Below are 104,113 nucleotides of genomic sequence, written 5' to 3'. Positions count from 1 at the left end.
GCAGGACCTGAACTAGACATGAGACTAATATCTAGTAAGGGGTACCATCTGCACAAACCTCAACATGGATCATATAAGGACCTGGTACTCTATAAGAATTGGTCAATCATGTGTGACCGAATTAAATTTACTGGGTTCGTTACATATTATACTATAAAAGCAAAATATTGCTTGAGGATTTTTGAAGGTTCTCTCCAGTTTTTTAAATCTATATAATTTTATTTATTATATAAAAATGTATAATTATGTCATACTATTTTAGGTCGATAAAACATCAAAAAATTCGATAAAGGTTATATGGCATAATTATTAATTGAAAGCAATCAAAATATTCATGTAATGAGAAACAAAATATCTAACCTGTATTACTTTACCGCAAAGCGTAACTCTACCGTCCACGAATTTTATAAACCTGTTAGGAATCGTCGACTATTAATAATACGTCTAATTACACTATTACGAGAAATTACACGAATTAAATCGTATGCGTCCCACTCGTCGTAATATCTTTAATTTAAATTTAAAACATTCTACCTACTTCATTTTATATTAATTTACTTTAGAACCATAAATTTAAACCAATTTTTATTAATTCAATTAATCAACTACATTATTTTTCTACTTGAAAAATATTTAGGAAAAATCACATAATATTTCCAATCTCTTAAATAATCTATTATCATTTTTCTTCCATATTTTTTATAAACTTGATTTACTACCTTAATTAATTTTTAAAATAATTAATTACATTAAACATATATTCTATAAATTTAAATTATTCAAAAATCGGAATAAATTAAATATGTTATCTTTTAAGTATGATTTTTATATATTATATTTAAAATAATGTTTTTATCCTATTGTAAAAATTTGGTAGGTTCGGAGTAAGTAAAACTGTAATTATTAGGTTCGAAAGATATATTAAATTCTGATTGGTTTAAAATAGGTTCGGGTGGTAAAAAAGATATGACTGTCCTTTGACTATTCGAAGGACAGAAGGTATTTTAGTAATTATTTTAAAAAATTGCGAGGGCAAAATAGTCATTTAACCGAAAATCTACTATATATACTTGATCCGGACCGGATACAAGTCAGTTTCCTCTCCGTCTCTCCTCTCTCTCTCCTTGTTCATCTCTCTTTCTCTAACTTACCGAAATTTTTCCAGATTCCGGCGACCTCCACGGCGGTCCGACCACCGTTCACGGTGGCGGCCGCCGGCGGTCGTCGCCGAAATTTGGCAAAATTCACATGGTCGACTCGTTTCGACGAGATAAACACGATGGTGGTGTCGGTTTTTCCATACCTTTCTCCGTTTGGCCTAAAAATCCGGTCATAGTGTCGGTTTGAATTTTTTAAAAAACCTTAGATCCGGTCTTCGTTTTCATATATGTTATTCTAGACATCCTTCTCATAATTTCTATGTAATTTCCGTTACAAAACAACAAATTTTAGATGGGTTACCGCCGGTTCAAAGTTTTCCGACGAGTGTTGATTTCTTTAGATCTCCTTCCAATTTTTATATATGTTAAGCTAGGCTTTGTACGACCGTATCTACGTGATTTGCAGGTGAATCGGAGGAGTTTAAGGTGGCTTACCGACGAGCTGAAGTTTCGGTCGGTGGAGTTCACGGCAGAGCTGGCGGTAAATCGTGCAGCTGTTTTCGCGACGACCTCCTCTTCTCTTTCTCCTTCGACGGCGCTGCGAAACGGCGTTGATTTTGTCGGTCAACGTCGAGGCAGAATCGGTCAACTCGGTTTTATCTCTGATTCCGTTCGGTTTGGAGTGTCCTAGTTGAGTCGGTTTGGTTCCTTGTCGGTTTCTCGTTGGTTCACTGGTTCTGCTGCTCTTTATTGTGTCACGGATTCGACTGTTGATTGTTGCCGGAGCTCGAGTATGCCAGTGGAGGCTCGTCGGAGGCGGAGGGAAGTTCGGTCCGATGATGAAGAGGATTCGGTGAGACAGTGTAAAGTTTTTAATTTCGTCTCTCCGTAACTCTGTTAAGTTTTAGTTTTTCGTCTGAACTTTCTGTGTAATATTTTGCTCTCTGTCTCATTTAACTGGCTGGACGTATGTATTTATAATGGGACTGTGAATTATTGATGATCATCAAAGTCTTTGTGAAATTTTTCAACTCAGAGATTTGTCTCTGACATCTTTGAAATTGTGAGATTGTGTCGAAATGAAGAATTGTTTAGGCTGTGTTTTGTAGAAAAATGGGCAGATTGGGACTGTGTATTGGCGTGAGTATCCTACTACCTAGTTATGACTATTGTCTGGTTTTTTTGACAAATTGGAAGTCTGTCTGTAGACTACAGACAAGAGTGTATAGTAAAAATATTTATAAGGATTCAATGTCTAATTAATTTAGGTATGAAGACATGACTTATGAAAGTTGATACACGTTATATTTCCAATACGGAAACGATTCTACTCGAATATCTCAATCGATTTGATAAAAATTTATTCCGCGATAAAATAACTCGACGTTTTTAAAATCGATCAAAATTCTCGACATTAAAGAATCAGACACGGTCGTTTCAGTTGTTGGTAGCAATTTTCTTTTTCCTTGATTAAATGGGAAGAGTGGTTTACCCTACACATTGCACAAATAGCAATGTATACATGTTTATGTTGGAAATGGTTGTTTCACAAATCCTGACAAGCTCAAATCCCTGAAGGACTTTCTAGAACAATGCGCTGAGAGAAGTATGAGAAGGAAACAGATGAAGCAAGAGTTGTCTGTTTTGAATAGGAAATCTTGAAATGTTTATAAGAAGGATTTCCAGAGGAAAGAAATGAAACAGTGCAAGACTGAATCCGGTCGAGCAGTTCAAGGAATTATGTTCAGAATCTGACAGGAGGAGTACAGTGTCAGAGAGCAGAGTTCAGGGACCGACACGTACGTCAAAAACCATGAACATGAGCATCAATGAAATTATAAAAACAACAATGCACAATCAAAAATAATAATAACGTTAACCAATCATATCCAAAAGCAAGAAAAGCTTTATCTTCATAAAATAAAAATAAAAATAAAAAGTTAGAGGTCCTAGCAATGAGTTCCATTAATTTTACATATCTTCGAATTGGGAGTGTATAGTTCCATGTCCGTTCTATTTGTCGAATCAGACCACCTCCAAGTCCCAGGCAAAGTAGAAAATTAACACTCAATTTTCATAGAAAATTTTGTTATCGCCATTAATTTAAATTTCAATAATCAAGACTATTCAACATTCAAAGCACTTGATCTATGTTCAATTCGAAGCTTAAAAGAAAATTAACTAACAAGAATAAAAACCCCACTTATAATTAGTTCTCCGGCTTCATCTTGCTCCAGTCACTGAATTGCTTCCTCTTGAATCGGATGTGGCTGCACATGCTGTTAACCTCCGAATTCCTTTTCGGAGAGGGAATCACTCCAGCCAACGACCACCCAATCTGCTCGGCAAGCTTCTTCATGACTGAGCGAGTCATCATTTTTTTTTTTTTGATAGAGTAAAAAGTAAACAGAGTTTAGGTTTGAGGATACGGGTAGACTACTAATTGTATGTATTAATCCTAAAAGGTGAACACGGAATACTATTCCCGTGAATGAGGAAATCGGAATGTTAATTCTTTACTAATCATGTGGTCCCAATTTGTCATTTTCTATTTGTTTTTATTAGAAAATCTAACTTAGTCCTTTAAGGTTTTATAAACTTAATGTTTAGTCCCTAAAGTGTTTGTTCTAACTTAGATTCTATTGATAGTAGATGATTATTTAGTTTTGACAATTGTTTTTGTATATCTTTATCCTTATCTTTAGAAGACGATGAATCTTCTTCTACCATATAATTAGTATTATCTCTAATTAATCTCATGCTTGGCCTACGAAATATTTGTTCTTTTATTATTGTATTATCTATTCTAGGTATTGAACTTATAGGTGTCGTTTTTATAGTTCCTACCTTAGCTGTTACTCCGAATAAATCTTCTAAATAAATTTTATCCTTATCTTTAAACTGAATACTATGGTGACTATTTGATAAGGCATATCCTATTTCGTAGTTATTGTGAATGGATAATCCTCTTTTGCCATTAGATTATTCCTATAAAATTTATATGCTATTATTAATGATCTATCTAAATTTTCTGTGCATAAGGGTATTCCTAATTGTAAAAGATACATTAAATTTTAATTTTGTATATGCTAAATTACCATTTACTATTCCAATTATTCTATCTCGTGGGTGTTGGATTCTGTCATCGCATATTGCTAACCTTATGGGTGAATCTATTCCTTCCATAAATGTTGATTTAATCAATATTTGAACGGTTGATATATGAATATAGCCTATTTTATCTTTGTCTGTTTGTTTTATATTTAGCTGTTTAATTTTTTCTTTTATTTCATCACCACTTATAATGGGTATACTAGTTTCTCCAGTAGCAGTAGAGATTTCTATTGGATATTCTGCAATAATTTTTCCAAAATAAAGTATATTTTTCCTATTAAGAAGGTTTCTTAATGGATTTTTATATCTTGTCCTTCTTTTAGGTTTAATTCTTCCTTCTTAATTTTTCTGATTATGTTTCTATTAACTAGTATATCTCTTTTAAAAGTTTCTTTTTCTTCCTGTAGATCTAGATAGTCTATGGTATTTATTGTTGATGAAGATGGACCTACTTCTTTCTCCATTTTTATCTATTATAGAGTCTAAGGTGTTCTAATATAAGACAGTAAAGATCAATTTTTCGTGATAATTCTAATCGTAAGATATCTAATACTCTAATGTTTTCATTTAATGCTCTAATGTTTCCATTACCTAATTCTCTAATAATTTCTAGGTCGTTAAAACATTTACCTATGTATTCTTCACACTTATCTATTAGATATCTTAGATCTGGGCTATCTCTTTCTAATTTCATTATATATATTCCTTGTGCTATATTTCAATATAACTCATGTTCTAACTCTGATACCAGATTTTTGGACGCGGATTAAACGGGATTAAAATTTCGAAAAGTTGGCTAATTGAATAAGATTTTTATTAAATAATATAGAGATACAGATGTTTAATATAATCTAAATAGATTGGTCCGACCAATCTGCTTCCAATTCTTCAGTGTCATAATATGTATTAGTTTCGCACCAATATTCTAGTTGAATTTCAATATGTGTTAACATATCCATATTTTCTTCTATCTTTTGATATGAATTATCTATTAATGAATTCAAATTTGCTTCATATCTAATTGATATCTCTTTTGCTAATTCAGAAGGTAGTAGTCTTCTGAATGATATTTCTATTTCTTTAATTCTTCTTTTATCTGTTTGCTGTCTACAGTCAGTGATTATTTCTTGTAATTGAGTTATTTTTTGATTTGTTTCTTCTTGTAAAGAAAATAATTCTTTTGTACTGAGATTATCTAATAAAGATGCATCAATTGAATCTATGGGTGAATTTAAATATAAATTAAGTGTGTTTGTTGGAGAATTCATACCTGGATCCTTATGCTCTTGCTAATGTTTTTTGCTGGTGCGCTGGATTGCTTGATGTTTGAATGTTTCAGTATTTGGATGATGATATTTTTAGCTGATTTTGAGTATTTGAACAGAATTCCTATAAACGGGAATTCAAAGCGTTGGTTTGTTGTCTAACAAACAAGGAGAATTTTATTCACTTCGAAAAAACTCTGAGTCCTAAACGAACCAGAGGATACATATTTATACATAAACTAAGTGGACTATATTCTACTTGATACCCCTAGTCAAATTCTTATGAGTCCTAAACGGACCAGAGGATACAATTTCAAATAAGTTTATCATGAGCTTGATCAAGACATGGCTAAGGAGAGTGAGCATTGATCGGGTTCAAGTACCCGATCCATCATCTTCTCATTCATAGCTAGTTAAACTTAAGCAAATATATTTTAAAAAATTATAATATATAATTAACTCTAAGAAAACATATTTTTCTGATAAATCGTTAATCCGTTGAGATATTTTTTTTGAAACAACTAATCGCTCGTCATTGAAATCTCCACTTTCGCCGCCGTTAAAACCCTAATTTTCATATATATATGCAATTACTTGAAGAGAAGCAAGTCAATTACAGTTAGCGAGTGTCCCTTTTATATAAAGAATTTGAGCCCATCAAGACACAATTTTTCTTTGTCAAATACATTTATAACCCTATCTAGTTTAACATAATGCTTAAAATTGAGCATTAATTTCCCAAGGTCTGATTTTAGAAAAAAATAAATTAAAAAATCGTAAGGTCTGAGGATTAATCAAATTCTCATACATTTTCTAAAGGATGATCAAAATTATATATTTGTCAGAACAAGTAGGGTCGATCATAAGAATTTGAGCCCGTCAAGAGTCGATCGAGGCACGCTGTTTCTTTTTCAAATACGCTTAGAACCCTAACGATTTTAACATTGTGCCTAAATTAAGTGAATTTAGCATTAATTTGTAGCCGCGGAATGAGGATTAATCAATTTCTCATACATTTTCTAAAGGCTGGTCAAAATTATATATTTTTCAACACATGTAGGGTTGATCATGTGAACTCACCTTGAGTTGTTATACACTTTCTATTTCATTCAATACCTTGTTGGCGAAATATAATTTGAGTTACGTGAGCACTCGAATTCAATATCATCTCGAAATCAAAGCATATTGGCCAAGTGGTTTATCTAGGTGGTCTTTCATGCATCCGCGAGGTCAAGGGGTCGACTATCCATCGACGAGTTGGTTTGGACTACGGACTACCCCTTGAAGGGTCGTTATACGTGCCATTGTTATAATATACTCCGCTAGGACACTACTAAGAGGAGTATTGATTTAAGTTTTGGAACTGACCAAACTGATATACAGTTGGCTTTACCGAGTCAATAGGACACTATTAGTTTTGCACTTCTTTTCATTCTTTCTGTAAACGAGCAATATGTTGCTTGTACTTGTTTGAACTTCTATATGTCATGTGTTAGTACTTGCAAGCAATGCTCTTTCTCCTTGAAGGTGTTTCTACAACAAAGCTGTAGAGAAGTATGAGAAGGAAACAGAGGAAGCAAGAGTTGTTTGTTTTGAATAGGAAATTTATCAGAATGCTACAAATTTTTATGTTAAGGATTTCCAAGAGGAAAGAATTGAAACAGTGCAAGACTGAATCCGGTCGGGTAGTTCAAGGAATTATGCTCAGAAGACAGGAGTACAATGCAAGTCAGCCGAGTTAAGGTGCAGATGATTGGCGTCGAGTGCTAATAGAAGGCTAATCCCTGCAAGAACCTGGCCTTATTTATCAGTTTGAGTGTTTATATGAAATCTCTCCTTTATAATAAAAATATTAATAAAATAAATAAATGATGGAAGAGAAGGTCCAATTTAGGCTATCTATCAAACCCCTAATTATATCCTACTCCAAAAAAAGTGATTTTGTTGTATTATAAACATGATCCCATTAGCTACAAAAAGGTGAAAAAAAATAAAATAAAAATCCAAACATATTTGTATGATGTAAACAAATATTCATAAAAAAGATGTAACAAAGAAACTTCGTTTCAGATTGATAATTTGTTGTCATAAATATCATTATATATAACACAAACAATATACAGACTTCATAGAGTATAAAGAAGAAAAGGGCAAATGCAAACTCTCAGTAAACCGACTTTAGGTTCACTCTCAACACATAGGAATTAAACATTCCAAGTTAATATGATTCCAATTATGCTTGTTGAATAGGACAACTGCGTAGCACTATTGTCTCCATTGTGACACCAGGACCAAGTCCAATTAGAACACCCCATTGCAAGCCATCGCCAGTTGTAGGCTTTCCTTCTTTTAATGCCCTCTTCCTCATCTCATCCATAGCAAAAATTACACTCGGTCCTCCCATGTTTCCATAATCTTTAAGAACTTGGAAACTTGCTCTTAGCTTATCTTCTTTTAGACTCAATGCATCCCTTACCTTGTTCAGAATTGCTGGACCTCCAGGGTGCACGATGTAAAAGAGTGAGTTCCAATCCGAAATACCGATATGGCTAAATGCTTTTCTTCAAGTTGTCTTCGACGTTATCACCAACCATAATTGGTACTTTAGGAGTAATGTAATATGTGGCTCCCCTTTCGTGCAAATTTCCTCCCAATATACCTTCCGAACCAGGGATTAATATCTGCTTGGCGGACTCCAATTGAAACAATGGACGCTCGATAGCAAGATCAGGATGAGTACCAATAATAACTGATGTAGCCCCATCCCCAAATATTGCAGCACCAACCAAATGGTCTAATTCATTTGCATCTGGACCATGAAAAAACATCGTAGATAGTAGTTCAGAGCTTACGACAAGAACACGTGCTCCAGGGTTATTCTCAGCAAGATCCTTAGCGGCTCGGATAGCTGCGGCTCCAGAATAACAACCTTGTTGGTAATACATGTACCGCTGGACATCATTATTCAAGTTTAAGAGTTTACTGAGTTGGTAGTCCATTCCAGGCATTTCAATCCCCGTAGCTGTACTGCAAACAAGATGGGTGATCATTGATATTGGTTGATCCCATTCTTTAATAGCCCTTAATGCAGCTTCTTTTCCAAGCTCAGCAACATCTGAAAGTAGTAATTCTTGGCGTGTATCATAAGAAGGAGCGCCGGTCGTATACAAGTTTGGATGAGCTTTCAACATTTCTTCAGTAATGTGTACATATCTCTTATCAATTCCCGATCTATCACCTGCTCACAAATTAGATGTTAGATATATACATCCCATATTTTGTGAAATAACTATAAAGAACAATGCACATATAGTACCCAAATGAGAAAAGTAAATAGACATCATAATTCATATATAGTCCCTCCGTCCTAAAAAACTTGTCACTTTTTATATGCATTTTGCATAGGAAACATGACATATGTAATTTGGGACGGAGATTGTATATTGGGTGCACTTACATATACGTTGAAACTTTGCCTTTAGTTCAACTTTGTCTTCACGTTCGGTCATGCGGAAAATGAAATCTGGGAAACTAGCTTGGTCATAACAAGTGGGTGGATTTGCAGTGCCAATGGCAAGGATTGTGGCTGCACCTTGGCCTTTCGTGGTCTCCGATTGAAGATTGCCGTTGAATGCCATGATTGAATTCAAGTATCTGAATTCTGAAATTGATGATCAATGCTACAAAATGAAATGCTGAAATATGTAATGCTTTGGTGAAGAATCAATGTGGGGTGATTTGGTATTTATAGGCTCCAAGATAAAAAGACTTTTCAAACCAAAAGCCATCCGACAGCCTAGCACAGTGATTTAAAATTCACATGCGGGCTTCGGTAGTTTAGATCATATATATACTAATTAAAGTTCTCGTGGTTCACAATATTGATTTTACTTGAATTTTTAATTTTAATTAACTATATTTTTGAAGTAGTTTTGGCTCACAATATTTTAATTAATTATTTAACAGATCAAAGGTTCATGATATATATGTGATTTGTTAATTTGGTGATGTACATTAGAAATTAATCAAACGCGTCATAATATGCTTGACCATTATTATTATATGTTAAAGCATGGCAATAAAAATATTTGCATAACTTGTATGATCATCTTTATGATTCAGTTTTGAGATTCTACTCAAATCCTTGGGATCGACCTGATTTTATTTTATTTTATTTATGTTCTTGCATTTTTTCAGTCCAACGTCTCCACGCCATTATTGCTTAATAATATTTCCTTTTATACAAAAATAAATAAATAAAGCAAACGGTATATACAAGCATTTCCAACGCACTTCCAGGATTGAGGATTGGACGCATTCACTAGCTGAGCGTTATGATCGGCTAGACATCTATGTTCACAGACCTTCGAGAGTGTCGAATGAGTACTTAAGTTGCAAGGTAGCAGTATGGAGCTGTAGAATCCTCATTTCCGCATTAACAAAACTTACACAACAGCAATGCAATATATCCTAATCATCAATTAACTAAGAACACGCTTATGATAAAAATGCCTAAATTGAGAGTCGACTCGACTATAACTAGCTTAGAATGACTTCAATTCCCCACACCATATCACATAAGATGATACATTACATCAAATATAAACTATTATTGATCAGACGCACTAAAGACAAGTAAGTAATAATTTAATTGTTTGACAAAAATGCCATGGTCAATGATAGTTTGACCAAGCGTGTAGGCGAATCCGTGCGTTGGATTAAATCGAAAACTAGTTTTTATAGTTTATCTATATTATATAGTTAATGATTGAATTATTTATTTGACATTTTGTGTCAAGGATGAATTAGAAATGGTAGCGCAAATGTCGGTAATTTGTGCATGAGTGTACAAAGTCCCACATTGAAATTTTACTACAAACTAGTCACGTATATAGTGGTTTGATTGGGTTGTAGTTTAAAGTGTGTTGTAGAGGAAGTCTACAAGGTTCCACATGCACAACCCGACCAGGTTCGGCTCCGGTTTATTTTTGGAATGAATCCGATTTGATTTTTTGTCTGTTTAATTAGTGAGATTTTATCTCTTAATTAATGATCTGTGATTAGTGAGATTCTTCCACTATAGTCTACACGGTTTTTGACTTCCGTAATTAGTGGGATACTATATCCTAATTAGAAATGGATTTTATCTCCCGTTTGAATTGGAATTTTAAATGCGCAAGATTTCGAAAGAGGATCGCGATCAGAATTCCTTTCTGATTAATTAGAATGTCCTTCATTAAGGTGTGTCGTAATTTTAGGAGTCTTGACGTGCACTCCAAGTCGATCTTTTCTACTCCAACCGACCCTCTTAGCCTATAAATACCTAGCTGGTTTTTGGATTTAAACACACTGAAATCACTCAGAAAAAAAACCCTTCTAGCAAATAGGTCGGCTGACAACCCATCGTCTTTCTGTCTCTTCTTTTCTCGTATCGTGGGAGAGTTTAGCTAGCGTAAGTCTCACCTGAACTACAATTAAATCTTATGCTAGTTATCGTCGTTCGTTCGATTGTATCCTGGGAAGCTCTACGCCGTCAAAGCGAAGCAAAGTACGGGCGTATTACGCTTTAAGGAATGCGATTCAATCGTGCCTCCGAAAGTTTGCATCTCTCTTCCCTTAAACCTTCTTATATTCTATTTACTATATGCATGTTTGTTTACTTGTTTAATTCGATACTCACGTATGTATGTTCATATTGCTTTAATTTTGTCGAATTAATACGTACATGTCGATTCAATTATTATTATTCTTGTGATCAATAAAAATTTCAGTAGAGTATGTTCATAATAAATCTCTCTTATTGTGTTTCTATTATCGCTATTCGCATAATATTTTCAACAATCTTAAAGCGTAATAATTTTGTTTACTAGTTTTTGATGCTAAAATCGTTCATCGCATGATTTTAATTATATGAGAATCGAATATTTGTTACATATTAATGTATCATGATCGAATTGTCACATGTTCATGCATTCTTTTTAAAATCGATTTTTCATATGTTCGAATATATTTTTTGGATTTTATATTTATATGTTCTTTCCAAATTTATATTTATAATTATTTGTCTTGAAGTTACTAACGGTTTATTTAGGTACGAAAAGTTCTATTCGATTAAATCCATCGAAGTTGATGTACTACAAATCGATATTGTTTGCTTCCATTCTTAGTACGTAACCATCATGGATGACATCACACGTCACTTTATTTCTCCACTTTGCTTTGCGTCAGCTTCTCGGTAAGAGACAATTAAAGATTTAAGGTCTCTTTGAATTTAAGGTATAAGCAATTCAATTTCTTTCCTTATGGTAAGGATTAATTAAGTGTTATGGTTTTGTGCTTTAACTTAATTAATCAGACCGGTGTATGTCGATTCATTGCTCATGATGGTTTTTTGGTTGCTTAATTTAATATGGAAAAGGATTCTTTTAATTTAATGGCTTACTGCCACATTTATTAATTAATTAATTAATGGTAGTATTCTGGAATTAAATACTTGGTCATTAAGTAAGTCTACTAAGTAATTTTGAAATCTCTATCGGAAATATTTTGTTTAAAAAAAAGGATGGTTGGTTTGTTTGTGTTGTCATGTTGCTATATAAGGTTTTGTTATATTATGTTTGACATAATGCACATGATAAATACTGATATTTGTTAAGTCATCCCGATGGCAAGATAATTGGTTAGTAAAATCGTCTTGTTATATGAAAATATTTTGGAGTATTTATTTTGCTTGTAACTTGTGACGATGGTGATGTCTTGTGTGATAAACGTGTAGAAATAATTGTATTTTCTGTATTAATTGTTTATCGATTCTGACAGTTAAGTCCTCAGAATTGCATTCTGGTCTTCTCAGTTCTCGCTGCAAAATCTTTCTGCATTTTGACAGATTGGTCTCTGTAATTTTACGATTGACAGTTTGATCCTGATATTCACTATCAGACTTGAACTTTCGTGATTCTGACAGTTTGGTCCTTCGATTTTACACAGTTACCATGTGAGTCCTTGGCGAGTACGATCGGCCCACAACTTTGGCTATTTGTCTCTTTAGTCCCTGATTTTCTGTTTTGGTCAGTTTGGTCATCTGCGGAGATAAACGTACTAAACAGCCCGCTGGTTCACGAATTCTGACGGATGAGTCCTCAGAATTATAAAAGTGATAATTGAATACAGAAAGTATGTTTGAGATAATTTTATTAATTATCATTGGATCGGATTGTGATCAATATTCAGTCGAAGTTGAAATTGTCAGTAATATTTGAACTTGATATAGTTCAAATGATTTGTCTCATGTGCGGAACAAATAACGACAAGTTTCTACATGTATGCTTTGCGAAGATACATAAAGAGCTTTATGTTCATGATTGATTTATCAACGGATCAATCTATGAATGGAATAATAAGTGCTTCTTATTAATTTCTAATACTTGATATAATATTAGAACTTATAATCTTTGATTAATATATGCACTTCCGAGTTGAAGTGTCATGTTTTATAATCAAAATTCTCACGACATATTTTTCGTGAGCGGAAAGAATGTAAATTAGACAGATTTGTAATAATCGTCTAATGTACTTATAAATATGATTAATGTGAAAATATTAATATGTATAAATAATGATAAATTATTTTTTTTTGAGGAAAATAAATAGAAAACTCTATGCTAATGAATATTATAGCCGAAGCTTCAAAATATTTAATAGAGATGAATAAAGAAAAGTATTGTATACTTTCTTGTGAGGAAATTGTATTGAGGTACATGTCCTATATCTCAAAGATGATTCTTCGAGAATACAGTTAAACGGTGAAATCCTAGACTTATGATATTAAGTTCTAGAGATGTGATCGATTAGAGATGGTAATCATCGTAAATGAATTATCGTATATTGTATATTGATTTGTAAAGTAGATCGGTTCATTATAGAACGATCTTGACTTTAAGATTAATATAAATAAATCTCTAATCCCAATATAAATTAAATGATGAATGTCATTTAAATTTCTAAAAATGAAGTACACCTCCGAATTGTGGGGGTTAAAAAATGTCTTTAATTAGACTATAATTTACATAAGATGTCGAATATATCTATATATTGTCATCTAAAGGAATCCAGAAAAGGTTTCTCGAGTTATTATAATAACTTCAACAAGTAAACCTGAGGATTTTCTAGAATATAAATTAAAATAGAAGTCGAGACTTCTATAGGCTTAAGGCGAATAAATAGGTTGCACATATTTCTATTTTATAGGAATATTTCCAATGGCTAAGAATATATATTGTATACTTGTACTTTGTTTTCTTAAGAAACATGTAACTTGCCTTGTAAAGGAAGTAATTGTAAATATTAATTATTTACATCGGGAAAATATAAGTTCTCTTAAAAGGTTAAGAGTTGTAAAACTCATAACATAATTAAAAACTTATATGATGGTGCATAATTGATTTCGATAGAATCATGACAAGATAATTCTGTTGTGAATTTCTTGTAAACTTGCACATGTATATCAAGCAAGTTTAGTAGGAATACTATACTAACTTGAATGATCAACTCTTACAATGTTGTAAAAGTTGAAGTAAGATTTATTCTTACGGAAAATGGTTCTAATATTTCATTAAGGAAATATAATAGAACATGGTTGTGATTTTACTTTAGAAATAAACTTGGTGGAGTCCAAGTGTTATTCTGAGCAAAGTTGAAAGTTTATAACAAACTTTTTAGGAAAGTTTGTTCTTACCGATCCATTGTTTGGATATTATGACTCTTTTGATAAGTCCAATAGTCCAAAGATATGGCATGACTTTTATGTAAGCAAATGTTCTTTAGATATCCTTTCTATGTGGTGTGAAAATATCTAATGCTAGAAAGGATTCTAAAACATGGAAAGATTAGAGTAAGACAACTTCTTCCTGTAATAATATGGTTATAAGAATGTGGTTCTTGAATCATAAAATTGAAGAGTTTTTAATTGGATAGTTCTCCTTGAAAGAAAACTTGATTTATGCTTCTTTGAAAGAATAGAAGGCATTAGCTTCATGAATTGAAAGTTATAACTTCAATTGGAAGTTAAATAACATTAAAGTGTTATAAAACTTGGTCCATTGATCATAGGGGACATGACATGGATAATGTTGGATCCGGGAAAGCTACGAGTGTGGTTTCGACGAAACTACTACAACTACAGTTGCGGTTGTGGCTATGGCCGGGAACAACCTAATAGGTTTATGGTGGAAAATCTGTAGGATTTCATTATACTTGGATCAATGACATGTAAGTCTTTCTTAAGTCTATAGAAAGCTTGTAAATGCTTACTATGTTGAAATATCATTTGAATAGTAGATTAAATGCTCGGTTTGATCCCACACTTAGTGAGCTTATCAAATCACCAAGTTATTTGATAGAAATTTTGGAGTATAAGCATATGCTATGCAGATATGGGTTTGGGTGATATAATCATCAGGACATCTAGATGATTGATCAAGTCTTGCGAGACACCAAAAGAAATGTTTCTCAAAGATACGGAAGTCTTCAATAAGACGTTCCATACATCTTAGGAAATTTGATAAAACTCACAAACGTGTGATGTCTAACAGAAGCATGCAAAATACTGCATCATATCATAAGTCTCGAGGAGTCGAAGTACTACAAGTACCATGGTTATGATAAAATAGACTGGAGATTCATAAGTGGATAAAGTCTAATGTAGTATAGACAAACAAATTCTATAATTGTTGCGCTCATAAGAAAGAACACATAGATGTTTCTCAAGATTATAGAAGATTTCCCTTATTAAGGGATTTGGTCTACATTTAACACAAATAATCTAAAATATAGATTATAACGTGAGAATTAAACTTCTCTAACGATGATCTTATTGACTTAGAGAGTCATTAGATGTTATAATTTTTGGGAAAAATAGCTAGAGATAAAGTGGAGAGTTCGACAGAAGGAATGGGTTTGAGGCCTTTATCCTAGAATCACTCAATATCAAACTCAACAATGCTGACAGGAGATCCTTGAAACGTGGTTTAATGAGAAAACTGAAGTTGAGCGGGATTCTACCCGAGCACTGTGGGGGTTCCCGACCCTTGCTCATTCTGTAGTCGAACGGCAGTGCTTCCTGCATCACGAGGATGAAGTTTTCAGAAATTCTTAATGATTCTTGCAACTCGAGAGTTGAAGTACAACAGGGTGCAATTTCATTTAGCTTAAAGCAAGAGACATCACCTATATGAAGAGTAAGTGTGGCCGCTTTGAGGAAAATACACAGGTCGTATTGTTCTAATAGTCTTCCTGAAGGTACCAGGTTGTTTAGGGCCTAAAGAATAGCAACAGAGACTAGAACGCTAGTAGAGTGGATATCATGTACGTACCATTGTCTTGGTATACATAAAAAACGGGATAGTTCAAGACATCGTGTTTACTAACCCGCGAGTATATCCGATGTGTATTCTGCTAGGACCGATTCAAAGTTAACAGCCATCGAGCGTCGATGTGATATCTTTTCGATTAAACTCTCCAAGTTTTTCGTGTCTACCTAAAGTCGCATAAAATTTCATTCATGTGGGGGATTGTTAGACAAAAATGCCAAATACACGGTCAATGATAGTTTGACCAAGCGTGTAGGCGAAATTCGTGCATTGGATTAAAATCGAAACTAGTTCTTATAGTTTATCTATATTACATAGTTAAGGATTGAATCATTTATTTGATATTTTGTGTCAAGGATGAATGAGAAATGGTAGTGCAAATTTGGTGATTTGTGCATGAGTGTACAAAGTCCCATATTGGAAATTTACTACAAACTAAAGTCATATATATAATGGTTTTGAGTGGGTTGTAGTTTAAAGTGTATTTTAGAGGAAGTCTACAAGGTTCCACACGCACGCCACCACCATGTACGCACCGATTCGGACCGAACCGGTTCGGTTCGGTTTGTCAATTGATTCGCTTCACGGATCATATCAGTTCGCTTATTTTTGGAATGAAGTCGGTTTGATTTTTTGTTTGTTTAATTAGTGAGATTTTATCTCTTAATTAATGATCCGTGATTAGTGGGATTCTTCCACTATAGTCTACACGGTTTTGACTTCCGTAATTAGTGGGATACTATCTCCTAATTAGAAATGGATTTTATCTCTCGTTTGAATTGGAATTTTAAATGCCCAAGATTTCGGAAGAGGATCGTGATCAAAATTCTTTCTGATTACAGTGTCCGTCATTAAGGTGTGTCGTAATTTTAGGAGTCTTGACGTGCACTCCAAGTCGATCGCTTCTACTCCAACCGACCCTCTTAGCCTATAAATACCTAGCTGGTCTTTGGGTTTAAACACACTAAAATCACCCAGAAAAAAACCCTTCTAGCAAATAGGTCGGCTAACAACCCATCGTCTTTTTTGTCTCTTCTTTTCTCGTGTCGTCGGCGAGTTCAGCTAGCATAAGTCTCACCTGAACTATGATTAAATCTTGTGCTGGTTATCGTCGTTCGTTCGATTGTATCCTGGGAAGCTCTACCCCGTCAAACCGAAGCACAGTACGGGACGTATTACGCTTTTAAGGAAAGCGATCCAATCGTGCCTCCGAAAGTTTGCATCTCTCTTCCCTTAAAGCTTCTTATATTCGATTTACTATATGCATGTTTGTTTACTTGTTTAATTCGATGCTCATGTATGTATGTTCATATTGCTTTAATTTTTGTCGAATTAATACGTGCATGTCGATTCAATTATTATTATTTTTGTGATCAATAAAAATTTCAGCAGAGTATATTCAGAATAAATCTCTCCTATTGTATTTCTATTATCGCTATTCGCATAATATTTCCAACATTAATTTAATGCAACAAGGAGTGATGAAGGACCATCTTCCATTCTTGATTCGGTTGCTTGTGGAGCAAACAAAATCGAGACTAGCTCGGCATTGTCGAGTTTTCGGCTAAGCAAGCTCAAGTATGATCACTTTCCTAAGCTAGAAGAACATGGACCAAAAAGGAACGAGCAAAAGCTCAAGGATCATGGAGACCCATTAAAGAAGAGTAAGACCAAACTGGATATACCACACCACAAAGAATTGAGTGAAATCGCAGATTACAAAATCAGTCATTTGCAGTTCTTCACACCTGCCTATCAAAAAATAAATAAAAAAATTTATGGACAAAACTTACAAACATATTTATTACTTTTAGATACCTAACCTCTTGTTTTTTATGAACCTTGTTCTTTATGCAAAACACGAATATACGAAATTAGGGTTTAGGTTTTATACATCAGAATACTTACACATCGAAGGGTCTCCATCTTCAATTCCAGGGAACATCTTCACATACTGCTCCATCAATATTTCGATATCGGATTTCACATTAGCAAGAAGTCTATATGGGCGATCAAGGTATTCTCCGATTAAATTGAAGGACCGTGGGGTCATATTGATCACCGCAACTCCATCAGCTATATTCTCATGAAAATAACTTTGAAGACCTACAACAACTAATGGAATTATCACCTTATACATCACCTGTAAGTCCTCTAATTCGATGTCAAATGCCTTGTGATATGCAGCAAGCATTGGGAAGTCCACTATGGCCGTGAAAACCGTCCCTGATTCCAGATGATAATTTCGATGAGGCAACAAATGTTGTGGCAGCTTTTACATAGAAGGAAGCAGCAATTCGTAATGTTGGATCCAACAATGCATTTATTGGCCGGGTGTCTGAAAAATATTTACCTTTTTAACTAACTTCAATTCATACAAGCAGATGATACATGTTGCGTCAAACGATGTTGCTTTTCGATCCATGTCGTTCTCTTGATAGCAATTACATTGTTCCAAAGTCTCCTGATATATGAAGTGAGTCGGTTAATTCATATGGGCTATCACCAGCTTTGTGTCTTCACATTTTAATGAGTATTCTATCTATTGGGTGTCTGAAAATAATATTTCCTTCTTTAGCTAACTTCAATTTATGTAAGCAGATGATGCTTTGTCAAACGATGATGCTTTGTCTTTAAGTAGAGATAGGTGGTTTGTCTTTAAGTAGATTTATATTAAACACTCCTTCCCATTGGCAAAGTTAAGTTTTCTTCTTAAAACACACATCATTTCATCATCCAGCAACACATGTTTACAAAATTTTAGTCTCATTCATTTGGCTCTTCTTGTAGCGTCTCTTAGTCTTGCCAAGCTCAACTGTAACATACTAAATCGATTTAGAAAACAAGCAAGTAGCATATGAGGAAGTCATCGGACCAAGATAATATCGTTCAGTTTTATGCTTCCGTTGAGCAGCCTGTTCTTAACTCTTTATATGACGTAAGTTCATTGTTTTATAATTAATTTATGTAATTTTATTAAATATTTTTCATAATTATGATTATTTTATTACTTCTTTCTTTTCAAGATTCACTTCTTATGCCAAGGTGAGGAGGTTGGGGTTAATGATGCCGAGGAGATCAGACCTACCTACATAATACGTCATTTGCTCATTTTCAGTAGTAACGCAGCATGAGTTGCCTATGTTGTACTGCCTCATCAAGTCCATGAAGATATCTATTGGCTCATGCCCGTATGAGAGAGGAGACATTGCTGGTGTTGTTAGCATTCCATGCTATACGCAAAAGGAGTTCTCTATTGCCTCCATCGGATTTAGTATTCTGGAGTACCCGTGGGTGAAGTCTATCGATCCCTTAAAAGCCCACAATGTTCCCAAAATCTAAAGCTCACCCTCACACATAAGCTCTTTGGGCTACACCATGCATGGGACAACTAGGGTGAGCAGCCCAATTGGACTCTACGATGTGATACAAACTTAAAGCCTAAATTGTCTAAAAAACTTCAGCTCAAGTGGAGTGGATCTAGTATGTATATATAAATCATTTACATTATTGTGAATGATTGATGTGACCACCATGAAACTTCAATTCTATAACAGACTTGAGTAGCTAAACCAACATCGTATAATGAGGAGCACCAGCTCAACAAAGTATTTTATGATTTGCATTTTTAAATTCCATGCTTCATGATGTAGCGTAAGGCCAATTGCGGAAAGCCTCTGACAAGTCCATAATTTGCTGTGTCGAGGTCTTCCAATTCTTGGGCCAATAACGAGCATAACTTACCAGTTTTGATCTGACGAATTTCTTCCACGGTACTCGCGGTGCCAAAAGCATTACAGGTGCTTGACTTTCTTTCATGTGAAATCAATTTGTGTGCATTGTTGCATTAATTAAGTCCGTCAGGACACAATTTTTCTTCGTCAAATACATTTATAATCCTATTTAGCTTAACTTAATGCCTAAATTAAGTGAATCGAGCATTAATTTGTAGCCGAGGTCTGAGGATTAATCAAACTCTCGTACATTTTCTAAATAACAATCAAAATTATATATTTTTGTCAACACACGTAGGATTGATCATGTGACATCCCCTTGAGGTGTTATATACTTCCCATTACACTCAATACCTTGATGGTGGATTATAATTTGAGCTATTCAAAATGAGTACTTGAATTCGACCATCTCGAAACCAAAGCATGTTAGCCAAATGGTTAATTATTGTCGACCTTTCCATAGACAGGTCGGTTAGGACTACCCTCTTAAAGGTTGTTATACGCGACAATGTTATAATATACTCCACTAGGCCACTATTTAGCACTGGAGTATTAATTAAGTTTTGGACCTTGACCAAACTGATATACAGTTGAGTTAACTGTGTCAAATAGGAGCAACAAAAAACTTTGACATGTGGAGTTGTGATTGAATATGTTTTCACGTTATGCTGGATTGTCAACTATAGGACACTCTTAGTTTTCCAGTTCTTTTCATTCTTTCTGTAAACTAGCAACATGTTGCAGCTTGTACTTGTTTGAATTTCAATCATGTGGGAGTTCTTGCAAGCAATGTTCTCTTTTCCTTGATTTTACCCTAGGCATTTCACAAATTGAAATCACTCATGTATACATGTTTCACAAATCCTGCCAAGCTCGAATCCCGGAAGATGTTGTAGAGAAGTATGAGAAGGAAACAGAGGAAGCAAGCGTGGTCTGTTTTGAATAAGGAAATTGATCAGAATGCTAGGAGTTTTTATGAGAAGGATTTCCAAGAGGAAGTAATTGAAACAGTGCAAGACTGAATCCGGTAGGAGGTGTTCAAGGAATTATGTTCAAAGCTGACAGGAGGAGTACAGTGTCAAACAACAGAGTTCAGGGACCGAAATGTCAAAAACCATGAATATGATCAGCATCAATGGAAGAATTCCTGCAACGTCATCGAGTAATTCCTGCAAGAACCTGGCCTAATTAATCCGTTTGAATGTTTATATGAAATGTCTCCTTTATAATAAAATAAACGATGGAGGAGAAGGTCCAAGATAGGCTATCTATCAAGCCCTTAATTGTATCCTAGTCCAAAAAAGTGATTTTGTTGTACTATAAACATGAAGTGGCAACATAATCCATTATGTTTATACGTTTGGATCGATAATGGCAACATATTCCATTCTGTTTATACGTTTGAATCGATAATTAATAAACCACATTATATAGCTAAAAAAATTCAAACATTTTTGTATGTTGTAAAAATGTTATGAGTATAGATCTAACAAAGAAACTTCGTTTCAGATTGATATATAATTTGTTGTCATAAACATCATTATTATATATAGCACAAGCAAACTAAAGATTTAATAGAGTATAAAGAAAGAAAATGGCAAATGCAATCTCTCAGTAAACCAACTTTAGTTTCAGTCTCAACACATAGAAAACACACCAAGTTAATTAATAGGAAATGGATTCCAGTTATGCTTGTCGAATAGGAAAACTGCAATAGGAAATGGATTCCAGTTATGCTTGTCGAATAGGAAAACTGCGTAACACGATTGTTTCCATTGTGACCCCAGGACCAAGTCCAGTTATAACACCCCCATTGCATGCGAGCCATCAACAGTTGTACACAGGCTTCCCTTCTTACAATGCCCTCTAGCTTCCTCATCTCATCCGATCCATAGCGAAAAATTACACTTTGTCCTCCCATATTTTCATAATCTTTAAGAACTTGGAAGCTTACTGTTAACTTATCTTCTTTTAAAACAACACAAAACACATTCAAAATAAAGGAGAGAGAGCTGGTAATCTTCCCGTCCTAATCTTAATTAAGTGAATTTGATCATATAATTATAATGCTTCACTAATCTAGTTTCCATTTAAGTGCATTTATTCTAAGCCGAGATCCAAGGATTAATCAAATTCTCGTACTATTTCTAGAGGACAATCAATTGAATTTACAAACGGAATCTAGACAATTGAGAGACTTTTTCAAATCGTTCCAATTACAAATTCAATTGCAAATTTTATCGTCAAATATAAACATTTACGTTTTATTAACAAATAGTAATTTTTTTCCTAAATAACAATCGTTCGGTTCAATTGCTTTAGAATTTCGGTTCAATTCATATATTATTTTGGGTCGAACCTAAAAGTATAGATAGATTCAAAATTCAATCTTTCTTTTTCTCTTCAGACCAAAAACGGGTTTCTTCACTTTCTCTTCTCTCTTCTTCCGGCTCGCCACAGTCGCCACCACTCCTCCTCTCCTCTGCCACCATCACCTTTCAAAGATAACTGGGTAAGTCATCTTTTTGTTCATACTATCTTGCTCTAGTGTTAAACCTAGAATTCATTGAAGGGCTTGATTCGTTATGTATGAGTCGTGTTTAAAAAAATTTCAGAGGTTTATGGGCGAACAATTATTGGGTTTTTGTGTATCTTTGTCTTGAAACGAGTTAACTCATTGTGTATCTCTGTGTTTGCTTTTCTCTGTGGTTTGATTTTTAATGGCTACCTTTATGTTTTCCGTTCTCATGGCGGCTGCGGTTCTGGGGTTTAGTCATCGTTGCTTTTTCTTAATTTAAAAATATCAGTTTACACTTGATTTTTCCTCATGTTAAAAATCCCAGCTTTTTAGCGTTTGAGCTGCCCTTCTCCGCTGGCATATGTGTTTGCGCTGCTCTTCTTCGCTGGCATATCTGGGGTGTTTGATGACTGGAATTACATATCTGTTTCTCATGTCAGTTTGAAATTACAAATTATAGTTCGTAGACCAGTTAACTCGATTATGTACTTTTACCTTTACAGTTTACATGCTTGAGGACTGAATTCTTCTTGTTTCAATGGTTTATATATTTATTACTTCTTTTCTCTTGTGTCAGGCACTGTTAGTGTTAAAAAGCAGTTAGTAGTGAGCTACAATACGACATGGCCGTAGTCGGGGAAATCACGGCCTCTGAATTCTTGCGTGTAAGTTCTTTGGTTGTCTTCTGTTGGCTGTGTTTAAATTTTTTTATTGAATTTGTATTTATTCAATAATTTTCTGTTTACAGGGAACGTGTAGGCAAACACTCTTTTTGCAAAGAACAGCTTCTACTAACCTGAAGCAGTTGCTCTGGGGTTCAATTAAAGGGAATGCTTCGTTGCATTTAACTGGTAGTCGAAGAGGTGCTACTACTTTGAAGTGTTGTGCTCAGTCGAAGCCTAGAGCTGTGGTTTCTGAAAATGTGAAGTCTTCTGTTGGTATTATCGAAAAGCCTGATCCAGAAGTTATACACTTCTATCGTGTCCCTTTAATGCAAGAGAATGCCACTCTCGAATTAATCAAGGAAGTTCAGACAAAAGTCTCTAACCAGATTGTTGATTTGAAAACTGAGCAGTGTTTCAACATTGGGATAAAAAATGAGATTTCATCTGAGAAGGTTAGCGCGCTGAGGTGGCTTCTTTCAGAGACTTATGAACCGGAGAATTTAGGGACTGAGAGCTTTCTCGAAAAGAAGAAGAAAGAGGGGTTGAATACTGTGATTGTGGAAGTTGGTCCTAGGTTGTCCTTTACAACAGCTTGGTCGTCTAATGCTGTATCTATTTGTCAGGCTTGTGGGTTGTCTGAAGTGACTCGCTTGGAAAGATCGAGAAGACACTTGTTGTACAGTAAGGGTGAACTGCAAGAGAGCCAGATCAGTGAATTTGCTGCGCTGGTACATGATCGAATGACTGAGTGTGTGTATACACAGAAACTGAAATCCTTCCAGACCAATGTAGTTCCTGAGGAAGTCTACTTTGTTCCTGTTATGGAGAAAGGTAGGAGGGCTTTGGAAGAAATTAATCAAGAAATGGGTTTGGCTTTTGATGAGCAAGACTTGAAATACTATACACGCCTTTTCATGGAAGACATCAAGAGGAATCCTTCCAATGTTGAATTGTTTGATATTGCTCAATCTAACAGTGAGCACAGCAGGCATTGGTTTTTCATGGGAAAGCTAATTATCGATGGAAAACCCATGGATAGGACTCTTATGCAGATTGTGAAAAGTACCTTGCGTGCCAATCCAAATAATTCCGTCATTGGCTTCAAGGATAACTCAAGTGCAATTAGAGGCTTCCCTGCAAAGCAACTGCGACCTGTTCAGCCTGGTTCTACATCTTCATTAGATGTATCTGATCGTGATCTCGATATCTTATTTACAGCCGAGACCCATAATTTCCCATGTGCGGTGGCCCCTTACCCAGGTGCAGAGACCGGCGCAGGCGGTCGTATTAGGGATACCCACGCAACAGGTAAATAAACCTGAGCTGACTTCTCCATTGTTCTTATTCGTTTTAACATTGTTGATGAAAATAAGAAGTTGATGCTTAATTTTTGACAATTCTGGTTTTAACCTTTTCTCTATTCCTCTATGACAGGTAGGGGATCATTTGTGGGAGCCTCCACTGCTGGTTACTGTGTTGGAAATCTTTACATGGAAGGGTCTTATGCTCCATGGGAGGATCCATCTTTCAAATATCCGTCAAACTTGGCATCGCCTTTGCAAATCCTGATTGATGCTAGCAATGGAGCATCAGACTATGGGAACAAATTTGGAGAGCCTCTAATTCAAGGTTACACTAGAACTTTCGGAATGAGGCTTCCTAATGGTGAAAGAAGGGAGTTTATGAAGCCAATAATGTTCAGTGCTGGAATCGGGCTGATTGATCACTCGCATATAACCAAGGGTGAGCCTGAAGTTGAAATGTTGGTTGTAAAAATTGGAGGCCCGGCGTATCGTATCGGAATGGGAGGTGGGGCTGCATCAAGTATGGTCAGTGGGCAGAATGACGCAGAGCTCGATTTTAATGCTGTACAACGTGGAGATGCTGAAATGGCACAGAAACTTTATCGTGTAGTTCGAGCGTGCATTGAAATGGGTGAGAATAACCCAATCATCAGCATTCATGACCAAGGAGCTGGTGGGAATTGTAATGTTGTCAAGGAAATAATATACCCTAAAGGTGCCGAGATTGATATCCGAGCTATTGTAGTTGGCGACCACACGATGTCTGTTTTGGAGATTTGGGGTGCAGAGTATCAGGAGCAAGATGCAATCTTGGTGAAGCCCGAAAGTAGGAAGTTGTTGGAATCTATCTGCAAAAGAGAGAGAGTTTCAATCGCTGTTCTTGGGGAAATTGATGGTGAAGGCCGTGTCGTTCTAGTTGATAGCTTGGCTGTCAAGAAATGTGAATCGGAGGGGCTTCCTCCGCCTCCTCCCGCCGTTGACCTTGAGCTGGAAAAAGTACTTGGGGATATGCCTCAGAAACAGTTTGAATTTGATCGGGTGGTTCACGCGCAAGAGCCACTCGATATTGCTCCTAGTGTCGGTGTCATGGATTCTCTCAAGAGAGTTTTGAGGCTTCCAGCTGTTGGCTCAAAGAGATTCTTAACGACAAAGGTGGACAGATGCGTGACGGGTCTTGTGGCACAACAGCAAACCGTTGGTCCGCTTCAAATAACCCTTGCTGATGTGGCAGTCCTTGCTCAAACTCATTCTGACTTGACCGGAGGTGCATGTGCAATCGGAGAGCAGCCGATGAAAGGGTTGCTTGATCCTAAAGCAATGGCAAGGTTAGCTGTCGGAGAAGCTTTAACGAATCTTGTGTGGGCAAAGATTACATCTCTCTCTGATGTTAAAGCTAGCGGGAATTGGATGTATGCTGCAAAGCTAGATGGTGAAGGTGCGGACATGTATGATGCTGCTATAGCTCTTGCAGACGCTATGATCGAACTTGGTATTATTTCTTTACTCGAATTAATTTATAATTTACTGTATTTTGATGCTAGGCAATATTATCATCTTCACCCTTCAATTGAATTGCCAATCCCAGTTTTTTTTGTGGCTAATTATTTTACTAATTTATTTTCACCCTTCGATTTTATCCCTATCTGCTAATCGATTTTATAGGTACGTCTCGATTTCCTATCTTATTATCACCCGATTTCATCTCCCTCTCAATTTCTAGGGTTTCTGTTTGTTTTATCCATTTTGCTAAGGTTGGGTTTTGTTTCTTTCTGGGTAAAATTATTTGTACTGTTATGCGTGTTTGGGAATGGATTGAAGTTTTCATTAGGTCCCATGCTGTGTGCTTGACTGGTGTTTAGTTGTTTAATGGTTGCAACAATAAGATGTTGAGCATGTCACACAATGAACTATGCCATATGAATTCTATACCAGTGAAATTTAGCTATGCCATAATTCTATAATTAGTCTGCGGGATTATTCGTCATGCTTAGAATTTCTTACTATAAAATGGCAATAATTCACTTTTCTTGAAGATAGTGTGGGTTGGGGATCACTTACTGTGGTTAAATTTAGACCTTGCTAGCGGAGATGATTTTCTTGTTTTATAAAGTTTGTTTCTAGCAAAACTTATACTTATTTGATACATTTTATCTTTACAGGCATTGCTATCGATGGTGGGAAAGACAGTCTTTCCATGGCAGCCCAAGTTGACGGTGAGGTTGTGAAGGCCCCTGGAAATCTCGTAATCAGTGTCTATGCAACTTGCCCTGACATAACAAAAACAGTGACCCCAGATCTGAAGCTAGGAGATGATGGTGTATTGCTTCACATCGATCTAGCCAAGGGCAAGCGTCGATTGGGTGGATCAGCTTTTGCTCAGGTGTTCGATCAGATCGGCGATGACTGTCCTGATGTTGACGATGTTTCTTACCTCAAAAAAGCTTTTGAGGGTGTTCAAGACCTTATTTCAGATGGACTGATCTCTTCAGGCCACGATATCAGTGATGGTGGTCTTTTAGTATGTGCACTTGAGATGGCTTTTGCCGGAAATTGTGGCATTAAATTGGACTTGGCTTCAGGAGGTAATAGTCTTTTCCAAACTCTCTATGCTGAGGAGCTTGGTCTTATTCTTGAAGTAAGCAAGAAGAATCTGGATTCCGTCAATGGAAAACTGAAGAATTTCGGTGTTTCTCCTGATATCATCGGACACGTTACAGCCTTGCCTGATGTGGAACTAGAAGTTGACGGAATTTGTCTTTTGAGTGAAAAAACTTATCTTCTTAGAGATATGTGGGAAGAAACCAGTTTTCAGTTGGAAAAATTGCAACGCTTGTCTTCTTGTGTAGACTTAGAACAACAAGGGTTGAAGTCCAGACACAAACCTTCATGGTCATTATCTTTCAATCCTTCTCTGACGGATAAAAAATACTTGAATTCAACTTCAAAGCCAAAAGTTGCTATCATCCGAGAAGAAGGCAGTAACGGAGACAGAGAGATGTCTGGAGCATTTTACGCAGCCGGTTTCGAGCCTTGGGACGTTACGATGTCTGACCTTCTTAACGGCTTTGTCTCTCTCGACGAGTTTCGAGGAATTGCGTTCGTCGGAGGTTTCAGCTACGCCGACGTTCTCGATTCGGCGAAAGGCTGGTCGGCCTGTATAAGATTCAACCAGCCTCTACTGAACCAATTTCAGGAATTCTACAAACGACCAGACACATTCAGTGTCGGAATCTGCAACGGATGTCAGCTAATGGCTTTATTGGGATGGGTCCCGGGGCCACAAGTTGGCGGCGTGCTCGGTGTTGGTGGAGATCCTTCCCAGCCGAGATTCGTGCACAATGAGTCTGGGAGATTTGAATGCAGATTTACAAGTGTGACGATTCAAGACTCGCCTTCAATAATGTTCAAAGGAATGGAAGGTAGTACATTGGGAGTTTGGTCAGCACATGGCGAGGGAAAAGCTTATTTTCCCGATGACGGTGTCTTTGACCGGATTCTTCATTCAAACTTGGCACCAATAAGGTATCATAACAACTTTTTGAAAAAATAAATTATTACTACCTCCGTCTTTTAATAGATGATGTTTTGCCTTTTTAAAACGTCATCTACTGACCTAATGTTGAACATAATAATTTTATTTTATATTCAGGTACTGTGACGATGATGGGAACCCGACGGAAACTTACCCATTCAACCTGAATGGATCACCGTTGGGAGTGGCGGCGATATGTTCTCCAGATGGTCGACATCTGGCAATGATGCCTCATCCTGAGCGTTGCTTCATGATGTGGCAATTTCCTTGGTATCCAAGCAACTGGAATGTTGACAAAAAGGGACCTAGCCCTTGGTTAAAGATGTTCCAAAATGCAAGAGAATGGTGCTCTTAGTTTCTCGAATGATGAATTCACTTGGAGATTTGAGTCGGTGCGGCATTTTTTTTTTCAGAACAAGTTTCTTTACCTATGAAAGACTTATAATGGTTTTTGAGGTGGCTTTTTTGCTTGTATCAGCAATATGTAGTAGTAGTAGTAGTAATTATTGGATTTTCAGAATACAAGTCAAGTGGGATTTCAGCTAATTCAAGTTTAATTTTCAGAATACACTACATATTGGATTCTACAGTTTACTGTTGCAAATGCCATGATCTCTTTGTTAACATCAGTAGAAAACAGTTTGTGCCAGTATACTTCATCTAAATTTGTTTAAACAGTTTTGATGTTTTAGTTCAGCTATTATCCATGGTCTAATGTTTCTCCTCTAAAAATCACCCAAAGTAGAAGCTTTACACCATGGCTACAAACAAGCTTCTCTTTTTCTCTTCATCTTCTGCGACTCATTCCCGTCTCTCCATTTCTGGTAACGATTAAATTTTGGATTTCGGTGGTGTAAAATTGATCATGATCTCTTCGTCTTTGGATGAATTTCGTTTATTTGCAATTTTCCATTTTATTTGTCACGGAATAACTTCTGATGTATCTGAATTCTGATCGAGCATTTTTCTTTCTCTTGCCAAACTTATGTGTTGGTTTCTCTTAGTTTAGAAAGGTATTCAAGCACTTTCAAGTAATGTATTACTATCTGTTGAATTCTAGGATCGAAAAGAGATTGTTTGAGAGATAGAATCTCAGTTTTTATATTAACTCATATATGAAGAAGTGATGATTTATTCAATACATGGTTGTGTGTTTATATACTACTAGAGATACAATTTAATACTACACTAAGTACTAAAGTTTACTCTATAATCTTGTGGTTAATGTCAAACAATGCTCAGCCATCCCTAGCCATACTTTGAGTGGAGGATTGGCTGAGATTTGAGGTAGTCAAGTCACCCATGTGATAGAAGACTTCACCATGCTTTGTGTAGAAGAAGGAATGGCTTTGCCTTGAAGCAGAAGCAACTGCAGAGACGGGTGAGCCGGCTGAGTTGAAGAAGCCCAAGCCCAACACGGATTCGGTTTAGCTTAAGTCAAGACGACGTCGTCTCTTGTTGTGCAGGGCGGAGAGAAAACAACGCCGTTTCTTCCGAACGGCTATTTACATTGGAAAACGTCGTCGTTTCCATCCTAACGGCTATTCCCAAATACAAAACGAAATTAATTCTTCTTCTTCATTTCATCTTCTTCTTCCTCTCGACAGACACGAATTTCAACACTATCATTCTAAAAAAAATAGTGTCGAGGTTTATTACTATCGTCATCTCTGCATTGTCATTCAGTTTCACATATTATGTAGTAATCGTTTCATATTATTACAAATAGTTGTCAGTTAGGAGAAATTTGGATGATTCTTTGTTATTTATGCCTTAGCCGTTTAGATGCTCTTGCAGTCTTTATGTGTTTTTTTACTAGTTTTGGAGGGATACTCTGTTTTAATTTTCTATTTCTAGTTGATGTTATTCTGTACTGTGTTGGTGCTCATGACTCAGAATTTAGAAAAGAAGATGGTGATGATCCGTTTCTTGTCAATGGGCAAAGATTGAAACACTATTGGGAGGTGATGTGCAACGTCAAAAATCCTCGGTTACATTGGTTGACTATAACATGTTTTCGTCACGCTGTAAGACGTTAACACAAGCGCACTTTCGAGTCAGCCCATGATATCCTTTAAATTTATTTGTTATTAAAAATTAAGGAAAACTTTAAAAGATATTTATTACTTCTAATACCTAACCTCTTGTTCTTTATGCAAAACACGAATATACGAAATTAGGGTTTAGGTTTTAGACATTAGAATACACTCATCGAAGGGTTTTAGGGTTCAATTCCAGGGAACATGCATATTCACATATTGCTCCAGCAATATTTTGATATCGGATTTCACCTTAGCAAGAAGTCTATAGGGGCAATCCATGTACTCTCCGATCAAATTGAAGGATTGTGGACTCATATTGATTATCGCAACTCCATAAGCTATATTCTTGTGACAATAACTTTCAAGAGCAACAACAGCTAATGAAATTATCACCTTATACATCATTTGTAAGACCTCCAATTCGGAATCAAATGCCTTGTGATATGCAGCAAGCGTTTGGAAGTCGACTCTAGCTGTGAAGATCGTCCTACATTCCAAATGAATGAGATTGTTTGAATCTGAAATTAAATTGTTGATTTGTTTGTCCCTATCAACTGCAGACAAAAGGTTGATGAGGGGGATCTCGTGCATGAAGTAGATGAGCAAGTGATTGAGATAGCTAGTCATATTGATGAGCAACAAATGTTGTGGCACCTTTAATTTTCGGAGAGCTGCATAATCATAAGCCATTAATACGTGTGGTTTACATAGAATGAGGCAGCAATTCACAACGTTCGATCCAACAATGAATTTTGTATGAGATATGGCACCAGGGTCGTTTAAATATGACATCGATGAATCAACAAGGAGAACTCAAATTCAGAGAGGGATATTTGATCCTTTGGATCAATGAGTAGCGAGAAGAAGAAGATTTTGGGTGTTCCCGACAATTTTTACATGTTTGATGGGTGTGCTTGGTTCTACAATAAAATATCAGCATTTTAAGACAATTGGAAGCTCTTCACCCCGGTCTTATCGAACCAATGCCCTGCATATCTCTGAGAGCTCTTTCTTGATTCTATGGGTGGTGGTGCATGGTCGTTCTTAGTTGGTGGAGCGATTTGTTTGGTTAATTTCGTTAATGAATGAGACTTTTGCCGCCGCCTCGATCCGCATCGGTCCCACCAATAGGAAACGTGAGCTGGGTTTAGAGCGTCGTGAGACGGGTTAGTTTTTCCCGACGAAGTTTGTTGGAATGACGCGAAACTTGGCACGCGATCCTTTTATGATATTCCTACAATTATGGTCGAAGCAAAATAGGCGTTTGTTTTTATCATGGAACTCCCATATGAATTGACGGATTTATAGGAATGACTTGTATAGAAGCTCATGGAACACTATTTGCGACATCGCAAGTCGATTTCCGAAGACAATGATCCAACATTACAATCTTTTTTTTTTCTTTCCATAAAAAATAGATATAAGATAGGGTAATATTAGCCACAAACACACCGAATGTCATGTCATCATTAACGCATTTGCTATTCCGTTCATGAGATAATGATGACAAGAGGGAGCTAAAGATGTTACAAAATTGAAGTTTCATGGTGGTCACATCAACCATTCACAATAACGTAAATGATTTATATATACATACTAGATCCACTCCCCTTGAGCAAAAGTTTTTAAGACATTTATAGGCTTCTAAGTTGGTATCACAGTCGTAGAGTCCAACTGAGCTGCTCCGCCTAGTTGTCCCATGACGTAGCCCAAAGAGCTTGTGTGTGAAGGTGAGCTTTAGATTTTGGTAACATTGTGGGCTTCTAAGTGATCAATATCCTTCACCCACAAGTACTCTAAAATACCAAAACTGATGAAGTCGATAGAGAACTCCTTCCGCTATAGCATGAAATGCTAACAATACCACCAACGTCCTCCTCTCTAGAGAAAGGAAATCATTATTATTGATCAACTGATGATTTTCTCGTTCACGATAGAATATGAGGTTTCTTAAAGATATCATTCTTTAAAGCCGATCCTCTTTAGCACAAAACATCCCATAAATCAGTCATCGCAATCTTAAATTAGCTATTAATTTTGTTCATTGTTATATGCAATTGTGTCAGCTAAGAACAAATTGTCCAAGAAAGCTGTGGAATATGTCTCAAAGAGGTCATTTAACGCATGGCAGAAGACGGAGACTTTGTATGAAGTCAATTCCGGTTCAACCTCCTACCCCATTCAAAATGCTCTGTTCGATGCAAAATTGCAAATTCTCGTGTCATGTTATACAAATCGCATATACGCATACCACTCAAGATGGTTGAGGATCTTGAAGCTGTCAGAAAGGCTCCCCCAGCACGTGTTGGCTCATCGACATTACATTTCGGAGACGGGGATCGTTTTCACTGCCAGGATCGATTACCCGTCTCTCAATGCATATCTCAATAGGTTTAACTCTAAATCGGAGGCGCTCAAGATGACTCATATTTTGCTATTTATTTGAATAATATTCATTATTTTATATACTTGGGGTTGATAAAGGTGTTCCACGAGCTTCTATATATATATGAGTCATTCCTATAAAAGCCAACATACATGTAAAAATCGTCGGGAAGACCCAAAATTTTCTTCTTCTCGCTACTCATTGATCCCATTAACTATATATTAAACCCCATTTTAACTTTTACGTGAGACAAATAATTTTCTTATTTTTTTTCCTAGGCCTACTTGCAAATACCCATCTCTTTTGTTCGACAATTCACTCCTACAATCTAGAATTTGTCAACTGAAAACAGTAAAACGCCCAATCAGCTCCCAAATTTGTCAAAGGCTACTAATATATAGGTGAAGTCTAAAGTAGACTTCATAAATGAACCTCAATAATTCGGCATATGGAAACTCAGTATAAATATATACATGTTATTGGCATTGTTTTTACTATACAAGTTCAGATAAGAAATACACGGTAGAAACACAATAAAATCCTAAACTAAGCCAAATTCATTCTCTTCCTAAACCACCACACCATTAATTCGTCACCATTCTTCTCACCAACACCGCACCCATAGCTTTAAAGAAAACTCGTGGAAGCCAAAGCCACGTCCTCGATCGCCGGAATATCGAGAAATCGACGTCCCATTCCTTTCCGAAGACCACCATCACCGGACTGGTAGCTAGCCACCACCACCAAAATGAGAGGTTTTGCACTTCCTCCGAAACCAGACCAACAATGGAAATTTAGAAGAAATATAATTCCTTGAGTCTAATCATCAGAGGTAATCTTTGTTTAACTCATTTCCATAGCACCTACAATGTGTGTGATTAACTAATAGAAAAAAAATAATCAAAATGAAAGAAACAGTTTTCTTACATTTAATCTATTCACTTTCGCCGCCGTTTAATACCCTGATTTTCATAAGTGTATACAATTGCTTACAATTGCTTGAAGAAAATTAAGTTTATTGCAAATAGCATATACGAAAAAAATGAATTTGAGCATGTCAAGCAACAATTTTTCTTTGTCAAATACAATTATAACACTATTATAGTTCAACGTAATGCCTACGTTAAGTGAATTTGAAGAAATTCTTACATGCACTTGATGACCACGTCATCCGTATACCCTCCAATCAGATTTCGACATGTGTATTATTTGTGTCATTCACTTTCCTCCTTATATGTGATTTAGTTGCCATATAATAATAGTTACGTCATAAATTCAAAATATATAAATCACTTATATGGAAAGTGGATGACACAAATATTCCACATGTCGAAATATGATTGGAGGGTGTACGGATGACGTGGTGCATCAAGTGCATGTAAGAATTTCTCGTGAATTTGATCACATTCTAATGCTTCACTAATCTAGTTTCCATTTAAGTGCATTTATTCTAAGCCGAGGTCCAAGGATTAATCAAATTCTCGTACTAATTCTAAAGGACAATCAAATTATATATTTATCAACACACAGAGAGTCTATCTCGTGACCTCCCCTTGGGGTGCAATATGATCACCGTTGCACCTAATATCTTGTTAGTGGGGTATAATTTGAGTTATACAACATGACTCAAATTCAACAATCTCGAATGAGATATAAATTGGTTAATATTTTGTTCATGATTATCAACTTCATAACATATAACATTTGTGGTAATTTCCTACAGCTTTACTTCTGAATTTGATTCTCCCTTCGGTCACAACACCTGTTACTAGAGTGGACAACAATTGCTCATCTGAAGTACAAAATGTCTAGAAAGCTTGTGAAAAGGATTGAAATGGCTCGAAACTGGATAATTCTTAATATAAATAACATAACAAAAAGGTGGTTATTGAACTCAATCTTCTGCTGTAAACTCAAAACCTATTATACATGGATACTATAGCCTCTAGGAGTTGGACGGAATACGACTGAATTTCGAGCAATTCTTAGTCTCAGGTTTCCTGAAATATCTCTCTAGGATGTTATGATTCTGGTTCAAGAATCCTAGGAGTTTCTATTTATTGACTAGTCGAAATATCTATCAGTATTCTAACTTTAGAAACACTACACAAATCTGTTTTTTGTAATAAGAAAATGAAATCTAAAACATGTTTTTTTTTTCTTTTTCTTTTTAGAGACTTCATACATATTCCGTCTTCTTAAATCTCAGTAATTCTTTGTATGGCATGTTCTTGAACTTATAATTAGTTTTTGGGGCGAATTACAATTCCTTTGATGACGAGTCCTTTCTTCCAAATCCCTCCCTGATATTCAAACAAAGAGATTTCAATCTTGCCAAGATTTTCAGGTGACGTCCTAAACTCGCCTGCCGGAATCTCAATCCATTGCTCTCGAGGTTTGTTCATTAGATTTTCGACACGCTCCTTGCTTATTTCCACTTGGAAGACCGAGCCTGACATTTACAGGAACTTGCCAACCATAAGCTTGATCTTTTAGCATAATCACAAATGCAACTTCATACAAAGTCTCTGGTGACAGCATTGTTGTATCGATTATTCCGTGAATTTCAAGCCAACACACGTTGACAAGCTCAGCTGCTTCAAAAGAGACGTCACTGCAAAATAATAATGCAGAGTTACTGATTTTGAGCGTATTTGAGGAAATTAACATCGGTGGAAATGATTTTATACCAATCATTTTGATGTTGCCAATGCCAGTAACGACTTTCGTCACTCCAAGTAATTGAAAGATCTCTTGCGAACAACATGAAGCAGTTTTTTATTGAATTCTTTTCCACCCAGTACATCTGCAACAAAACCTTATAGTCTTAAACTGAATTCAAGAATTTCATATTACAGTGATTTCTGCCATAAATTAGTTTTGGGACAAAAGGAAATATTCTGCAATAAGTAAAAGATTAATGAGAAATGAAAGGACTTGCCCTTTTTTTCTGGCTTAAGTAGACCTTAGCTTGGAGTTGTTCAAGGAGCTTGTCCGGCAAGGAGCTTGTCCGGCAAGGAGCTGTCGATTTCTGAGTCAGCATCTCTAAGGATGGTTTCATAATTATGTGGTAGGTTGATGATCTGTCGTGGTTTCTCGACTTCCTTGGCGACAACGCTGCCAATCGGAAGCTCGAGATTTGGACGTTGTGCTTGAGGTGAAACACTTTCCGACGACGGCTTATTGCCCATTTCTGAGTTCAATTGTTTTTCCAGTTTGATCAGAAACTGGCCTTTATAGAGTAGGGAGGTCAGATCAGACATTTTTCTGGACTCAAATGGAGAATCAAATCAATCATTGATGGCGATTAATCAGAACCGGTAGCGTGTATAATAAGTTAAATAAATCAATCCAAAAGCAGAAAAAAGTTTGATGCTTCCGTGATAAGGCATCTTGTAAAAAAATAAAAAACTTTATTCCTTGTGCTTAAAAGGAAAATATGCTCCTTTTGAGGATTATTTGTAACCGTTCTTCAATTTGCCACCCCATGTCTAAGAGATGCCAAAGTAGAGATTGCTTTCTTCTTCCTAAAATTTGGGTTTTTTTTATTACTAATTACGTTCTTAAATACCGTAAAACAAATATCAAATCATGTAAACAAACAACAAAATGAAATCCTCAAAACTGATTTTGAAAGGTGGACAATCTGCAAAGAGTTTTTGATACATCAAACCAGAAAACTGGCAATATGTCAAAACCATGTCCACAAATTTTACTACATGTGTCCTACCAGGAAAGTTAGTAGAACTGAAAAATACAACTTAATCAAATATAGAACCTTCATGTCGCAACTGAATATACAAAATCATGAAAAGTAAAAGAGAGACGGTAAAAGGTTCGAAGACACCATTTTGGCTCCTTATTATTCACCAGCTTTCTTCAAAGCAATTGAAGCAGAAACCATTTCTTCAGCTGTCACTGGCTTGTGCAACTGCAGACATATATAAAACCAGAATTTTAAAAGCAATCACGTTGAATCCAAGGAACATTTTAAGTTGTTTTGGGCCTAGAGCAATACAAGGGAATGAAATAGACGTTCCAAGAAATTTATGAAACCATCCTGGATAAACAAAAGAATGCTGGATTCAATGATTCGTGTAAATTGATACAAAACACTTTCTGCAAAATACTATATTCCAATTGTTTAAATTTAGTTGACATTTATGCAGTTGGATAAGAGTGGAATATTTCTCCTAGGTGTTGATATCGGGACTTACCGCTTTTGCAACAGAAAGGCAATGGAAAGAACGCAGGAAAGCATCATTTCGTGAAGGCTGGCTATCATGATTCCAATATGTCATTTTTTCAAATGTTGCTTTCACCTCCCAGTTACATCCCTTCCCTTCAGAACTGTCACAAGCTTTCCTCATTCCATTTCCAAGACTCTTCTTTCCCAAAACAAGGCCTGCAAGTGACAATTATAAAACATGGATCTACGATCAAATGATAATGTAACAGAATTGTTTGTTAAAAGTTAAACCAATCATATGAACATAAATATGATGGATAACATTCATTTACAAACATGAAAAAGAAGTGTTACTTCCAGATTATATATTCTAATAGATCTAAGCAAGCCAGAGATTTTCTAGATAGACTGAACAAAGAATGTGATGAGATGATGAAGAAACTCTAGAATCGTGTTAGACAAAAGATGCATTTTTTACAAAAAAAATTTGACAATTTGCAAGGCTCTCTACACTTTGGCAGCAAGCAAATCCAAATGGGACAACCAACACTCACTTCTAACACCAGTTGCAGTCAACAATATACGTTTTAAGTATCAGTATGAACCAGAATCCATCAATTTTCAATCAATTTCTTAAAAAACTGCATTTGGTATTAATCGAGTACGTAATCTTCAACACTAGTATATACAGATGATTGAAAATGGTGTCCAAAAAGATACAATTTTTATTTTTCTACTTGTACTGATGAACTGAAAACATAAATACACAACATACCAGAGTATCCTTGAGGAATGGGAATAGTTGTTCCTTGCAATTTTCTTCCTCTAAAACTTGCTTCCTCCAGTTTCAAGCCATCCATTTCCACACCTGCAAATTGATACATTAACCAAAATTCAATCGAAACCCAGAAGCCATATCTTAATATAGGATGAACAATTGTTGTTTCTATGATTGAATTAGGGTTTAGTTCAATTTTACCAGTGGGTTTAGGTTTGAAATAGTGTGAAACGCAAGCATCACCGTCGTATTTGATGCAACAAGGTAGCTGGTGAACTTCATTCGTAATATTTGGTACTGATTCCTTCAACATAAGATTAATTGACCCAATTGAGTGTTCGTCGTCTCCAGCCTCCATTATCGAATAGCTTCTCTCTCCCGCTCTTCTATCAATGAATTTTCCCGCGCGTTTTGTGTTCAGTTCACAAATATCTCTTTAAAGATATATGGGTTTGATTAGTCCAACTTCTTTTAAAATTATGTTCATTGGTCCCTGATATTATTTTTATGGATTTATTAGTCCTCTTATTTTTAACAAACACTTCAATAGACGGTATATCTTGAACTCGAACATGTCCTAATTTTCTTGATTTGGCCAAAACAATAAGATCAGTTTTTGATAAAAGCTATACTATATTATAAATGAATAAAGACAGATCAAGTTACATTCATAGAATTCTTAGTACAACACAATTTGGTCAAAGTACAACAATATGTAACTGTCATCTACACATTCAAAATCTTGACTAGCTTTCTCCTTCTGCCATTGTCAAACTTCCTAAATTAAACCCATAACTTATATTTTTAGTTCTCGGGATCGGTAAACCCGGGGCTGTCCAGCTCTGCCATACTGGCAGAAGCAAAAGATTCGAAAGACTCTACGGTTGACAGAGAAGAAACAGTGTCGTCCGAATCAGATTCTATGTCATCATGTATAACTATGTGATCATCGTCGTCAATTTCAGACCCCTCTGAACCATCTGGACCCAGAAGAAGTTTATTGATTGCCGTCTTTGCAGTTTCGACAAACCATTCATCCTCAGGGAGTGCACTGAAAAGAAACAAAATCCATATTCAGTACAAGACATTTTAAAATGTAAGGACCAATATCTGAATTTTGATAAAATATGGGGACTGATTGATAAACTGAGAAAGACAGTAGCGCAAGAACAAAATGAGTACCTTTGTGGGTGTATGCCTCTACCAGAGAATGTCCTAATTGCTCTAGCAATGATAGAAGATGCGATTTGGTGGACATGTCGAGAAGGGTATCCGGCAAAACGAGCAATTTCTACGGTGAAGTGCATGTCAAGAATTAATTGCTGCAAACCGAGTGGCTTTAGGGAAGCTGAGTCATCCTCCAACACACCCCAGAACTCTTGTTCATCAGACAACCACATTACAACGGTTTCAGTTAGTCTAGCTAGTAATATCTTTTGTAATTTCTCTTTTCCAAGTAAAACATCCCCAGCTACCGTTGCCAATTGTTGCAGCTTTGCAAATAATGCCTGCAAAAGTGAAACATACACACATAAGAACAGAACAATGGTGCAAGAAACAGAGCAGTATCATCAAAGATCGTGGATGAAAGAAGGAAAACCTGGAAAGGTAATGAAGGAAGAGGATGAGAGCCCCAATATAAGTCCTCCCTGTTCTCAGCTAAATAAATTTGGGCATTCAATCTTGTTTTGCCTTCTCTGGAATAGATAAAACTTAAAACATACTGACGACAAAAGTGATCTCGAAGCTCCTCGAAGGAATGTAGAAGGAGCCGCTTCCAATCCTTCAATTCCACTGTAATATTTGCATCGGGTACAACGTTGTCGTTTTCTGGTTCCTTCTTTCCATTCTTAGAACTCCAAACCCCTTTCACTACAGTTGGCAGAAGTTCATCAACAATAGTAAACGCCACTCCCAAAAGAGCAAGCTGTTCTGAATCTGTCTCAGCTCTAAAAGGTATTGTCTCTTTTAGCTCTGCTAGATTATCATCATCGGATGGGCCTGGAAGGGCTTTATTCAGGGCGTCGATGTACTTATTAAACAGCTGAGAGATTCTAGTCAATACATTTCCTCCAAAATGCAAAATAGTCAGGGGTTTGAGCTGATGCAATAAATCCTGTAAAGAAAATACTTGCTCAAAAGATGATTTCAATACATATTCGTTGCACAAACGTAATAATAAAGAAAATACTTACTTCCACTGTGTACATAAATCTCACTCCACTATCGACAAGCACATTATCTGGAGAAGTTGCGAATATTGACAATGGGGAGACAAAGTGAGGTGACACCAGCAAGCTATCATCAACTTCTGTCCAGTCAAGAATGGTCTTTCTAGCCCGTCTGAAATTCAACTCTAGAACTTCCTCGAGGTAGGGCCGTAAGAGCACTAAAAGCAACTTTGACAATTTCAGACCTTGTGATTCCAACATTAAGCAGTAGTTCAGACTAGCCTCAACACAAATGCTAGCAGAATGTAAAGCAGAAATGGTTTCAGAGGAAGGTGCATGCTCTTTAACCAATCTTACAAAGTATTCAATTTTCCATTCCGCCCACTGGACAACTCTGTTGGTATATGCAGGATTGTCCCCAAATATTAAACCAGATTCCTTTGTTGTTAGTGAGATGATAGAGAAAACAATCCTGGCTAGCGTGGCTGAAAAGGTTTTGGTGCAAACAGAACAAGATGGAAGAAAAACTTCAATGTTCTTTTGGAGTCGAGCACCATATGATTTCAGCAGCTGCTGATGTGCTAAAGGACCCTTTCCAAGTTTGATCAAACCATACAATGCCATCCTCAATTCACTGACACCAACAGAAGGCCGCTCGGAAATCTCCACAAGCTGATCCTCAAGCATTACCTTTCTCTGTAAAAAAGCAGATTTATACGCAGATGATTCAGTTGATGTATTATCAGCTGAGCTTCTAAGGTCAGGAGAGTTCTTCTCTTCAGTTTCTATGGCATCTATAGTTTCCTCCAGGTTATGTTCAGCCAAGAGAACATCAATTTTATCCAAGAACTCGTAGCTGAGATTCTCAGATTCATATAGCGATAGATCATTGTCTTCACAAGTTTCAGGGTCTTGCTGAGCCTCATCAATATTGCTATTAGCTCGATTCCAATCTTCCAACTCACGGCCTACCCCAGTCATCAAATCCTGTACAAGAATTCCTTGAGCAGAGATATGCTTTCGCAGATCCGTCATCTCGTGTTCCATCTCCACAACTTCTTCAGATATTCTACAATAAAATTAAAAACTTCACAATGAGTTTCATGTTCTGATAAATCGTACATAGGTTCTTCAAGAAAATAAAATTCTGGTATCTTCTCTAGTGTCACATTTGTCAAAGAAGTTATAGGGGCCATTGCAATGCATGTTCAAGTTCACCACCTGATATATAACATGATCAAGCTTTCAATTCATTACCATTTTTTGTATGATATGATAAGTTGACAACACACATTTTGACCATGGAAGATACCAGATTTTGATTGTATTCTCATCAAATATTGTAGCCTAATCTAAAGACTAAATTACGGCTTTCATTCCATACCTAACAATCTAATATTGGAACTCATTGACTAAAAATTTGAAAATACTTCAGTCCACTACACAGTTCTCTTAAACACACCATCAAACTAGTTCTTTTGCACCATATTACAAAATTCGAGCACTTTTCGACAGGAAGTTCAAAGTTAAGCATGTGAAGGCGATAAAAAATACATTCCATGATGATGATATTCAATTAACAAACCATGAAATTTCACTACCTCAAGAAAGCAAGGTACTTAGTCCGCATATCCGCACATAAATTCTCCACGCCATCCTTTAAATCTAAGAGCTCACAACAAAGTTGTCTGATTCCCTGCATTAACAAAAACCATTGAGCTTCAAAAGTAGACACAGACTATCCAAACATCATCAAAGTTAACGATAAAACTACACACATTAAACTCAAAGTTTCATTCAATCGCTGTGCACAGCAAGAAGCACATTGGGGAAATTCTAATTATGGATCCTTCCCATCATTTACTCATAACCCAAATAAATAGAGAAGTCAATTCATCACAAGCTACCACCAAATTGAGCTGAATAAAGACAAATCGAACCCCACATACAAGTAAATTAGCTAGAGAGAAGCAGCTTATACATTGCTTCATTCAAAGCATATTGGGAATCTCAAAAATCAAATAAAGGTCCGAACTTTATCCATAACTTGTACCACATTTTTCACACTGAACACTAACTAAACATGGGGAAAGAAGAGAGATTACCTTTTCAGTGTGGGATTGGTAGAGTGAATCGATCTTGGTCTGAGGAGTGATGCTTTCTAAAGATGGAAAGTCGTCTTCTTCATCACTGCTTTCCATTCATTCGTAACAAAAATGGCTTCTTCACAGTGATAATTACTAATCTCTATGTGCAAAAGAGAACGAAAGCACTAAGCAAAGTGAAAGGGTTGAAGAAAGAAGACAAAAAGGCAAAAGTAACCATTTGGTCCCTGTTTCAAACGTTGTTGAACTACATCGTCCCTCCAAACATAAAATGAACTAAATCGTCCCTCCAACGTTAACTTTTGAACTACTTAGTCCCTCGTCCGTTAGTATCGTTAAGTTTTGCCTACGTGTCAATTTTAGCCAATCAGAAAGCGACACGTGTACATGACGTGTTAAAAATTTCACATAGACTTATCGAACCGATTGAACCGATTTAAAACGAATTGATTTGATTTAAAACAGATTGAACCGAATTAAACAAATCGAACCGATTTGAACCGATGAACAGTGTCATCTTCTTCCTCACAACTTTCTCTCTCCTCCAGTTTCTCTCTCTACTGCTCAAATTTCGTTCTCACTATTCCGGCCACCTCCGGCCACGTTCTTGGTACCAAAAGATTTCTCTCTCCGTCACGAACACGATGGTACCAATTAATGACTCTAACTCGCTCTAAATTTTCCGAATTCCCGAGTCAAAATTTCGGTCAAATATTATAAATCGTTCGAATTAGCCTAATTCCTTTTAAAAACAAGTTCTTAAGGTTGTATAAAGCGAACCGTACCATTCTTGGAGCTTAACTCGACGATCGGAGTGAAACGTCGAATTTGAGGTAAAACTTTCGAAGCTTCCTTTTAGTTGTTTTACTTCGTTTCCGGCATATATAACCTTTATACAACCTTAAGAACTTGTTGGTAAAAGGAATTAGGCTAATTCGAACGATTTATAAAATTTGACCGAAACTTTGACTCGGGAATTCGGAAAATTTAGAGCGAGTTAGAGTCATTAATTGGTACCATCGTGTTCGTGACGGATAGAGGAATCTTTTGGTACCAAGAACGTGGCCGGAGGTGGCCGGAATAGTGAGAACGGAATTTGAGCAGTAGAGAGAGAAACTGGAGGAGAGAGAAAGTTGTGTGGAAGAAGATGACACTGTTCATCGGTTCAAATCGGTTCGATTTGTTTAATTCGGTTCAATCTGTTTTAAATCAAATCAATTCGTTTTAAATCGGTTCAATCGGTTCGATAAGTCTATGTGAAATTTTTAACACGTCATGTACACGTGTCGTTTTCTGATTGGCTAAAATTGACACGTAGGCAAAACTTAACGATACTAACGGACGAGGGACTAAGTAGTTCAAAAGTTAACGTTTGAGGGACGATTTAGTTCAATTTATGTTTGGAGGGACGATGTAGTTCAATAACGTTTGAAATAGGGACCAAATGGTTACTTTTGCCAAGACAAAAAGCATGTGAGCTTTGAACATTTTCTGCTTTGCTATACAGTAGTCTACATGATCCAGTCACTGGCTGTGACACATTTTTATGACTATCCAACCATAGAACGCCACGTATAATATACATTGTTAAAACTTGAAAGGACCCCTTAATATTCTAGCTTTGATTATGTAAGTCCCATAGTTCTACATTCGTGTCAAATAAAATCAGTACTTACTTTTCGTTTTATTCAGACATGAGGGACTTAATTGAAAATAATGATAAAGTAAAAAGTGATCGAAAGTATTAATGGAAGCTTTACTTATTTATTCATAAAGCCGAAAAGAAAAATATAAATATAAAAAAAAATGGTGATCCAGTGCATCGCATCAGCAACTCCTCTCCATGTTCCTCATCATCGTCATCCTAACGTCAGCATATCATCATCTCAACCATCGCCGTCTTTTTCTTCCTCTTCGCCGGAAAGTATAACGACGATAACAAGAAGGAGCTCGTTAGTCTCTGTAATATCCACAACGACGCTTTCGATATTCACACAGTTAGCAGTCCCTCCTCCTCCTTCGAAATCGGCTGTTATTACAGACTTCGTCGAGATTCCGAATTCCGGTGGCGTCAAGGCCCTCGACCTCCGTGTCGGAACCGGTCCTGTCCCTGTAGACGGTGACCAGGTCTTCGTTTTCGTTCATTATTTTTTCATTAATTGATTAGCTTTAAGGACAATTGAGCTGAATTCAACTAGTTTATGAGATTTATTGAAGTGATTGTCGATCATCCATGATCATTTACTGGTTTTGTAATTGAATTTCTGGTATTCAACAATTGAAAATTTGAGTTCCTCAGGTTTCTATTCGTTTAAAATGCTAAACCTTTCTGTTATGCTTTGTACAATTTGTAAATGTTAAAAGGTAGCAATACACTACTATGGAAGATTAGCAGCCAAACAGGGATGGAGGTTTGATTCAACTTATGATCATAAAGACGATACTGGGGAACCGTTGCCGTTCGTCTTCACTCTAGGTTCTGGAAACGTAAGTTGTATTGTAACTGGTTAAATGATTTGCTAAGTCATGTGTTCTATTGTGCTGGCAATCAAATAGTGACCTTTTTCATATGTCAAAACTATGTGTAGGTCATTTCAGGAATCGAAACAGCTGTGAGATCGATGAAAGCTTCTGGTCTCCGGCGTGTCATCATCCCACCATCACAAGGATATCAAAACACATCACAAGAACCATTGCCACCAAATGTATGCATTCTTGTTACTCCATTTCCAGCTCGCATTCTTGTTACTCCATTTCCAGCTCACGTTCTTGTTAGCGTTAATCAGATCTGCTTAAAGCATCACTTTTTTTCTCAATCTGTTCATCAATCCTCATCATTCTAACTTATTCTGTTGTTCAACAGTATTTTGACAGACAGAGGCTTTTTACCACCATTTTCAACCCGACTCGTCTAGCAAATGGAGAAGGCTCGACACTTGGTACGTTGATATTTGATATAGAGTTGGTGAGCGTGAGGCACTAGAAAAGTCAACATCAATCAACTGATACTGGTCAAAACCAAACTTATAAGAATGCAGCATGTGTTAATTAAGGTATGGTATACGTCAACATGCTAACATTACTTTTTCCAGGATTGAAATAATAAGCTTTCAATGCATTTTTGAAGTGTTCCTTTCTTTCATTCGCAGTTTTAATGCTCTGCTCGAGAAACGTGGAAGACATTTCAACTGATGTTGTTCATTTTTCTTGCCTATAAAAAAAGTTTAGAGTTTCAATGCACTAGATCTGAAACATATTATTCTACGCCGACATCCCTATCGAAATGGCATAGCTGTAGAGGAAGCAACTTGTAATCTCAATTATTTAGCTCTGACTACGTACATTGTCTATTTATTTGTCCATTTATTGCATAAATAATGTAACACATTATGAAAGGTTGCTCATATTATTGAATCAGACACTACTCTCTTTGATAACTTGAGAAATGTTTAACAAAAAATCTCAAGCACCCGATCTTCATCTCCCATGGAAGATCAGGCTCTATGTCTGGATCGCCTCTTTCCTCCTCAGATGCTTGTCGGGGCCATTATGGCCATTTTATCCTGTACCTCTTGAATCTCTTCGACATATGAATCTCTCCCTCTCGCCAACCCATCAATGGCATCAAATCCTCCGATTTCACTATTGATGTCTCACGAAATCTATGGTTCCGTCTCTACACTCCAACCACGAATAACAATGCTAGACTACCCCTCATCATTTTTTACCATGGAGGAGGCTTTCTCTTCATGGCGCCGAACTCGAAACTCTACGATGACTTCTGTTACCGTCTTGCTCGTGAGTTACATGCTGTTATCGTCTCTGTGAATTACGGCCTTGCCCCTGGACATCCTTATCCATGCCAATACGAAGAGGGGTTTGACGTGCTGGGGTACATCGACGCCAACGCTAAATCTCTATTTCCGGTCCCTATTAATCTGAAGAAATGCTTTCTTGCGGGAGACAGTGCAGGAGGAAACTTAGCTCACCATGTTGCTTTGAGAGCAAGTTAGTATAACAACTTTATGAACCTTGAAATTAAAGCACTTATTTCCATACAACCGTTTTTTGGAAGAGAAGAAAGGACAAAATCAGAAATTAGTCTACGAGAAGCTCCGTTGCTTAATCCTGATCGTACGATTGGATATGGAAAACGATTTTGCCTGATGGAGTTGATAGAGATCATAAAGCTGTGAATGTTTTTGGGCCGAATTCCGTTGATATTTCAGGAATTGATTTTCCTAGAACCACTGTGTTTGTTGGAGGGTTGGATCCTCTGAAAGATTGGCAAATGAAGTACTATCAAGGATTGAGGAAATCTGGAAAAGAAGCGAGTTTGATCGAGTATCAGAATGCCATCCATAGTTTCTATGTCTTTCCTGAGCTGCCAGAATCTGCTCAGCTCATCAAGGATAAAGAAAATTTCTTTAACAAAGTTAAAATTTCATGATATTAGAGAAAATAAAAGAATTTGAATTGTAGTATGTGTGTTTATTATTATTATCTCCACATAAAAGAGATTGACTGAATAAAATGTTGATCATGAAAAGTACAAAACACAGATTTCAAACAAAATATTTTTAGTTACTTTTGCTTATGCATATCAACAACCTTGTTCCAGGAATCTCTGCTCGAGATCTGGTTCCACCATCTCTCGACATTCTTCCTGGAAGTGAACAATTCTTTTATATCAGTTGCATTCACGAGATAATGTGCATTAAGCAAGTGAGATAGATCAGCCAAAGAGAAATCTTCTCCTTCAAGGAACCTGCTCTCTCCAAGCCTCTTATCGTAACGAGCACTTTGGAAAGCTTCTATTTGTACTGTCTTATCAGTTTCTCGTCGTGCTTGATCTTCATCCGTATCCTTGCCAATACGAAGGCGTGCTGGGGCTAGTAATCTGAAGAATTGCTTTCTTGCCGGAGACAGTGCAGGAGGAAAATTAGCTCACCATGTTGCTTTGAGAGCAAGTCAATATAACAACTTTAAGAACTTCGAAATTAAAGGACTTATAAGTTGATTTACTTGTTGAATTGAGGGGCTAAATTGAAGGAAAACAGAAGTCGAAGACCAAATTTGGATGTTTACACCGACCAAGGCGGATTTCTAGCTTTGCTTTGAATTCAGTAGCTTTTCTTTGATAACAAAACCCTACAACACTTAAATCTTTCAAATTTAATAATTTGAGCTGAAAGTTTCAGTTTTTTTTTTTTTGGGGTATTCTTTGTCAGGGTCCGACCATCATCTACTAGAGAATTTCATAAACTATACATGGCACTTTGAATACTTTAAATTGACCCATTAGAATATGCATGCGCCCTAGTTTAAGCCCTTGGAGATCTCTCTAAACCCTGTTCATATTCTTGTAGAGCACATAACAAAGGGGGAAAGATGCAAAAAAACAGGTACAATAGCATCACGTATGGCAGGGGCACTCGCACAGCATGACATAGGGTCAACTTGTTCGATCTTCAACGGAGCTAGATATGCCACATCCTCCATCATGGAGACATCGCAAAAGGGAACTGTCCCCAACGTTAGGGCTTCGAAAAGTCTCCAAATCCCTAGGTTTCCTTTCATGATGTGGTTGGAAAAACTTCTTCCAAGGAGTCACGTAAAAGGGAGAGAGAGTGAAAGCGCCACCCTCTATTTGTCCAACACTGATGAGGGCTGGGATTCGAAAGCTCATAGAACCCGTTGCAAGTGGCATAGATCAATGAAGGCTTGGAACTAGAACGTGCAGCTGATGAGCAACAACTTCCAGTGTTAGACGTATTGGATCCTGTTGGGCACCTCCATTCGGCAATGCTTGGCAGCCGATTATTTGTTGCCGCCGGTCATTGCTCACTCAAAGGAATTCAATATGTAGGAACTAAACGGGTTTACAGCATCGACACACTCAATGTTGGAGATGGTTGGCAGATTGGGTCTTTCGTTAGGCCCAGGTGCTACCCATGCCTTGTCGTTTTCGGTGGCACACTTTATGCCTTTGGATACTCCATGGACAAAGGCACAACTGCAATTGAGGTCTACGATGAGGAGAAAAATGAGTGGAGACCTCTTGAATTAGAATTTGATAATCATGAAGCACTACTGCCCACCTATGTCGCTGGAGATCTCATCAATTCAGAGGGCAAGCTTCTTCTATTTGGTTTCGATGGGACGTTAATACGTTGTGAAATTGTAGAAGGGAAATGCAAGGTCACACCACTTTTTCCCGCCCCGAGGACAGAACTGTACGGGGGTTCGAAATTGATCCATCCTGCACAAATCGGCCCTCACTTGTATGATTCTCATGATTCCCAAGATTTTAGGGTCTACAACTTGAGTGAAAGAGAGTGGTATCTCTGGCCCCTTCACCAGGAAGCCAAGCAGGCCATCGGCCCCATCGAACTACTCACTAAGAAAGTCATTGCATTTCCGGGCGACGCGGTGTACATGCTAGAAATTATGGGTCGCCGCCGCCGCGCATTTCAACGGGCGCCCTCTGGAAGATGTTTGCTCTATTGCAAAAAGTATATGATCCATCAAGAGACTAATGTGGTCTTGCCGAGCAAAGTCTCAGACCTCGAAGTTGATTTTGACCATATACGGAGCTGTACGATGGTGTAAGTTTTCATCTCATGTTGTAATACATTTATTCTTTTGCTTCTTGTCTTAACTTATTACTTATATTTCTCATTCTCTGGTTTTTTTTTATTATTATAGTCGTGGTCAAGCCTTCGCTGTTCCTTTAAATGAAGAAATAGGATTCTGAAATCAGGTATTTTTTACTCAATATATATATGTTGATTGAGCGGATGATGATACGACGGCTTTGCCTGGTCTCTTGTTGATCAATATTGTCATATATGTTCATTACTGTTGCTGTAATTGGTTCATGCTATGTTAGCTGTACAGACAGAATTCCTACATTTGAACACTACATATCATAGCATAGCATAGCATAGCATAGCACATACTCCCTCCGTATCATTTGACATGATCATATAGGGTGTGTTTAATTATTACACGGGAGGGGACATGACATGATAAGGATTTCTGTACTAGCAAGGTGTTTGGCGTGTATTAGGTTAGAACGGGGCATGTTCATTCGGGACAAGTTTGTACATAGATTTATCATCTTCTATGAAGGGCCGGGTGGGACTATAAGGGACATGATTACAATTATTAAGCCAGCACTAGCGTGTCCTTCACTTTCTTTAATATCCTACATAATCCCAAACACGATTCTCTGAAGTCTTAAATTATTACTTGACTAAAAAATACTAGTAGATCATCCCCATTCTATCCACACACCTCATTTACTTGTATGCATGTATTTTACTCTTCAATTCATTTACTTAACTAAACCTCTTTTGTTCAACAGTTTTTTGACAGACAGGCTTTTTACCACCATTTTCAACCCGACTCGTCTAGCAAATGGAGAAGGCTGGACGCTAGGTACATTGATATTTGATATAGAGTTGGTGAGCGTGAGGCACTAGAGAAGTCAACATCAATCAACTGATACTGGTCAAAATATATCAAACTTATAAGAATGAAGCATGTGTTAATTAGGTATGATATTCGTCAACATGCTAACATTATTTTTTCCAGGATTGAAATAATGAGCTTTCAATGCATTTCTGAAGTGTTCCTTTCTTTCATTAGCAGTTTTAATGCTCTGCTCGAGAAAATTTCAATAGATATCGTTCATTTTCTTGCCTATAACGAAAGTTTCGAGTTTCAATGCGCTAGAAAGTTTAGGGTTTCAATTCCCTAGGTCTGAAAGATATTATATGCCCACATGTAAAATGAGCCGACATCCCCTATCAAAATGGCATAGCTGTAGAGGAAGCAACTTGTAATCTCAATTATTTAGCTGACAGTGTACATTGTTTATTTATTTGTCCGTTTATTGGATAAATAATGTAACGTGTTGAAATTTTGATTTGGAACACAAAGAATTGAGAGAAAAATAACTTGTTGATGGTTTCAACTTGAGAATTACAAAAGAATTGCTCTCCTATTTATATTACAATGTCTAAAGCTAATGGAAAGTTTAAACATAATTTAGTGCCATAACAATCCAATTCAAGCCCATGCTTCTCCCATGTGATTATGAATAACCCATATTTAGCATGGTGTGGTAAGGTATTGATTGATTTGAGCTTGGAGGTCCTTAATCATGGCCATACTTGTTGTGGAAGAAGGAGAAGACAGTTGCTTCCAACACAAGCAACTGATTGAGTGAAGTAGTGATGGACCTGCTGTCTTTCCGAGTGGGCCGAGCAACAGAGGAGATTCAGCCCAGCAAAGTGAAGCTGACTTGATCTGTGATGGGGTGGAGCTGGGCTGACGAAAGAAATGAGGAAGCCCAACAGAGAGGAGCTGAAGCTGACTTGAAGTCAGCTGACTTGGGCTGTGATGGAGCAGACGAGCTGGGCCGAACGAGATCCGAGGCCCAGCTGAGCAGGAGACGAACTGTGCGCAGATGAAGACTTGGGCCGAGTGAAGCTGCGAGGCCCAACTTTACACAGACATGAGGCCGAGACAGAGAGAAGGCTGGACTGCACGATTTTGGGCCGGAGCTAGAGTGAGCCCGGCTTGTCCAACTGAAGCAAAGGACGACGTCGTTTAATTTCAACGTTTTCTCCTTTTGTGAGGCACAAAACGTCGTCGTTTCTTTCATCCCTTTCAACGGTCATGAATCCAATTTCAGAATCAAATCCCTAATCCCCAATCTCTTCTTCTCCGTCTCTGTTCCTTCAACACCCAAATTTCAACATAACGCATTATGAAAGGCTGCTCATATTATTGAATCAGACACTACTCGCTTTGATAACTTGAGAAATGTTGAACAAAAAATCTCAAGCACCCGATCTTCATCTCCCCTGGAAGATCAGGCTCTATGTCTGGATCGCCTCTTTCCTCCTCGATGCTTGCCAGGGCTATTATGGCCATTTATTCCTGTACCTCTTGAATCTCTTCGACATAAGAATCTCTCCCTCTCGCCAACCCATCAATGGCGTCAAATCCTCCGATTTCACTATTGATGTCTCACGAAATCTATGTTTCCGTCTCTACACTCCAACCAAGAACAACAATCCTAGACTACCCCTCATCATCTTTTACCATGGAGGAGGCTTTCTCTTCATGGCGCCGAACTCAAAACTCTATGATGACTTCTGTTACCGTCTTGCTCGTGAGTTACATGCCATTATCGTCTCTGTGAATTACGGCCTTGCCCCTGGACATCCTTATCCATGCCAATACAAAGACGGGCTTGGCGTGCTGGGGTATATCGACGCCAACGCTAAATCTCTATTTCCAGTCCCTATTAATCTGAAGAAATGCTTTCTTGCCGGAGACAGTGCAGGAGGAAACTTAGCTCACCATGTTGCTTTGAGAGCAAGTCAATATAACAACTTTAAGAACCTCGAAATTAAAGGACTTATTTCCATACAACCATTTTTCGGAGGAGAAGAAAGGACAAAATCGGAAATTAGTCTACGAGAAGCTCCGTTGCTTAGTACTAAGCGTATGGATTGGATATGGAAAACGATTTTCCCTGATGGGGTCGATAGAGATCATAAAGCTGTGATTGTTTTCGGACCAAATTCAGTTGATATTTCAGGAATTGATTTTCCTAGAACCATTGTGTTTGTTGAAGGGATTGATCTCTTGAAAGATTGGCAGAAGAAGTATTACCAAGGATTGAAGAAATCCGGAAAAGAAGCGAGTTTGATCGAGTATCATAATGCCATCCATAGTTTTTATCTTTCCTGAGCTGCCAGAGTCTGCTCAGCTCATCAAGGATATGAGGAATTTTCTATTACAAACTTAAATTTCATTTATCCAAAAAAAAAAAAAAAAAAAAAACCCTTAAAATTCATGATTTGAAAAGAAAAATAAAAGAATGATTGTATGTGTATTTATTATAATCATCTTCACACAGAAGAGATTGACTGAGTAAAATGTTGATCATGAAAAGTACAACTCACTGATTTCAAATAAACAAATTGTTCAATTTACTTTTGTTTCTGCATATCAACAACCTTGTTCCAGGAATCTCTATTCGAGATCTCGCTCCACCATCTCTCGACATTCTTCCTTGAAGTGAACAATTCTTTCCTGTCAGTTGCATTCACGAGATAATGTGCATTAGGCAAGTGAGAGAGATCAGCCAAAGAGAAATCTTCTCCTGCAAGAAACCTGCTCTCTCCAAGCCTCTTATCGTAAATATCGAGCAATTTGGAAAGCTTATCTTCGTTCTGTCTTATCAGTTTCTCGTCTTGCTTGATCTTCATCCGAGGAGCGAATGCTAGTTGGAAGACAAGGACAGAGCTCGGTGGGTTGAAGCTCTGCCCTTCGGCTTCTAGCCATTGGTCAATCGAAGCTTTGGCCAAAGGATTCGTTCCGTAAAGACCGTTGTAACCTTTGTCATGGTGTTTTTCGCAAATGTACCTACATATTGCTCTGGATTCTATATATCCATATACAAAATTTCAAGATAAATGTGTTATATACAGCAAAGATTAACATGTCATATATAGTATGCTAAATAAACTATAGTAGCAATATTTGCAAGAACAAAAGAAATGTACTTCCAAAAGCTGATAGTTGCAATTTTTTTCATTTCGAAGATCCAAAAATCATTTCGAATGAAGAAAGATAAATCTGAAGAAAATCCTAAATGAGTTATATCTAAAAATATCTAGTCAATAAGCTTCATTAGATAAACGTATAATGTTAAAAATGCAAGACATCGTGCATTGTGAGACGGAGATAGTAACGTATAAACGGATGAAAAGGGTATAAATTACCGAAGAGGGAGGTGCTCTCATCTTGAAAAGCTGGAACTTGGCCGAATGGCTGTTTGTCATAACAACATTGAAAAACAAATAAAAACAAATTATTTCTTATTTGACTAAATAAAAAGATATTCTAGAATTATAGAGTTAATTTAGTAGTAATTGAATTACCTGAATCTTGAGGTAGTCAGGCTTCTTGTGTTCGGCTTTGGCCATGTTGACCGGGATAAGCTCAAACTGAACATCTTTCTCTATGAGGCAGGCAAGCACCCTCGACACCGCCGTCGAAAAGGCCGGTCCGTACACTTTCGCCGGAGCAATCGCCATTTCACGGTTTCAGAGAGTTTCCAAATTCACTTTACAAGAAGATAAAGGTTGTTGTGGCTAAAAGATTAAATCAAATACTAGTGAGTGATGACAGCAGTGAACAAGTGTTCAACTATAAACCAAAGGCTATCTTTTTGTCCATATTTCGCGTTCGTGAACTATAAGTTTCAAACTCTTTTTTTTTTTTTCGTTTTTAAGATTTTCGTTTTTTTTTTTTTTTTTTTTTTTTTTGTAAAAATATTTTCAAAACATTTGCCAGAAATTTCGAAGCGTACTTAAATCGATCGAGTATTCGAAAGTCAAATTTTGACTTCTCTTGAATTAAATTTCACTAATATTCATGTTTTATATTATATGTAAACGTGACAAAAAAAAATACAAATTATGTACCTTCTTTATAAACGTTTTTTTAATAAAAGAAAAAAAAATTATTATTATTATTATTATTATTATTTGTGGTTGAATTTGATTGTGTCAATTATTCCCGAATAAAGTTTTAGTTATTCAAATAAATAAAAGTAGTTAACCGTTATTAAAAATATAAACATGTGAATTACATAAAAAAAATCTTAACGAGCCTAAAGTCATAAGATAGCCCAGTTGCATAGCTTCCGGTCCAAAATTACTTAGCCCAAAGAAGCTGTAAGCCTGTAAATGTGTTATTCGTATTTCGTAATGACTACGAAGAAAGTACAAATCATAGTCGATAAAATATTGTAATGTCACATTTAACATAGTCTTGGGATATAATAATTCAACTTATATGGGTGATTGATTTGTCAAGTTGTAAACTTTTTCTTATCCCGCAAGAAATTTCACTTAAATTGTGTATAGTCAAAAACGTAAATCAATTATAAAATGTCATTGTCTCGCCACCCTGGAGTATGAGATGTTGTATCCTTTAGAAAATGAAATTGTACGTTGATTTTGAAAGGAATAAAATCTGATGGTATTCTTATCCAACCTTTTTATTATTTTCCATTTCATAATTTTCTTTTTTCTGTTTTATTAGGAATATTTAGTTCAAACAGAGAACCAAAATTTGGTATTATTGTTCAAGTTAAAAAGTTATGACCAAAATTTGGTCCAACGTACATTAAAAAATTTTGGCCAAATAAGAGTTAAAGAGAAGATAGTTCATTTGCTCATAGATTTGTTTTATTTATTTTGTAATTTTTAATTACTTGATAGTGGTGGGTGGTTGTATCCAATATTAGCCGTCATTTACTTTCGATATAATTTTTGTAAATCGTTTTGATAATTCAATTATGGATGAAGTTATTTAAGAATACCTATAATTTCTATCTAATTTGGAATACAAAAAGTTTTTTACAGAATAATCGTCAATTAATATGTTCAAATTCGATCACTATAAATTTTATTACTAATAACTTCCTCTTTTATTTTTTTTAGTTGATCATGGCCTTAATTTCATTCAATTAAAACATCCAAACGGACAATGTCAACCACCTCATTAAACAGCTCATTAAACGAAAAACAAGTAGAAACTGAAGCGGAATTAGAAAAGAGTTTAGCTAGGGAATGTGCTAGTTTATTTCCATCCCGCTTTACAAAGGAACAAAAACTAGAATGTAATGAACAAACATCATCTTTAATCTTCAAGATAAGTAAACCGAGAGCCGTACGATTGTCTCCCTTAGAAATAAGCTCATCAATGAGCAGGCGACAATCTCCTTTAGGTACAATTGGCCAAGGTTGCATTGACATTGCCCAAGAGATAGCTCGCCAAGCAGCAAGACAATCAGCATGGAAAGCATCCTCCGCCAAACCTAAAGGCCCAATTTCGGCATGAATAAGAGTGCATTGCGCGTCTCTAGCTGCAAATCCATAACCATTATGTCGAGAGTGACGAGAGAAAGCTGCATCAAAGTTAATCTTAATTAATCCGGTGGTTTCCAAACAATTGGAAAGGCAAAACCATGACCATTATCTTGAACTTTTGTAGCTTCCTCAAGGCAACGAAAATCAATCATCCACTTATGAATGGCTAAAGCTGACGATTCAGCCCTATCACAAGTGGACTCAAAGATCGACTTATTTCTATTTGACCATATCCACCAACAAGTAGCGGCAAAACCAACCAGTTCTTGGGTACTCAACATACCAAAAACATCATTTAACCAGTCCAGTACATTGTGAGTATCAGGTAAAAGCAAACAGTTAAAATTCATAAGACTCCATAACTTTTTAGACCAACAACACTCTTTAAATATATGAAGAATGGACTCAGTCTCATCAACAAAAATCTCACAATGGATAGTCAAATTCATACCCCGACGGTTCAAGTTATCTCGAACCTAAGAGTCCTTTATAGAATTTCTAAAGAAAATGACGCACATGTGAAAGAAGTTTGAGTGACCATACCTTTTCCCAAAATTGAAAAGACGTACCAGCCGCCACAGAGGTCGGAGAGGACGATGACGTACAGAGCAACTCCTTAGCCATAAAATAGCCTGACTTCACCTAGTAGATCCCATTATGAGTGTGAGTCCACACAAGCAAGTATGGCTGAGATACATCCACAATAGGAGTAGATCCAATCATTGTTGTAATATCTAAAGGAAAAACTCCATAATCTTTTGCATGTTCCATCGTGAAAGTCTCCAGTCGATTAGGCTACTTACTCGAGCATCAGGATTACCTAGAGCCCCATTTGATAGAATCCGACCATCAGGTGTGTTCTTGAGCCATCTGTTCGAAAAAATCCTGATCTGACTACCATCTCCAACTCGCCATATGCTTCCAGATACAAGAGCAGATCTTGCGTCACATATGCTTCGCCAAATGTCAGAACATTGAGAACCAACCTGAGCTTCCATGAACATCTCGTACTTGTAATACTTATTTTCCAAAACTCTCGCCATTGGAGACATTGGATGAGTTAGGACTCGCCAACATTGTTTTGCGAGAAGCGCCAAATTATAAGCTTCAAGGGATCTAAAGCCTAGACCACCTTCCTTCTTTTTAAAACATAGCTTCTCCCACGAAGCCCAATGAATCTTCCGTCTTCCCTCCTCTGAGCCCTAAAAGAATCTCGTACAGTATGATTCTAGACCATCACAAAAATCTTTGGGTAGCTTAAAGATACTCATAGCATAGGTAGGACCAGATTGTAAGAGTGCTTTAATAAGAGTTTCCTTACCAGCTTGAGAGAGTAACTTGCCTTTCCAACCAGCAACTTTGTTATGGATTCTATCCCTCAAAAAATCAAATGGCTCCGACTTCTTCCTTCCAATAATCAGAGAGAGATCCAAGTAGGAACTTTCAGCCAGATTTCCTGTAATGCCCAACTTAGCTTGCAAACTCTCTCTGTGTCAAGACTCACATTGCCACTGAAATAGACACTGGACTTTGCAAAATTTATCGATTGTCCTGCTGCGCGACTATATAATTGCAAAATTTCCAGAAATCTTTCACAATGGTTAATATCAGCCTGTAAGAAAGTCAAAGAGTCGTCGGCAAAAAGCAAATGTGAGACTCGAATGCCAGTTGTTGATGCAACAACACCAGTCAACAAATTTCGGCTCACCCTATGTATAATTAGAGCAGAAAGCCTTCCGTACATAGTACATATAGAATCGGGGACAAAGGATCCCCTTGACAAATTCCCCTAGTCGGACAAAAATCCAGAATAGATGAACCATTGACAAGGACAGAATAAGACACGAATTTCACGCATCTCATAATTAAGTTAACAAACCGACCATCAAAACCCAAAGCCCGCAAACATTGTTCAATATAAGGCCACTCTAATTTATCGTATGCTTTTGAAATATCAAGTGTAATAGCCATACCACCATTTAAACTCGTTTTCTTCAGTTTCATAGAATGGACAAGCTCAAAAGCCACAATGATATTCTCAAAAATGGAGCGACCAGAGATAAAACCACTCTGGTTCTCCGATATAATTAGAGGTAAATAGGAACACAAGCGCAAGACAATGTATTTAGAAACAAGTTTATATACGACATTACATAAATTTATAGGTCGAAAGTCAGAAGGAAGAATAGGGACCTTTACCTTTGGTATAAGGACAATGTTGGTGTGATTTACTCCCTTCGAATCCTCGCCCCTATTAAGAATTCCAAAATACCAACGAGCAAACTTTGGGTCCAACCGTATCCCAATGCCTTTGGAAAAAACCTGATCCCATGCCATCGGGTCTTGGGGATCTGTTTGGATGCATAGTCTTGAGGGCCTCCCATACTTCAAGAGGAGAGAAAGGTCGATTCAAATCTGCATTCCTATCCCTCGTTACCTTGAGTTTTAGCACATCCGTGACTGAAGTAACCTCTTCTAAACATGGGCTAGCCGAGGAGAAAACCTTCTCAAAATGGCCACCTATAACTGATGCTACTGCAGGATGAGAATCAACCACACACCTTTTTGATCTTGAATTCCCCTAATAAAGTTATTGCAACGCCGTTGAGATGCATACGCATGAAAAAAGGCAGTATTCATATCCCCATTTACATGCCATTCAATTTTCGACCTTTGCTTCCACTTAGTTAGTTTCAGCGTCAAGTAACTGATTGAGCTTGGCTTCGACACCCTTTATCTCCTCTGCCACACTCTGGATATCAATAATGCTCCACAACTTATTCAAATCAGCCTGCAATTTGTGGATTTCAGCTATCACAGAGCCAAAATACACCTTGTTCCATGCCAATAGAGCATCACTGACCAGATTTAAGTTATCTTGCCACGAGAGTGTTTTCCTTCCACGAATTAGTAACAACCAAACCACAATCAGGATGGGCCGACCAAAAATTCTCATAGCGAAAGGAAAACTCATATCTAGGTCTCCGAACCATATCATCCAGTGTTAACACTAGAGCATTATGATCAGAGACAGCCAAAGCAATATTCTTAGCGGAAGCATTGCCATATCTATTAATAGCCGATCAAGCTTTTCATATATCAAAGAAACTGAATAGCGTCGGTTCGTCCATGTAATGTTGGACTAGAGAAATGCAATTCCTTCAGCTCACAAGCATCAACCACCTCATTAAACTGCTCCACTTGCCAGCGCCTCCTTCTCCGACCCCCACTCTTTTCTTCCATATTAATAATTTCATTAAAGTCCCCAATTAGCCATGGAAGAGACGACATTGTTCTGAGTGAAAGTAACTCCCAGGACCGATGCCTTCTATTAACATCGGGATGGCCGTAGAATCCCGTGCACCTCCAAGAATGATTAACGACCACATCAATATGAGTTACAAAAGAAGATAAAAAAATCAATAGAAACATCAAAGTCGTTCCAGAGAAAAGCTAAACATCCACTCTTTCCAACTTTGTCAACAACAATACAATGATTGAAACCAAAACATTGCTTCAATCGTTCAACTCCACGCTTATTTTTCTTCGTTTCAGACAAAAAAAAGTTAATCAGGACTTTCTTTGCGCACCAATTACGCCAATCCCAGAAATGTAGAAGCTTGTCCCAAGCCTCTACAGCTCCAAAACATAATATTCATTGTGAGCGGCGGGCCTGAGCTCCCCTGCCCACGTCGGTCGATATTCGAGTAGTAACCTTGGTGAATCCTTTATGGGAAACAAAAGCCTATTCCTCATCATCATTAAACAAAGAGTTTAAAGTTGAAAAATAACATGTGCTTGTTGTGCCTCTAAACCGTCCGTGAGCAAACCAGATGGAAACCCATTATCAACAGCGCCAGCAGAGAGCCGTCTTTGCTGATGAGGCGAAATTTCCAAAAACAGTGACTTCGGAATCAGAGACGATTTAACTTCCTCCTTTATAAAATAATAATAATAAAAAGAAAAAAGAATCAACTCGATCTGAGTATTGCAAGAGTTCTTATAGTTATTATGGAACAAGTTTTGTAGTCATGACTCATGTGAATTGGAGCCTTAATGTATCTTTAAAATTTTCAACCAATTCAAAATAAATAAATAAATTCAACCAATTCGGTGAATAATTTAAAATAATTTTGAACAGAATTTTCTTTCGAATTAAATCTTTAATAGATATCAATTCATTCTTCAGGAGCATAATAGACTATAGTATTTGTGTTTGTACAATACCGTGTAATGACATAGTCAATTATTGTGTATTTTTGGAGGAAAGATCACAGTCAATGATTTTGAATCTTGGATACATGTTCTTCTGGTCATTGGTCATCGGTCATCATATATGTTCTATTGTGGGTCATATTAGAATTAACAATTTAACAATTTCAAATATTTAATTTAAATTAATTATTCATAATTTAATCAGATATATAAATAATTAAGGTTAGGGTTGCTTGAGCCTTAAAAAAAAATTAAGATTGATAATTTTTTTAACCGTAAAGGGAAGGCTCCATATCCTCAAAGAGAGAGCAACGCACCGGAATTTGTCGCTAATCTAATTAATATAATTTCACTTTTTTCTCATTCAGCAATTTTGGATTATATAAAATCCTCTCCAACCCAAATCATTCTATGCGTTTTCGAAGAATTCGATCCCTTTGAAACGAGAGTTCATGCCAGTACCGATCAGGTCATACATAATTTCAAATTTAATAGAGATATACGGTGAGAAAAAATAAAATCTACAATTTATAAATTAAAATAATATATATATTTTAATAGACTTGAAGATTTATTAGATTTGAAATGTCGTTGAGTTGTCATTTTTGGTGAAGTAAAACTCTTTTCCCCTTTCCTTCGTCTCTACTCAACTCATTTGCCTGCCCGACGACTGTATCTCTGTCTCTCGATCGCTCTCCCCCCAAAAATCTCTCCCAAAATCAAATCTAACCCAGAAAAACCCAGATCTCTTTCAAACAACCAATTCCTTGGAAATCGAATATGGGTCAGAAAGCGCTGATCTACGCGTTCGTTTCTCGTGGAACCGTGATTCTCGCTGAATACACAGAATTCAGTGGCAACTTCAACTCAATCGCTTTTCAGTGTCTCCAGAAGCTTCCTACGTCCAATAACAAGTTTACTTACACTTGCGATGGTCATACCTTCAATTACCTAGTCGATAATGGCTACAGTTGAGTTTTTTCAACTATTGGTTTTCCCTTTTTTGAGCTCTGTTGATTGATTGATTGATTGCAAAATAATAGAAGGAAATGGATTATTGAGCTATTGGGGTTCTTTCTTATGCTGTTTCTATTAGGTTTTCGACGCAATATTAGAGAATTAGCGATCCTTCTGTTAGCGCAAATATGGAGTTTTTTATGTTTTTATTTCCTTATTCATTATTACTAATGTGGGATTTGTTTACTTAGTTGTGTTCTATGATCTCCAATTATTTATGGATCTATTAATTTTGCTTTGAAAATAGGTTATGTGCATGAGCTTTGTTGTTTGCTGTGCTCGTTTTCACTTTATTTTAGCTTGTCATGAGCCTGGCCAGTTGGAGAAATAGAAATTATGATTAGTAGTTTAGACTATTTATTGTGGGAGTCGGTTTGGGTACTTAACTTTGTGCCATTGAAGCTGGCTTATAATGATTTAGCGCATTCAATGATAGTCTATTTTCTGTGTACTATGCTGCTGACTTCCTGATGTTGCAGCATTCTGTGTGGTTGCCGAAGAATCCGTGGGACGACAAACACCTATGGCCCTTTCTGGAACGTGTCAAGGATGACTTTGGATCAAAATACAGTGGTGGGAAAGGCTTCCACTGCTGCTGCTAACAGCTTGAACAAGGAGTTCGGGTATGCTAACCTAACAAATTTTATGAGTTCCTACTCTGATAATCTCCAGTTTAAGGATCACTTCACATTATTGTTGTATTCATTTCAGGTCGAAGTTGAAGGAACATATGCAGTACTGTAGTACTGTGTTGATCACCCAGATGAGATAAGCAAGCTTGCTAAGGTCAAAGCGCAAGTATCTGAAGTCAAAGGTGTCATGATGGAGAACATTGAAAAGGTAAGTTGATATTTTAAATGATACCGTTGAAAAGCAGAGTTTGTTTGTGTGAACGAGCTGCTAACTTGGGTATGTCTACAAAACACAGATGTATAGTATACTGCATACCACATAGTTTATAAGCATTATGTTGACCTCCTATGCATAGCCTATCTACTGTTATAGATATGGAATGAATAGATTTTTTAGGCCTCAGCAGGCTCCCTGTCTGAGATGGAAGTTTATGTGTGTGTGTGTCAGTGTGTCTGTTCTATTTTCTCCTCTTTTACTTTTTCTATTTTGAGTAAGTTGAGTGGTGTTGTCTCTGTATAAAAGGCAAGGGTGAAGATAAATTCACACACATGACTAATCATTACTTAGTGCATGATTCTTGTTGACTTATGACTTATCGATGTGCTGAATTTACGTGAACCCTCACCTGTGTTCTTCTTATGCTTTTTGAAGGTTTTGGATAGAGGCGAAAAGATAGAGCTTTTGGTGGATAAGACTGAAAACCTTCATCAACAGGTACTATTGTCTTTCTATTTGTCTCTTTATCTTTGTATGTGATTGCACATGCCCATTCTATCTTATGCATGTGTACGCGTTCATGTGGTTATGTCTTTCGTTTTTGCATTCAAACCAACCTCGAATCTACTTTTTAAATTAGGTTTCTCTGTATTGATCTTTCATTCAAATATTATTTCGAACAATGTTCAACAATTTAGGTTGTACTGGTACATGGCTTATGAATTATGTTCTAAGCCACTTTAAAGGGCTCTTAAATTAGCAAGGTAACATGCATATGTTTATTGTGCATGTTATATATAGATATTTCGATTTTCATAACTTCATCATAGTAGTTTTGATTAGAATTGCATTTCCTTGGCAAATATGTAGTCTCGTAACGTTTTTATGGAATGCATACACAAACTTGAGATTTCAAGTGTTAACAAATGTACAATGGGTCCACTATTCATTCAGCTCAACTTAATTCTTAATGGTCTGTAAGACTGTGTTTCATTCTTCAGCTCTATAATGGCATGTCATTTGGAAATATGTTTGATCAAAAATTTTAAATGATAATTAATGATGGATTATTTTCTTCAGCTCTATAATGGCATGTCATTTGGAAATATGTTTGATCAAAAATTTTAAATGATAATTAATGATGGATTATGTTCAAGAAGTATTTTAAGCAAAACCATCTCTCATGTTTTCCATGCTTAGCTCAGAAGATTTGATTTTGCTTTTTCAGGCACAAGACTTTCGTACCACCGGTACAAAGATCCGAAGGAAGATGTGGCTGGCAAACATGAAAATCAAGCTGATTGTTTTGGCAATAATCATTGCATTGATCCTCATCATAGTCTTATCGATATGCCATGGATTCAATTGTGGAAAGTGAGACGACTAGTAGTGACACACCCCACCCTTTCTCAGCATTTCTGTCTTGCTTTGGGTGCTTTTGATTAATACTTTTGTATAAGATGATATATGGAATAGCATGTTATTGGCTTATTGTTGCCTTGTATGTAGTAAAAAGGAGACTGGCATTTTCCAGATACCTTAATGTGTAAGTCTTGTTTTTGCCGAGTGAGACTATTATGTTTTGTTGCTGCGCTTATTATTGACTCATTTCCTTTTTTAGCGTAAATTTTACACAGCTCCTTAGGTTTATGATAATGAAAATTTTTTCCTCGAATCTTCTATCATGTATCGTTGTCAGACCTCCAGTGAAGATGGTTAACCAACTTATTACCAAACATGACATGATAACTTCTAAGTACAAAGATTTTGAGTTATGAGGTGAAGTTTTGTTTGCTTCCAAAGAGTTTTTTAGATCCATGGAAGATTGTGAATTAGCATAGAGATTGTGATCCACATTTAAAAATTAAAAATACATTCTTTCTAGTAAAATATATGATATTTTGTATTTTAGATTCATTTATGTTATATATTTAATATAATATTAAATACATATTCATTCTGATAAATATAAAAATATTAAATATCATGATATAGAATAAGTAATAATTATGTCATCGGCTTAGGAATGCAATACATATTTTGACATTTTAATTATTAATCGCAATGATGCAAATTAGACATGGCCATCGTCTGGTTCGGAATCGAAGCAGGTCAAAACCGAACCGAATCGTTCGTTGTGGTGCCGGTTTCGGAACCAAACCGGAAACGAAATTATACGATTCAATTCTGGTTCTCATTTTTTTTAAAAATAAAATTATATGGAACCGAATTGAAACCTCCTAAAATCAAACCATAAATTATGGTTCTGATTAGGTCTATAAAAATAAACGATTTCATTTCGATTCAATTTTAAAAATTTAAGAGCCTTCAACCATCGGTTCTAAGTCGGAATCGGACATGACCGAACCGTGTCCATGTGGCCCATGTCTGCAAATGAGTCAAGGAAATGAACTTCAAAGCGCATATCTTAAAAGATTGAGGGTCCATATGGAAGTTTGGTCAAACTTTAGGGACTTACAAAGTTTATAGTTGCTGTAATATTATTATCCCTGGAGTTTAGCTAATAATTTAATCTGTTTTCTCTCTTTCTTCCTTACCCGATTGCTTCTTCCCCAAAATCTCTCCCAATAAATAAAATCTTTCCTTTTCTCAGTCTCTCTCTCTAAAAGGGAAAAGCAAAATTAAGAGAGAAAGCAAGCCCAATACCTAACAAGAGAGACAAATCAATCGAAATCTCAAAATACCCAGATCTAAATCTTAACAAACCCATATCCCCAATTCCAAAACAAAATGGGTCAGAAATCGTTGATCTATGCTTTCGTTTCTCGTGGAACTGTGATCCTTGCTGAATACACAGAGTTTAGTGGTAATTTCAACTCGATCGCTTTTCAGTGTCTCCAGAAGCTTCCTACTTCGAATAACAAGTTTACTTACAACTGTGATGGTCATACCTTCAATTACCTTGTTGATAATGGTTACAGTTAAGTGTTTTCAACTTTTTATCTTGTTCTTTGGTGATCTGTGTTGATTATTGAGCTATGGGTTTTTTTCATTTTTGTTCTTGGATAGAATAGAAGATTACGCGTTTTATTTAATTGGCTTCCAATCATGGTGTTGTTTTCTGGTTAGTTTTTGAGTAGAAATCAAGGGAAGTTGTTTATACTGATACGGGTTTCGGGTACTTGGCTATGTTTTCTTTGTCCAATTACTTACGGATCTATTAGGGTAGCTGTTATTTTCATGTGTATTTGATCAGCGTAAAAATAGGGAGAAACTAAGTAGAAGCGGGTGGGATATGTTTACTATGCTTGTTTCCCCTTGATTACCCCTAGCCTTCCAAGCTAACTATGCGGGTTCGATTCCTTGATCCTCGCCATCCGCTTTAGACACTGTAGTACTTGGCCAGTTGCAAGAATGGAAATAAAATTATGGTTGGAGTTTAGATTACTTACAAGAGACAGTTTGTGGACTTAGTTTCACTGAAGCTGGTCGTAGAACTTAATTCTTGCCATTTAAGATCTTGCTCAGTCTGCTGTGTATCTTGCTTGGGTGAACGTTCTTGATTGTCATTGTCTTAGTAGGTAAACCTCAAGAGTTCAAATGTGTACGCTTGCCTTGTAATATTAGTTCTAGGTTTTTATTTATGTTGATGCGTGAAAAGCATCAGTCCACAGTTTTTGGGTATTTTTCAAATGGTTGTATGTTGGTGTCAAGTGTCTGCACATTGATAGTCTATGGTGTTTCTTCTGTGAGATTCCTGACTCGCCGATCTTGCAGCATTCTGTGTGGTTGCTGAAGAATCAGTGGGACGACAAATACCTATAGCTTTTCTGGAGCGTGTCAAGGATGAATTTGCATCAAAATACAGTGGTGGGAAGGCTTCCACAGCTGCTGCTAACAGTCTGAACAAGGAGTTTGGGTATGCTAAGCTAACAGAAATTTTGACTAAACACTTTTGGTAAAATTTCTCTATTGTGGATCCTTCATTCACATTATGTTTTATTCTTTTCAGGTCAAAGTTGAAAGAACATATGCAGTACTGTGTTGATCACCCAGATGAGATAAGCAAGCTTTCAAAAGTCAAAGCTCAGGTTTCTGAAGTCAAAGGTGTCATGATGGAGAACATTGAAAAGGTAGGGACAATTTTATCTCTGTTATTATTTAATACTGTTCTTGTTGACTTCATAAAGTTTCTCTGAACTTACTAATAAACTCCATCTATGTTCATCTTATGCTTTCTGAAGGTTTTGGACAGAGGTGAAAAGATAGAGCTTTTGGTGGACAAGACTGAAAACCTTCATCAACAGGTTCATCTCTCTCCCTCTCTCTCTTTATACCTCTTGACTTCTGAATTATGTTTCGAAAGGGGTCTGAAATTTGAAATGTTTCAGATATGAGATATATAGTATACGGAAATAGATTATGTGCATGCTATTTGCTATTTTTTATGTTTAAATCATAAATTCATTCGAGTAAAATTGCTTTATCTTGGTAAACAATCCAGCATGTAGTCTCATTAGTTGTTTACGGAATGACCACACTATCCTGAGATGAGAGTGTTAGCAAACATACAAACAAATGATCTCAAATGTTTCCATACTTTTTGCTCAGAAGATTTGGTTTTGTTTTTCAGGCACAAGACTTCCGTACCACTGGTACAAAGATCCGAAGGAAGATGTGGCTGGCAAACATGAAAATCAAGCTGATTGTTTTGGCGATTATCATTGCATTGATCCTCATCATAGTCTTATCTATATGCCACGGATTCAATTGTGGAAAGTGAGAGAAGTGACATCCCACCTCTCAGCTCTTCCGTCTTGCCTTGGAATTGGATGATCTTTCTTTATGAATATTATTTTGTATAAGAGGTTACTATGAAATAGCAGCATGCTATTGTCTTTGTGTATGTAGTAAAAAGACTGGCATTTTCCAGATACTTTGTACAAGTCATTACCTTTTTTTCGACTGAAATGGTATGTTACTCTTGTTTGCCTCATGGAATATCGATTGTCTGTAAAGGTTTAACTGCTCCCCTTCACTCATGGTCATTGACAAATTATTTCAGAGTCAAAATGGGTCAACTAAACTACAAAGCAGGTTTTCTTTCCATGATGGTCCTCTTATTATTTTCCTCGTCATGTAAATAGCAACAATTGATTAAACAATGCTCTGTCTTCCATAAAGTCTGGACTTTGGAACAAATACAAAAGATAAAATTGAACTTAGGGGACCTCCGAAACTTTAGTCCACTCGATTTCTCATATTGATTCTACAAACAAGTTCAAATTCTGCCTAAAGATCAAAAATGTATTTTCTCCAATTGAAGGAAAAAAGAACAAAATGAAATTATCAAACAATATCAAGATGTAATCTTTCTTCTTCTCTTGTATGTGAGAAATTTAATTTGTGTTGATGACTCGAAGCCACTTCCTTCAATCCCTTCTATTTTCTCTTGGCTTTCATCACCAAACTTAAAATCATCTTGAGAAGCATCATCACCATCCCAACTAATCCTTTTACCCCCTCGGCACATTCCACTCTTCACTGTAACCCCTCCTTTCTTCCTACATTGTCTTCTTCCTGCAATCGTAAACCTCACTTTCGACCTCTCCGTCGGCAAATCGGAACAACTTCCGCAATCCCTGACCGATGCGGAATCCAATGCACCATCTTTACTCGTCATTACCACTTTCTCGGACTCCTCCCACAACTTTTCGCGTGAAATTCTTTCAGCATTGTCGTTCTTTTCATTCCCAATTAGTTTCGGAAACTCCGGCAGCCATTTCGGTATATGAGAATACGAATTCCTCCGATCATCGCACACTCTTTTCTCCAAAACCCAATTGAAAGTTTCAATTTTTCGGCTCGGAATCGGCTTAGGGAAAGGAATTTCATTAGTGGAGCTCACAAAATCCATAATCTCGTTCAAAACACCAGAAGAACCCAACAATAAGCAATCATTGCTTCTTCCAAAAAGAGTGGAGGAGGGTCCATTGAAAATCCCACGTATCGAATTGGAGAGGTCATTGAAACCATTAACGACGTCGAATAGATTCGGTTCCGTCCGATTGGCTGCATGGGAAGATGAAAGTGCCGACTTTCCGATCGATTGCAGATACTTCGTCGTGATCAATGCCAGTGTATCAATGGCGGACGATTGAGCTCCCTTAAACCCTAAAACTGATCGGCAGATCTGTGAGACGGCGATTCTCGCGATCGTGAAGGAGAAATCAGATTGGGTTTCGCTGATTTCTTGGTGGGTCTTTGATTTTTTTCTCTGATTTGATTTGTTCGCCATCGTTGATGAGAGTGAATTTAGAATTCTCAGAGAGATTGAAATTATTAAATTTATAATAACGGTTGCTTAAAACCCTAACCATTGGTTCGATTCAAACTTCAAAGTGAAAATTAATTTTTAGAGGGTAATGAAATGAAAAGAGTTAAGCTTATGGAAAGTATATTGGCCTCGAGATAATTAAATTTGGGCCTTTGCCTGATATTTTGGACTATTCGGCCCAAATTATTCTGTCGTTGTTATTTCTTCTACATTTCGAATTTAGCTTCAAAAAAAAAAACATATCACAATTATTATGTATGCTTGCTGAAAAGATCCGAGTTGCAAGCTTGTTGAATATCTCTGAATTATAGGCTTATTAAGGGCTTACCAAGTTTGTAGGCTTATTAGGATATTGCCGAGTTGTAGGATTAATCGTATCTTACAGAGTTGTAGGGTTATTAGGAATTTACCGGGCTTATTAGAATCCTACGGGGTTGTAAGATTAGTAGAATCCCAACGAGTTGTAGGCTTATTAGGATCCTAGTGAGTTGTGGACTCTCTATGGTCTCTTTTTTCCATCTAATTAGTTTATGTTCGTCGGAAAGGTTAAACGAAACTATAACTTGGGACGGTGACATCTTCATCAAGCCTACAACTCGAAACCTTTTAAACAAGCCTACAACTAGGTTTAAAATACTGTTAAGGATGGTGATTACTGATTTCTGTATTACCGAATTCGAAAAAACCAAGAGCTAAGTGACGAGGCAGGGTCTAAACGATCCTTGTGATTTGTCTATGGAAGATGACTCCGAGCCATTATTTCAAGTCAAATTAAGATACATCTACAAACTCATACAAAGCCTTTAAATCCTAGATCTTTATAATTCCAAAAACAGGCCCATTAATCCAATTAAGATCTAAAGATAGGCCCATGAAGGTGAGACCACAAATTCGAAGTTTTTTTTCCTCATAAATGATGAATTTTTATTAGTCAAATCTATATGCGACCGAGTCAAACTGTATTAATTGTCGATGATATTCTGATGAAAACTTACTCTACACAACTAAGAATTCAAATATAAAAGTTATGAATATTGTTGATGTTATCGTCTACAATTTGACTACCACAGCATATTACAAATGAAAATATTTGTTTTGACATGTACTACTTGACGGCTTGGACAAATATTGTATTTCTTATTGTCTTCAATTTAATCCTATAGATAATCGATGACAAAGATGCTACAGTCTCTAATAACCAAGAAATACTAAATACGTATTTGACATTATTTCAAGTTGTATTTATTTTGTTTATTACGTGATACAATACAATTTCACAGCTAAACAAATGATGGCGATTTTATAATATTTTTCCTTTTCTGATTTAATTATATATTCAATTGCAAAAGATGATAATTATCTCCAATTATATATATACATGGATTTAATTAATTATAGGACGAGGCAAACAAAGGCATCAAGGAAGTTTCATTTCACAATCAAGAATATGAGAGGTGATTGTAGATCACTATCAAAATCATTATTACAATATGACAACTAAGTAGGGATGGGCCAACGCCATTAACTAAGTTCGTGTGCTCAATTGTAAAAAATACAAAAAGGTGGACACCGAAAATTCCCCATACACCAAGAAAAGCCTTGTAGATTTTATTTCATTTTTGTCTGTGGTCCAAAAAAACCAAACTATATGAGATAAATAATAATAATGTTATATAGTAGACATGTGATTGCCTTTCACTAGAGAATATTTTTCATGCAAATTGGAGAATTAAAAGTTGCTTCGGCATCTCTTACAATTTGTCTATGTTTTGAGGACAACATTAGATGTCCATCACGTTGTTTTCATTACTTTTCTTAAACATCAACCTATATTCCTTTTTTGTTTTAAGATAAAAAAATGAGGTATTTGAAAATAAAATTGATATCTACAGAAATAATATTCGAGATGACATATACTTTTTGTATATAGGATCCTCCATTGACTAAACTTGATTTACAAATTAATTCAATTATAACAAAAAGAAAATGGACTAGGAAAAGGTTAGAAAATTATAACATGAGTCACATTTGCCAACCCTAAAATTCGTGACACTATTATTAAGTTGAGAATAATATTATATATAGATATGTGTGGTCTATTTTGAATAAGATTTTAATTGGTATATATGTACCTCTGTCCAAATTAAAATTGATAGGTCGGCTATATATTACTTGCTGAAAAATGCATAAGAAATTTTTCAATGTTTGGCAAAATAAAAAATGTTGTTATCATTGACGACATCAAACTAAAATTTATAAATGATGCAAAAATAGCTAGATATAAATTGGGATCCTCGATCGATATCCGTCGATTATAATTAAGTTTGATTATGTCAGTCACGGGATTATATTATATATATGCATTTCATTATTTCAAAGTTGTTATTGCAAACATCACATAGAATTATTTATAGGATCATTTAGGTTTTTCTTTTTAAAGGTATCCATATTATATCTTTCTAACTAAAATAATCGAGAAACTTTGAATTTACATTTCATAAAAAAAGGAAGAAGATGTAGAAACTTTGAAATTAGACTGATATCTGATATGAATCACCTTAGTCGAACTTCTCAGCAATTGCATGTGGTTTTTTTTTTTATTAGTATTAATTAAATGAAGCAAATTCCAATATTCCATGTTAATATTTCCTAAAAATAAGTATTTGCATACAAAATTATGATGTGTGATGATCTAAAAAGATGCCTTTTGGCTACCTTCAAATTATATATTAACTTTTGTCAACAAGAAAAGAAGAAGAAAAACATGTGACATTAAATTGTTTTATGTGCGTAGCACTTAGGAGGTGACTTCCTATCTATGTTTATCAATTAGAGGATAATGACATGCCCTCATGAACTTGTCTTACGCATTACAAACCTAACTTTTTAACCATCTAATTTTCTTTTCAAATCTCTATTTTGACTAAGTTTTTGGTGTGACTTGCTACCTAAATTAAATCATTAACCCATATTAACAAAACTTAATTATAATTAAGCAACCCTTGATCGGTGGAATAAGATGGTGTGTGTGTATATACTTTAAAATAATTAATTGTCTTGTTAATTAGCTTAAGTTGGTATTATAAATGGGTGATGATGACATCAATATATAGCCAAAACTAGCCTAGCCAACTTCCCCCAACAGATAAACTTAATTATTAATGTAAATGTAGAATGATAGGCTTTGGGATAACCAATTCAAACAAGGATTATGCAGAAAGAGATTAAAATTTATTGAAAACAATGGCTAGCTAGCTATACTTTATATTCATATCTAACAAAAATGTTAGTCTATTTATTTGTTTTACTGCGTTTCTCACTGTCACTTCAATAGTTCAAACCAAAATTCCAATTTGATTCTAGCATTTATATTTACATCATCCTTTTCTCTTTATGCCTGCCATTGGTGATTATAATTATCATAAAATGAAAAACATCATCAAAATATCCTGGTGCTATCGTACAAATATTTGACTTGCAGTTGTAATCGATCAACTGGTGGAATTTCTACCGTGCATATTTGTTGATTTTACATGTCATAATCTGCTTTATAGCCGTCAAAAAGATCAAACATGATCGTATAGCTTTTAACTTCTTGTATTGGATTGATCGTAATGATTCTACGGAATCTAACATTCGCCCTCACCAAAATGTATTTTGATTAATTAAATTTTCATTAGGTGACATAATATGACAACACGTTACTAGGCTATAAATATAGTACACGGAAATTTTATTTTCTTGGAGTATGTTTGGCTTGCAGCAGCCTCCAAGAGAGAAATTCCCAAGAAAATGACAAGCACATATAAATATATCCCTTTCAATTTGGTTCATATTAATTGTTGTGCTCCATTAATTGTTTGAAATTGAATTGATTTTTACTTATGATCAGTATTATTTATTTGTCAAATTAATATATCAAATACAAAGTGAGACGCCATTGTGACCTTATAATTATCATTTATCTCAATCCTATATTCCTATTCTTTAAAAATAGAGAGCAAAAATCAAAACAGATACCCATTAAATGTCAATAATATTGTTTAATGTCTCTTTTATATTATTTTATGGACATGATTCATGCCATTTGGGGAAGGTAAAATAATAGTACTAGTAATCTTTATTCCTACTTTTGAAATTGATATTGATGGATGATTATCGTTTGCCTTTCATTGTGCAATGAATTAGGTACAAAACATAAATATTTATTGGTGAAATGAATTTTTTTTTTTGAAAGCATACATACATTTCACTCTTATCACATTAACTTTTGGCGTGTTTTGAGTATGGAATTGGAATCCAACTATTAAATCACTATTGAATTTAACTTTTAGATACATTTGTTCCTTGGAAGCAAAAAGAGTTTATACTTTACGTGAAAAATTGAATGTAATAATGCTTTTGATCAAATAATTTAGTTAATTTACATTATCAAGTAAATCCGGAAGGTGCACTGCTAATATTGCTTAATGCCAATAATGAGTGTTTAGTGAGAAAACAAAACATGGTTTAGAAATTAATTAGTTAATTACTGATCATAAAGTATGGCGGCGGCATTTTTATGGACAAGTCACAAATATATATAGTGGTGCCACATCTTAAATGATCTCCAATGAAGAGAAATTCACTCTAATTGGTGGTTTCTTCTTTCAATTAATTAGGTCAATAATCACAACTTAAGAAATTGCCCTTAATTTAAGATATTTGGAGGGACCCGAATCCAATTGCACTTTTATTTTCTTCTTTTTATGGTGTATTTTTAGAAAAATTAATCAATTAAAACATAATTAGCACTTTATAAAGACCCATTACTTCCATTGAACTATCATTTGGCTACCCACTTGTAACAAAAAGATGTTCTATTTCGTGTCTTTCTAACGTAACTCATAGTCTCATACTGCTCAAGATATTACTCCATTATTGAATTGCAACAATACCAGAAAAAAGGAAAAAGAGCATCCGAAAATGGAGTAATTGCTTATTACTATAGCATTATTTTATTTTTTATGATATTTGTATACCTTTTGAGAGCTTTTGGAATCATAAATCAAATAGGATCTTACCAATGTGGAAGGCATAAAGAGAAAAGATGTATATATATATATATGCTAGATTGAAAGTGACTAGGAAGTCGCATATGAAATTTTTATTTACACTTTTTGAACGAAAGTAATGAAATTCTATGAATCAAATAAAGTTTTCTGAGTTCCATTAATTATCCTCTCTTTAACATTAATTTTACGTTTTGTAATGAGATTCAAACCAAGGTGGAGTTTTAGTATAATGTTATATATATTATTTATTAAATTCATGTGTATATTACATTATATATATATACATCTATAAGCTAAATTTAAGACATACGCGTCAATCTAAACCGTTTACGTCAAAACATCTTATTCTTCAAGATTAAACATAAACTTGCGCTAGGTAGGATTCGATCGAACCCTTCTTTTTCAGTAACGTTTCATATAATTGGTCCATGTCTCGATTCTGCTTTTTAATACTATGTGATTAAAGGTAACTAAACATATTTATAGGTCTAAAGTTGTAGTGTGGCCGTGGGATGATGAAAGCAAAGCAATAATAGAGATTATATACGATCTACAGCTATAAGTTCATATGGCAAATCATCATGCACATGAAATAATTCTATTTTTATTTGCACTCTTTTTCGGTGCCTACTCACACCTATCCCTTTCTTTTTTGTTAATGTTTTTCCTAATGAAAAACTTTGAATAAAAATATATACCAATGTTAATAGTTCTTTATTCCGAAAAACAAAATAAGTTTGCCTTAAAGGTAAAGATTAAGGAAAATGTTGATTTTAACTCATCAGCGATATGAAATTAATTATTGACACGAATTTTAGTTAAAATGTTACTTAGAATGTAAAATATGAATCTATCCTACAATTTAAGAGGGAGTGTGTGAGGATCGTTTGAGAAATATAGACGACGGTGCATACAAAATAATCCTTCTGGATTCTCTTTAGCTAGCTGTAATTTAAGATTTTTAATTACATATGATTAAAATGCATGTCTTATTTAATCAAAAAATGTATATATATTGAAACACGCTCAAAAATATAAAAATATGAATAATATCTCATTTCCTTCAAAGAATATTTACTGTAAAATATGTTTTCCCCTAAAAGATCACTTATATGATACGAAAGATTCCGTTTAGCTAGCTGTTATTTAAGAGTCTTAATTACATGTGGTTATAATGCATCTCTTACTTAATTAATCAAGAAATGAATACATTAAAACACGCTCGAAAATATAAAAAATCGTAATGTTATGAATAAAATCTTTTTCTTCAACGAATATTTATTGGAAAATATATTATTTTTCCTAAAAGATTACTTACATGAAATGAAAGAATTATAAGGATTAATTATAACTAAAGATTTTGGGTTTTGCCTTAAAAAAAAAAAAGGATTTTGGGTTTGCTTTGATCAAGTTCTGTGGTAACACAGTATTCTAGGTGTGAATATTTGACTTGCATCTTGATCCATCTCTTTCTTTTTTCCCTTCTTCTATAAGAAAGAATTGAATATTGGAATTTGGAAAATAGTTAATCCCATCCATTCTACCTTTAATGAGCAGACAATTTTTTTGTTGACTTGGAATAAAGTCTTTACTCGCTTATGGAGTCATTTCCATTTTTTCATGATCATGGTCATATTATTAGTTTTATTTACAATCTTGCATGATCATGGTCATATTAGTTTAGGGTTTCGTAGGAAGCATCATCTCAATCATAACATTATGGACCCAAAATTACCTTCTTTTCTAAAATCCGTTGAAAGACTTTTGTGTGTGTATATATATATCCCTTGGGTTGTTGGACATCTTGATCAAATTGATAATGTATGGTATGAGAATAAACTCTCTTGTACTAAAACTTAGTGTTACAAAAAGAATAATAATAACGCTTAGTTAGAAAATCGAATAACTGTCTAATATATTTAGCAAATTAACCCTAAAAAAAATCAAATTTCCCATATCAAATTTAATGTTTCATATACTTTTTCTTTTAATGCACAATATGATACTCCATATGTATATAGGTCCACGAAGTCTTAGGAATTCTTCAGTCTATGCATGCGTGATTAGGTGCATAAAATCCAAAACTTAATTTCTTTGTTTTTTTATTTTCTGGCTGTAAATTCATAGATTGGCATTCAGATTCAGATCTTCAAATAAATCAAGAAAATTCCAACTATCAATTAAGAAAACATTAATGAAATTTGAAAGTTTTAATGCAAAATGTTTTAGTTAGCCCAGCTTTCTAGAAAAAGATAATTTTAATTATTTGATTACATTTAAATTCTGAATGAAGCTATCAATGGTTAGGCCAGCTTTTTTTTACCAATTACTCACATATATGATCATTTCAATCTCTCCAGCTATACATACATGCAATCTCTCCAGCTTTTTTTTATTTCCAAAAAAAATAAAAAATCAAAGAGATTTATCTTTTGGTTGAATGAATATTGTTGGCTATACATGCAAATTCAATTTCCTATACAGTATATCGATTTGGTCAAGGCTATTTGTTTCCAAAGTGATTTGTATATTATCTGTATTTTCCAATCAATAAGATATGGCAATAAGACTTTTTTTGCAAAAGTATTCTTAATTTTCCAGATCTTTTTATTGAATGGAAAAAATATTTAGTACTCCATATTTGATCAACCACAGTACCAACAAACTTATGAGCAAATCTATTTTTTTTTATAATTTAATCAACTAATTTTATTTTTATTTTAAGAAAATTGATACTACATTTAATTTTCAATAACAGTAATTGATTGATTAATTATTTAAATGGAAAAAAATAAAATAAAAATAAAGAATAGCCATGCCTAGTTGTCCGTACATGTACACTAAAATTGATAAAGAAGGAGACAAAACTATGGTGTGGCATCAAAACGGGGAAACCACAAATCTGGCTAACAAGACGTGGGCCCTACAAAACCCGAAATACAAGATACTCTTTTCTTACAAAAACTATTGGGCCCCACCCGAAACGGGGGGAGGAGAGACAACAACAGTGCATCACTATTTTTTTTTTTATTGTCCCATAAATAAATCTCTCTGGCTTCCACGTGCGAAATGTGGGACCCATACGAAAAAACGGTCACGTTCAAAATTTATACGTATATTTTTAGTTAGCGAATTTTGGAGGGTTATGTGCTGATGTGGCAATATGATAGATACGTGGCAGATATGCCGGTTGTCAGATACTGTCCCACACCACCACATTGAAATTTCCATTTCTACCCTCACAGTATAAAAACTGTTTAGATATGGTCCTTAAGTTATGGACAGTAGATTTTTTTTTTTATTATTTTATAAAGTAACTGATTTTTTAGAAATTATTAAGGGGAGAACTTTTTATTTTTTTAAATAAAATAAAAAATCCAAAGGACAAAATCTGCCAACATTTTTTTAAAAAGTTAATAAAAGATTTTTGGTTCTATCCTCTGTATTTAGGAAAGTCGTGCATGGTGGTGTGACTCAGTTATTTTGACTTTCTCTCTCTCTCCATATATATATATATATAAACCTCAAAAGGCCAACCTCTATATATCTCTATATCTATAATCAATTTTTCAATCTCCCATCTCCTTCTTTCCTTCGTCTCTAAGAATTTTAAAACAAAGCTTTAATGGCGGTTGAAGCTCAGCACATGAATTTCTTCTCACCACAACAGTTACTTACAACAGACAGGTATTCATTTTTTTCCAAAGTTTTAATTTTTATTTTCATGGAGTTTTCAATTAATCCATTTTTTGATATTTTACAGGGATTTGATGAAAACCAATATAAATCCGTATATCACCAGTCAGCCGGAATATGCAATTCCGGCAATGCCAGATCAGCATAACCATCTTCTTCTTCATCAACCATTCTATCATCAACAAGTCTGTGATCAGAAAACTTCATTGAACAAATCTGATAGTGGTTTGACTTACAACGTCAATATTAATAATAATAATAATAATAATAATATTGTGTCAAGGAAAAGAGTTAGAGATTGTATCAATGATAATTACAACATTAATACATCTTCACAGAAACAGAGGTTGTCTTCTGGTTTCGATGGTGATGTTATGTTCCAATTACAACAACAGCAATCAGACATCAACTCCTTAATTGCTGATCATGTAAGTCATTTTTTCCCAGAACTTTTTTTTTTTTACTTTGTTTGGTTTCCGGGAAAATTCCATTTGGGGAGTTTTTTTTTTAACAGTAAAAAAAAGGTTTTTTTCTTGATGGGTATTTCAAAAAAGTAATTTTTTTTACCGATTAATCTATTTTTTCTTTATGGGTATTTCGAAAAGTTATTTTTTTTACCGATTAATCAATGTGATTACTGATTTTGCACGGTTAATTTTTTTTTACAGACCCAGAAAATAAGACTAGAACTTGAACAGAGGAGTAGAACTCAATTACGAAGTCTGCTAACTACAATACAAGATGAAGTCGGAAAGAAATTGAAAGAAAAGGACGACGAGATTCTAAGAATGGGAAAAATGAATTTGGTTTTACAAGAGAGAGTTAAATCTCTATACGTTGAAAATCAAATTTGGAGGGATTTAGCTCAGACAAACGAAGCCACCGCCAATTCATTACGTTCAAATTTGGAACAAGTACTCGCACACGTCAGCATCGACGACCACCGCCACGTGACCGGCGGCGGAAACGCGGCGGCGGATGATGCCGAGTCGAGTTGTGGGAGTAGTGATTCTGGAAGGGAGAAGGAAACGGAGGTTTTTCAAGATGGGTGGCGGTCACGGCGGAGTACGACGGCGGTAGGCGGCGGTGGTCGGAATTGCAGGAATTGTGGGGAGAAGGAGTCGAGCGTTTTGCTGCTGCCATGTAGGCATTTGTGCTTGTGTACAAATTGTGGGTCCAATCTGGTCGTTAATTGCCCTGTTTGCAATTCCGTCACTAATGCTAGTGTTCATGTTAACATGTCGTCGTAGAATTTAGCCAATTTTTATTTATTTGTTACTTGATCGGTACAATTGATTTTCACCACAGTAAATTTTTTTGTTCTTTGTTATTTTAGAGATAGTAGTACTTTTTACCCAACATGTAGGCATTTTTTTCTTCTTTGAAGTAAATACAGTTCCGATTAATCCTTCTCTATATTAGTATTTTACAATTACGTTTAATTTTTTATAATTATAATAATAATTAGTCGTTGATTTTCAAATTTATGTATCCTATAGATAGTTTGGGTAGCGATTTTAATGGCTAAGGATTGTTGCTATGGTCAAGATTCAAGATCAAAGTTATTATGGACAATAATCTTAGTAGTTAAGTTTGAATTGCATCTGCTAATTATATACTACTAGTTTTGGTCAAGATTTAGCTTGAATCAATTAATGGCATAACAATTTTTAAATATATTTTATTGAAATTATGGAGTATATTTATTGATTTTTTTCAAATCAAAACTGGCATCTTAATTTATTTTGTCGATCCTCTCGTTTTGTGATGAAATATCAATAAATAAAAGTTTTTTGATAGCTTCATATTCTAGGGATGTTAATGCATCGATGCAAGTCAATTTTGCCTTGAATTTGACGGATCAATAATTTTGGTAAAATCACAAAAAAATAAATAAATAATTGGAAACTATGCTCTTATTAATAACATCAGTCGAGAGCTCCGTTTTTAATATAGTTGATTGCATAAATAATTACTACTCCGTTTTAGTAATATTTATTTATATAGACATTATAGAAAAAATTAATAAAATTATAATATTTATTTATAGATCTTAATTATGAATGAATAAATGATTTCAAAAAAATTATGAATGAATAATTAATTATAGTTTAATTAATATATTGAATTAATAGATATATGTTGAAATCGGATTTGATAATAAATTTTGTAATTAAAACATAACAATTTTATTTTTCATATTGTATATAAGATTAAGAGTGGATTCAAGATCAAATGATCACTAAATTATTCATCAAAAAAAAAAAAAGATCACTAAACCATATCTTTCGAATTTGATTTGAGAATTATCATTTCGATCATATAAGTCGGATTACGTTTAGATTCGTAAATCCTAGCTAGCTATAAAATTTATTGATTCAAAGTCAATTTTATATTGTGGTAGTAATTATATAGTTAGAGGACTCTTTGAATGAGACTTTTGGCCGCCATCTACTATTAGATTAGATTAATTAAGCAAATCAAAATTGAAAATACACACGATGATTATATTAAAGGTAGGAAAAGTAAGGATCGAGTCGATAAAGGCATGATGACATTCTAAGTGTTGAACGTCAAATTTGCATTATTGTTTGTAATGTAGTGTGGGGGAGCTATACATTACAGACTATTATCATTAAGTCTTTAATTTTCTAAAGATAGGTTTGGTATATAGTTTTAAGAAAATAAAAAATAATTATTTATAGCGACCCCACCCGTTATAATTATAATAATTCAAAACCAAAATTCCAGAAATTCCAGGAAAGTAGTATCTTTTTACAATGACAAGAGGGAAAGGGACGTTTCGAGTCGAATTGATCTTTTTAAGGACTAAAAGTCCAAAACTCTACTACCTATGTACCATAAATTTTCATAGACATAATTAACTGTAAGATTAATTTCAAATGAAGTTAATCACTCCGTATAAAATGGGGGATCTGTTTGGAATATTTTCCTAAGCAATTTAACAAGGCATCTTCATTTTTTATTTATTGACATGTGCCAAGTGGCAATGGAGTATCTGACACGTCAGATTCAATTAAAAGAAAAGACATTGGTGGACCCCACTACAGAGTGTGAATTGAGTCAAATTTTTCAACCAAAGGAAAGAAAAGCAATTTGTTTCGTTGTCCATTTCATATGTAATTTTTACCTTTTTTTCTTTACCACCTTATCATCCAAATCTGTCGGTCTCCAAAATTACAACATTTTATGCGATGCATATCGATCTATCAATATCGATTAAAGGATAAGTATCACTCAACAATAATGGTTAGTTTAATTTTTTAATTTAAAAATTTTAGGCGTTGAAGCAGTTGAATTGAATCAATCATATTTGATTTTACATATCTACTTAAAGAAAAATTAACGAGGTTTGATAAAATTGGTAATAGATAGTAAAAAACAAGTTATTATCTCTAATCACATATGAAGGATTGTGGTGAGAAATGTTGGTAGAATTGGTGACGTACGATCACCGGAAAATTCAAAATCCGGCAAGAAAAGACACTGTAATTGTAGCAACACAAGACACATCACAAATTTGCAGAAAATGAAAGTTAAGAATAGAAATGCACTAAAACAAAAAAATGATCATATCCTCCATATCGATTTGATTCTAACTTAATCTAAAGGCTAAGCGTAGATATCTAATGTGTTTAGGACTGAAAAACTAATTTTGGTGATCGGATTTCTAGGGTTCTCTCAACCAATGCAACCAAACTTTAAAAATGTAAAAGAAAAATGATAATGGCGATTTCAAATTTTACTTCATACCATCATAAGCTTTAAAACGATTACAATAAGCCTTTATATAGGCGTCCGAAAGTTTTAACCTAGCTGACATGAAATCTAGAATAGAATTACAACCTGGATTTTAAAGAAAATCAAAAATCGAAAGTGGTAAAGTGAAAACTGGAAATGGTTTACTTTTTGCACGATCTCGTCTCCTCTTGATTCCATCTTGTACTTTCACTCTAGAGTAATCCACAACACGTTTTCAAGATTGGCACTGTAAAACTATTAAAAATGCAATCTGAACTTCGTCTTCTTCCTCGCGACAAAGACACCATTTTTGTTGACTTTTTGCTTGATTTTCGTTCTGGACTTGATCAAGATAGTAGCAGTATCCAAACTCCTTCTACATACTACTAACAACTTAACTGAAACTTAACTTTGCTAAAAACAACTCTAAAATTTGAATTTCGTCTCTGACTTGACAAACAAGATACACAGAGCACAGACCCACTTAATGCCATCTTCATCAATGCATCAGAACTTCAGTTTAAGCGTTTGGACACCTTCAATGGATTGTCCTTAACGTTTTTGAATCAACGAATTCGACTGCAATGACTTATAATGAAAACGCTTAATTTCCAGTTCTTCAGTATACAACTCGATCACACATTGTGAATTTCAGACCATGTCAGACTAAATTAAACTTGCAAACAACTTCATATCAACTAGACGAAGCTACCCGGAACACTAATTTTATTCATTACTACAGAAATTTGAATTCGGAACATTTGCGATAAGATAGAACCCTAATCGATTTGGGGCTTTTCGATTTGAGGATTTGTAGGCGAATTACTCTTAGAGGTGTTGTAGCCGACATCTTTCTTGAGTACTCTGGTGGGTAGCCTCAGCTCCCGACTAGTCACCGTTTTTAATTTCTCTAGTCGAACCCCCAACGTTTCCAGCAGGTACAACACATTCCTTGAGCTTTTGACGATGTGTTGTTTCGTCCTTTCTGTAGTGTTTCTTTTCTTCTTCACTGTTCGATCTTTCAGGGCACTGTTTTGATTCTTTCTTCTTCAGAAACTTCATTGCCAACCTTAAGAACACCTTCTCGATCGAACTGCCTGAAATCGATCTCTTCTTTGTAGCTTTCTTCTTCTTCAAGCTTAGTTACTTCTGCTGGAAGTTATTGATTGATTTCACTTTCTTCTTTTCTTTCTTGGCAGTTGTCATTTTTGCTTCAATGATCTCAAGATTCTCGAGATGATCTAGTCCAACAAAAAATATTGTAGCAACGTACAACAACCACCAACCTCAATTTCACGGAAATTTATCTATTAAGAATTAAAAAATTTATTGAAAAAAACATAAAGATTAAATAGAAAAATGTATATGGACCAATTTATAAGTTTTGAATTATAGGAGATTAATCCATTTTTTTTAATAAAAATCGATGGAAGCGTCGACGCTGGCATGATGCTCCTTCAACACTCAAACTGCGTGTTTCAAGTAGTAAAAACTGGCTCGCTTCACTTTAAAGAGCCCATACTTAATTACATATGGACATACGTATTTTGACTACCACGATTATTGTCAGGACGGTGTATGAATTAAAGCAGTAAAACAGAGGGGTGAGATTTGATATATACTAAAGTTTGGAGGGCACAAAGCCGACAAATGTGGTTTAACAAAAAAAACAACTGTTTTGGAACTATTTGGAAAACTAGTATTTGGTCACTCACGGCTTCAAATAAATTTTTCTCCCCCAATTTTTTAATTTTATATTCTCAGTTTCATTATCATATGATGACATGACTCAAACAAAAGGGAAAACAAGAAAACTTTATCTTGTTCATGTAATGACAAAATTGCATGGGTCTATGTGAAAGAAAGAGTCATGCATGCTTGCTTTTGGCCCTTAACGCTTTGAATCTACGACCCTTTGTAACTGCTACAATCACACTTCTCTTCCATTTTTTTTTATTTCCTAATAAATAAATAAAATTGAAGCTACCAATTTTTTTAATTTTAATTAAAATTCCAATGTATGTATATAAATATATATAATTACTAGGGAATATTAAAAAATGGCGTGTTTCATTCTTCATAGAAGGGTGAGATCATTGAAATTAAACATATATATAAATAATAATAGGAAATTTCAGCTGGTTCAATCACGTTAGTTCGGATTTTTTAATTCTCTACGGCCAACAAAACTATAGGTTAATAATATATTCTTGTGGTAATATTATATATATGTATATATTCGGGTGGTACATGAATAGATTCAATTAACATTCAATTATTCATCGAAATTAAAGAGGTACTAGCTACTACTATATATTAATAATAAAATCATTGTATAAGATATAGTCAAAAAATTAGGTCAACTTTCTATTTGTCTTCATGACCTAGGAAGTGTTGATAAACTTTTTTTTAACGTGTGACGCATGCAACCCAACGTATTTAAAAACGAACTCACGAGCATTCTAAGATTTAATACTAATAATATTTTAATTAGCCCTTTGAACTATATTATAAAATATAGATAAACTTCACTTGCACTACTTTAATTTTGATTCCATCATTGTAATAAACAATAATACTCAACTAATTTTGATTTAATTAAAAATTAAAATCAATGACGAAGAGATTGGAACCGTATAATTATCTAGTAATAATTAATATACTGCTATTATATGGTAGATGTTGTGTTAAGTGATCAAGAATGTGATGGCTTATCTTATTTATTGTCGCTCTCGTTTGTATTATTCAAAGAAAATATAAATTAAATTAGAAACACTAACGAGATTTGTTCATTAGTTATAATAGGTGTAGATTACATTATTTTAAAATTATTATCAAGTTAGAAGAGACAAAAGGTTTCCCAAATATTTTAGTGGGTCTCACACTAACCCAAGATCTTCACACAAATAAAAATAAATAAATAAATTCATGTTGCTTTTTTTCAAGGGCTGCACGTTGATTGAACAAAATATAACGAAAGCAGCCTCATATTTTTATTTTTTTAAAATAATTAAAGAATATGATCCTAGCTTATTAATATAAATGAAAAAGAAAATTTGTTAAAGTAATACGAACAACATGAAGACCACTGCATATTAAAATAAAAAGTTAATGATACTTGCAATTGAAGCATATATTATAAAAAAAATTATTAGTCCTTTGATTTAATTAAATCATCTCTGATTCTAAAATCACAGACATCATGCATGAAGCATTGTATGAGCTTGGTTAGAGTCTTCATCAACAATAATACTATTACATTATTCTTCAAGTTGATGCAATTAAGATTCAATTCAATAAGAACAACACCTGTGATCGTGAGCTAATCACTCAAAGTCTATAATATTATAATCTCTGTAACAAAATCAAAATAAAATATATTTACGAATTATTAGTATAAAAAACCAGAATAGGTCAAGTCAGCGTGAAGGTGAAGATGTATTTTTTATTTTAGTTCGGAATGATTTTTATTTATTTATTGATATTTATTTGGGAATGAAATTAGTTGCAATGTAAGAGCAAATTAATATATACAATAATTTATTTTATGTAAAAAATTTAATAATTAAAGAATATTAACCATTTATACACTTATATATCGAAAAGGATATTGGATAGTTGGAGTCGGCACCTGCTCCTCATGTGTCATATCTGGCACTGAAACAATACTAATTACTCGAACATTAAAATGGTAATTAATAAAAAAAGACATCATATATGATTTCTCTAACAAATATTGGAAAATAAAACATACACTTGTTAAGTTATAATATAGTATATAGATTTATATTTCTTTCAAGCCGTTCACAGTATCTTGGAATAATATTTTATCTAGACTAATATTCATATTGATTCTCTCAACATGTATTTTTCTAATTAAAGATTGATATTTATCCTAAAAAATGTAATTCATGTACTAAGACAACCAATGTCTATGATATGGGGTTACCACCATCGATATACGCATGTTATCAGTTTAGCTAATCCATATTAATCGAAGAAAAATAATTGCTACGCAGTTGTCAATTCTCTTTATTAATGAATTACATATACTACTATCAGAGTTGACAATTAATTGTTCAAACATTTTTAATTATCTTCGAGGTGAGTGTTGATAATCCACCTTTTTAAAGTCGTGCTATCTAAGTTTAAGATAACAAATAATTAGTCGAAAAAAATAATTCATCATGTTAATTATAATAATTTAAAGATATAATTTTTTATATTAATTTATAGATATAATTCATTTATATTATAGGTAATTTATATTATAGGAGGTTGCTATATCTCCCATTGTGATTTTTATTATATCTCACAAGTTCGCATAAAGATGATGAATGCTATACGTAGTCCATGGAGTATTTTTAATTTTTAAGCTAAGTTAATTAATCTTTTAATATTGTATACACCGTCCTTTTTTTTTTTTTTGAGGGTTGAACTTATCTATGTTAGCTGGTCACATTCAAATCATGTAACTAAACAAGAAATTTTGTATGTTTCAAAATGACTTTTCTATAATTTGTCTTTTTATATGTGTGCAAGTATTTTTGGCAATGAGATTGAATTTTGATTGCTTTATTCTCAACCATATGACATACGAACAATTGGTGGTATATCCACATCAATTCTTTGTCACATGAAATGGATGTATATGTTTGATTTGAAATTTATAACCGCGTATTGAAGAATATTGAAAAGAAATCAGAAAATGATTAATTCTAATTAATTTCGGTATAAAGTCTAATAATTCCTATAATAGTTTCAAAAAAAAAAAAATTCCATAATAACAGTATATAGGAAATATGGGATGCAAACCATCCTCGTGTCGTGTCTCATTCACTTCATTTTTTATTATATCTTTTTAATTTTTCAAATCCCACACTCATTTATGCCAAAGTAAGAAAAAACAAATGGCATTTTAAAATGAAATGGAATCACGTCTTGTCTCTTTTGTGGGTCATTTATTTGTTTGAAATAATATGCTTTAGAACCAAAATCTCTCTTTGTAATTATCGTAATTATAAGGTGGCAAGTACTAAATGACATAATATATATATATATATATATTTACACTCTTGGCAACCTTTGTACCAAGCACCATATATCTATCAAAATCATATTGGATCTATGTCCAAAAGGTCATATTCATTTGGTTTACAGAAATATTATCTTCTCATATTTTGATAAATCATCACCTTTGTGATGGAATCCTACATGTTCTTACATTAAGAGATATTGACATTGTCATCAAGGGTAATTTTATTTTACCTATTTAGGTGCAATTAATCTCATGTGTTTGGTCCTCTTTGGATCTTTCTTGATAATATGAAGTCCTTAGGTTTACAATAAAAATAAAAATCTCATGTACTGTTTGTATTTAAAGTTGTAAATATCTTAAGAAGGGACTGTCTCAACTCTCAACTGATATTTTCATTATCAAGACTCGAATTCAATAGGTCTATTGAGGATAAAAAAAAAATTCATATATATATATATATATACAGACACACAAAGAGAAAATTATACGTCAATTAGGGCGTGACCTTGGTTAAGACATGTCCTGCATGATGATATAAATTCGATTCATGAGGGAGCGAATTTCGGATAGATAATATTGTGTCATGGATACATATATGTTTTTTTAGATCTTTTCGGGTATCCTCACCCCCGATAACAGTAAACTATCATGCATACTCGTTAAAATAAAATCGTCTTATTGCATTATCATATGATCATATCTCTTAGCTAGCAATCCTCTTATAGAATCACCTCATGTGACAGATATGTGGTGCATGGTGGTGGGACTCTTTCTTCTTCTTGTTTCTCTCTCTAGGAGATGTCTTGTTGTTTGTTGTGAGTCACAATTGACAATAATAATAATAACAATAATAATGATAAGCTAAAAACATTTTGACAAAAGCATATTTGGCCATTTCAACAAGACAGAAGCTAATCAAATTCAAACAGGACAACCTAAGCTTCCACATGGAATGCCAATCTAGAGATGGGGCATCCCAAAATTTTAGGTCCCATTTCTGTTTTTCTTGCCCTTGAATTGAATCTTGTGTAGGGTAGGGTCCCTTATAAGGAAGGTGGAATTGAAAAAAAGTAATGTGTCATTAAAAGAACTTTTGCAGATTTATCCATTATTATATCAACTTCCTCTTTTGTGGGGTATTTCTAGACATTACACAACTGCTTAAGCATAAATCCATAAATTGAAGCATCAGTGGACCCTAAAGATTGAAACTTTTTGTTAAAAAAATGGCAATTTTTCAATAAAGATTGAAACTTTTTCTCAAAAAAAATGTTTTTTTTTTAAGTTGTGGGTTTGGACACATACCTAATGTACTGCTCCATCTCACGTTTATATGACATGGTCCTACACTCAAAAAAAATACTACTACAATTTGCCAAGGACAGAGATAGGGAAAGGCACCATCTATATATCTACAATCATGACTCCACTATACCAAAATCTACAAAGTGGGAATTTTTATGGCATTTTTCCTTTTAGGTTGCCAGAAGGTATATTTATAGGTATAATGGATGGATTTGGTTGGACATAAAGATGGGCAGTAGCGGTCCTAGTGGAGTAGATTTAAAGCTAATTCAGTGGTGATTGAAATTGAACTTTCAGTCATGTTTTCCAAGTAATTGAGTCGATAAAAGAATATAAATTTTCTTTTTTTTGAAAGTCTTGGAAAAAAAAAGTGAAGGCATTTTGAAATGCTCTCCATCATATTCTCACATTGTATTAAAAGGTCAGTTAGTGCAGAATGATTGTGTTTTTAACCTTAAAAAAAATGATGCTAGTGATCAACATTAAGCCCAACTACCCATTAACACCAAACATCATGAAAATGATTTTAGTGCGTCCTTTTTTTCTATTAAAAAATTTGTGATATGAAAGTCAGAGTTCAAATCACGAAAAACAATATATTTATAATTGTAAAATGAAAACTAACAACATCCTCCTCATACTCTTGAGAATCAACGGGATCTGTCTTTTTTCCATTAAAAGAACAGATAAGATATAAGTAATAGTTTAGATGTTGCTTTAGTGGGTAATTCTTCTAAGCTATATAGCTAATCAGAAACATCCAAGGATTTTGAACAAATTGCTTTACATTAATCCAATTCGTCTTCATGAATGGTAAATTTAATTTCTTTCTTTTTTCTTGGTAGGCCAGTTAAATACATTAAAAATGACCCACTTACAAACAAACTGCTCATATGTTGACCATTATTCATGTATTTATTTTGACACCCTATTAGTTACTATCTTCATTATGGGCTATTGAATAATAATAATAATAATAATAATAATAATAATAATAATAATAATAATAATAATAATAATAATAGAGATCCATGGAGTTTTGTGCGGCATGAAATGGTTATATGTAGCAGTGGGACACAATATTTATGCACAAAGTATGTATATATGGACCACCATGGAACTGTGAATCCAACAAGATTACAAATTCCAATGTAAAGAAACAAGAAAACTAGTACCAAAAAAAATTGAAGGAAGAAACTGTACATTCAACTACACGACTCTGATAATAATAACTCCGGTGGGTGAACTTCATGTGTCACTATTGAGTGAATGTTTCTCATCCGTGATTCTCAATAATGTATGCATGTATGTACATATGAAAAATGAGAATAGAGTGGTCCATTTGCTCATCACTCAGTCAACCATTTAAGTTGCACACCATAATGACATTGAAGAAGTATGCATATACCACTTAAATCATACAGCTTTCAGTGGTGGAAAGCAAACGAACATAGTGAAAATCGATGTTTCATTTCATTTCTCATCAAATGAATTGACATTACAAGTAATAGGACACTTATGTTGACGAATGACAGAATCACGGATTCATAATTACCAAAAAGAAAAAAAGAAAACCCAATAATGTACGTGTCTACGAAAGGTCATGCCACTGAAACATGACTCGCCAATTAAAATCACATCTTCGATTTTACATTTGTCTGTTGACATGGACTTAAAGGGTTCAGGCTTTAATCTGTGAGTATCCTAAATGATAATCTGAACCAATATCTCAATTCTACATTTTTTGCTACCAGTTTCCTAGCATATGAGAAAGCTGTACAAGAGATTTAGGTCGTTAAGGACTACCTTGACGGATTCTATTGGGCAAAGGCCTTGCGATAAGTCCATCAGTTGCCCAGCCCATTACTTCACTGTCATTCTTGACATGCTCAAATTCCCTTTGCACGTATTCCAAAGATATCTGTAATCTTCCTCCTGGTTTACAGTCTGTGGAAGTACTTCTTGCCTCGATTCCGGCATTTCTCTCTAACCAATATAGATATTTACTTGGAATAATGACTTTAGCATGTCTTGTGGCGAAGAACTTTCCTTGAGCACCACCTGACGCAAAAGTAAAAAAAAAAGGATTTGACTACAGCAATATTGGTAAATTTACATTCTCTACAAGAGAGACGCACATTAGACAAGAAAGTCAATCCAACTTACACAATATGTTCCCTTATGCTCAGTCAAAATATAACCTTCGTCTCTATAGAGAATGAAAAGAGCCATTGCATCCTCTTTGTTGGAAACTATATCACTGAGCTTTGAACCCAATTGTAATCGTTGCTCGATTTCTCCTGCTGCTTCCTTTGCTTCAGGAGACAGCACAACTGATTTGGACTGAAACAACAAAATTCAAAAGCACATAATTATTAATTCATTAAACATCAATCATGTTCTTGGAGTTTTCTTACTCTGTCGAGACTCAAAAAGTTCCATGGTGACACGCCCTAAGGTTAAAGAAAACGACGAACCTGACTTGCAGACTTAATATTGAGAGATGGTAAAGCTGGGAATAGTGGCTCCTCATTGTTGATCTCTTTGAGTGGAGGCGCTTGACCACTGAGGAGATATTCACTGAAAACCAGACCTGTTGCAAGTCAACAACTAATACTGATGATAATTCACGAGGATTTAAGACGATTCTAAATAATAATACTAGCAGTCTCAACTGTCATTCCGTTAGATGGCAATTTTCTTAACCAATCTTAAACAACTTAGAATTTACTATCACAATGACCTCAATTTTCGTTTCAGAAATTCAATATTAATTGCACAGCCTTATGTTGAATTCTACTTATCCAAAGCTACTGATTGAATCAAAATGATCAACTAGTTCATTCACTAAAAAATCTGTGGCATTAAAAGGAGAACTAAGGCTACAGAATAAACACAGTGACACTGAAATAAAATGGAAGGAGATAATTACTTGCACGATACGGATTTAACGTCCGGAGTTGGATGCATTGATACGACTTCAGATTGCAGTACATGTGGACACAAGTGACCACACAAAAAGTAGTGAAAGCAAGAGATGTAGAGGAACCAATCCAGTTAGCCAAAGCTATACCAAGCGCAATACCAATGGATTTGCTAACCATTCCTTGAGCTTCACCTTTTGCTATTACCTACAAGAAATTAGTAACTGCCTCAACAACTATAATACCAAACGACAATGTTAGGACATGAGTAATTCTATTCATATCATTAGTTCATCAACCCTTCCAGGTGGTACACTTCAGCAGCATTTGAGCTTCCACAAAACTGTAACATGTAAATTTAAAACCCGAAAAAGAGGGGTAGGACATTCACCTCAGCAAAGTTCCTCTGAGCAGCAAATCCAGCATAGAAGCAGCTCCTGGTAGCAGCCTGTGATTTGATGATCAAAATTTAGCAAGAGATTACGATGATTGGGTAGCCTCATGATGTTAATGCACCAGCATTTTGAAAAATACAATGTAGCCTTAACTAAAGAAGTCTGGCATGTAAAGAAAAAGGAAAAACATGCATATTTTTAAACCAGAGTTTTTATGGATTACATGCATTTCAACAATATGAAAGGGCTTCATGTCACATAGAAGATGTATTTCTTAGAATCCTTCAGCCACTTAAATGACTGTTCTCAATCTTAGCTTATAAAACTACCTAGTAACACCCATGTCCATCCTCTCTGTAAAGCAACATGATAATCAATAATATGCCTTATAATTGACGTGTTGGCAGACGTCAGAACAAGTTACCTATGCTAACAAAACACTTTGGAAAAATATAGAATCCTAAACAAAAGGTAGATGGAAAAGAAGGATCAAGGAGTCAACCCCAAAACTTGTTTGATATTAAAGCTCCACAGTTTTTCCTGATGCCTACTAAAACTTAAGTTCGAGAAACATCATTCTATGATTAATACATGCACAATCTCAGCTATATTTCATTGTGCTTCATCCAGTAGTAAGTTTCCACAACCATAAAAATGATTATAATCTACAATAAAGCCATTACCTGGATGAGTGCAGCAGCAGATCGTCCCGCTCCTGCAACAGCACCAATGTAAACAAATAGATGTGGAAAGGCAGGAGTCAACATCTCCAATCCAAACGCAGCATTTTCCAATAGATCAGCGAACAACCTCCATCCTTTTGGATGGACATCAAAATGCCTTCCATATTTTGATAACATAATTTTACTCAGGTAACCGATTCCATCCTTCAGCACCCAGTTTATGGCAGCCGCAGTAGGAATTGCTCCTTTCCCCAATCCAACAGCATAAAGCAATGACTAAACAATGCAATCACCCAAAAATTACACAAGAATCATGTCAACAAACCTTAATAAAAGCTCAAATGTACAACCAATTGGTGGTTAAAAGGAGCTGAACTTACTTGGGTGGCAAGAACACCACTAATTTGGCTTGCAACACCTTGAACTCCGCGCCAGAGAGAATAGTCCAAGTAATCACTAGTGACACTATGTGGGAAACCTTCAGGAAGCATCAATCCCAACAAAATCTCTCTGCACTGCAATAGTAACGAATTAAACGATGATAATGACAGCAACCCATCAGCATTTCTGGCAGCCACGAATGAGTCATTTGCAAAATCGGGCACGAGCTTTGTCTTCTTGCCTCCACTCACTTCCCAAACAGCATCATCATATCCTTCTTCCCCAGTTGAAGTTGTTGTCCTAGCGAGTGCCGTGGCCAATTGGAACTGATAAAAGCAGAACGCAATAGACAAAAGAAACCCAATTGCATATTTGAACGAATTGAAGTTTCCATTTTGATTATCTCCATCATCATGCCACCACCATGGATCAAATGGGTTGTTATTGTTGTTGCCGTTGTTATTGCCGCCATAGCATCTAAGCTGAGAAGCTTGTATATCAAATATCTGATTATTAGCTGCTACATAATTGGATTTTTGGGTTGTGCTCGTGGATAAGTTAAGTGAAGAAAAACGCCATGGAGTAGACTTGTTGGTTCTGCTATTGTCAATGCCATTAGTGTAGTAGCACTTGCTCGAGGTAAAGCTTGGCGAAAGGAATAAAGACTGGCAACTAAAGCTCATTGCAAAAGGAAAGAGAATCCCAGATGAGAGTTTTTTTAAAATTAGGAGCTCAATCGAGCGGAATTCAGAACATTCAAACTTGGGGGGGCATTTCGTCGAACAGGTGGTATGTTTGTTTTGTTTTGTATCGGTGTACAACTGGAATTTTGTGATTATCAACCGATGATGGTCGATGGAGAAGGAGTAGGATTTTGGGCTCGATCACACACTGGAGTTAAAGGCCCAACAATGAGATTAATTGAGTTCGGCTTGTCCGGCCCAAAAGATTGCTCAATTGGATTTCTAACCTACTTTTTATTCCATACTGTACTTGAATCAAACCAAATCCTAATCTTATTTATCTTATTTACGAGATTTTTCTAATTTTAAATTGGTTCCAATTAGTGACTCCGTAACTCATTGCTTCCTCTTGGGCTAATCCGACACATTCGGTGCCTATATATATTCACATGAAATTAAATATCGTATTAATAATTTAGTATAATAATATTTTTTTGGGGTGAACTAGTTATTTTATTCATCCAATGATAAACAACCGAATATACAAGTGATATCCTAATCTCTCAAAGACTTACAACTGCAAAACCACTACCTCCTATACCATATCTCTAACAATTCACTTAGAAAATGGCCTTTACAAGCAGATGACATAATAATCGAGTCCTTAATACAATGAACAACACAAGAAACACTAGTATATTTATTTTGGAAGACAGCCATATTCCTGGCCTTCCAAATGAAATAGATTGATGCTGAAAAGAGCAAACGCCGAAGTAATGCCAATCTTGACTTCTCAACAGCTAGTTAGAAAACCAGGTAATCTCCGAGAGCCAAGTACCAGGCAGTCGAGTGATCTTACCAACCGACATCACACCAGACCATACCAATGTCGAGAAACCACAACCAAAAAATAGATGATCGAAAGTTTCCTCAGTATTACCATAAAAACAACATAAAGAATTGAGCACATACCCAATTTTACGAGGCGAGACTTCACAGAAAGTAGTCTCAAAATTACTATCCATAAAATAAACTGCTGGCGTGGAGGGATACCTGAACCCCAGACCAGTTTGAACCATTTCACTTTCTGTTGTTTATGTCGTATAGCCTCATATCCGGACGCAATTGAATAGCGACCACAATTATGTTCAGTCCATATAATAGCATCCGAACACTCCGAAGCCTGAATCTGCTCAACATCCCACCAAGCCTCAGCTATAGAAGAAGTGATCGGTACCGGTAACTGCCAATGGACCGTCTTCAAACACATCAGAAATCTTCGCCTCTTTCCTGATTTCAGCATCGGTAAAACAATATTAGAGTACATATCACATAAAGCCTTACCATTCACCCAAGGATCAAACCAAAATGATATATCTTTTTCAACCCATACTATGTATTTATAGAAAGGTTTGAAAACAGGACGCAACTTCAAAAGATTGCTCCAGGCATTACTAGCATCGGGTGGCTTCCGAACACCCCAATAGCTCAACCGTTGCAATTTGGTTGTGTAATCCAAGTCGCCCATAAAGATTCCTTAGCTGTGAGCACTGCCAAATTTGCTTCCCAACCGCAGCTGAAATTTCACAATCTCAATGACCCCCAACCCACCTTCTTGTTTCGGATGCACTACACTTTTCCAAGACACCGGACTTTTGCGAGAACCTTCTGCTCCAACCCATAAAAAAGACCTACACTTTGCATCAATTTGCTTCAAAACAGCCTTAAGAATTAAAAAAGACAAAGACCAGTAGACTTGTAAGTTCCGTAACACCGAGTTAAGCAACTGAAGGCGACCCGCACATGATAATATCTTCACAGCCCATCCAGTCAGCCGAATCGACACCGCATCACTTAATTCACCACAATATTCCTTCTTCAAAAATGTTGAAACAAGGGGAAATCCCAAGTATTTTATCGGCATAACTCCTTCTCGGAAGCCACATTCTTCTGCTATCTCTCTTCGTAAAATCATATGACCACCACTCATGAAAATACAACTCTTGTCTTCATTTACAAATAGACCAGATACACTCGAAAACATGCCTAGCTGCTCCTTTAACCAGCGAATGGACCCAACATCTCCATTACAAAACAAAAATAGGATCGTCGGCAAAACACAAATGATTCAATCTCAACTCCTTACAATCTCTATGATATTGGAAAAATGAGGGAGGATTCTTCAACATGCGAGATAGATACTCCATTACCAACACAAAAAGAAGAGGTGACATTGGATCTCCTTGTCTCAAACCTCTTTTATCAGGAAAGAACTCTCAATACAACCATTTATCATAAGAGAATATGACGCGCTACAAACACAGGCCATAACCCAATTAATAAAACGATGAGGAAAATGTAAGCTCAATAACATCTCTTCCACAAAATCCCATTGTACTGAATCATATGCTTTACGTAAGTCAATCTTGCAAGCACATAACAACTCAGGCAAATTCTTATGATGATTCCTGACAAGTTCATGAGCTACCAGGATATTAATCAACTATTGATCTACCAGCAATAAAAGTCAATTGAAGAGGGCTAATCAGATTAGAAAGTACCTGGCCAAGCCTCGCCGTTAGTACCTTAGCAATTATTTTATAGACAATTGAACAACATGCTATGGGATGATAATCTTTCAAACCTTATGGGGAGGAGCATTTGGGAATGATAGTGAGAACTGAGGAGGCAAACTGTTTAGCCATCTTCCCTATAGAGAAAAAGGACTGGGATGCCCTTATAACATCTCGGCCAATCAGCTGCCAATTAACTTTGAAAAAGTGAGCATTAAATCCATCAAGGCCTGAAGCCTTATTACTATCAATCCCCCTGATGGCAGCCTGAATCTCTGCATAAGAAACATCATGACACAACAAACTCGACTCTTCAGCACATAAAACTGGCCCTTGAGCCACAATAAAAGCCTGTCAATGAGATCTATAATGAGGATTCGAACCTAAAAGCTCTTTGTAAAAAGAAATCATAAACTCACTTATCTCCTCCTGACATGTACTAATAGATCCATCTGGAAGAAGCAAACTTCTTATAGCATTTTGAGCGTTCTTGCCTTTCACCGACTGGTGGAAAAAGGAAATGTTCGCATCCCCTTCTTTCATCCAAGTGATCCTCGATTTTTGCCTAATAGAAATCCCGCTCGTGAACTAGACAAGTCTTTTATGCCATAACCAATGCCTTCTCTTCATCAAGAAGCAACTAATTTATAAGATCATTTTGCAAATTAGACTGTACTGAATTAAGATGAGTACGTAAACACTCCACACGTTGCGAAATATTCGAGAACTCCCTCTTGTTAAGTTGTTGAAGCGCTAAACGGACTTGCTTAATCTGCTACCACAAACAGAACACAGGAGTACCTCGAGAAGGGATAGACCATACCGAACTAACCAAGCTAGCATAAGAAGGATGTTGACTTCACATATTGAAATACCGAAATGCTTTTTTCTTGCCCCTTTGAAATTCTTTCAAATATACCACCAACACTCTCTAATTAAGCTAGTGTTCACGCCACTCATAACTCTTGTGTTTCTCTAATTTAACTCTCTTTATTTTTTGTGTATATGTAAATTTCATTACATGATCACCTATTTATAGTAGTGAGTATGTAGGTGACAACATCAACTCTAGAACTTTCTTTATCTCCATACTAGTCCTTTACATTTCTAGGTTTCTCTCAACTATATCCTTTTTTTTTTAATTCTAGTCTTTTCTAAGATCTAGTTAATTAACTTAACTCTACTAATAGCTAGAATATTCTAGCAATGGGTTGATGTTGAATTCTAACACTCCCCCTCAGCATCAACTCCCATATCAAACTATTCCTTTGATTCCTGATCATATTCGACGAAACTCAAATCTTTTGGAATTTGTCCAATGTCCATCGCGTCGTCCAACTTTTCAATACTACCATCTTCAATAACCTCACGATTGTGTATCCTCTTGTACCTTGAGAGAATTTTGCTCTTTTAATTATTGTCGTTTTGATCCTTCATCGAACACCACATCACGAGACACGTAGCGTCTTCCGGTTGTTAGATCACAACATCTCCATCCTTTCTTCTTAGTATCATATCCGATGAAGATGCATTTATTTTTGCCTTCACATCTTGCACATAGCAGGTACTTCCGAATACCTTGAAGTGTTTGACTGAAGGCTTCCTTTTCCACAACATCTCAAATGGTGAAATGAATTTCATCGCCTTCTTTGGTAGCCTATTTGAAAGTATATGTTGCAATATTCATATCTTCATCCCAATATTTTCCCGGCACATTCTTTACTTGAAGCATACTTCTGGAAGTCTCTGCCAGATGATGATTAACCATCTCAGCTATCTTGTCTTGTTATGGGCTGTATCCAAAATTCAACTGTCTTCGTATTTTGTTATCTCGTAGATAATCGTAAAAAAAATTCGATATGAAAGCTCCCCCATCACTCGTACATAAGCATTTCTTCTTGACACCTAGCTTGCGCTCTACTTCATTTCTAAACTGCTTGAACTTTCCCAACACTTTGATTTATCATTCATAAAATATATCTAGACATACCTGGAGAAGTCGTCAATAAAGCTGATCATATACTTGGCTCCTCTAGTCGATGGTTGCCTCACTGGTCCAAGTAATGCAGAGTGCATAAGCTCCAATGGTCTCCTTGTTATACTCTTCAGCTCCTTATATGGTACCTCGTGTGCCTTTCCTTGTTGACTATAGCACATACCTCATCTTCTCGAACATCTAGCTGAGGGAGACCTTTTATCTTTGACTTTTTTGTTATCATTCTGAAGCAATGATAGTTTATATGTCCAAGTCTCTCGTGCCATAGGTTTGTCGTCTTATCTTTTCGCGTCTTCTTGCCGTCTGCTTCAACTGTCATAGCATAAGCCGAACCCATTCTTTCTCTCTTCATAATAGATCCTTTTCGACATACCTTAGTACCGTTTTCTTCTTTGATATGAGATGGGGACACCATTCCTCTGATATGGATCTAGATTCTTCTTTTCACCTCCATCTTCTATAGCCAGGAAGGCTATTAGATCCTACTCATCTTCACTACTCATACTTTGTTAGGATGTGCTCGACATTGCAGCATTTTCCTCTGCAGCTTTACGCTTTGATCAACAATCTCTTGCATAATGGCCTCTTTTCCCACAATTGAAACATTCAACTATCCTCCGTTGAGGTCCCTTTGGTTGCTTTCAATTTTAACATTTTTCTCGTGAAGCTCCCCCAATTTTAGAGATGTCGCCTTCACTTTTAGGACCTCCTCTCTTATTTTCGGCAACGTTCCGCATTTGTCGATAATCTCTTCTTCCACTGAAGAGTGCTTCCTCCTCTTCAGCCTCGCGCGTCACTCTAACCATTTGCTTGGCCAATGTCTCTTGATTGGCTAGAAAACTCTCCAAGATCTCCAAGGATGGTGGTGTTGGCCATCCTTGAACAGCCGTGATAAGCCCTCTATATTCCGATCTTAGTCCATGAATGATTATTCTTCTCATCATTTCTTCGTTAATTTTAGATGTCGGGTCTAACTCAGAGATTTCCCGACATAATGATTTAATCTTTATGAAATAATCATTTATGGATAATTTATCTTGCTTAGTTGATATTAACTCGTTTTCTAATAACTGGAGTCGCATATCGTTTTTCCTTGAAAATTTAGAGGTCAATATATCCCAAGCTTCTTTAGATGTGGTGGCGTACCTAATATGCTCCAACATATCCTCCTCGATAGTGGTCTTCATCGCCTTCCCAGCTTTGATCTTCCATTTCTTCAAAGCTGCAACATCTTGCTCCGTCGGTGGTGTCGACTCGTTCCCATCCACGATCTCCCACAAATCGTGTTCTTGCAAGTAGGACTCCATACACGTACTCAACGTGCTATAATTATGATTATTTAGCCTCTTTATGCTGCCAGCACTATTGAACTCCATCGTCGTAAATTGCTTCTCGATCGACGGGCAAAACCTCTCCACTTACAAGGGTCACCTCAATTGATAGTTGAACTATCAATAATAATTTCGACAGCGCCTCCGCTAAATAATCGATCTAGGTCTGATGCAAATTGTTGAGATTGTGACGACTCGAGTATACAAACAATGTGTACTTAGAATATTATTGTCAAATAATATTGACAATATACTCAAGATACACTTAATTAATCACTCACACTTGACTAGGTAACACTCCCTAATTAAGCTAGTAGTGCTCACGCCACTCACAACTCTTGTGTTTCTCTAATTTAACTCTCTGTATTTTTTTTGTGTTTGTAAATTTCATTACATGATCACCTATTTATAGTAGTGAGTATGTCGGTGACAACATCAACTCTAGAACTTTTTTTATCTCCATACTAGTCCTTACCTTTTTAGACTTCTCTCAATTATATCCTTTTTTTTTTAATTCTAGTCTTTCCTACGATCTAGTTAATTAAGTTAACTCTAATAATATCTAGAATATTCTAGCAATGGGTTGATGCTGAATTCTAACGGCCAGGAGCAAATAAAAACCCTAATAATAATATTCTAACCTATATATATTATCACATGCCAAGAGTAGACAGCTATACTGGCTTTTCTAGCACTAGCTTTTGATCATTCACACTGAATCCCTTTTGCAGATGTGAATCCCTGGAAGCAGTTGATTTCCTGGCTTCAGCTGGATTAGTTTTTCCTATTGCGACAATTCGTTGAACATCTTATATGCATTTCAGTCCTTCCTTGCGCACCAAGCTACGCCCTTCCATTTTCAGTCCTTCATGCAAAGTTTTCTGGCTGAGACCAGTTACAAACAGGACGCTTTAAAAAAGCCTACAATCGGGAGCTTTAGAGAAGGCTACAATTCAGGATGTGCTAAATAACGCTACAACTCGATATTTGCTAAACAAGATTACAAGACATGATGTAGTAAGTAAGACTACAACTCGAAATTCATTAGACAAGGCTACAAGTCGAGAATATAACAATATAGGCTACAACTCGGGATGTATTAAACCAGCTTAAAACCACTCGGAATGTGTCAAACAAGGCTACAAGTCGGGTTTCTCAACAAGACTACCACTCTGAACGTGTTAAACAAGACCATAAGTCGGGATGATGGTCGATGGAGGAGTAGGAATTTGGGTTCGATCACACATTAGAGTTGGGCCTAAAAGCCCAACAATGAGATTAATTGAGTTCGGCTTGCCCGGCCCAATAGATTGCTCGATTGGATTTCTAGCCTACTTTTTTCCCATACTTGAATCAAAACCAAACCCTAATAACCGATAAGAGTTTTTTCGAAGAGTATCGAAATTTTGTCTCTTAGGTTTGCTATATATTAGTTTTCGGGAGGTTCCAATAAAATAGAGCTTCTCAAATTCTATTTAGATTACTATACCCTAGATTTTCCAATCTCAGGGAGAAAGTTTTGTGAGCACCAAAACGAAACAATGGACGAATTGCCAGAGGAGCTCCTTCTCAATATATTCTACAACCTAGACATCGAAGCTATTGGCAGTTGCATGTGTGTGAAGAAATCGTGGCTCTCTCTTATAAAAAATCCTTCATTCGTTTCCTCCTACACTTTCGACGACCAAAGGAGCAGTGAGTACTTTATCTTCCTGGAAACAAATTATGATTTGCAATTATTTGTCGATAATGATCATAGTTTCGATCTTTATAAAGTTCACACTTTTCCTTTTGAGGAGGGAATTTATATTAATAGTTATTATCATGTTGTTAATTGTTGAAATGGTTTGCTATGCATTGTTGACCCTTATATGGCCGATGGCAGTGGCACCATCTTGCTATGGAACCCTACAATTCAAAATATTTTTACACTCCCTAAACCTAAATTGATCCACAACTACGTACACTATAATGATGACGAATACCGCCCGATTCTTGGATTTGCCTTCGATTCGATCTTAGATGACTACAAGGTCCTTAGGATTATCATCGATGTCTCTAGCACTGATAAATATCAGGCTCAGATTTCTCGTTAAATAACAATTCTTGGAAAGCTATTTCTCATTCTTCTGAAATTATATCCCGTGGGTGCCATATTATGTTGGATTTTGCGTTACCAAGTTTTAATGGGGCCTTGCATTGGATTGGAGAAAGTATTGATAACTATGAGGCAGTGATTTTGGGTTTTAATGTTAACAAAGAGGTGTTTCAGGAGATCAAATTACCGAACGATTTGGCATACAAATATCACAAACTTGAACTACTAGTGTTTGAGCGTTTTGTGAATAAATTTGTTGAAATATGGGCAATAGAATACGGTAGTGTGGAGTCATGGACTAGAATGTGGAGATGTAACTTGCATGGATACGGATATGTGGCAGGGGTTCGAGATAATGGAGAGTTAATGTGAATGCATTCCTCCTTGATGTCATTAGATCCTAAGACTGGAGAGCAGAAGGAACTGTTCAAGGCACCATGTTCACGTTATAATGGAATTAGATATCGTGAAAGTATAGTTCTATTAGATGATCCTAAAGCCCTAAGTTACAGTACTACACAATGACAATTTTATGGAGGTGCATGAAAGCTGTGAGAATTAATATTCTTGGCCTAGAAGATTGTAAACATATTTTAATATCTTGCAGAAACATAGTCCATCATGATCAAGTCACGAAATATTATCGTCCAACTTCATAAATTTTAGAATGTATAGATTATAGCTAGCGATTGCATATTTCTTCTATAATTAAGCACTGTAATTATAGTTTTAAATTAATTAATTTTAGGTTTCCTGATCGAGATATGAAGTAAATTTTCGTTCTACTTTTTTAACGAAAAATAATTTAGTATATGAATTTATCTCTGTTCAGACATTTTGTTAATGTTTTCTCGGGGTACAAATGACCTCCATTTAAGAGAACAATAGAAGAAAATCAATTAGCACGAAGATATTATGGAAGGTGGTTTTTGACCATCACTTTCGGCCTTATTATTTAAACTATCGAAATTTAACTATACAATGATTCAAAGGATTGCTCAATATTGGAAATAGAATCCATGCGAGTTACGACAATGTTAATTATTTGTAATATTCGAAGTCTATTGATCCGTGATTTGAATGCTTTTCTTCGACGCACTCTTTGTGAAGGAACCAACTTGTTGATTTATCGGACAAGAAAAGAAGCCGAGGTAGTTTGAAGTGGACCATATACGTGGGACTCTCCTCCTGGCGATTCATACATGGGATCTCATTCTTGCAAACAGTGCTGGAATAAATTTTGTGAGAGGTTAATGTTGGAGATTAATATTTTTGCGATTAATTGTATGGAAAATTTGAGTTATTTGTGGGTTATCATGAAGACTTTATGAAGAAAATGACAGAACGAGACAACATCAAATTCGTCAAGGGCTGGTGTGAAATTTATTGAAAAGTTGTGTTAAAGGATGTTGGCTGCTCATTGTATGCAGAAGAAGACCAACAAAGAAGAGTAGTGACCGAATCTTTTATTTAGAGCTGTAATAACAAAAGAAAAAAAATAGGAAATAAATTTTTTTTTTTGATTGGCAATGGGAGAGAGGGGCTATAAAAAAGCCTTATGTAATCCACATAGAGTATCATTTTTCAATTAAAAATCCAGATTCAACTTTAATATCAAAGATGTAGTGCTCTTTTATTTTTACGTTTTTTTATTTTTAGTTTGTTAATATAAGAAATAAAAATCTTTATTTTTTCTTCAAATGAATTCTAGTTCTAAAACTCAAACTCTTAATGTTTGTAAGTTTTAGGAAAAATTAGAGATCCTTTAAGTATTTATTCAGTTTTATAATTACTACATTAAAATAGGTGTTCAATCTCTCTTCCTAGCTCACGTTTATATTTTCCTTTTTACTAGCACCAGATCCTCTATGTTTTCCAGCCTATAAAACCCAGAAAAAATCCATTCATTCAAGTTAGAGTTTCTAGTTCTATGATGGTCAGGGACCAAACTGAATGTTTTAAAAGTATTGGGATCAAATTGATTTTTTTGGAAACCTTGCTACGAAATCGATCTCTTCATCTTGTTAGGGGATTTCGGTTTCTAAGGTTTCTTACCGTTAATGCTTTTATTTTTCTCCTTTTTTCTTTTATCTTTTGCTTTTTCTAAAGCATAAAAAAAATATATGCATTTGTGAATTATATTTTATGTGTAATCAAAATTAAAAGATCGAGTCACGTAATTATTAGTTGATAAATTTGATTTATATTTTTCTCATTGGCTTCAGTCCATGAACTATGATTTTAAAAAACTAGTTAGGGGTTTCATCGCTGGACGGGATAAAACTATATCAATTAATTAGGATACAGTACTTTTGTGTCCTTTTTCGACGGGAGGTGAACATCAATAACCGGACCGGAAACGGCGTTTTCGGTCCAACTAATTGTGATTAGAGGGATGATTAATTAGTTAAAACCGGAAACGGGGTTTCCGGTTTTACTTAAAACCGGTAACCCCATAACCGGTTTTAATTAAAACCGGTTATGGGATTCACGGTTTTAATTAAAACCGGTTATGGGATTCCCGGTTTTAAGTAAAACCGGAATTTGGAAAACCGGTTTTAAGTAAAACCGGAATTGGGAAAACCGGTTTTGATTAAAACCGGTTTTGAGAAAATCGGTTTTAGGGGCAGAATAGTAATTTAATATTTTTTAATTAATTACATCTTCTTCTCCGGCGAGCTCTCTCTCCCGACTCTCTCTCTCTTCGTCAACTGGTATTCCGGCCATCTCCGACCTTGGTTCCGGTACCAAAAGATTCGTCTCTTCAACACAAACACGACGGTATAATTTAATTTTTCTATCTCGCTTTCGTTTGTCTTAATTTTGATTCAAAGTTTCGGTTAACATTTTGAAAACGTCAGAATACAGTCACTTTCCGGCCGGCATTCGACGTGTTCTGGCCGGTTTCGAGATCCTCGTGGTCTCGTCTACAACATATATGAATTTCAGGCAATTCCGGTACGATTACATTTTTGACGGAATAATTAGACGAGGGAAAAGCTTTGACTTCCGGCCGGCATTCGACGTTTTCTGGCCGGTTTCGAGATCCTCGTGGTCTCGTCTACAACATATATGAATTTCAGGCAATTCCGGTACGATTACATTTTTGACGGAAAAAGCATTGACCGGTTACATGAAACGCTCCACTCACGGCTTGCCACGTGGCATTTCGAAAAAAAAATTAAAGACCGGGAATGGAAAACCCGGTCTTAGTTTGACCGGGAATCCCAAAACCGGTCTTATTTAACCTTAATTACGCATAATTAATTTGTTGGACCGGAAACGCGGTTTCCGGTCCAACTACAAATGTTCACCTCCCGTCCTTTTTCAACAAAAATGTCCACCTAATTTTTTCTTTAAATATATATGTAATTTCCTGCGATTAATTATAGAATTTAATAATTTAATTTTTAGAAATTTCTTTTTTTTTTCATTAAATTTGGATACAATAGGAATAGTCCTCATCGTATTCATGAAGGATCGACTTTCATGATAAAATTCACAAGATAACTCTAAAATATTGTGGCCTTTAATATAAATTTGGTTTCTATTTCTAACAACTGAGAGTCCCGTCAGCCCGTCTGAAAAGTTTGTGTTTAAAAATAAATATGTAAATTGATTGTATAGATAATTAATAGTAAATATTAAAAAAATATTTAATTTATATTAAATATGGGACAAAAAGAAAAGAAAATTATAATTGCATATAGACTTTAATTAGTATTATATAACCAAATAATTATAATTGTTTTGAGTTAATTTTTTTAGAATTATAATCATGTTAGAATTTTTTTTTTAACAAGAAATAGGGTAAAAATTAGACACATGCCAACTACATTTCAACAATAATACGTGTAAATCGAACAACTCAATTAATTGTACCTACTACTATTATTATTATTATTATTATTATTATTATAAAAAAAGATAGGATAAGATTCGCTTCATTCAACCACATAATCATCCTGGCGATTTTAAAAAATAGGAAATTAGTATCCACCGTACATTATGTATTATTATTAATTTTTTATTTTTTAAATAAGGACTAAAAGAACATAATTTTATTTATTATTTTAAATTAAACCAAATCCTAACTGATGTAGTTTTCGAAGAGTATGGAAAATTTGGTGCCTCTTTAGCTTTGCTATAGTTATCGGGAGCTTCATTCATATAAAATAGAGCTCCCCAAATTTTATTAAGCATCATCTATCTCAGATATTTCCAATCTCACGGAAAAACTTTTTGTGCACCCAACCAAACAATGGACGATTTGCCAGAGGAGCTCCTTCTCAATATATTCTACAAACTAGACATCAAAGCTATTGGCAGTTGCGTGTGTGTGAAGAAATCGTGGCTCTCTCTTATAAAAAATCCTTCATTCGTTTCCTCGTACACTTTCGACGACAAAAAGAGCAGTGAGTACTTAATCTTCCGGCAAGGAAATCGAGATTTGCAATGTTTTGTCGATAAGGATCATAGTTTGCATCTTCATAAGGTTCTTACTTCTCCTTTTGAGTTGAAGAAAATTAACATTCCTCGTTATACGGTTAGTTGTTGCAATGGTGTGATATGCATTGCTAACACTTATGTCGATGGCACCATTCTATGGAATCCCACAATTCAAAAGTTTTTCACCCTCCCTAAACCTAATTTGACCCACGACTACAATAATGAAGTGTACGAATATGAATTGGTTTTTGGATTTGGCTTCGATTCAATCTTAAATGACTACAAGGTCGTTAGGATTATCATAGATGCTGAAGAATCTGCATATCGGGCTGAGATTTTCTCGTTAAATAACAATTCTTGGAAATCTATTCCTTCTCATTCTGAAATTGTTTCCGGCGGGTACAGGATTATATGTAATAATGCGTTACCAAGTTTTAATGGGGCCTTGCATTGGATTGGTGAACATATTGATAACTGGGAAGACCTAGTGATTTTGTGTTTTAATGTTAACAAAGAGGTGTTTCATGAGATCAAGTTACCGAATAATTTGCACATTCACACACCTGAACTACTAGTGTTTGAGCAGTACTCCATCATCAGTTTGTTTTGTTTTACTTTAGATCATGCTGATGAAGACTTTAGTTTCGAAGTATGGGCGATGAAAGAATATGGTAATATGGAGTCATGGACCAGAATGTGGAAATGTCACTTGCCTGAATTTGGATCGGGAGATGTGTTTGGGGTTCGAGATAATGGGGAATTATTGTGTCATTTGTATAGTCTATCTGTGATCATTTCATTAGATCCTATGACTGGAAAGGAGAAGGAACTGCTCAAGGCACCAGGTTCAGGTTTTGATGGGATTAGATATCGTGAAAGTTTAGTTCTATTAGATGATCCTAAAGCCCTAAGTTACAGTACCACACAACACAATGACAATTTTATGGAGCTGCATGAAAGCTGTGAGAATTAATATTCTTGGCCTAGAAGATTATAATTAACATATTTTAATATCTTGCAGAAGCATAGTCCGTCATCAAGCCACGAAATATTATCGTCCAACTTCATAAATTTTAGAAACTATGGATTATACCTAGCGACTAATTAAGCATTATACTTTATAGTTTTACA

The 104,113-nt window shown here is 35.4% G+C and overlaps 12 protein-coding genes and 3 pseudogenes across 14 annotated transcripts; 8 read left to right on the top strand and 7 right to left on the bottom strand.

Annotated features, from left to right (window-relative positions):
- Positions 1–7,712: 7,712 nt before the first annotated feature.
- LOC139885118 (chalcone synthase-like) lies at positions 7,713–9,117 on the bottom strand. The gene is made up of 3 exons (XM_071869067.1): positions 8,937–9,117; positions 8,139–8,717; positions 7,713–8,035 (listed from the first exon to the last, which is right to left on the bottom strand). Exons 1-3 carry the CDS (start codon positions 9,115–9,117, stop codon positions 7,713–7,715), a joined length of 1,083 nt encoding a protein of 360 aa, XP_071725168.1.
- Positions 9,118–22,721: 13,604 nt separating this feature from the next.
- LOC139885119 (probable phosphoribosylformylglycinamidine synthase, chloroplastic/mitochondrial) lies at positions 22,722–27,954 on the top strand. The gene is made up of 5 exons (XM_071869068.1): positions 22,722–22,763; positions 22,847–24,071; positions 24,198–25,556; positions 26,227–27,589; positions 27,717–27,954. The coding sequence occupies exons 1-5, from the start codon at positions 22,722–22,724 to the stop codon at positions 27,952–27,954; spliced, it is 4,227 nt and encodes a 1,408-aa protein (XP_071725169.1).
- Positions 27,955–34,270: 6,316 nt separating this feature from the next.
- LOC139885116 (lectin-like) lies at positions 34,271–35,290 on the bottom strand. Its single transcript, XM_071869066.1, is given in 5 exon segments — positions 34,271–34,450; positions 34,452–34,641; positions 34,718–34,833; positions 34,969–35,061; positions 35,063–35,290. Coding segments are annotated over 5 exon segments (807 nt in total).
- A 599-nt stretch (positions 35,291–35,889) lies between these two features.
- LOC139885115 (uncharacterized protein C12B10.15c-like) lies at positions 35,890–37,352 on the bottom strand. The gene is made up of 4 exons (XM_071869065.1): positions 37,196–37,352; positions 36,992–37,084; positions 36,245–36,432; positions 35,890–35,958 (listed from the first exon to the last, which is right to left on the bottom strand). Exons 1-4 carry the CDS (start codon positions 37,350–37,352, stop codon positions 35,890–35,892), a joined length of 507 nt encoding a protein of 168 aa, XP_071725166.1.
- A 446-nt stretch (positions 37,353–37,798) lies between these two features.
- LOC139885120 (exocyst complex component EXO84C) lies at positions 37,799–41,366 on the bottom strand. Its single transcript, XM_071869069.1, has 6 exons — positions 41,271–41,366; positions 40,767–40,861; positions 39,190–40,234; positions 38,595–39,110; positions 38,177–38,502; positions 37,799–38,045 (listed from the first exon to the last, which is right to left on the bottom strand). The coding sequence occupies exons 1-6, from the start codon at positions 41,364–41,366 to the stop codon at positions 37,799–37,801; spliced, it is 2,325 nt and encodes a 774-aa protein (XP_071725170.1).
- Positions 41,367–43,076: 1,710 nt separating this feature from the next.
- On the top strand, positions 43,077–44,253 carry LOC139885114 (peptidyl-prolyl cis-trans isomerase FKBP17-1, chloroplastic-like). The gene is made up of 4 exons (XM_071869064.1): positions 43,077–43,397; positions 43,635–43,757; positions 43,859–43,975; positions 44,134–44,253. The coding sequence occupies exons 1-4, from the start codon at positions 43,077–43,079 to the stop codon at positions 44,251–44,253; spliced, it is 681 nt and encodes a 226-aa protein (XP_071725165.1).
- A 520-nt stretch (positions 44,254–44,773) lies between these two features.
- Positions 44,774–45,720, top strand: LOC139885113 (probable carboxylesterase 18; annotated as a pseudogene).
- A 134-nt stretch (positions 45,721–45,854) lies between these two features.
- Positions 45,855–46,772, bottom strand: LOC139885112 (glutathione S-transferase APIC-like). Its single transcript, XM_071869063.1, has 2 exons — positions 46,712–46,772; positions 45,855–46,216 (listed from the first exon to the last, which is right to left on the bottom strand). The coding sequence occupies exons 1-2, from the start codon at positions 46,770–46,772 to the stop codon at positions 45,855–45,857; spliced, it is 423 nt and encodes a 140-aa protein (XP_071725164.1).
- Positions 46,773–50,105: 3,333 nt separating this feature from the next.
- On the top strand, positions 50,106–51,099 carry LOC139885111 (probable carboxylesterase 18; annotated as a pseudogene).
- A 184-nt stretch (positions 51,100–51,283) lies between these two features.
- Positions 51,284–52,393, bottom strand: LOC139885110 (glutathione S-transferase-like). Its single transcript, XM_071869062.1, has 3 exons — positions 52,238–52,393; positions 52,079–52,127; positions 51,284–51,738 (listed from the first exon to the last, which is right to left on the bottom strand). The coding sequence occupies exons 1-3, from the start codon at positions 52,391–52,393 to the stop codon at positions 51,284–51,286; spliced, it is 660 nt and encodes a 219-aa protein (XP_071725163.1).
- Positions 52,394–59,230: 6,837 nt separating this feature from the next.
- On the top strand, positions 59,231–61,694 carry LOC139885106 (vesicle-associated membrane protein 721-like; annotated as a pseudogene).
- A 1,373-nt stretch (positions 61,695–63,067) lies between these two features.
- Positions 63,068–65,060, top strand: LOC139885105 (vesicle-associated membrane protein 721-like). Of its 3 annotated transcripts, none has more exons than XM_071869057.1 (5): positions 63,068–63,143; positions 64,055–64,196; positions 64,290–64,410; positions 64,522–64,584; positions 64,911–65,060. In XM_071869057.1, exons 1-5 carry the CDS (start codon positions 63,068–63,070, stop codon positions 65,058–65,060), a joined length of 552 nt encoding a protein of 183 aa, XP_071725158.1. The 3 variants fall into 3 exon arrangements, with proteins under 3 accessions (XP_071725158.1, XP_071725156.1, XP_071725157.1); XM_071869055.1 differs by having other exon boundaries at positions 63,068–63,257; XM_071869056.1 differs by lacking the exon at positions 64,522–64,584 and having other exon boundaries at positions 63,068–63,257; positions 64,290–64,430; positions 64,889–65,060.
- Positions 65,061–75,293: 10,233 nt separating this feature from the next.
- On the top strand, positions 75,294–76,614 carry LOC139885109 (BOI-related E3 ubiquitin-protein ligase 1-like). The gene is made up of 3 exons (XM_071869059.1): positions 75,294–75,355; positions 75,432–75,792; positions 76,033–76,614. The coding sequence occupies exons 1-3, from the start codon at positions 75,294–75,296 to the stop codon at positions 76,612–76,614; spliced, it is 1,005 nt and encodes a 334-aa protein (XP_071725160.1).
- A 3,655-nt stretch (positions 76,615–80,269) lies between these two features.
- Positions 80,270–92,063, bottom strand: LOC139885108 (protein root UVB sensitive 1, chloroplastic-like). The gene is given in 11 exon segments (XM_071869058.1): positions 80,270–80,367; positions 87,276–87,473; positions 87,476–87,530; positions 87,636–87,812; positions 87,947–88,062; positions 88,402–88,600; positions 88,785–88,841; positions 89,472–89,747; positions 89,852–90,524; positions 91,128–91,198; positions 91,476–92,063. Coding segments are annotated over 11 exon segments (2,508 nt in total).
- A 10,731-nt stretch (positions 92,064–102,794) lies between these two features.
- On the top strand, positions 102,795–103,955 carry LOC139885121 (F-box protein At3g07870-like). Its single transcript, XM_071869071.1, has one exon. The coding sequence runs from the start codon at positions 102,795–102,797 to the stop codon at positions 103,953–103,955; it is 1,161 nt and encodes a 386-aa protein (XP_071725172.1).
- The last annotated feature ends 158 nt before the right edge of the window (positions 103,956–104,113 follow it).

This window comes from Rutidosis leptorrhynchoides, unplaced genomic scaffold (assembly GCF_046630445.1).
Source record: "Rutidosis leptorrhynchoides isolate AG116_Rl617_1_P2 unplaced genomic scaffold, CSIRO_AGI_Rlap_v1 contig79, whole genome shotgun sequence".
In the NCBI taxonomy this organism is placed as follows: domain Eukaryota; kingdom Viridiplantae; phylum Streptophyta; class Magnoliopsida; order Asterales; family Asteraceae; genus Rutidosis; species Rutidosis leptorrhynchoides.
This window is presented reverse-complemented; position numbering and strand designations above follow the sequence as displayed.

Excerpts from the sequence above, each read along its gene's own strand:
- LOC139885119 (XM_071869068.1), top strand. The coding sequence starts at position 22,722 with ATGGCCGTAGTCGGGGAAATCACGGCCTCTGAATTCTTGCGT. Across the intron at positions 22,764-22,846 it reads CGGCCTCTGAATTCTTGCGT|GGAACGTGTAGGCAAACACT; the intron begins GTAAGTTCTTTG and ends TTCTGTTTACAG. Across the intron at positions 27,590-27,716 it reads TCAAACTTGGCACCAATAAG|GTACTGTGACGATGATGGGA; the intron begins GTATCATAACAA and ends TTTTATATTCAG.
- LOC139885115 (XM_071869065.1), bottom strand. The coding sequence starts at position 37,352 with ATGGAGGCTGGAGACGACGAACACTCAATTGGGTCAATTAATCTTATG. Across the intron at positions 37,085-37,195 it reads TTTCAAACCTAAACCCACTG|GTGTGGAAATGGATGGCTTG; the intron begins GTAAAATTGAAC and ends ATCAATTTGCAG. Across the intron at positions 35,959-36,244 it reads GCCTTTCTGTTGCAAAAGCG|TTGCACAAGCCAGTGACAGC; the intron begins GTAAGTCCCGAT and ends ATATGTCTGCAG.
- LOC139885114 (XM_071869064.1), top strand. The coding sequence starts at position 43,077 with ATGGTGATCCAGTGCATCGCATCAGCAACTCCTCTCCATGTTCCTCAT. Across the intron at positions 43,398-43,634 it reads TCCCTGTAGACGGTGACCAG|GTAGCAATACACTACTATGG; the intron begins GTCTTCGTTTTC and ends AAATGTTAAAAG. Across the intron at positions 43,758-43,858 it reads TCACTCTAGGTTCTGGAAAC|GTCATTTCAGGAATCGAAAC; the intron begins GTAAGTTGTATT and ends AACTATGTGTAG.
- LOC139885121 (XM_071869071.1), top strand. The coding sequence starts at position 102,795 with ATGGACGATTTGCCAGAGGAGCTCCTTCTCAATATATTCTACAAACTA.
- LOC139885112 (XM_071869063.1), bottom strand. The coding sequence starts at position 46,772 with ATGGAGGATGTGGCATATCTAGCTCCGTTGAAGATCGAACAAGTTGAC. Across the intron at positions 46,217-46,711 it reads AGTTGACCCTATGTCATGCT|CTAATTTTCCTCCTGCACTG; the intron begins GTGCGAGTGCCC and ends CAACATGGTGAG.
- LOC139885118 (XM_071869067.1), bottom strand. The coding sequence starts at position 9,117 with ATGGCATTCAACGGCAATCTTCAATCGGAGACCACGAAAGGCCAAGGT. Across the intron at positions 8,718-8,936 it reads GGCAAAGTTTCAACGTATAT|GTGATAGATCGGGAATTGAT; the intron begins GTAAGTGCACCC and ends ATTTGTGAGCAG. Across the intron at positions 8,036-8,138 it reads ATTAATCCCTGGTTCGGAAG|CATTTAGCCATATCGGTATT; the intron begins GTATATTGGGAG and ends CTTGAAGAAAAG.
- LOC139885110 (XM_071869062.1), bottom strand. The coding sequence starts at position 52,393 with ATGGCGATTGCTCCGGCGAAAGTGTACGGACCGGCCTTTTCGACGGCG. Across the intron at positions 52,128-52,237 it reads CTGACTACCTCAAGATTCAG|CCATTCGGCCAAGTTCCAGC; the intron begins GTAATTCAATTA and ends TATGACAAACAG. Across the intron at positions 51,739-52,078 it reads TGAGAGCACCTCCCTCTTCG|AATCCAGAGCAATATGTAGG; the intron begins GTAATTTATACC and ends ATGGATATATAG.
- LOC139885120 (XM_071869069.1), bottom strand. The coding sequence starts at position 41,366 with ATGGAAAGCAGTGATGAAGAAGACGACTTTCCATCTTTAGAAAGCATC. Across the intron at positions 40,235-40,766 it reads AAGTACCTTGCTTTCTTGAG|AATATCTGAAGAAGTTGTGG; the intron begins GTAGTGAAATTT and ends ATTTTATTGTAG. Across the intron at positions 38,046-38,176 it reads AGAGGCATACACCCACAAAG|TGCACTCCCTGAGGATGAAT; the intron begins GTACTCATTTTG and ends GTTTCTTTTCAG.
- LOC139885105 (XM_071869055.1), top strand. The coding sequence starts at position 63,068 with ATGGGTCAGAAATCGTTGATCTATGCTTTCGTTTCTCGTGGAACTGTG. Across the intron at positions 63,258-64,054 it reads CCTTGTTGATAATGGTTACA|CATTCTGTGTGGTTGCTGAA; the intron begins GTTAAGTGTTTT and ends CCGATCTTGCAG. Across the intron at positions 64,585-64,910 it reads CTGAAAACCTTCATCAACAG|GCACAAGACTTCCGTACCAC; the intron begins GTTCATCTCTCT and ends TTTGTTTTTCAG.
- LOC139885109 (XM_071869059.1), top strand. The coding sequence starts at position 75,294 with ATGGCGGTTGAAGCTCAGCACATGAATTTCTTCTCACCACAACAGTTA. Across the intron at positions 75,356-75,431 it reads CAGTTACTTACAACAGACAG|GGATTTGATGAAAACCAATA; the intron begins GTATTCATTTTT and ends GATATTTTACAG. Across the intron at positions 75,793-76,032 it reads ACTCCTTAATTGCTGATCAT|ACCCAGAAAATAAGACTAGA; the intron begins GTAAGTCATTTT and ends TTTTTTTTACAG.